The 110,436-nt window shown below is 50.3% G+C and overlaps 4 protein-coding genes and 1 non-coding gene across 26 annotated transcripts; 3 read left to right on the top strand and 2 right to left on the bottom strand.

Annotated features, from left to right (window-relative positions):
- The first annotated feature begins 6,916 nt into the window (after positions 1 to 6,916).
- On the top strand, positions 6,917 to 23,572 carry TPD52L2 (TPD52 like 2). 13 transcript variants are annotated; one of them, XM_049817152.1, is made up of 12 exons: positions 6,917 to 7,048; positions 7,533 to 7,678; positions 8,815 to 8,963; positions 9,794 to 9,853; positions 11,368 to 11,427; positions 15,618 to 15,719; positions 16,702 to 16,740; positions 19,733 to 19,759; positions 20,163 to 20,204; positions 21,493 to 21,541; positions 21,625 to 21,673; positions 21,757 to 23,572. In XM_049817152.1, the coding sequence occupies exons 1-11, from the start codon at positions 7,030 to 7,032 to the stop codon at positions 21,658 to 21,660; spliced, it is 729 nt and encodes a 242-aa protein (XP_049673109.1). In that variant the 5' UTR covers positions 6,917 to 7,029; the 3' UTR covers positions 21,661 to 21,673; positions 21,757 to 23,572. The 13 variants fall into 13 exon arrangements, with proteins under 13 accessions (XP_049673109.1, XP_049673105.1, XP_049673104.1 ...); XM_049817148.1 differs by lacking the exon at positions 21,625 to 21,673 and having other exon boundaries at positions 7,560 to 7,678; XM_049817147.1 differs by lacking the exon at positions 21,625 to 21,673.
- Positions 23,573 to 27,508: 3,936 nt separating this feature from the next.
- On the top strand, positions 27,509 to 27,580 carry TRNAE-CUC (transfer RNA glutamic acid (anticodon CUC)). The gene has a single exon. It is a non-coding gene; the product is annotated as a tRNA-Glu (tRNA).
- Positions 27,581 to 27,795: 215 nt separating this feature from the next.
- Positions 27,796 to 64,994, top strand: DNAJC5 (DnaJ heat shock protein family (Hsp40) member C5). 3 transcript variants are annotated; one of them, XM_049816512.1, is made up of 7 exons: positions 27,796 to 27,997; positions 39,738 to 39,812; positions 45,528 to 45,595; positions 51,346 to 51,482; positions 54,989 to 55,202; positions 56,883 to 57,054; positions 57,817 to 64,994. In XM_049816512.1, exons 4-7 carry the CDS (start codon positions 51,376 to 51,378, stop codon positions 57,918 to 57,920), a joined length of 597 nt encoding a protein of 198 aa, XP_049672469.1. In that variant the 5' UTR covers positions 27,796 to 27,997; positions 39,738 to 39,812; positions 45,528 to 45,595; positions 51,346 to 51,375; the 3' UTR covers positions 57,921 to 64,994. The 3 variants fall into 3 exon arrangements, with proteins under 3 accessions (XP_049672469.1, XP_049672468.1, XP_049672470.1); XM_049816511.1 differs by lacking the exon at positions 27,796 to 27,997 and adding an exon at positions 33,898 to 38,646; XM_049816513.1 differs by lacking the exons at positions 27,796 to 27,997; positions 45,528 to 45,595 and adding an exon at positions 33,943 to 38,646.
- Positions 64,995 to 69,321: 4,327 nt separating this feature from the next.
- LOC126045460 (corticoliberin-like) lies at positions 69,322 to 71,325 on the bottom strand. 2 transcript variants are annotated; one of them, XM_049816642.1, is made up of 3 exons: positions 71,199 to 71,325; positions 70,351 to 70,439; positions 69,322 to 69,813 (listed from the first exon to the last, which is right to left on the bottom strand). In XM_049816642.1, exons 1-3 carry the CDS (start codon positions 71,242 to 71,244, stop codon positions 69,397 to 69,399), a joined length of 552 nt encoding a protein of 183 aa, XP_049672599.1. In that variant the 5' UTR covers positions 71,245 to 71,325; the 3' UTR covers positions 69,322 to 69,396. The 2 variants fall into 2 exon arrangements, with proteins under 2 accessions (XP_049672599.1, XP_049672600.1); XM_049816643.1 differs by lacking the exon at positions 70,351 to 70,439 and having other exon boundaries at positions 71,199 to 71,232.
- Positions 71,326 to 83,924: 12,599 nt separating this feature from the next.
- On the bottom strand, positions 83,925 to 106,925 carry UCKL1 (uridine-cytidine kinase 1 like 1). Of its 7 annotated transcripts, none has more exons than XM_049816496.1 (16): positions 106,799 to 106,925; positions 98,212 to 98,405; positions 97,470 to 97,576; positions 97,084 to 97,254; positions 96,761 to 96,832; positions 95,357 to 95,546; positions 94,804 to 94,865; positions 94,588 to 94,677; positions 93,365 to 93,381; positions 87,263 to 87,361; positions 86,785 to 86,878; positions 86,396 to 86,458; positions 85,886 to 86,008; positions 85,416 to 85,523; positions 84,884 to 85,040; positions 83,925 to 84,297 (listed from the first exon to the last, which is right to left on the bottom strand). In XM_049816496.1, exons 1-16 carry the CDS (start codon positions 106,846 to 106,848, stop codon positions 84,221 to 84,223), a joined length of 1,674 nt encoding a protein of 557 aa, XP_049672453.1. In that variant the 5' UTR covers positions 106,849 to 106,925; the 3' UTR covers positions 83,925 to 84,220. The 7 variants fall into 7 exon arrangements, with proteins under 7 accessions (XP_049672453.1, XP_049672452.1, XP_049672454.1 ...); XM_049816495.1 differs by lacking the exon at positions 106,799 to 106,925 and adding an exon at positions 102,193 to 102,727; XM_049816497.1 differs by lacking the exon at positions 106,799 to 106,925 and adding an exon at positions 102,193 to 102,727 and having other exon boundaries at positions 94,588 to 94,617.
- Positions 106,926 to 110,436: the final 3,511 nt, after the last annotated feature.

The following is a 110,436-nucleotide window of genomic DNA, read 5'->3' as shown; positions in this document are numbered from 1 at the left end:
TGGGGGTCTCCTGCCCGAGCAGGGGGAAGGGGGAATCGTTTTGCTCTGGTTCAGCCCGAGCTGTCAGGGTCAAGCAGCCTTGGCCGAACTCCTGGGAGAAGGACGGGAGTTTGCGGGGTGTAACACAGGGCAGAAACCCCCGGGGCTGGCCAGGATGGGGAGGGGGCTGGCTGCGTCCCAGCATCGCCCCAGGCTGGGGGTTTCCAGTGCCGAGAGCGGGGCAGCCCCCGTGCCATGGGACACCCACAAAGCTCCAGGCTGGGCTTCACCTGCGCCTGCCCCCGGCCGGGCCTGATCCTGCCCACGGGGAAAACCCTGCTCTGTGCCCTGGGACTGCCCAGAGCACCCCTGGGGACTTGCCCCGGGAAGGGGGATAACCGGGGTTTGGGGACCATCCCCACCGCAGGGCTCACTGGGATCACCCAGAGCGGGCCTGATCCTGCAGCGGGGACGGTGCTGAGGGGCTTTGCCCGTGGCCAGATGGCTCCGAGGAGCCCTAAGCTCCCCGTAATGCCCCTAATTGTCCCACGGCACGGGAGCGGGTGGCCCGGTCCAGCTGGTGCCTGCATCCCCCTGCAGCAACGGCTTTGGGACCTCTGGCTATTTTTAATCCCAGGAAGCTATTTTTGAGGAGAGGCTATTTTCCCTGCCCGCGGCTAATCCTGTCTTGCTTTTCAACCTTACCCAGCTATTTGCCAGGGCTGGGCGACGGGCAGCTCCCTTCCCCGGGGCAATCTGTATCCAGAAGGATCCAGGGCAGGAGGAATTGGGTGGGAAATGCCGGACGGGATGGGGTGGTCCTGCACCCTCTGCCCCACTCCGCCACTCCCAGCGTGGGGCTGGAGCTACTGGGTGCCTAGCATGGCGCTGGGCAATGGCACCACGGTGCCGCGGAGGGGAACGCGCCCCATTTGGGCACACAAGCTGACGGTCCCCCCCCCCAGCCCTCCCCGCGAGAACCGGGAAGGCCATCAAAGGATGGGGATGCCAGAGGTGACGGGGCCGCGTGTCCCTCGGGCGTTGCGGGGACCGCGGGGTCCTGGGAGCGCCAGCGAACTGGGACTGAACTGGAAGCAGGTGTTGGGCACGTCCCGGAGGAAAGGAACCGGCGGGGAGGAAGGGTGGGGGGGTGCAGGGGGCCAAAGGGGGTTGCAGGCCATGGTGGGGGGGAAGCAGGGTGCACATCTGGCGGCGGAGGGGTGGCGGGAAGCGTCGCGCTGGCTCGGCCCCCCCTGCCCTGTGCTCGGCCGCCTCGGGGTCCCGGGGGGCTGTGCCGCTGCCAGATGTTGTGCAGCTGTCTCCAGCGTTTCCTCTCCCCCCCCCCCCGCCCCGTGCCCCACATCCTCCGGGAAGCTCTCCCCTGCGCTTCCTCGGCGGGGAGAGCAGGGGGGAGACACCCCCCTCCGGCCCCCCGCTCCTCTGGCCCCGGCTTCCTGAGCCGCAGAGTCTGTCTACTCCAGATTTCGGCTCTTTTGCCACCGGTTCATTCCCCCCATCTCCTCTCCCACCTCTCCCCAGCCTCTCGCTCCCTTTTTTTTCTCCTGCCAGCTGCCTCCCCCAGCTCCCAGCCCTGGGGGTTCTCTCCCCTCTGCTGCCTCCTGATCCTGGGCCTCATCCTGCTCTCCAGCCTTCTGCCCTGGCTGCAGAGCTCGCTCCGGTCCCTGGGGCAGAGAGGAGGGCAGGGAGGCGGAAGCATCGGGCATCATTTATTGATTTTCTTCCCTCTCGTCTCCAAGTATTTTGCATTTTCCCGCAGCGCAGGGGCTGGGCTGGCCGGATCTTGTCCAGCACCTAACCAACCCCGGCACCACGGGCAGGGAAAAGCCGGGAGAGCCGCGGCGAGCGTGGCCGTGGGCTGCCGGGGAGTGTGGGCTGCGGGAGCCGGAGGAGATGTTCATTGCTGGCGGCTCACGCCGACTGCGGGACACAGATAGGATTTGGGGATTAAAGCAGCTTAGGGAGCAGGGTTTTTCCAAGCGGCAGATGGTGCTGGATGGATCCCAGGGCGAGGTTAGCAGGGTGGGAAGCAGGTCCCCGAGCAGCCCTGGGCAGGGCAGGGAAAAATCAGGCAGAAGCGGGGAGGAGGAGGATTTTTGCCCAGCCTGTTTCCTGACAGGAGCACGAGGGAGGGCTGGAGGGCCGGATCCTTCCCCCAGCTCCCAGGCATGCTGGCTACCAGCGAGGACATCCCACGCTGATGCCCAGAGCCGCTCACAGCCACGGTGGCAGCTCTTTCACCCCATGTCCCCCCACCCCGGGAAGCATCCCTTGTGCCCCAGCCGGGCTGGGATGCTCAAGGTCCCAGGGATGGGACGTGGCTCTGTCACCCATTTGGTCCTTCAGCTCCATGTGTCCCCTGTCCCCATGACTGTATGTCAGTGTGTGCACGCTCCCAGGTCACTCTGCGAGTGCATGGGAAATCCCGGGACCAGAGGCTTCCCCACAGGAATCCCCACGTTCCCCTAGGGGGGAGATTTGGCCACGGGGATGGGGCTCGTGGGCAGGAGGGTGCTGGCGTGGGGCTGGAGCAGGGTGATCCCTCCTGCCCCAGGGCGCTGGTGGTCCCCAGGGCTCTGCAACGCCGGAGGTGAGCGACTTCAGCCCAAACGCTGCCAGGGGAATTCCCGGTGACGAGGGTGGAAACGAGAGGCGTAAGTTTGGTTCAAGAGAAGATGAGGTGGGGACCAGAGAGAAACCCCACGGCCGGGGAGGCAGTGCTGGCGGCTGGCACGGTGTGCTCAGGCAGCCCCAGGAGCTGCTTCGGAGCTGAGAGCACCCAAATGAGCCAGAGTAAAGGAAATTAAGGAACCCATTTCCAGGTGGAGGGGTGCAATGACAGTGCTACGAGTCTGGCCCCAAAGGAAGCGGGAGGAGGCCAGTCGGATGCGGACAGGAGTCCAACCTTCCCTGGCCGGGATCTGTCCCACAGCTCATGAGGGCATTTTGGGGGGAGCAGGGGAAGCCCAGCCGCCGGCCAAGAAGTCACTGGCACTTTCTGGGGAAGAGCGGGACCCAGGCAGGAACCCCTCTGGCAGCCGATGGGTACGCGGGGCTTTCTGCTCGGGGCAGGGAGGTGGGTTTGGGGACCCCCCCAGGGGATGGCAGGACCCCAACCCACCCCAGGCTGCTCCATGGGACGGAGCCACACGGTCCATGTCTCCGCGCCGAGCGATCCGCACCAGCGGGGAGATGGCAATGTGGGGGATGTTGGGTTGGTCCAGGCAATGAGCGGGGCATCCCGCAGAGGATGCTCCGGATCCGACCCACGGGCCCCACACCTGACGTCTGTCCTCCGGCCCCAGCCGCTGCGCCCACGTCCCCTCGGTTCCGCCCTGCTTGAGAGTCCCCATCCTTTCCCCAGCGGCTCAGAAAGAGGAAGCATCGCCCCCGGCATCCCCCCACCACAACCCGGGGGCTATTCTGGGTTTGGAGAAAAGCGGAAGGCAGCACCGGGCGGGCGGCTGCTGCGGCAGCGGGCGGGCGATACCCCACAGCACGCAGGGGACAGCAGTGGACGGGGAAAGAGGAACGCCGACACCGCCCCGTGCCCCCCGCTCCCGCCCTGGGGGTCGGGGAAAGAGGATCTGTCTCACCTGAAACGTAAAAGGGTTTTTTTGGGTGGCACGCAAGGGGGGCTCGGGCATCCCCCGGGGTGATGCCTGGGGAGTGATGCTTGTGGGGGACCCCCTGAGGTTCCCAGTTCCCAACTGCCACCTTTGTGCTGTGAGACCACAAGGAGCAAAGGAGTAGCCAGGGGGTGGGGGGGGAGACTGGTGCACACACCATTTTTTAATGCTGTTTTTTGCTCTTAAGTGTGTGTTTGGTCACCAATGCCCAGGTAAATGCCATCCCATGCAGCTGCCCGGTGTGGGTGACGGTGAGCGGGTGACAGCTCCCCAAGGAAGGGTTGGATCTGTAACCGCGAGTGGGGTCTGGCTCTGCTGGGGAGCCATGGATGGTCGGATGGATGGATGGATGGACAGACAGATGGACGGACGGACAAATGGATGGGCAGATGGACACAGGGATGGACAGACGGATGGACAGACACACGGATGCACGAACAGACGGATGGACAGACAGACGGATAGACAAAATGATGGATGGACAGACAGGCAGCACGGTCATGCTGCACCCACACTCCGCCGGAGGCCACCCAGCCGTGCCCCCCTCCCCGCTGCACCCCCCCGGGCGATGCTGTGCCCCCCGTGTCACCCCAGGCACGGACGCCCTGCTGGGGCCGAGGGGTGGGATACGCCAGGAGCTCGGGGGCACTGCCGTGGGGGGAGCAGGCAGCACCGAGGGCCGGCCGTAGGCCATCACCGCTGTGTCTGGGCGTCCGTCTGCAGAGCAGAGATAGCCCCACCAGCCGCCCCTCCTGCATGGAGGGGGCGGGATGCTCCATTAGAGCCTCGCACCTGGGAATCGCGCTCGGCCGGGCAAAACGCGATAGGGCTCTATCAGCCAGCACAGGCTGGCTCCCGACGGGGCTAATAGCCACTGGCTTAACGAGCAGGAGCCAGGACTGCTCTGCTGGGCCCTTTCCAGCCGCAGGGAGGGGCAACGGGGAGAGCAGAGCCCAGCCGGCTTTGCAGCGGGCAGGGAAATCTAGGTCAGGGCTTGCTTTAAAAGGGGGCACGGAGCCCAGATCGCGTTGGCTTCCAAGCGAAGCCACAGACTAGCGGCGCCTGCCCGAGCCCGGCGCGGACGCGGGAAACCGGCGGCCGGGAAACGTCGGTGCTCACCCGGAGCATCCCCGTCCTGGGAGCTGCGGTGGCCGAGGACACCCACGGGTGCCACTTCCCACCCGCGTAGCCGTTCACGCAATTCCTTGTTTTGCTGGAAAACAGCCGTGATTCGTAACTCAGTCTCTGCCAGGGCTGGAAAACAACATGCTGCCCGGGGACGTGCACTTTCCAGAGACACGGAACGATGCCCAGGCGCAGGGAGATGCCGCTCGCCTCCCAAACAAGACATCCCCCCCCTCGTCAAAGCGGGCCCTTTCCCTCCCCTCCGCCTCCGCACGGCTGGAAGGGGATCAGCGAAGGGAACCGGCCCCAGGCCTGACATTTCAGCGTTCGCCAGCAAATGGCAAAAAAAAAAGCCCCAACCGAGCGAAAAGCCCAGCGGCAGCAAAAGGGGAACTCGGGGGAGCATGGAGGGTGCGAAGCGGCGGCTGCCAGGGTGAGCGAATGCCTCTGCAGACAGTGCAGACATTTTGCTCCCAAATTACTGCCCAGCCCCGGCAGAGCCGCAGCGGTTTCGAATGAAAGCAATGATCCTCCACAAAGAGAATTTTTTATTATTTTTTTTCACCCGCCCCAAATGCAGGATTGCTTTCCGCTTCCCAACACCCTACAAGGGCTTGGGATGGGGAATAATTAAGTTGGCAGCATGATGCATTTAATTAAAAGCCAGCACTTTAAGGTAAGAGTGAAATTAGCTGTTGGAGCAGTGGATCTTTGGAGGGCGATCCTCACGTCCCCACGAGGCACAGCCTGATCCCCGGCCGTGCAGCAAGGCTGGATTTGGCAGCAGGCTTTCGTGCCTGGCAGAGCTGGCAGAGGCCACCGCAGCTCCCTGCGAGCCGCAGCCCTCCCGACTCCTCCTGCTGCAGCCACCTCTCAGGGCCAGATTTTCAGGAATCCGGGCTCTGGTAAGCCTGGAAAAATCCAGATTTTTCACATGGGCTCAGTGTTCAGCCACTCCCTGGGTTTCCACTGAGCTCAGCTTTGAAATGGGACCTGTGATGCAGCTGCAAACTTCACAATAACCACCCCCCCACCAAAAAAAAAAAACCCAAAATAAAAAGCTGAGCTGTTGAAATGCTCCCCGTCCTTTCCAGGCCAAGCAGACACACAGCGCGGATGGCGGTGATGGGCCATGACGCAGAAAGGGCATTTCCAGGAGCGCTGGCGAGTGTGAACTGCAAACCCTCTGCTCTGGGCGGCCGAGGCGCACCGTTGGAAAGCGCTCTGAAAAATTCATGCCCATTTCCCCATTTATATTCGCTTCCCTTTTCACACTTGTCCTGGGCAAGGCGAAGTGACCCGAGTGAAAAAGGCTCTGAAAACGAAAGTAGCTGGAAACGAGACTCCAACCCAGCGGGGTTTTCAACGGAGTGGGTTGTAAAATTGATGGAAGCGGAGCAGCCCAGGGCTTCCCTGCGCCCCGACGCGCTTTGCAAAACCAAGGCAGAGATGGAGCGGCACTGCTGGGGGAGTTTCAGCTCTCGCTTCGCTTCCAGCCCCTCCGAAACGAAGGGCAGGTTTGTCGCCAAGGGCCGAGCTCTGCCTGCCCGCAGCGGGGAAGAGCGAAACCTCCTTCTCCTGATATCGCTTCCCCCTTTTCGGCGCCACCGCCAGCTGCGGGCTGAAAATCTGATTTTTGAGGCACATCTGGAAGCGGGCGATGACCCCCGTCCCCTTGGCAGAGCAACCGGGGGTGGCCTGGGGGTGCTGGGGAAAGCCCCGGGCACCCGCAGCCGCCTTCCGACCGAGCCCCAAAACCAGCCGAGGCCGATGGATGAGGAGGGCGGAAAGGCCGCGCGGTTCACGATCACGGTGAATTATCGGCGTTAATTAACGAGCTCGGCGGGAGAAGGCCGCCAGCTCCCGCCCGGCCCAGGGGTTACCGGGGACCCCTCAGCCGGGGCCGACCGGTGGAACCGGGGATCTGAGGGGCCGGTGGAACCGGTCCGGGCCCGGGAGGCCCGTGCTGGTGCTGCCCCCTTCCCTCCGCTCGGGCGAACGGCACCGCCGACCCCCGGTAGGTGCGTGAGGGCTCCCGCCCCCATGACGTCACCCCCGCCTTGCCGCCCTTTCCGGGAAGCGGCAGCGGCGGCGGCGGCGGGAGGAGGAGGAGGAAGAAGAAACATGGCTCCGTCGCCATGGCGACGCGGCGGGTGACGCACTCTCCCCGCGACCCTCCCCGGAAGCGGGCTGGGCTGGGCGGCGCGGCGCTGATTGCGTCACGGGAGGGGGGCGGGGAGAAAGGGTAACGGCGGCTGGACGGGCCTGAGTTGCCGCCATGGAGAGCGCGAACCAGGGTAGGGGCGAGTCTTCGCTCCACACCCCGGGGATGGGTCGTCGGGCTCCGGTTGCCTTGTGGCCGGGGGACCCCGGGGACTTGGGGGGGGGGGGGGATGGCGGGAGGCGGCCCGGGGTGCTGCCGTGCGGGGTGGGCCTAGCTGGGGGCAGCGGTTCCAGGGCCCTGCGGTGGGAGTTGGAGGCCCGGTGTGTGTGTGTGTGTCCCTCACATATCCCCCCCAGCCCGGGGTTTGTGGCTCGCCTGGGCTCTTGTGGGTATCGATCGGGCGGTGCTGGGCCGAGGAGGGGTTTTGGAGGGGCAGAGCTCGGTGCTTCTGTGGCTTGTGATAGATGTTCATGGAGGAAACTCCGCTGGAGGTTTCTCTTCCTCTTTCCGTGAAGCCCCTCGCCTCACCTTTCCCGTCAGACTGCCCAGGTTTGCATAACGCGCTTCGCTTGCTGGCTGCTTATGCTGTCTGCCCTTTTGCTCCTTGTCTGTGACAGATATCAACCTTAACTCTCCCAACAAAGGTCTGCTGTCGGATGCCATGACAGATGTTCCCGTGGATAGCGCGGCTGCGGGCAGGACCTCTGCGCCCGAAGGGCTGACTCTTGCTGAAGAGGAGGAGTTGAGATCCGAGCTCGCCAAGGTAACGGGGCACCCCAGGTTTTGTCAGTGGGGGCCCTGTGTGGCCGTAGCTGCGTTCTGCTGGGAAGGGACAAACAGGAGCAGGACTCGGGGTTGTGGTTTGTTGTTTTTTTGTTTCTTTTTTTAATTTTGCAGTGGTGTTACCTTTGGACCTCTCAGCCAATTGTTAAAACGCACAAAGCTGGCAGGTACTTCAAACGCTGTGGTATGTTTCGTGCTCTTTCCCAGAACGACTTAATTTAGAGCTCTAAGGAAATAAGTGGCTTTTGATGCTGTGAGCTTAATTTAGGCTTTTAGCCCCGTTTGAAGCGGGAAAATGCTTTAGGCAAGTGGCGTGTGAAAGAAACTCATTTTTGCTTAGGAAGCTGAAATAATGAGCGCATAATGTGCTTTCTTTTTCTACTTTTTTCTCTCAAATATTTATGGCACTTTAGGCGACTATTTTTGGTGCCTATATGCTTTTGAAGAGCTGAGAGTTTGTAATGTAATATCCTAAACTTTGGGCACCTTTGGGGGTTTAAAGGTCAGTTTATCATTTCTATCTGAAACGTAGCTGAAGGTAATTGCAGCTGTTCTTCTGTAGTCCTTTCTTTCATTTGAGAGTCTCGTGGTGGTTCTTTGACTTGCAAGTTTTAGCAAGGGAGGACTTCGCTGCTCTGGGTGGTCACGAAGATCTTGGTGAGCTGCAGTTAAAGCAGAAATGAACCCTCTCTGCCTGGAAAGAACTCCTGAGTACTTTGAAAATGTTGTAAGAAAGATCTCTGAGGAAAAACTCTTTGCTTTAATGACATCAGAAGAAAAGAATCATAAACTAGAAACCTTAGTCAATAAGGGTTAGCAACTGATTTTTATCTGCTGTTGAAATTACAACGCTAGAAATGAGTTCTGTTAATCTTGGTGCCATTAAGTCACCAGTATGCTGACTTGTATGGATGTTTTCCCAATTGAAGTCTGAGCTGTAGGCCTCCCGTTCCAGCAACATTCGTGCTGAGTTGAATTGTTCTGCATGCACCTGAAGTTCCTGCCTATTCTTTACGTTAACGAAATCTTGCTAGTTTTTAGGAAGGTAGAAAGTTGGCTTAATTTTTGGAATTTTACTAAACTGTAATTTAAGGCAAACCTCTGCCTCTCTCTAAGGTTGAAGAAGAAATTGGTACTCTCAGGCAAGTTCTGGCTGCTAAAGAGAGGCACTGCGGAGAGCTGAAGAGGAAGCTAGGTTTGACTCCCTTGGATGGGTTAAAGCAAAACCTGTCTAAAAGCTGGCACGACGTCCAAGTCTCCAATGCGTAAGTGTTGCTTGTGATGCACGTTTACTTAAATATGAGTCTGTAGTAATTATTTCCTAGCAGCATATTCCAGGGCACTTCCAAGTGGCTGGAGGCTTTTGCTCTGATGGGTATAAAGAGTAAAAGGCGCTTGAAAAAATTAAAAAAAAAAAAATAAATTTTTTTAAAAATCATTGCTCTTATATGTTAGTGTACACAGAACTTTCCTATCTGTGATCTGAATAAATTGTTGCTGGATGCTTTTTCCCGTGATGTTAGAGATCTAGATCGCCACTTAACTGTTCAGTTTGCCCATTTCTGCCTGTTCTTTGAGATGTAAGCTCCTGCTACCTTGTTCTGAACTTGGGCTCAGAGAAGCACAAAAGGCTTAAAGAGAAGTGCCTGCACTTCCTAGGAAAATGTTCTGTAATATTAGCGTGCATTACGCATAGTCATCTCTGCCTAAAGAAGATCTGAAATTAGACTGACTGTTCCTGAATAGGCATTAAGGATATGGTCACTGCAGTGCTTAACAGTGCCAAAAGGAAAGTCAAAGAGGTAAGTCTGACCCTGCAGTTGTGCCTGGATGTAAAGGGCTCTCAGTGCCCATAGAGATACCATTCAGTCTCAAAAGTCTTGGGTAACTTAACTGGAATTTGAAATTACTGACAGTGCTACTGCAGAGCAGATTGTTGAGCTGTTCATCTCGCTGTTTATTCTTTCCCTTCTCCTCATCTTCCCTCCTGCATCGCTGCCCTATTTCTGTTATTCCTTTGTAACTGAAATCTGTGTCATTGTCTTCTAAAAGATGAATATTAAAGGTTATATTCATTAACACTTTCTGTTTCTAGTTATGTGAAAACATCTGAGAAACTTGGAGAGTGGAATGACAAAGTGACACAGTCTGACTTGTGAGTGCCTCGGGCTCCTCAGCAACACCTCCTTGCTCCTTGCTGCATTCCCTGATTTGTGCTGCTACTTGTTCTCACAGGCATTAGGGGTTGATTGGGAGCTGGAGGCATGGGGAAGCAGGGCTGTTATTAGCAGCATGCCTGGCTTCTTCCAGCTATAAGCATCCCTCAGTTGCAGAGGAGATGAGTAAACATTACTGCTTTCGTCTTTCTCATAGTCTTGTTATTGCAGAAGAAAAATTCCAATCAGTTACCAGACCACATTTTATTAAAAAAAAAAAAAGGGGGGGGGGCAAAAAATCAACCACAATTTCCCTTTAGCTGGTTGTTGGTAGGTTACTCTGTTGTTATTGAATGTCTTATTAGTGAACCTCTGTCTTTACTGTGAAACTATTTCTCTTCTCATCATCAGATGTAGTAGGAATCAGTTTGATTATTGTCTTTCTGTACCGGGAGAGAAGGTGCCTGAAGGCATTTACCTGTAGCTGGAAGTAGGGGTTGTGCAAATGCAAATACATACATCAGCTTTTGAAAGTCACCTGGCTCTTTTCTGTTGATGTATGTGAACTTTTTTGCTGATGTCAGCGCTAGAATGCCATGACTTTCAGTCTTTGCAGTATATATCAGCAGGTGACAAATGCAGACAAAGAACATCTGGCTGCTTTTGTCTCTAGAATATATTCTTTAATTATATTAGACCTCCATTCATATTAGACATGAGTCATTTTGATTTCCTGCTGCATAGCTGAATGTGAGGGAGCCCTTGAATGTGTTCTGCACTGAAGATTCTCTCCTTTCTGTCTTGTGTGGAAGGAGGTGATTATTCAGCTAAGAGGAAAATGTGGATTGGGAGCATCCCGTCATTAGGCACCATGGCACTGATCTAACTGGGGACAGTTACACTTCTGGGTGACGTGGACTGCCTGTGATCTGTCACCTCCTCTGAGCACTTCTGCGTGTTGTCTGAGCTGGTAGCAAACCCTTCCTGTAGTATTTGTTTTGTACTTCCAGTGTTAATTCTCACAACCCCTAAGGTACTGTTTTGTATGTAGAGAAACATGATTTCTAAAGATTAGAAAATGAAACTAAGTTTAACAGTTTGTTCACATCATGCTGTATTGGTAAAATACAGCTTTAGGCGTGGCAGTTAGATTTTTTTGGCCTCTCTCAGTTCACTGCTCTGTGCTTTTAATACATAGGTGCCACGCAGCGTGTAGGAAGGGAGCAGAAAGTCTTTCAATTCCTGACACCTTCTAAACTGCAGACTTTGTTTCTTCATGCTCAGTGTTTGAATGTGCTTAAATAAGAAAGAAACTGGGGCTTAGGTGTCTCCCCGCCTCTCAAACAACAGCTCTTTTCCTTCTGGCTGTGACAGAGAAGGGGGGAAGCTGTTGTCAGAAAAATAAAGCCTATGATACTCGTAAGTGTAAAGAGACACTAATAATGTGGAAAGTGTCAAAAGAAACATCTGTCATGAATCTTGGCACCGTATCTAACCTCCATTGTGTTTGTAGATATCTTTCAGCCAGCAGCACACTGGAGGACTGGAATGAAAAATTAACTCAATCAGAAGCGTGAGTGTCTTAACCTTCGGTATTAACAAATGCTTTCATGACAGTCTTCTGCCACTAATGTCCTGTGCCCCTGCTCACAGTCCTCTGCTTTGACTAGATCTATTTAAACATTTATCTTTTCTAGCTTTCACTCTTTTAACCCAATAAATGCCTCTTGTGGGAGAGGAAGCTTTTCCTCAGGTCAGTATTTGATTTTGTTGTGGTCCAAGTGATACTCTTCAAATGCCTGCCTGCTCTCAGAGGAGAACTGGCTGAAACCACTGGGTAGCTGAGACCTATGCACCACGCATTGTAGCTTCAGCTGACAAGTTGTGGAATAGCCAGACTGACCTCCTCTTGTTACCCTCAGTGTGCTCTGCAGGGAGCAGGAGCTTTTCTTTCTGCTGTGGTACCTGATGAGAACAAATAGAGCTATAGTGTCCAAGGCAGTTCTGTCATGTTGGGACCCCAAATGGACTTGAACAGCTTAAACCTCACAGTTGTACTCCAGTTGTTGGCTGTGAAGGTCTCTTAGCCATGTTTTTATTAAATGCCTGAAATTAAATTCTCATCTGGACTAAATTAAGGAAGCATATTGTGGAAGTTGGCCTTTGTCCTCTCACTGCATCTTTCCCACAGTATATAGGGGAATCCTTTACAGTGATGCAGCAGGAGCAGGTACGTAGTATCGTTGTTTTCTGAACTGATTTAAACCATGGTAAGGTAGGTCTTGGGTAAGCCAGCTTTTCCTGTTCTCTGGAGTGAAAATGAAATTCAGTCCTTTCAGCTGGCTTGTTATTGGCAGTGTGTGTGAATAGAAGGTTTTCTTTGTAAGGCAGGTGAAGGATGAGTAGAGATAAAAAGTAGGAGTATTGGAAAAAACTTCCAAGTATGCAGGTCTACTTTCAGTGTTCCATATACGTTTGCTAGATTAAGATATTGTAAATTGTCATTATTTCACTTGCTAAATAGAATGACTGTGGTGTTTATGCTTGCTGACAGTATGACTGACTCCAGCAGTGTTTAATCAGAGTTCCTCCCTGGGTGTGCCTGCTAGAATAGAAAACTTCTCATTATATCTGTTTCCTTGTACTTAATAAGTGCCAGAAATGTGGCGGAAGCATGCTTTTGTATAGCACTTGAGGCCTGAGTAGCTGTGGCATGCTAGTTTTCCTGCTTGCTTTGGCACCAGACAGTGACAATTCATGTTAGCAAGGTAGATGCTGATTAAAATGGAGGGGCGAGGGTGATTGAAAGGTAAGATTCCAGCAATGTTTCAGAAAACAAACAGAATTTCTGCTTCCTTTGTGTAACACTCAGTAAGTGCGAAGAGTCAAGTTGAAGAAATCCAAGGATGAGGTTTTATTCATATGTTTTGGGTTTTTTATGCAAATGCATCCTCTTTCCTGTTTCAGAGCTTCTCTGCATTATAACTAACAAGCATCCTGACTGAACTGGGAATGGGCCTAACTTGTGACCTTATGGTGCTTCTGTGCACTGCTGAATTTCCTGGTAATTGCCATTCCTGACAACAGACTTGCCCTCTGCAAGCAGTACATAGGACAGAAATCAGCCCAATCTGTTTCTAGCTCCGGTTTCATTGTAACCAGGATGCACGGTGACTTAGATGGTTTGTGTACTTGGCCAGACAGCACAGTGATTGCTGGATAAAGGCAAGTGAGACGAAGCTGGTATTAATGGATAAAGGAGAATTTGAGGGTGCAGGTCTGGCTCCTCCCTGTCAGGGTTTATAGGAGAGGGTGCAATGAAATGTTTGAATGCTACAGGATGAACACTACAGGACAGAGATAATTTCTGCAGCTTCTGCTGCAGCCAGTTGCCTGTTAGTAGAGCAAGGTATTAATCCGAGCTCATATTTATTATTCCCAGATTTCGATTATGCTGTTGTGCTTTGTACTGGTGCTAAGGGAAGAAGGTGAGTGAGCGTCAATTTATAGCTATGGTAAACCTGGCTGTGTCACTTGCAGGAGAGTAGTTGCGACTTCTAGGTCAGTGCTGGGCATAGTTAAGTTGCATTAAAGTCTTGTATAACCTGATCCGTGGTTGTCACAGATGCAGTTCCACATGTGTGTCTGATGGCAGTTCTGGGTTAAAGAGCTTCTCATCTCAGCTGTACTTTACTGGTTCTGCTTCCTTCGTTGCAGCGGTGGAGCTGTGTACGTGTGTGGGGGAGCTGTGGATGCAGGACTAGACTGGCGATCTGATCTGGCTGCTGCTGTCTTTTTTGTTCTTCCAAGCTTATATTTTAGCCAGATTGTTTCCTTGATCTAGATTACTGTGTCAGCACAAACAGTTGTTCTGGCATCATGGAGGAGCACACTCAGGCAGAAGGAGCAGCACTTGAGTGCTAGATCTTTGGTTATCTTAAGAATACTGCTGTCAAGTGTGGAAAATACAGTTGGAAAATCTCTGGCCTTTATCTGCTGAAGCTAGACGTAATACCTGGGAGTCTGCAGTGTGCATGGCGTGATGGCGTCCTTTGAGTCTGTAAACCATTCTTCTCGTTGCTGCTGTGGTGCTCAGTGCTGATCTCTGAGAGTTGAGTGCCAAGTAGACGTAGAGTCAGCACAACGTACTTCAGTAAGCATGGGATCTTCGATGTTTCTGTTAGGCAGCTGTAAATCAAATCCCATGACAGGACTCAGTCAGCCGAGGAGGAGCCTGACTGCTGAAGGCAGGGATTGAGATCCTTCTCTTCCAAATCAGCTTTGCCCCTGGGGTTCAAACACAGTTATTGCGATAGGAAGGCATGTGTGTGAGCAAGCAGCACTGATGCTGGCCAATTCACTCCTAAATTGTCCTGAGGTGACTTTTTCTTCTCCACAAAAGATTGTGCTGTGGAGAAACAGTATTGAGGCCTTGCTGTTGGGGCACACTCAGGTTCCTTTGGAGTCACTAAATTCTAGAGGAATTGGTCTGAAAAATGTGTAGGTTATAGGAATTTTCTTTGCGGGATGAGGGAAGGTAAAGCTGATGTGGTTTTGCCCTGTTCTGCATAAGTCTTGTGTACACTCTTGATTCAGAAATACTTGGCTGTGGTCTTAAATAAAAAAAAACCCAAACAACAACAAACCAACACGTAATTCAGATGCTGTGGTGCCGTCTCATGCACTTCTGTCTGTAGAGAGTGAGATGTAATTAAGTTGGCTGTCATGGTGCTTCTAGCCTTGGGATCTCAGGCACGAGAGAGAACATTAGGCTGTTTATAATGCTCCTCTCCTAAATATCCTAGTCAGGCAAAAAAATAATCTCAAGCTGAAATATTTGGAATAAGAAAACTTGGCTTAAATTGTTGAACTTGTTTTCCAGCCTGAGTATTTATTTATATTTTTTTTTGTAATTTGAAGAATGCCATAAATCTAGATGTTAACCACCAACCGTGGAATAGCTTAGAGAGGATGAGTTAATGAAAGTGGCTCAGAGAATCATTGTTCCTGAGACTAGTCTCATCTGAAGGAAACAAAGGTTCTCAAGTGTCTGTCTTCTCCAGCTCTGGTATAAACTCAAATGTAATCAGCTGACAAAATACAGGCTGTCAGACTTCTTATGTATTGTGGTAAATGGTAACTGATAGGAAACTTCTCTACCAATTTATTTCTAAACCGCAGTTGTAGAGATAATGCTGATTCCCGCATTTCTTTTCTATAGAGTGGTGTTAGTCTTGCCTCTTTCCTCCATAACCTAACGCTACAACAAATGCTATATCTTCTTCAAGGCTGCAAGCATGTTATGGAATAGGTTCCTAGGCTTACTTTCTCAAGAAGACCAAAAGATAGTTACAGAGCAAACAGGATATGATGCTATGGTATTAAGAGTTTCCACATGGAAAATTGGGTGGTTTGGAGTTTGTTTTGTGGGTTTTTTTTGTTTTGTTTTGTGGGGGTGTTTTTGTTTGTTTTTTAGCGGGGTTTTTTTGCAAATGTTTGTCAGGTTTAAGATCGCATGGTCAAAATGGTAAAGTGAGTGTATGGAAAGGTTAATCCTACACTTGCTGTTTTTTGAAAACTTCCAGTCTTTGAATATATGCAAGACTGGAAGGGGCTCTTTCAGTGAAGTCAGGGCAGCTCACTAACCTAGCTTCTTTCCTTTAATATGGGTTCCTTTTTCAAAATGGGGGGGGAGGGGGGGGGGAGGATGCTTCTTGCTTTCAGATCCGGCCTGTTCAATTTATGGTGGTTTTTTCTATTTAGTTATAAGAAGACCCAGGAAACCCTTTCCCAGGCAGGACAGAAGACTTCAGCAGCGCTTTCCAATGTAGGTTCTGTTATCAGCAGGAAACTTGGTGACATGAGGTAAGATTTCTGTTTTGCTCTCTGGTGCTTTGATCTTGGTTTCAAACAGTAATGAGACTTTAGACAATAACTAGGCTCTCTTCCATTTTTCTGCTTAGTTGGCAGCACATTGCTGTTGATAGCCTACCCTCTTCTGTGTGGCCCTGTACATTGTAGTTTAGGTCAGATTAAACACTTATTAGAGACTTGTTGATGGGATAAAACCTGTTCTAAGGCATTTAAGTTTGATTTGGCTTAGGGGAACTGGCAGAATGTTTTTAGCAGCCTTCCCCCTTTTACTGTCATGTGGTTTCGCTGCAGCTTTTACATCATAAGTAAGAAACTAGTATTAAAGTTTACCTTCTCCGTTCATTACTGGATTATAAAGGTGTGTCTTCTCAGTGTTAACTGCTAAGGATTAGAAAGGGGTCATCGCTCCTGTGCTCTATTATGATTTAAAATGGGGTAAAGTCTGGATGCTGCATTTCGTGAAGTTTCAAGCCCTGTGTGTTGACTTTTTGTAGAGAAGGGCAGCATGCCTTCCAGGCACAGTTATGTCGCATTGATTGGAAGATATGAATTGATTCAGAAGATCATGACAACATTAAAAATTCCTTCTTGTTAGTGGTGGTTATCTAGATTGCTGAAGCAGATGACTGCTGAAGTAATTGCAAATTTAAACCTCTCTGAATTGGAAAGTGAAGGGCTCGTTCCCTTGGTTGCTGGCTGAGGTTCTTGCTCTGTGAGTTTCTCAGCTGTACAAAATTAAAGGCTTGAATTGGTGATTTACTTGCTCTTCAGAAATTTAAGCTAAAGATTGCTTCCCCATTAATGGTGACATCCAAGTTTTTCATGCAGAATACCTTGACCATGTTTTTCTTGGAATTGAGAGCTAATTCTGAATATACAACCTGTCTAGGCTACTAGGGAAGTATTCTTAGAGCTTGTATTTAACATGATTTATCAGACCTTGGATTGAATGGGTAGCTGTCATTCTTTGTAGGGAATTTCCTATTCCACTGTGGCTGGGAGTATCCAAGTGGTAAGAACTTGTTGGCCTCTGATCACATAGTACTGATTTGTTCTAGTTCTATCCTCAGTGAGTTATTTACTGTGTTCCTGGAGGGTAATTTTTGGTGTTTTCAGTAGCTCACTTCTCTGAACTTGGCGGAGGACTAGCTGGCTTCCTACGCTTTCCAGTATTCAAGTTTTAACTTTTCTTTGCTGGAAACTACCTAGCCTGCTGGAAGAAGAGATTTACGTGTAATCACAGCAGATTACAGATACTGGCGCAACATGTGGTGGTAACACATTTTGCTAAACCAATAAGTAAATTTGGTGCCTGACTTCGGCAGTCTGGCCAGGCTGTTGTGGCAAAGGGATGGGAACTGTGGTTTTTGGACCAAACAGGGAACTCCTGAACCAATGTTGCCACCAGAAGAAGCTGTTTTGGCAGGCTTGGTCTTGCCTGTTGTCTTTTTGCTGGGAGAATCCAGTTCACCATGCAGCTGCAGAAATGTTTGTGCCATCCCAGGAACAAATGATGGAGGGAGGGGATGCATGGCCGAGTGAAGAGTGCGCCTGTTACTCCTGGTGACAGAGCTGGCCTGACATAGTCATAGTGAAAATGGGCTGTGTAGTCTGCTGGCCTGCAAACAAGTCAGACCTTTGCAGCAGTGGTGTTTCTCAGCATTAATCACCAGCTTAAACACCCGCATTCCTTTTTATAGCTAATACTTTGGGTGATATATTGTGAAATACAGGCAGCTTCTGTCTTGTCACCTGGGAATCCTGGCCAAAGTTATTTCAGCAGGATTTGCTTTGTATATGTGGCCCTGTGGGGGAACACAGTAATGATTTTTTTAAGACTTCCAGTTTTTCTATGTGTATATAAACAGACTTCTGTCTTCTGTGCTGCATTCGCGTCTTGATATTTCTGATTCTGAATAAGGTTTAACTCTGAGCACAAGTTTCTGCAGGAACTGTCCCACTTTCCACCCTTGCCAGGTGAAACTGTGAATGGTGATCTCTGATATGTGATCAGAGCTGATGAGGAGTGAAGTCTGTTGTAGTGTTGTGATCACTTCTCTGAATGAGTGGGGATGATCTCTGTTCCCAGAGAACCTCTGTTACAGGCCTCGTAGCCTACACTGCAACCTCCATTACCGTACTCTCTTTTTTCCTTTTACACTACAAATTCACTTGTAAAGCAGGTTTATTTTCCATCACTGGAAGTGTTGCGATAACAGAAGGGATTTCCGTGTTTAGTCAGCCTTCACCGGTTGATAAATGCAAGGAAGGCATGATGAATGGGACAAACGCCTCCGATAGACGGAGGGCGTAGTCGTAATTCCATTAAAAATACTTGGACCAAAATGCTATGAAATACAAGTAATGTGTCCCTGGGTTAAATCTTTAGGGTTGCTGTATTCTGGTCAAAATAATTTTAAATGTTATAGCTGTGGATTGTAAGGAGACATTGTGAAGTTAATGCCGTAACTGTGTGCTAACTGTATTAATGCTGTTGCTCTATTAGCTTGCCTTGAGGGGAGAAAATGTAGCTTAATTAGTGGGTGGGATTTTATCAAATCTTGGCCAATTCAGCTTTTTCTGTTATCTCCACTTACAGTTAAAAAGTAAATTGGCTTTTAGACGTTCTGTTCCTGCATTTTACTGACTCCAGTAAACTGCAAAATTGAGTGGGTTTTTTTTGTTGATAACAGCTTGCTTTGTGGTTTTGTGTCCCCCAATACACTTCATGTTGTCTGATGAAGGTTGCTGCTGTACATAATACTACAAGCAAATTCATTATGAAATGTTAGCCTGAGCCCCAAAGGTGCCTGCAAATTCCTGAATTTATGTAAACTTTAAATCCTTATGAGAGGAGGAAAAGAGTTACTGCTAGGTCCAGGCCAAGATACTGAACAAATGAACCAGTGCTTGTGGTATTGCATACAGAGCAGCATGGTGCATGGACATGTGTTATCTGCGTTCTTCTCCTTTAAGCAAGAGTAAGTAGAAAGTTAATTTATTTCACATGCAAAGACAGCATTTCAAGGAGTCTGCCCTGCCAAAGAGCTGACTTGGATGCATGGGGAAATGAAACCACAAAGCCTAACGTCTTCGCTCTGGCTGTAAGGAAAAGCCCTTGTACTCCTTGCCAAGTACTTCAGATCCTAGTTGCTGTGACTGTTTCCTGCTGCAAAGACAAAAATTATACTGAAGTGGAATAGAGCAGTGCTTCTGGTCAGAGAATTTCCTTTAGAGCATCCTGGTAATCCTACTAGTAGAAGTAGGAAACCTTGGTCTGTTATTTCAGACTACTGAGATGCTACTGCATTGCAAAATCACACATGGAAATCTGGTAACCTGGTGGGGGATAGTTTGCCTTGAAACCTAAAAATGGGCAGCCAGGTTATAGAGTAAACGTGATACCTTTTATCCAGATACTCTTATCTTTATTACGCTGAGATGTTTTGTTCTCTGAGCTGTAACTTGGAGATCTGCAGGCTTGGCAAGATAGTGTGCAGGTATCCATTGCATGTTCCTGTTACAGAAGTTTTTAGCCAGAAGTCCGAGCAATGCTGTCTTTGTATGAGAGCTCGTGGGGGGAAATGAGGGAAGGAAGTGTCTTTACCAAATTAGCTAGTGCTTGGTAAAACCCTCAGTTTAGGAAAACATACTCTAGAAAAACAAAATCACATGAAAGCAATGGATAGGGGTAGGTAAAGTGTTTTAGTTTGTTGTTGCATACCCACTCCTTTCCCTCCCCAGCACCCTGGTTCTAAGTTGCTGTAGGTGCTGTTGTTGTTCTCTGAAAAACGTCTTAGCTTGGCTTGAGTTAATGAAAAGCAATTGGGTTTTGCTTGCTTCTGTAATTTATTTTGAGAGGCTTCCTCCTGGGTAATTGACTTTGCTGTCCCATGATCCTATGACCATGTGCCTGCTTCGCTGCCCGGCATTTAGTGTTTAGATCTGCACAAGTATCTGACCATTGCTTCACTTTTCTCTCTGCTGTCCGTGGCTTTTTCCAGGGCTCACCCCTTCTCGCATTCCTTTAGGTAAGACACTCTTCAAGACTGCTAAAAGAGCATTTGTTTCTAGGCCAGCCCTTGCACATGTTAAAGGGGAAGCTGATTATTTAAGCCTTGCCTACCCTTTTGACACAGATTGAGAAACCTTCCACAAACCAATGCCCTGTAATTGACTTTTGTATCACAGTTGCATTTTGCAGTTAATAGCAGTTAAGTACTCGTGCTTACAGTCCTGTGTCTGGAAAACTAGTTTCGGGCTGCAGCTGTTAAATAAGGGAAGAGAGGGCTGGCTCTTACCGCTTTGGTTGTCCATAGCAGCCTGTGTGTGGACTGGAAGTGCTTAAGAACCAGGGGTATGCTGCTTTTGCATGGTATCAGTATAAAATTGTCATTTAACTTTTTCCTCCTTATTCTGAACGCTTCCGAGTAGCAGCTACTCCATTCGCCACTCGATAAGTATGCCAGCGATGAGGTAATGTAGCAAATAGCCGTGTCTCCTGAGTGGGGTCGGTGGGAGAGCACAGCTGACTCTGTCATTACTGGGTTTTTTGTTCCGATTTGTACAACTGGTTCCCTTCTTAAGCAGACCCTGCGCAGCGTATGGGGTAACCACGTCCTGCAGTTTGAGTAATTCAGGGTGGTTTTTTTTACCCAATCTCTTTTTATGGTTATTAGCACCTGTGTTGTTCTTGGACTAAGTGCAGTGTTGCAACTGTACCAAAGTCTAATTGAAATTCGCAGCTTTCAGAGGTCCCTGAAGGGCAGGGATTACAGTCCTCCTCTCGCAATGTACAGCATGGCCATTGCTAATACTGAGATTAATCCTAACTTGAACCCTCTGTCTCCAGTCTGGAAGCTCAGCGCCCTGCCCAGCGTGCCCTCATGGTGCATTAGGTGGTGATCCCCTTGCAGGAGAAACAACTGCCAGGGCTGGACGAGATTCACAGAAGCCCCCTCTCTGTTCATCCTTGTTCCAGATTGACGGAGGTTATTTTATGGGTGCAAATATAAAGCGATTCTTTGGAACAAAAATAACTGAGATGAGACTAGTCATCTCCCAGCTCCCAGTGCTCCCACAGCCTAGCCCGGGGAGAGCAGCTCTGTATGAGTAATTGCCTGGTCTGCATGCTCGGTACAGAGCACTCCCCTGGAATTGTTCGCCAGCAAAGCAGCTTGTCAGGTTATCAAACAATTGATGTGGTTTTCTTGCTAGAAATATGAAATCCTCTGATTAATTTATTGCACTGTGTTTATGAGCATTTCCTGATGCAGATGATCACTCCTGTAGCAGTAAAGCTACCCATAGGTACAGGCACGTGGCCCTTTTCCTTCCTGCCTGTGGGATGTGATATGGGAAACTGAAGCCTTTGTTTTAAACCCTTTTCAGCTTTTCCTTTCCATTATTTAAGACAGCGTGCTTTTAGTTGGAAGCCTTGTAAAACTAAGAGCTAGTTTCTTCTCTACTTATCACGCATTGATTCCCTGGTGAACTAGGACTTGTTTCCCTCAACGTTTTAGCTTGAGCAATTGAGTGGATTGTACATGGTATAAATGTTTTCCTTCAGAGTTTGTATGTAATGTTCTTGTCTGGTGTGCCTGAGAGATTTGTGCCAAAGACTGTGAGGAGCTGGAAGTGTTCTGGGTGCTGCTGTCACTGCATGGGAATAGCCAGAGAGCCCAGTCATGCTGTGCGATTTGCTTTAGTTAAGAACTAACTTGTCTTAATTTGTTCTTTGTTTTTTTCCTCTCCTTTCTTCAAGAAATTCTGCAACCTTCAAGTCATTTGAAGATAGAGTTGGGACCATAAAGGTAACGGTCTGCTTTGTCTTGTAAACATATATAGTGTGAAGCCTTATGCAGAAACTTTAATTTCTGCAATGTTTTTCTTGTAGACTAGTATTCGGGCAAATGGCCTCTCAGATATGTGAAGTCTTTGCTACAGTAGGTGACCTTGACAAGGGGGAATTGACTTGGTATTCTCAGTGCTGCTTTCTTGTTATCCTAACTCTCTTTTCTCTTTTCAGTCCAGAGTGGTGGGCAGCAGGGAAAATAGCACTGAAGGTCTCCACTCCCCCTCGGGAGCTGGAGACAAGCCTCCACAAGACAACACTCCTTTCTAGACCTGCGATGTGGCTTTGCACGGCTGTGCACAACTGTAAGAGCGAGCCCCCTCCCTCCCAAATCTTCACAACAGCAACAACATGCGAATCCAAGAAGGGGCTGAGAGCCAGTCTGGAGAGATCCATCATTCATTCATAGACACTGCTGCTGGATCCAAGTCAAATAAAGAGAATGCAAAGTTTTGTACACAAATAATATTTTACACTAAAGTTTGTAGATTAAATGTATCACTGCTGTCCTTTTGGGAGAGCATGTAAGATGGAGTTTCCTTAAAGCAGCTCAGAAATGCCACTGTTGCAGATGAGAACAGTTTTCCCTTGTCTGACATAACTTGGAACAGATACGTTGCCCTGAGCAGTGTGAGGAGGGCAGCTACTGGAGAAGCCAAGTGCATGGGCTTCTTAGCTTCAGCTTCTGCCTATGTTCTCTGTTCAGGGCATGCCATGCAGCTACTCGGTGAGCTCCCAGGCTTCTCCCGTTACTGTTTTCTCTGGCTCTCATTGGAGCAGTCTTGTAAATGGGGTAAACAGTTGGGTTTTTTTCTGGGCTCCCAAAAGGAAAACTTCACTTAGCAGCTGCCTCGTTGTTACACTAATGCTCTAGCTTTAACAAAACTAAAAATCTTTATTTTTAAATGCAATGAACTTTAAAGAAATAAAGCTTAAAAAAAAAAAAAAAAGGAAGCTTCGGCATCATATTAGGGAAATGCTCCCTTGGACTCTGAAACTGAATTGCAAGCCTTACATCACCTTATGCTTTACTTGTTTATGATTTTTCTATAGAGAAGACTGTAAGGGTTATAAAGCTGGATGTTGAGCACTGGAGTTTTGCATCATACAGTAGTAGCAGCATGCTTATAAGCCAGTTCTTGTGTTAAATTCAGTGGTGCACTCCATTTCCTGAGTGTATGAAACTTGCTTCTCCCTTCTCAGTTTATGCCTTTGTTCTTGGAGGAAGAATTTCTGAAGGCTGCTAGCAACAGGGCCAGGTTAAAAAGGCCAAAGCTGTCTCTAGCAATACGGACACTATGTTGGAGGGACTCTGCTCTGCTCTCTGTGGGCTCCTCCATCTGGTACATCTGACTGTGACTGGATGGATTTTTCAATTGAAAGCCCCAGCTCTAATCTTGGTTTACAAAACTGGCAGAGAATCACGGAGCTCAACCAGTTCCCCCAGGGGCTGGTTGTTTTACTCTTTTGATGTCCAACTTCATTGCTCAGGAGCTGAAAAATTCCAAGTTTTCTTCTAGACGCCTGATCTTATTCTAGGCAAGGTGCCTCCACATAGAAATACCTAGAGTGAGCAGTTCTGTGCCTTGGAGGCGAAGTGGCACTTACTCAGGTCTTTAGACTTGCTTATGTACATATCTGGGTAGTTTTAGTGGTTTATCACCCTGGAGGGACTGATCTGTCTCTGACCCTTCTTTAGAGAAGCAAGTTTTGACGCTTACCTGCTGATTAATCTCCATTTCCCCCACCCCTGCTCCCCTCCCTCTGCAGACCTGGGGACGCGGGATGAAATGTTAGAAGGCAGATGTACTAGGCAGTAGGTGGAGTGTAGAGTGTCATTTACTGGCACTCCTTGTTTGACTGAAACTGGCCTCCCTGTGAGGAACAGAGCCAGTGAAACGGGGACTGCTGGAGCTTGGGTATTGAACTGTTTCTCTATATGGATAAATAGTGAGGAAACCTGTCAATAAAGCGTTCCTTTGGGAGAAAATGGGGTGAATGTTCTTGTTTTGTTCTGTCTAACAGTACTGGAGCCTGCTCTTGGGTCGTGTGCTGAACTTGTCAGGCAAATACCAACTGCCTGCAGCAGCTTGAAGCGAGAAGCAACTCAAATATTCTGTTCTATCCTATCCCTCTGGCTTGTTTGTCCCTTGGCTCTCCGGATGCTTTCTTGTAAAGGGATGTACTAAATAATATTTACAGTCTGATGTTTCCTTTACAAGATGCCGAACACCAGCTGGTTCCCCAGACATACCTGTGCTCAACCAAGGGCTGGCGAGTCGCAAGCCCACGTTTATCCTCCAAGTACCATCACGTTGCTGCCTTCCCAACCAGTGCTGCAGGTGAACCAGATGCGCCTTGAGCTTCCTCACGCTGTTTTCCTGAGCTCGGAGCGTGGGACCGCAGTCACAGCAGTAACCTTGGCAGTGGGGGCTGAGGCTGGAGAAACTTGTAATGTGGAAAAGCAGCAGCTGTGGTGCTGGCTCGGATTTACGGTGCGATACCTCAGGGAATTGGTTTCTTGGAAGCTCTGGCCATCGCTACTGATTTAAACAACATGGTGCAGGGGGATCAGCGACTATGGCTGGAGCTAGGAGCTGCTCTCTTCAATTTAAAAGGGCAGCGGAGAGCAGGCAAATAGGTTGTGAGAGAGGCCAGCAGAGCTCTGTAGCTGCTTGGTGTGCTGTGCTTTCAGAGGAAGGATGTTGGCTAGGTTTGAAGCATCTGCTTGGTGGTGAGGGTTTGGCTTTGTGGGGTTTTGGGGTTGGTTTGTTTTGAACGTTGGGGGTTTTTTGCTACTGCACTTCTGTAGGTAAAACTACATCTCTGCAACTGGTCTGAGAGCAAAGGGGTTGGTATGATACCTGATCCTGGAGGAGAGATGCTGCAGGGAACCCCTCAGGCTGTGGAGCTGGGGCTGTGAGCTTCCCTGCAAGAGCCTCAGGGGCAGGGGGGGATGCTTTTCCATCTCCCTAGTCCCTTCCAGTGAGGGATCTCAGGTTTTTTGAAGGAAGGTTAATTAAGCCTTCCCTTCCTGGTTACAGGCTTGACAGTGGTTTTATTAGTTCCCAGTTTCTAAGTGTGCTCCTGGCAGCTCTCACAGGTGCAAACCCCCGGTTTCCTTCAGGGCTGGCTGTGGACTGCAGTGTCCCGTGCAAAGGATGGGGGAACACAGCTTCCTTCCCTGCAAAAACCCAGGACCAGGAGCATACGAAGCCCCGGCAGCCTCGTGAGCACCCGCCTGCTCTCTTGTAACCGGGGGAGACGGCTTTGACAGCAATATTCCTTTTCTGTTCATCCCCTGCCAACAGCCTTGGAGAGCCAGAGCTGCTCAGAGGGGCTCAGGGGCAGCCGGTGTCCCTGGGTGGCTCCTGCTGCCTTGGAGCCTGGAGTGGGTTTGTCCTGCAAGCTTTCCCAGAGTCACTTCTCTCTCCTCCCTCTTTCTCCTGTTGCTTCCCTTAAATGAAACATCCCGGTATTAAATCTATGCTAACTAGGCCAGCACACGAGACCCATCAGAGTTGGGATCTTTGCAGGCAGTGACAGAGGCAGCAACCAAAACAGTGTCTCTTTCCTGCTCCTCTGGTTTTACTGCATGATTTTCCTTTTCTTTCTTCATCACCGAGGATCTGCTGGGCCTCCTCTGACTGCTGCCATGTGTCGGCAGGGGATCTGTGCTGAGCAGACGTTATCAGCTGGGGACGAGGTAGCTGACGAGAGGCTTTTCCCACAGTGGTGCCTCCGGTGCTGCCGCCTCCCCGGGAGGATGCTCGTCTCTCCCCAAAGCTCCCGCTGCTACGGTTTGTCTCTCCCTGCTCCGTGGTGTAAAGCACGGGGCCAGGTGAAGCAGACAGCCTGTTTCCAAGCCGGGTGCTCCTGTAGCAGCATCTCTGCACGGCCAGATCCGGCTGCTGTGGCAGTGGGCAGGGCTGGATGGGTCGGGGGGGATAATTTAGGTCCATAATTGGGTGAGTACCCAGCAAACAGGAGGGAGCTAAGATTCACTAGGGAAGGGAGAGCAGCAGGCGCTCCCGAGGAAGCCCGAAGCCACATTTTGGGGTGTGGAGACACATGAAAGAGACTCAGCAGTCATCATCGTCCCCTGCCAGCAAGCACCCAGGGACAGGCTCACCCTCTTGGCTTGAAATGAAAACTTCCCAGGGGATTTGGGATGTTTGTCTCCTGTCCATGAGGGAGAGGATGGGAGCCCTTGTCCCAGCAAAGCACCAACCCCTTGCTCCTGCATCACTGGGAGTTTCCTAAACCCCGAAGTTTAAGGTGACATGTGGTGGCCAGGCAGCGTGGCGTCCTGTACCCTTGCTCTCAGTTTGCATGCCATAATCGCCTAGCTTGGAAAGGAGAGTTTGGGAAACTCCAACGCGGGGCACTGGAATACCTGAGCCATCAAAAGGAAAACTGCATCACTTTAAAGGAGAGGGTGAGCACCTACACCCGAAGATGGGATGGCTCAGGCAGAGGAGTGCAAGGTGCGGAGGCTTCATCGGGAGCATTGAAGGTGGTGGGAAGCCGGATCGCTCCATCCCACAAAGTGGGAACAAGCAGATAAAGAGCAGAATCAAAAAGCAACTGACTGCAAAAAGTTATAGGGAATGATTTTTCCATGCTGGCACCATCTCCCGACTCTCAGCCGAAACCATGGCAAACATTTTTTAAGGAATTTGACATTTATGCTTGTTAGAGGGGTTGCACAACTGCTCCAGCGGCCAGGAGCCTGCGCTCATCCCCGGCTGAGCGGGCAGTGTCCGGAGCCAAGCTCTGGCCCAGGGCTCCCAGCCTGGGACCACTCGCTGTATCCCTGTGGGTCCGAGCAGCTGGGACTGGCCCTGTGTGGGTGCTGGGGTGGCTTCAGCATCTTTTCTTGGGTGCAGACTCCGTGCAAGGCCGGTGCCGGGGACCCCCACATGTACCTGGTGTTTTGGAGGGGGAGAGGTACCCGCTGTCCTCTGGAGCATTGGTGCCGGAGCAGGGCAGGGGATGGGGACTCGGCAGCCACCGATGGAAGCCGGAGCTTGATTAACGCGCAGGTGCATGATTAACAGTGATGACTCTTGGCAAATGGGATTCATCTTCGGTCATTTCTTTGAACGTGAGTCAGAGGCGGCAGACGGGAAAGGCTGTTAGAGCAGCGCGGGGAGGTCACAAGCCAGCGGGGCCGTGCCGGGGCGGTGGGAGGCATGGCTGGGATCAGCTGCGGTGCCCGGGCAGCATTCCCACACCGGCACTGGGGTCACCCACTCCGGGATGCACTGGATGAGGGGGAAGTTGGCTTTTCACCCACCGCTGGGAAACAGCAGCGTTCCCCAGGGAGCACCCAGGAGCACCAGGAAACTTCAGCAACTGGGAAAAACACTCAGGCTCCTGAGCTTAAAAAAAACCTGTTTTCCTCTAATTGTAAGTGCTTGTTTGTTCATTAAAAGGAACTGGCACCCTGCTCCCGGGGCACGCAAGAGCCGGCAACCCGCCTGAGGTTGTGCAGGTGGCAGGCTGGGCGCAGCACCCCAAGAAAAAGCCCAGGTGATGAAGGTGCTGCAGGAATCCCATTTAAAACCAACGTGCGTGAGCGCTGGAGCCCGACCACCCCGCACATAGCCCGGAAAGTCAGCCAACCCCCAAGTCTGCAGCCCAAAGGTGATGTCCTGGTCCTGTCCACTGCCCTGCTCCAGCCTCCTCAGCCCTGCTCCAGCTTCTCCAGCCCCACTCCAGCCCCTTCAGCCCCGCTCCAGCTCCTTCAGCCCCACTTCAGCCCCCTCAGCCCCGCTCTAGCTTCTCCAGCCCCACTCCAGCCCCTTTAGCCCCACTTCAGCCCCCTCAGCCCCGCTCTAGCTTCTCCAGCCCCCTCAGCCCCACTCCAGTCCCCTCAGCCTCAGCGCGGGAACAGCAGCAGCCTGGAACTTCCCCTCATCACTCCCTGGTGGTCTAGTGGTTAGGATTCGGCGCTCTCACCGCCGCGGCCCGGGTTCGATTCCCGGTCAGGGAAGTTCTATTTTTTATTTTTTTTTTTTTTTAAATTATTTTTAATTTTCCGCCGCGCTCTGCCCACTTTTCGCCGCCCAAGCACCCCCGAGGGCCGCCCCCCCTTCCCCTCTCCCTCCGCCCACGTTGCGCGCTCCACGCACACCGCGCTGCGGCCGCATGCCCGCGCCCCGCGGGGGTGGGAGAGCTGCGCGCAGGCGCGGTGCGCTGGCCCCGCCCTCACCCGCCGTCGGCGTCGCCGGGTCCCGCTCGGTGTCTGGCGGCGGCGGCGGCAGCAGCAGCCAGCGGCTGAGGTAACGCCGCCGCGACCGGCGGCCTCTCGACGCCGGGAGGAGCCGCCCCGCATCCTGGGGCCGCCCCCGCCCCGGGGCTGACCGGCCACCCCCCCACCCCACACACACACCCCACCCGTGGGGCGCAGGTGAGTGAGGCGGCGGGGCCGGGCCTCGGCGGGCCCGGTCCGCGGGTGGAGGCCAAGATGGAGCTGGTGGTGCCGGCGGGGGCGGAGGGGAACGGGGGGCGGGAGGAGGAGGAGGCCGGGGGGGTCCCCCCCCACTACGGGAACCTCCAGCCCCGGGGCGGGGGGTGCGTGTGTGGAAATCCCGGCTCCCTTCCTTCCACCCACATGCGCATTCCTCCGTGGTGGTTGAGGGGCTGCGTCCTCTGCCTCCGAGCTGTAAAGATTGAGGGGGGGGGGGGGAAACCAACAAACCTACAAAAAAACCCCGAACCAAACCCCAAACAAAAGGCCTGGAAAGGTGAATTCTAAATGAAAGTCATTCGTCTTATGTGTGAGCCGTGATTCACGATGACTGGTTTTTTTTGGTTTGTTGTTTTTTGTTTTTTTTTTTTCTGGAGGGAGCTAGGATGATTTTAGCTTCCCCTTCCTTACGTTGTTCTGCTTAATTTTAAAAAAAGATGATTTGTAACTGCTCAGATTCTGATGTGCTTAATGAATGACGTATTAGCAACGGGAAGTAAATCCAGCCTTTACGATGAGAAACTTGCAAAGGCAGCATAATTCTATTTATTTGTGCAGTGTCTTCTGGTTCTTAAATTAAGGATTCCGGTCAGGTAATTCTGGTGGTACGTAATGCAACTGGACGAAACGGAGACAGCAAATTCACAGATAACGCCTCACTCTTGCTTCTATGCTTTATCAATATCTTGCTGTTATACACAGAGTGACACAAAGCCGTTGACTTTATTACCGGAGTATATTACACTGATGGAGCCATTTCTCCCTTGGAGAGCAAGGTGAAAGCCATCTGTGTGACATAGAGAGCTAAACGTTTTTATCTTTTTTAGGTTTGTTTTTATTGGGATGTTAATTTTCCTGTGCTGTGAGATGTTGCTGTAGAGCTATCTATGCTTAATATTCTCTCCTGCGGTAAAGCTTAAAAAAAAGGCATAGATTTGGTACATAATCTTATACCGGTATGAAATAATATAATTCTCCTAGCTGATGTCTGACTAATGTCCTCATGCTAGCTTATCTTAAGGACATGGAAATGTTATATGTGTGTTTAAATACTGTATTAGTTTGCTGCTATTGAAGCAAAAACTTGTAGGCCGCATTCACCCAGTGGCTGACCGGTGGTGTTTCACCCATTTCATTGGGTAAATCAAGCTATCAAAAGTATGCAAATCTGAAAGGATTTCCTTTTGAAATGCGTCAGGATTGTACCTATTTAAATTCTTGAATAGTAGCATCCACTTTTAAGTGGAATTTATTCTTTTGACCACAATTTCAGTAGAGGCATTTTCAAGTTCTAAGGCATCTGTTGGTTTCAGGCTGCTTAGGATCAGTGTTTGCATTTTTGTTTGCTTTTGATAGAAAATGAGAGAGTCCTAATCTGACTAAGAGATCCCGAGAAATAGATGCCAAATTAATTTGCATTAATGAACTAGGTCTAATAATTCAAGTATGCTCTGCATTGGGAGGGAGGAAAGAGGGGAAGCAAAGGCTGGAGTTGAAGAGAAATTCACTTTAATATATAGACTGTAGGATGAAAAGAAGTTTATTTTTATTGAGCAGCTTCCTGTGGTTTTCTTGCGGTCCTCTAAGGACTTTGAAGAAACTTGTCATGATGCTGGCCATGCAGAATCTGCTTTGCAGATAACCCCAAGTTTGGAGATGAGATTTTTCAGTCAAACAGCTTTTTATAAGCATAAATAAATGCTTCTTTCCCTCCCTCCTTTATTTCATCTTAGTGATTGTTCACGGCATTTAAATGAAAGGGGAGATGCTGCAATGTGTGATTTTCCTCCTAAATTTTTGATGTATTCTATTGATAAGGCTGTAGGTTCAAAGCGTTGGTGAAGCCAAAGTAGAGATTTCCCAACTTCGCTGTGTGCTATATTTAACTGTCTTTTATCAGTGAGTGTCTGCAGAAAGTAATGTCTTGGTAGTATGTTTTGTCTCGTAGTGTAGACTTTATATCCTTGTTGCTTATTCCCGAGAAGTATAAACACTCTTTCAGTCTTTCCTAAATGCCAAGCAACCCACCTCCTGGTCAGTTGGTGGTGTGCCTTGTTTTACAGCTGGGTTGCAGTAAGTTGATGTGGTTTGTGGCTGAGGTGGCACAGGCACCGACCTGACCAGTTATGAAGTTATCCAAGATGGTTGGAGCTGGCCAGAGACTTGTTTTGCAGCGGACGATCAGAGCAGGGGTCAAAATACAGCTGTGATGCGGACAAGCTTTTCTTACTGTGTCATATGAAGGCATCTGTCAAGTCAGCGGTGGTGTTTGGATCTTCATACTTTGGAAAAAATTGAGCAGTACCAGCATATGACTTAGGAACCTAATGGTAGGAATGCTGATTTTGAGACTTTTGGCCTGATTTGCAGGTTATGCTGTTAGGGAGGTGGTAGATGTCAGCAATGATGCTGTTAATCATCCTATTTCTTCTCTTTGTGAGCTTCAAGAAGGATTTTGTCTCTGGTTAAGCATTTTGATAGTGAATACTAATGGAAGCCTAACTGGATTACTTAAGAAGTAATGTTTTAGGTTAAATGTAAAAGTTGCTGATATGACTTTATTTTTCTTCTTTTTTTTGAATTAATGAATTCAGCTGCCAGAATATCCTCTCTGGGAAAGTGGGCACAATTCAAGACTGGGAGGTGGTTCTGCAAATCCTGTCTGTCCATTGAATGACTTGACTTGTAATAACAATGCTGTAAACTAACCTATGATAATTGCCTTATTTCCCTCTTTTGATTGGTTTGCCAGTGTTTTCTCCTTTTTAAGTACCATTAATGTTAATAACCAGGTCAAAAATATATTTTGGTGTGTTTGGGAAGGGAAGGGGTTAGCAGAACTTTTTCTGCAAAGCTTATACGTAGGACTGAGTGTTCCAGTATCCTCCCCAGAGCGTGCAAAATGGCATCTGCCAGCATTTTCACTGCTTTCCCATCAAACACACAAGCATGGGGATTAATTTAAGGTAATTTTAATACCCTAACTGATTTCCTTCACAGTTTGACCTCGAGCTGTGCAAGTCCTCTTTGTTTGGCTTTGCTGCTTGCAGTTCTAGCTCAGGGCTCTGCTGCAGCTCCACTCACAGCCTCTCTTCTTCTCCAGGTTTACCTGCCTAGGTAGAAAATGAAGCAGCGCTAGAGAGGGATTGCCTCTGCCTGGGAAGACGTGGCTCTTCGGTCGCTCTCCACTAGTCTGAGGAAAAGATGTTTTCAAAGAGCGGGTGTGTGCAGTTTGGCGAGTTGCTTGGTTTCTGTGAGGTGACCCCCAACTTGTAAGCAGATGGCACAGAGGGCTGCAGTGGGCCAGTCCGCGGTCTCAGGAAATAGTTGTGTGGCCACCTGTGCTGTCAGACAGATGGGTTGTGGCAAAATGCAGAGGGATGAGGAACATGGGTAATGCTGAGGATCAAAGTGAAGTGTAGCACTTTTTTTTTTTTTTAACCTGAAAAATCCTTGTGCTTAAGTAATGGAAGTAATTTGGATTAAGCAATATTGGTTTACAAGTGCCCATGTAATATTTTTTGCATATTTAACTCGCTAGCTGCCTGTCCTGGCCATCAAAGTTCTTCCACACATTCAGAACGTTTTGGTGACTGACTGGACATTTGCAAAAGGAAAGACCTGGATGATAAAAGGGAAGTTGAGGAGTGATCTTGGTGCACCTGGTCAGTGTATGCTGTCAGCAGGTTGCCAACACTTATAATCTCTCCAGCCCTTTGTGAATTCTCAGCATTATTTTAATGTATTTTTTATTCTTATAGTTTTGTTACTATGTCAGCTACTATGTGTTGATGCTGGTTGGTTACCCAGTGACTGCTTTTAATCCTGAAAGACAGGAGTTTGAATGGTGCTACATCTTGAGATTTACTTAGAAGTTCATTTAAAGTATTTTCTTAATCAATAAAAACGTACAAAGCACAATTGTTAGAAAGTACGTGTTTTAGCTTTGGAGGCACTTTGTTTTTCTATTTCAGGCAGTGTAAACTGATACAAAAGAACTGCATTCCAGAGCAAACATTCCTTGAAAAATTGTTTAAGTATTTTTAATGAAGTGATAATAGCTACCAGAAAAGTAACAATTTTTTGTGTGTGCATAGAATAGCTAGAAAATAGTAATGGTTGGTGTTAAATTGTGGGTTTTTTAGGGTATTGTTGATGTGTAGGTTTTTCTTGGGAAAACGTGAATAAGATTGCTTTAGCATATGTTGAAATTTCTTATGTCCTGGCAGCTTCTCCTAATTGCACTTACCTTGTATCTGCATTGCACTAAAATGTGCCTTTTTAAAGTCCTTTTCTGCCTTCTTCAGTAATGCTGAAATGCTTTCAGTGCCAGCACATTGTAGGGCCAACTGTGAAATTTCGGTACGTTTTTCTTCCGGGCGCAAGTTTTTCATCCTCTCGTGCACACATTGGTAGAAAACTGCAGGCATGTGGTGCGCAGTGGTATGGTAGCTCCCACGCAAACAGAACGAGTCTTCTAGGCCCAAGTTAACTTAAATTAGCAGCTGCTATCTCCTCTTTCATAATCTGCTCAAGGATTTTGTAATGAGAATAGAGTTTTTCGATGAAAGGTTGTTGTGTTGGGGTTGGGTTTTTTTTTTCACTATAGTTCAGTACCATGATCTAAACTTTGGGTGAATGGTTGAGCAAACAAAAACCTAGGGGCATTTAGTTACCTCTTATCAAAGCACTGCTAATGAACATTATTATTTTTTTTTTGTGACATGAGATAAGTGTGCTTTCATTAACAGGTATTTTTGCAATGGTCTGATGGCTTCTGACAGATGAATGATACAAGTAAATAGTTCTGTAGATTTGATTGCAATGACGGGCAGTATCTAATACCAGCGGGGAGAAGTTGATAGAAGAGCACAAATCAGAGATCGAGCCAGCACCTCCAGCTTCTCCCTGCCTTCCTTCTGAGTTTTCTCTTCCCTCCAAGAATATATATTTATCTGTCTGTCAAGAATCGTATTTTAACTGCATGCTCTAGGAACACTGGTGTACACCATCCTGCTTTTGCTTTTGTCACATGGGACTTCACAATCCTTACTTGGTTTCATCTGTGTCTTACTAAAGTTGTGTTAGGTGGCAGTGGTAGGGATTCTGGAATGTTTGCGGCTTTTACAGGACAATCTGTAGATAAAGGGAATGTATAGGACCTATACGTTGATAGTATTTTGCAGTGCAGATAGGAAGAGTCCAAAGTTTACTGATGTCATTACAGTAGCCAAATATGCAGTTACATAAAGCAGAAACTTGTACAAGTTTTCTGTTTGCTTCTCCCCTTTTATGTCTCTAAATATTTGGCTGTATTTCAAATGAAAATGTTCTTTTCCCTTCCATCTGTCACTACGTATTTTATGTCTTAACAGGATTTTCTGTTACTGTGATGGTAATATCTTAGCAATTTTATTTGTGCTCAGAAATAGTTTGTAATTTTGTCACAGTTCCAGTGCATGGTGTGTAATGCAGGCCTTTGCCTAGCCTGGGTCAGTCATTGAAGAATTTTCCTTACCAATCTGCTTCTCATGGCAGGAGGATTTAGGGACACTCACTGTAAAAACATAATTAGGTTTAAAGCTGTTTGTGGAGAGAAGGGGGACTTGGGAGCCTAACTCCAAACGTTTTCGTGGGCAGTTACTAGTGACAATGTCTGCAGTAAACTAGAACACGCCAGGTGCAGGAAATTTATTCTACCAAGACTAGATTGCACGAAGTGAGAGATTTATAATTTCAGGTTGCATCTAGTGTTACTTGATGGTATGCAATTAAGGGATATTTTTTTTTTTAAATAAAAAATATATTAAGAAACATCTTAATTTTTCTTTACTTCTCTGTAGTTACAAGGTCAGCATGAAAGTTGGCAGTCCTGCTTCTGATATTTGGAAGTACGAGAAGGGGGATCAGCGGACAAAATGGGACGTGTTAAGATCCTTGTTCGGATACTGGAACATGGCAGTGTGTCTTTGGGAGACATGTGACGTTGTGATAACAGCAGGTAGAAGGGGAATAAAATTAATGAGTGTTCATGTGCTTTTACAAAGGGCACACGGGATCCCTGTGAAATCACCTAGTATATGCACAGGGAATTGAAGTAGTGCTTTCTTTTTTAAGTTCTGCTCTAGTTCAGGTCCATCAGGGACTGGCGTTATTCTGATACAGTTCCAGGTCAGACTGATAACTGCTTTCATCTGAAACAGTTGGACTGATCTGATAATGCCTCAACTGACTTGATCTACATGACGTTTCGGGCAGGGGACTTTGCCACATAGTGCGAGCTCTGGAAGAGGGTGAGGTGGTTCAGTGTACTTGGTGGGACCTCGGTGGGAGCAGGTGCCTGTTTCTTTTCCTTCTTGCCTGCATGGTTTAGCTTTTGCCGCTCCTAGATCCTCTGCTCTTCCAAGCACTCCACTGGCATCTCCTCTCCTGCTGCTTCTTGAGGAGGAGGGAAGGGACCACAAATTGTTCGGTGCCTCCATTGGAATCTGAGGTGAGCTGTTTTCTCAGAAGCTATAACCAGACATATTTCCTGTTCTAAATTGAGTTAAAAAAAATGGATTCAGTTACTGTTCAGAGCGGTGAATTGATTTAAGTTCCGGGTTAGGAATATTTTCCATCTGCTAACTAACAAGCTCTGTCGCACAGGGATGCTGCTTCTCTGCATGTGTACGATTCTGATGTGTGTCTTGAGGAGTTATTCTGGTCTGAGTGGCGAAAGAAAAATAGGATATGAACCATGTCTTTTCCCTTACAAAATGTATTTTATCATCGTTGTGGTTTGGTTTGACAAAACACTAGTAAGTCTGTCATTCTTTTGAGGGCTCTAACATTAATGTTAGGAAATAACGTTCTTGCTTTGAGTAGACCATTTTTATCACAGAGTGAAGTAAATGCATATTGAACAGAAACATTTTGCCTGTATGGTAATTAGTGAAAATATTTATCTTCCTTAATAACTGTCTCTTTCTTTCTTTTCCTACAAAGTTCCCAATTTCCCCACTTGCTTACTTCATTCTTATTACACTTTTAAAAATTGCTTTGGCACACCATTTGCTATTCACAATTAACTTAGGAAAACCAGGGAAACAGAGTAAATCAAAAGGTGTTTGGAAGGTGCATAGTTATAATTTCCCAAGCATACCTCACTATTTCACTGAGTGGTTTGGATAACAGGGCCAACAATCAACATGACTTTATTTTTCACTACTGATCCTGAAAAGAAATATATATTGGGTAATGAAAACCCAGCATCTTCTGTAGTTGTCCTATAATGTGTGACTCCTTGCCCCGGTTTCCTGCATCTTATCTTAAAACTTCCTGTGTTTCTTCTTCCTGTGACTCATTCTCTTGACATCTTCCATATAAAGCCCAGTTAGTCCCTCTTGCATGTTAAAAGTTATCTTTCTATGATGACTTTTAATTTGTCTTTCCATGCTGTTTTGAGGCTGTTTAAATATGTAGATGTATAAATATTGTTTAAAAATAACCTTAAATGAGGAAAGGTGCTGTTTTGCAACTAATTCTGTTCCTCTTAAGGATCTTCAGGAAGGCATACTCTTGGTTTGGGGAGTATGTGTAAGAGTAACACTGGCTTAACATTGCATTGGCGGCATCATGTCATGTATACAGGCCAAGTATACAGGCAGACTGAAGAGATGTCTGTCATGCTCTGGTGTTAATTAAGATCAGAGGGAGGAATAAAAGCATCACAGTCACAAAAACTATACAGTTTTCTGGCTTTGTTCTCAGTTACTACTTTAGGTGGAAAAAAGACCAAATGTGGTAATTCTATACTTTACACTGAAACTAAAAGGCATGTGTGTTGGGAATGGCAGTGATTAAATTATGCATCAGTATAATAGTGGCCTTTTTGTTGTAAGTCCTCTGAAGTGTAATTGCAGTCTGAATACTTAGTTTTTAAAATCTATATGCATTTGATGTTCTATTTCTTATCCCAATTATAATGTTAGAAAACTCAGTTACAATTAAAGTCTAGAACATATTTTTTCCTTAAGTGCCAGGTTTGCAACCTAAGTCTACGGTCTGAAATTCAAGCTGTGTCTTTTCTTGTTAATCACTAGTGAGTTAGTGGGAAAATCAGTAGGACAAATACCATTCTAGGTTGCCTTATTATTTCTAAATTATGGGCTGGCTTTTTTTTTTTTAAGCAGGCACAAAATACTGTTGCCAGACTGAATGGCGGAACTGAGGACATACTTCATCACACAGATTGCAGAAAGTATGCAGAGTGAGAGAACAGTGGAAATAAACATCAGTATGGTTTCTGTAGGAGTAGTATAAAATAAATCTTTTTGTTGGTGAAACCACAGTGTATAGTTAGAAAATACCAAAGAGTTTATCTCCTGTAAGAAAATGCCGGTTTAAATTAAAACCACTTTTAATCCAACCCTGTGATTTGTTTGGATATTTCTAGCCAAATGAGCTGGGTGGAGACAATGTACAAAGTCTTAGTCTTGAGCACCTCGCAAACCAGACTGACTCACACGTATGGGTTGTATACTGGTTAATATATTCCGGGCGTATTATAAGAATATTGTTAAATTAGTGGTGCATTCATAGTGACTTTCTTCAGTGCTGTGAAAACTTTTGGATCGCTAGGGAATAAATGATGCCTTCTGCTGTGTTTTACTCTGTGTTTACCTCTGGACATGGACTCTGTTTTAATTGACCTAAGAATAAAACAAAAATACTTGCATTGAAGGCATGCCCCTCCAGCATTGCCCAGCCTTCAAAAGAAAAGGCATTTTATTGCATTTTCCTGTCAAAATGACAAGTTAAAGTTTGAGTGATACAAGCTGTGCTGGTCAGTTCAGATTTTATTGTGAAAATCCTAAGTCTTAACTGCTCTTATGCTTCTAAATGTCCATGTGCTGGGGATCGGAATGGGGCGGATATGGTACTCATCTCTTCATGCCTTTTAAACTGTTTTCTGTAACGTCTGACACTATCCAGTGAGGAGGAAAGTGTTGTATGAAGATGACTGAAGTGTCTTGCATGTCCAAAACATATACATTTTTGTTGTCGTTTGTATCAATTGGTTCAGCAAATCTGTATTTATAACTTGCCATTTCACCTGCAGTTTTGTCATGTCTATTCTACCGCTCTGTATTTGTGCAAGGGTAGTTCTGACTTGCAGAATGGTAGGGTACGCTTTGAGGTCTTGCAATTGCTGTGGGAGTGTCATCCTTACCTCAGATGAGGCTGGCTGTGGAAAAAGCAATTTGTGGTTTCTCTGACAGTTGACAAGTTTTGTTTGGGGCAGAGGTTTACCTGGGGGCCTGGAGATGGTCTGTCGGGGGGCCTTGGTGGTCTTGGGTTTGTGCTCACTCCCTCACAGTGATCAGAGGGTTTTTATCCTACAGCCTGTGCCCCGTTTGTCATCAGGGGACCGTTATTCCTGGTGATGTCTTGGTTTGGGTTTTTTCAAAGCTTAACTGGATGGTGCAGTTTGGTGGCAGGTAGTACTCATGTCAGTATTGCAGCTTGTTCCCGGCACTTCGGTTCATGCAAAGAGTCTGGTGATCCTAGGGTGGAAAAAAGCATGCAATTTAAGAAATGTTATTGGTGTGATTCTAATTTTAATCTGTAGTTTCTTGAAAGCAGTGGTTTTGGGGGTGGTTTTGAAAGTTGTCAAAAATGCTATTTGCAACCTTAAAACATCTTTTACAACACCGATTGCTCTGTTCTGGCATATTTTTCTCAGCTGCAGGACTGCAGGAGCGACTTCCTATTGTGTTTGTGATGTTTGACTAACAGGGAATGGTGACAATCGGTGCGTTTACACCAAGGACCTGTCACTGGAAGTTGCTGTAGCTCTGCTGACCTGGATTCCTGAGCTGTTGTCATAGCTTGGAGCGCCTTAACGTGAAGCTGTACCAGCAAATTGCTCGATTGCCAGATCTGTATCAGAAGGTTATGTCAGCCAGTACCTCTTCAGTAGAACGGGATGTTATTAAAACTCATATTTATTGGCGTATGGATGTCCTTACTAGGCATGACCACTTAGCACAGTGGTTGATCACCAATACAGCTCTTCTTATCTTTGACTGCTGTGCTGGCTTTTCTGGCTGAAGCTTGTGGTGTTGGATGCAGCTTTGTTATTAGGAAAGGAAAATGAGTGGTGGTTTGGTTTTGGTTTTGGTTTTGGGGTTTTTGTTTTGTTTTTAACATTTCTTATTAGTATTCAGTCTCATCTGAAAAGAGATGAATCTGTTGTGCTGGTTTTGCCTTTTTTTCTTTATGATCTAATAAAGAAGTCTTTGAATGTATGTTAGAAGCCCATGTTCTCTGTTTTTTATGGGAGGAAATTAAAATGTTCTTTTCTTTGGCAGTTTCTGTGAGGAAGTGAAATAGTGAAGTCTCCTCCCCATGCCCTACAAAACCTGGGGAAATACAGTTAAGCAATTAAGAGAAGAAAGGATTTTTAGATATGCTTAATTTTTAAACTTTGCAAAAGACAAAAGTCTTTGGAACTAAAGCCTTCACAGCTTAACTGAGTGGATGCAAGTGTTGCTTGAATAATTATGCCTCTTTTTTGGCTGGGAGGACCTGATCAGATACATGAGGTAAAAGTAAATTGGGGAAAAAAGTTTCTTTTCTGCCTGTATTATGAAATAAATAAGATTAATTTTTAGATTGTCGATTACTAAAATAATAATCTTATAATTTGGTAGATTACTAAAAACTAATTACGCTGTCAAGTAGAAAGAAAGGCTCTGATGTTAGAGACGATTACATTGGATTCCCAGTGGTCGTATAAAGGCATTTTAGCTTTTCTTTTCCTGAGCTAGGTGGCTTGGTGGGTGGTTGTTTCTGGAAACTTGGCTTTATAAATTCTGCTGTTGAGTTCTGCTTATTTTGCTTCTTTATTCATAACCTTTTAAAAGAAAGATTTGTATGCGTGGTGGGGGAAGAGATAACTATTAAAGAAACGAATGGCAGAGATTAATAACCTGAAAACAGGTAAAGTTTCTCAAAGGGAAACACCAGACCCGATCATTTTAGATCAGGTTGAAGATATGTGAATTACCTTCTGCTGTTGCTACAGCCTGGTCTTCATTTTTGCTTTTTTACCCATTAAAATAACTATTGATTTCAAAGTCATTAACAAAAACTGTTCATGATTGAAACTGCCAAGAGTGTTTATTTGACAACAGAGCAATTCCAATAATAAATTAGTTGCAAAATGTAGACCAAAATTATTTCACAATTTGTAAAACCATACTTTTACATTATTTAAATTTTGAGGAACGGGAAGATCCTTATTTACCTTTTCATCTGCCTCCACAATTGATAGCAAAAGAAGATAGGAACTTTTTTTCCCTCCATCTCCTGCTATTGCAAATGAGTACAGAGGGTAATCTTCCCCTGCCCTGCCCTTCCAGATTAATTTCTGATAAATCTCTTTTTCTTTCCCTTTGCTGACCAACTTGTAATTTGAATGATGTGTTCATGTCTGGGAAGGTCATTGCATCGTTTCTTTTGCCTCTTGGACTGCTTATATGGCTTTTCTAGATGCATTCTGTAACCTCACTTTGCCTGGTCAAAAAGAGGGAACAAAAACTGCCTGTGCTGTAAAAAGCTACTGCTTAGACCAGCATTGTCTCCTTAACCTGTTGCTAAAGTTGTTTTGCTTTTCTGTATGTTTATTGTACAGTTACTGCTTCATGCAACAGAAGACTCATCCTAACCTACCGAAAGTGGCGAAGCATTTGGAGCAGGCTGTTGAGAGGTTGGTGATCACATTTTGACAATTGATCTAGTTTGCTGAACCTTTGTCACATGAGACAATAGGCATTTTTTGTTTTATTGCTGTTTAAAAGCCTTTAGTTGTCTTACCTACAGGTGTGACATAATAGTATAAATCCCATTTTTATGTGAATAAACCCATTTGTTTGTTCCAAGACTTTTTCTATATTTTTAAAGGTTTAATGCTTTGACTATATTGGTGTCCTGGTTTTGGCTGGGATAGAGTTAATTTTCTTTCTAGTAGCTGGTACAGTGTTATGTTTTGGGCTCAATATGAGAATAATGTTGATAACACACTGATGTTTTCAGTTGTTGCTAAGTAGTGTTTAGTCTAAAGTCAAGGATTTTGCAGCTTCTCATGTCCAGCCAGCAAGAAGGCTGGAGGGGCACAAGAAGTTGGGAGGGGGCACAGCCAGGGCAGCTGACCCAAACTGGCCAACGAGGTATTCCATACCATGTGATGTCATGCCCACTATATAAACTGGTGGGAGTGGTGGCTGGAAGAAGCAGGGGAACTAACTGGGCATTGGTTGGCAAGTGGTGAGCAATTGCATTGTGCATCACTTGCTTTGTATATTCCAATCCTTTTATTATTATTGTTGTTGTTGTTTTTCTTCTTCCTTTCTGTCCTAATAAATTGTCTTTATCTCAACCCATGAGTTTTACTTTTTTCCTAGTTTTCTCCCCCATCCCACTGGGGGGGGGGGGGGGGGGGGAAGTGAGCAAGCGGCTGCGTGGTGCTTAGTTGCTGACTGGGGTTAAACCATGACAATTGGTGTAGTCATTAGCAATATGATTTTATTTTTATTGATACAGTTTATCAAGTATAGCCCACCCATTTGGGCTCCCATCCAAATAGAGCTGTATCTCTGCATTGATGCTTTACAAGAAGTTTAAAATATTTCTTCTCCAGAAGAAATGAGTGACATCAGTATCACTCTACCCACAGTAGTGAATGTTGTGGGTTTTCTGATTTGTTCTAGTGAGTTTGCATGCTATGAGTAGTTACAGCGATTCAAACACCACATAGATTTATGTAGAGAAAAAATTAAGAGTAATAGTGAGGCAAGCAAACAGAACTACTGTTTTTTCATAAATTTTTAAATAGCTGAGTAAGCAGATGTAGGGTTTTTTTTATAGCCATATGCAGTTTGTAACACATGCGCTCTGCCATACAAACTACTGTAATGCCATAAACAATAATTTAATTTTGCTGAAGAATTAAATAGGAGCAATGAAATCCTAAGTAGAGAATCCACTAAAAACCCCAGGGTTTTAGAGAGTAGTTCTTCTAGTTGAGGAGAGAGGATAGAAAATGTGACTCTAATACTTTACATTTCTCCCCCCCCCTCTGCCCCCAATATGGAAAACCTTTGCTAGGTTTGAATCTTACTCTTGTATAGGGTACAAGGTCACAAGTCTTTATAACAGGTTGGTGAATCAGACTTAAATGGCTAAATTTTAATCTGCTAAGCTTATTAGAGAAACAACACTTGTACCACTGTAGTTAAGTTTGTCACAAGTTTCAGTGTAACCTCTGTTTCAGTCTTAATGATGCATGTTAGATCAATTTAGACTTGAATTTAGCAGGAGTTGTGTGGTCCCAGATTTCATTTATGTAAAAGCTCTGTGTTTCTGTTTTTTTTAAAAAACTCAAGAGAATTTAATGAAGACTTTAGCAGTCTTCCACTGCTAGAGATCTATCTTCTGTTCCCAAGGCAAATGAATTTGGCCATAGTAAGGTTCTTTTTTTCTGGGAGAAAGATGTATACAGTCGAATTAATTCCCTGGATACTAGGTTATCTTTCCATCAGGGTTTATATGTTAAAACAGAATGGTTTTATGGATCCTTTATCAAAAAGCTAGAAACCGAATAGCAAAACTTAGCTAAAAGGCTTTTGTGCTATGATAGAAAAAATATAAGCAACACCAAAACGCTCACTCTTGGATGCTTTAATGAAATAGTAAATGTTAGTGCTTCAAATGCAGTGCTTCTGCACCTGTCAGAAGATGTTAGGGTAGACAGAAGAAACAGATGTGCTTTTTATCAAACAGAATAGATCTGAGAACATGTCTGATTTCTGTAAGGAAAAGGTAGTATATATCTCTTGGTTAGAGGAAGAAAAGGTGCTGAGCACTATTTATGGTCACAGTATATGGGGAAAATACAATATTAGATAAAGCGGATCCAAATTTGCAGGACAACTGAGGCTAAAAGAGCTAGTTTTGGTATGCACAAAATGGTTGGAAGAACAGGCAAACTTCCTAAGTGTATTTCTTCATTCATGTTACAAAACTTACCACAATTTTCATGTGTTGCTGAATTTATTTTGCAATCATGTAGCTTTGCTTGCTTTTGTTATCTTCATAATTCTTTAATCTTGTCTTCTGATTTTCATACTTACATATGGATTCTCTGCCTCTCAAACAATTGTTTATTCCCTTCCCCAGACTTTTTTTCCTTTGAGTTTTCGTGGGTTTTGAAACCAGGTAACATCCATTAATCTTGATTTTTAAATGCTTCCGTTTGTTTTCCGGCATCTGTCCTTTCATTTTCTCTCCCTTTTGTTTGTATTGTGAATATCATGTAATAAGGAGGGGAGATATTTACAAGTAATTACAAGCAGGGTATTATGTAGAGCTCTGGGTCAGTGGATCTGGCCTGTTGAATAATGAGATTGGATGGGTAGATCAAAACATTCCTGAGTCACTAAATTAGAATTGCCAGTTGCAACAGAAACCAAGCAAGCAAAACCCCAGAAAGGCGTGCTGTGGATTGCTACTGTGCTAGGAGGGAGCACACACGGGAGAATGCAGTGAGGAAGGGGTGATGCGGAATAGCTGCCGCGGGTTTCTCATGTACTTAGATTTTTATAAGTAGTAGTTTTCTTTGTAATTTATTTTGGTCTTGTTTGGTTATTTCCAGCTGTAAATCAGGCTTTCTGCTGTTAATGAAACTTTGTAGTGGCATAGCTGAGAGACTAAAGAAAATATTGCTGCTTGCATCCATATCAAGATAAAAATACTTTTCTATTTATTCTGAGTACTATATGTGGCTAGGTATTATATATGTATGGTATAAAAAATAAAGACTTTTCTGATGGAATGTTGACAAGGCCTGGGCTGGAATCTTGTATTTGAACTATTTGAAGCTTCTGTCTGCACATCCTTGTATTTTCATTTACTTCATTATATGCCAAATGCTGACTTTAGCAGGATAGCTCTTTTTGCCAAAGGCAAGCAAGTATAATCCAATCTCTGAAGTACATTTGGACTTGCTTTCTTCTCCCGTTTCACTCTCAAATTTCCAGCTGTGTACATCCATAAATTGAGCATACTGTGGCTGTTTCTCAGTTTGACTGTCAACGTTTCTGAAGCTTAGGTTGCTGTCTGAAACAGAATTAGTGGTAAATTTAAAGGTGGTCTTCATTTAGGTATGAAGGGAGAGCTGATTTAGGGAAAAAAAATTACTGTGCATCTGAGATTGAAAGAGAAGATTTACAGTGACCACAGGCAAAATTGGTGGACTTGTCCATCTGAATATGTCTGTTCTAGTCCCCAAAGTCCTAAAAGCCTGGGCCATAATTCTGGTTGCTAACCCCGTTAACCATCTGCAGCTTTCTAAAGACTGCTTTAAAAATGTTCCGTTGTTGATTACTTTGTAATGAAGGAAGTGGTGGGCAGGGAACCTGGAAGGTTTTATAGCTTCAGGAAATGGGACATTTTGCATCCGAGAGGTAGTCTAGCCTTTAATATTGCACATGCTCTGTCTGAGTGGGAAAGTTTAAATTCTGGCTGTAGCTTGTGCACTCCCTGCCTTTCATTTTTCAGGAAAAGTCTTTTGGTGGTATCTATTGAATGAACTAAATAGATCCATCAACAGTAGGCTGATTATTTTCTTGGTGGTTGATTCATTCTTACTCATTTATGGATATGCTGCTAAGATCAAGCAGCTTCTTACAGATTGCATAAAACAAATTCTGTGGTCAGTAATGCCAGCAGCTTACTGGGTGTATTCCCAACATCTCTCTTTGCCACACCAAAACCTTCCAAGTTTGTGAGAGGCATACTTTTTAATTGAATGGGGAGTTTATTTCTCAAGTGCTTTCAGAGTTTGTTCGTTGGAAACTGTTGAAAGGGTTTGGATGATGATTAAGCGATGACTTGCCGGGTAAAAGTTGCTCCAAGTTCCACTCATGAAGTTCATTGTTTGGTAATCTAACACATAAGTTACTTTGTGATTAAGGACATGGATTTCATGTATCCTATACCTGCTTAATTGGAAAGATATTTTAATCTGTTGCAGTGATTTTTCCCTAAATTTTTCGATAGCATCATCTAGCATTTCCTAGGCTCCTCTTGCCCATTCATTCTCCTATTTTGATGTGATCGGTGATCCACAGCAATCTGTCTAACTTTGCCTTGACCACTGAAAGAAGGGATTTGTGTTGCTGCGTCATCTAGGATTCTCTTCCTTCTTGTACGCTGAAGGGAGACTTGTTTCTTCTTTGGGTAATCTGCTTCAGGATGAGGGAATGTGCATAGGATAAAACAGTGGGTTTCTTGATGGAAATTTGTCCTGGAAAAATGAGCTGGTATTGCTCTATAGTTTAAGCACAGGAACCAATGTTGATGCCAGGTAGAGTGGCATTAGAAATGGCATAGAAATCAGCTACTCCATGTGCTTGCACGTCTTCATCTTACTGGCAGTGCTGTTAATAACTTGTGAAGAAAAGTGCTGTACAGACAATGCTGTTTTTCTATTGAAATTTTTAATAAATGTACATTTATTTGTCACAAAGGCGTCTGGCATCTGAATGCCACTAAACATCTCTGGGCTGTTGTGAAGTCTTGCTCTGTGCTGTGGTTCACCTTGCCCTGTGCCTGTGCTCGGCTGCAGCCTTGCAGGGTGGTAGAACAGGCTGCGCGCCTGCTGCTCGTGTGCTGGAGCTTGTGGTCCTCTGAATTAGCTAAGCTTCTTTAGCAGTTTCTCTCTAACAACATTACTGATTATCAAGACATGAAAAACACACTTCTCTTGTTTTAAGTACAGATATTTCACAAATGCCTAAGCTGAAAAAGTCCGAAGTCTTAAATAGATAATGGTTATTAGATTTTCTGTACTACTGGTATCTTTATTTTAGGTAAGTGTGTGCCTTTCAGATGGTAAAAGGTTTGGGAAAAGAGGCTGAAGCTACAGATAAAAGCACAGAGCCCTTGAATCTATACTTTAAAATATTTGTTAACTTACTTTGACAGCTAAGCAATTCTAAACATAAGTATTTACATTGTGGCAACTTTCTCTAGTATAAAATATTTTGGACAGTAAACCCACTTCTGTTTATTCTGGACTTTCACATCAAGGCAGTGTTTGAGTGAAAGCATAATGGAAATACTTAAATGCAGCCTTTAAAATGTATTCTCTGATGCCAGCTGACCATGTTGTAGGAAAGTGTGTGCCTATTAAACACACCCAGACTGTAGCATGCCTCCCCATTCCTGGTGGCTTCAATACTTACCTGCTTTAAGTGAAAATTCTCTGTAAGTGTAGAAAGTTACATTTCTGTTATTTCGCTTCCATCTTGCCTTTAGCATATTATGAAGGATTGTCATAATAAAATAATGGGATGACAACTTTGCAATGAGCCCTCAACGTACGAGTTAGTGAACAACTGATTTGCTTTTGTTTTGTCTTTAGGAGATTCAGTTTTAGAGGTGTGTGGAGGCTGTTACCACTTACCGTAGAATATTCAAACTAGATACTAGGTAAGTACTGTATTTTCTGATTTCTTGTAGTGAAAAAAAAAAAAAATCCACTCATTTAAGTGCAAAATAATGCTGAGGAAACAAAGTTCAAAGTTTCTTATAGAAATCTCTAATACCTCACGAAGCCAAGCTTAAAATTCCTCATATTTTTCCTGATAATACATTCTTGTTGTCCTGGTTTTAGCTGGGATAGAGTTGATTGTCTTCCTAGTAGCTGGTACAGTGCTATGTTTTGAGTTCAGTATAAGAAGAATGTTGATAACACTGATGTTTTCAGTTGTTGCTAAGTACTGTTTAGTCTAAAGTCAAGGATTTTGCAGCTTCTTGTGCCCAGCCAGCAAGAAGGCTGGAGGGGCACAAGAAGTTGGGAGGGGACACAGCCAGGGCAGCTGTCCCAAAGTAGCCAACGGGGTATTCCATACCATGGGACACCATGTCTAGTGTATAAACTGGGGGCAGTGGTGGTGGGGGGATCGCTGCTCAGGGACTAACTGGGTGTCGATCGGCGGGCAGTGAGCAATTGCACTGTGCATCATTTGTACATTCCAATCCTTTTATTATTACTGTTATCATTTTACTAGTGTTATCATATCGTTATTAGTTTCTTCTTTCTTGTTCTATAAAACTGTTCTTATCTCAACCATTGAGTTTTACTTCTTTTCCTGATTTTCTCCCCTGTCCCACTGGGGGCAGGGACAGTGAGTAAGCGGCCGTGTGGCGCTTAGTTGCTGGCTGGGGTTAAACCATGACACTTGTGTATATTTCGCTCCTCTCCCCTTTAGAAATGATTTTTGTCACCCTAGAAAAATACCAGATTGTGAGACAACTCTAAATGAATCTGGGACAGATGGACAGGATGCAGAGGCCAGTGGTGCTATTCTGTTTTTTGTGACAAATCAATATTTACTGAGGCGTTTTCTGGCTTGGTGTTTTTATTTAGACTTACTAATAAACACTGGTTGAGATAGAATAATCTAGTTTAAGATTAACACCTGTAGTTAACTGTCTGCACTGGAAATCTTTGAAAAGCTAGTAGTCTTAAATTTAACTGACATTATGTTTTACGGTGTAGTCAGTAACCAGAAATGCTTTGTGGAATACAAATCTTTCCTAAAATACTCTAGTGCTTCCTAAAATTGTACAATAAAGCATCAACTAGGCGTAATTTTTGTAAGAGCTGGCAAAACATCGTTTCCAAGCTTGGCTCTTTAATCATCTGCTAATATGCTCTTAAAACTGTCATTGCAGAGGGCTTGACAATGTTACAGATAGTTTGTATTGGATGCTTGCCGGGTTAGTACCTCAGGGGTGTTGGGCTGTGCTAGGAGAGCAGCCTACCTCTTTTCCTGTCCAGCACTTTCAGCATGGCTTTGAGCTTGTCTTTCTCATTCCTCTTGTTTCCTATTTGTCCCTTTTGGGGATTTCTCTATTCTGTGTTACTGGGAAGCTGTTTTGTTCTTCTGGTTTCAACCAAACTTGTTGCAATTTGGATAGAGAGTATCAATTAAGGTTAATGACCTTCCATTATCCTTTGTTTAGTGGGTGAGTATCATTTACCATGTCAGGAGGTGGTGGATTTTGCCCGTTACGGTGGGATTTCACTTTTTGGAACAACTGTTGACAGCCAGATTCCCTACATTGAAGATAGACACTTCACTAAAGTTGTTGTGAACAGCATGTATTTAAAGGTCTGTGCACTGGCAGATGCATTCAGGACATGATTTTTTTTTTTTTTAAACTTTTTTTTGTTTTTTTAGTAACTTAAACTTAGGACTATGCAGATATTAAGAAAATTGAAATTCTGGTGAAGATTGTACCCCAATGTCCTGCTGCAGTAGTGTTTTTAAAGTTAACGTTGTTTGGTTTCCTTTGCCCCTTCTGATTTTTATCAGTGGAGCTGAACAGTCACAACTCCTTTCAAAAGCAGTCTTTCCTACAGTGAGGAAATCCAAGTGAGCAGCTGTGCCTTTGTGACTTACATGGGAAAATGTACAGAATTAATTGGAAATGTGAAAAGTGATATTTTGGGCAACTTGGTACTTTACAGTATCCAGAGGTTTGTTCATGAATAAATACTTCATGCTTCAGCCTTGAAGTGAAATGAAAAGTACCGCTGTTAGCCTGCTTCCGGATGCTAATGACACTGAAATATTGTTGATATACTGTCCATCGAATTAGTTGTCTATCCCTTTACTGGTGCAAGGCGGTTCTTTCTAGTAGGGATCTGACTCCTGCGATGCCGTGTTGTTACAAGCATCTGCTCCTTGTGCAAGCAGTGTCAGTAACCTCCACCCTCCATCCTGCCCCACAGCTAAGCACGTTTTCTTCGAAAAGTTGATCCCCCCTCGCTGCCCCTTTCTTTCCAGTTAAATTCTTTGCAGCATCTTGTGGTGGGGTCAGATGAAGTTTTAGTCCTCCCTCACTGCTTCTGGCCACCTGATCTGTTGTCACCCTTTTTGGTGCTGGCATTCATTGGGATGTTCTGTGAGTATTTAATTCCCTAAACTGGCAGAGAACTATTCATTTTTTCTTGGCTGTAATAATAGTTTGCCATTTTAATGAGCTAAATACAACTTAGGAAAGGGTCAGCAGACCTGGCAGAAACTTAAGGTCCCACCAGTTCCATGAAACTTGATAGGATTCTTTTGGGAAGGTAAAAAGAAAATCAGTCTTTCTAAGGTTCAGTTTACTGTTGGTATATTTAAAATGTTAAGGCTGGCTTCCATATAACCTTTCAGATTTAATCTAAGTCTTTTGAGCAAGGTGGTACCAATTATACTTACCTGGTCATGCTGAAAACGGTTGCATTTTCTGGTAAAGCTGACTAACGCAGGATGTTCTGGTACACAGATGGTTAAAAACTGTGCTGTTTAATCCAGGGGATTACCTTTCTTCAGAGCCTTCTGACAGAAACCTCTTCAGGGCATCCTGCTTGGTTAGAATATGTAGCAGATGGCTTGTTGCTGCTGAATACAACACTTTTTAAAAATACAGAGCAGCTTTCACTATGGCGAATTAGAGCCACTTGTAAAAACAGTAGGATAGATAATATCCTGGTTTATGAAGTACTCTGAACTTAAATAACTTGCACCTTTATTGTCTGTTTCATATTTGAAAAGCCAAAGGTTGCGTTCCTAGTAATAATACTCTTCTGTTCCCTTAAATAACAAGCTTCCCAGATGAATTCCCATTACCACATTGTCCTCCACTCTTCTGCCAAGGCCAACGTGTCCATTTCATACCAGTTTTGAAAAGCAGACACCCCATTACACCAAACTCCAGATACCCTGAACTGTTCAGATTGAAGTGATTAAAGATTGTAGCAGTGTGGAATTTTATTCCTATGCCTGTCTTTATTCTTGACAGGCAGCCTGCAGACTGATAGACCTCGCCTGGATCAAATTAAATTCATTTTTATTAAACAAATTGGCCTTAATTTAACAGTGGAGATTTTATTAAGCAGAACATAGCATATACCTGTGATCTGCAGCATCTGTGCACCAAGGGCATGTTGGATTGATATTAAAGGAAGCTTGTTATGCCTAAATAGAGCTACAGACTTTAAACAACACAAATGTTCATAATGTCCTCGAAGCTCCAGTTTAAAGCAATGCCTTTGGAAGAGCTAAATTAACATGTACAATCTCAACCAGGATGTATTTTTTTTTTTTCCCCCGCCCCGACTTCAGATTAATCCCACAGGTCCCTGGCAAAGAGCAATAGCGATAGACACACTCCCCTTAGCTGGATGCTGCTAATGAGTGACTGACGTGATAGAGCTGCAGGAGGGTTTCCTGGGAGGGCTGCAGGGAAGCGGTGGTGGTTGTGGTCGGAGAGCAGGAGAAGCTGCACAGGGGAGCCAGGGCAGCGGTTGGAGCAGGCCTGTACGATTAGCTAGATTACCAGATAGACGTCAGGATCATCAGTCTTTGACCTCAGCGCTGGGACCGCTTGGGTGGAGGGGGCTGGGAGGCTGTGGCCATGTTGACCCATAGCTGCGGATGGGAAGAGGCTGTCCCAGAGGGTTGTGCCTGGTGTATTCCTGCATGTGGGATTTCTTGCCTGAAATGTTTTGGTTTTTTTTTTTTCCTGACACTGAATCAGATTGTGCCCAAATAAATGAGTTGTTTGTATTGTGTCTTGCAGCACTCAATAATTTTCCTCTCACACAGAAAACTTTTGGTAGCTGAACATCATAATTAAAAAAAAAATAAAATTCTCTCCCTACCCACATACTCACCTTCCAGATTTGGGGTGTATTTTGAATTCTTAGCCAAAGCATTAGAATTTAGACCTATTATTACTATTAATAATAATTTATAGCTTCCTTATTAGGTAGCTTAATTAAACTTACCAGAGCTGCTAAAGACTTCTTGAAGGAAATTAGATGAGAGTTTGCTAGTTTAGCCAGTGTATTCCAATCGAAGAACCTGGACATAGTGCCCAGTGTTAAACTAATCTAAAGTTGCAGAGGCCGAATGCGGAAGAGTAGTTAACAATAGGCTCCGGGATGAACAAGAAAGTTGTAATGCCTCTATCCACATCCTTGTCACTTAGTCACACTTGTACAGGCATGACGATACCCGTGTGTTGGTACAAACAGAACTGTGGTTTTTGTGAAGTGTATCAATGGTATGAGGTCATATCGAGAACCAGGCAGTGCGAGATGCGATGTCTGAGAGTATTTCTTTCAGGTTGCCTTTTAAAAGCTGAAGTTACTAACTTTGTTATATAAGGCAAAGGGTTAAATTAGAAAAGTCTGGTGCTTTAAATATCTTTTTCAAAGACTACATAATCTGGTGTAGGCTAACTGTAATGACATAATCCAAAAATAGCCAATAGTCTTCTCCTCAATGCTCATCCTTGCTGCAGTTCTGCAGCTAAAGAATGGCAAATGCTAATCTCCTCAGGATGTTAGAGGACATAACCGTATCTGTCCGTGACATGGCACAGGACAGACCTCTAGGGTCTTTCACATTTGAATTTGGAGCAGGAGGTTAATCCGCGTTCAAGTACCATGATTTTAACTAGAATACATGTTAGATGTTTGATCCATGACTTTAAATTACGAGAGGGGAGATGTCCTCCTCTCTAAGCGGGCAGGCATTCCCTCTTTTGTAGTAGGATGCACAGGCCTAGTCAAACTGGATTTTGTCTAAAGGATTCTGCTTGACCTGGTGTCAGTGATAAGATGGGAGGCTGAGGTTTTGGGAGGTATGTGGAGGTTTGGTTTGTTGGTGGTTTTTTTTGTTGTTGTTGGTTTTGTTTTTTAATGTAACAGAATGTCTGCAATTGAAAATGCAAATGAAATCACTTACCCCTATGCAAGTGTGGCGCAAAAAGGCATCCTCAATGTAACAGCAACCTCTCTGTTGTCAAGTTGTTTTTATAGGTATTATCACAAATAAGACTAAGAAATAAGATGAAGTAGCTTTAGGGATGTGTTATGTAGTACACAGCTATGCCTCAGCTGTTGATTTTGGTTTTTTAGAAATAAGAGTTGAGTATGTACAGTAGTAATTCTAGGGTGCCTGGTGTTGTGCTGAAAATGTAATACTTTTTTTTTCACTGATAATTCACTGAGTTTTGTAACTTTAACTTCCACATATGTTAAGAGCCTTTTCTTTTCAAAGCACATTTAATCATTATAAAAGATTAATTTCACACGCAAGCTCTGGTTTTAAGGACGATTTGATTAATGAGGTCTGTGTTCTTCTTTGCTTAAGTGTTTCTTAATCTCTTTTTGTCAGGGGCCAGTTTTCTCTTCAGGTTAGTTCAAGATGGCAGACCAGAGGCAACGTTCGCTCTCTACCTCTGGAGAATCGTTATACCACGTGCTGGGGTTGGACAAGAATGCCACTTCAGATGACATCAAAAAGTCATACAGGTAAAGGTTCACGTTTTATACCTGTTGCCCAATAGCACTAATAGCTTTAATTAAGTGTTCAACAGATCGCCTATTTACATATAGGCTCGAGTTGATTTATTTAAACCTTTTTCAAGAAAAACTTGTAAGAAAACTAGTGAAAACATGGTTGCTTCTTGCAAAAATTGGTGTGAAAACATGCCTAGGCTTCAATTCTCAGATGTGCAGTATCATTCTGAAAGGTCTTTATCTAAAGTTGATGTATTGGCTTTGTGTGGCAAGGTTTTGGTAGTGGGGGTGTTACAGGGGTGGCTTCTGTAAGAAGCTGCTGGAAGCTTTCCCTGTGTCCGACAGAGCCAATACCAGCCGGCTCTAAGATGGACCCACCGCTGGCCAAGGCTGAGCCCATCAGCAATAGTGGTAATGCCTCTGTGATAACATTAAGAAGGAAAAAAAAGTTGCAGGACAGACAGAAACAGCAGCCGGAGAGAGGAGTGAGAACATGTAAGAGAAACAACCCTGCAGGCACCAAAGTCAGTGAAGAAGGAGAGGGAGGAGGTGCTCCAGATGCTGGAGCAGAGATTCCCCTGCAGCCCGTGGTGAAGACCACGGTGAGGCAGGCTGTCCCCCTGCAGTCCTGGAGGTCCACGGTGGAGCAGATATCCACCTGCTGCAGGTGGGTGCCCAAAGGAGGCTGTGACCCCGTGGGAAGCCCGTGCTGGAGCAGGCTCCTGGCAGGACCTGCGGATCTGTGGAGAGACGAGCCCACAGAGCAGGTTTTGTGGCAGGACTTGTGACCCCGTGGGGGACCCATGCTGGAGCAGTGTGCTCCTGAAGGACTGCACACCATGGAAGGAACCCATGCTGGAGCAGCTCATGAAGAACTGCAGCCCGTGGGAAGGACCCACGTTGGAGAAGTTTGTCGAGGACTGTCTCCTGTGGGAGGGACCCCACGCTGGAGCAGGGGAAGAGCGTGATGAGTCCTGCCCCTGAGGAGGATGAAGCGGCAGAAATAACGTGTGACGAACTGACCGTAAACCCCATTCCCTGTCCCCCTGTGCTGCTGGGGGGCTAGGTAGAGAATCCAGGAGTGAAGTTGTGCCTGAGAAGAAGGGAGGGGTGGTGGGAAGGTGTTCTGAGATTTGGTTTTATTTCTCATTACCCTGCTCTGGTTGATTGGTAATAAATTGAGTTCATTTTCCCCAAGTTGAGTTTGTTTTGCCTGTGATGGTAATTGGTGAGTGATCTCTCCTGTCCTTATCTCAACCCACAAGCCCTTTGTTATATTTTCTCTCCCCTGTCCAGCTGAGGAGGGGGGAGTGATAGAACAGCTTTGGTGGGCACCTGGCGTCGAGCCAGGGTCAACCCGCCACAGTTGAACAGAATTTTAAGACAGTGTAATCAGAGTTAAATTCTTCATGTCACGTAGCCTTGTGTCTGGCTTACAGGGATCACAGATGTGCAGTACTGCCCTTTTGTCCATAGTTTCCAATTCTGGCACAGTGGGGTATAGATTAAAGATGCAAATAAGGATGAAGACTGAGTATCAACAATGACTTTTTTCTAAAAATCCATTCAAAATTTCTTATTCCTTGTGGAGTTACTATTTTAAAGAGGGTTTTTTCTTTATTTCTTTTGTTATAGAGTTAGATGCATGAAGTGACTTCATACTGACCAAATAAAAACAAAAAACAAAGTCCTGTAACATCTTCCCTTGCCACATTACCCCAAAATCTGCTTAAAAGCTATTGCTGCTTCACCTTAAGCATGAGCTGCAGTCTTGCAGACTATTTGACAAGTGGCAATGTATTTAACATTACACTAGGTGTCAGTAGTAATCTTTACATGAGGATATTCTTTTTCAAAGTTGTTTTCTTTTAGTCTTTAAAACTTTACCAGAACTTTTTCCCTTTCAAAGTTATGTCTTAATACTAATGGCAACTATATGGTGAAGTCGATGAATAAACTGGTTCCACAGATTCTCAAAAATAAGCTGTGCCTTCCTAAAATCTTTAAGTGGAACTTTGAATCTGTAATCTTCAAGCCTTAGCAACTGGAAAATAATTTTACTTTCTTGGGGGGAAAAATCTGTAACAGTTTTTCCTTTGGAGGAATGACCCAACTAGATCCTAGGGTGAAATGTCGCTGCTTCATACTTACCTGAACCTTTATCTAATCTTGTTTCCTCTGCTGCACCTTTACAAAAGGAGGACTGACCACCTCTTGTTTTCATTCCATTTGAACATTCTTTGCTGGCCTGTGGCCTATGGGGTTTGTGTACATGTAGGAAATGGGAAATTAAAAATATTTATTTATTGCAGCCTAATAGTAGCTAAGCCCTTCCCTCTAATTATAAAAACTGTAATTTTCAGTCCTTACTGAGGCTATGGCGTTAGTGGCAGCTGTGGACGTTATTTACTCAAGCAGCATCATTCACAGTTTGAGTGTTTCAAGTGCTCACTCAATTTATTGTTTGAATGTTGTGATATATTTACATGCGCATCCACGTGTGTGCTTGCATAAATCTTTATTTTATGTTTGTCTAAACATTTCCCCACTGCAAAGTTGACATGTGTAAACATCTGCAGGCTTCTAGTGTATTTCTCAAATATGGCACTTTGTGGTAATTTTCTGTAGGAGGTCAAGTACCTTTTTTGGTGTGGCATACAATTCTGTATTATTTTTCTACTTGGGAGCACATTTTTTCTGTTTATAAGGAGGTGTTGGCCAGTTATTTCTATTGGTTTCTATAAATAGCCTGGGCCATGTCAGAACTAGCAAATTTATCAATGTTTAATCTGATATTTTTTTTGTGCTATGCTCAAATACCTCTGGGGACTGTAAACTGCTGTCATTTAGCTGTAAGAGATGTAGCATGATTAGGGGAGGTACGTTGTGATTTCCTGGTATCTCGAAACTCTGAAGTGTTTTCTATTCTAGCAGGCCATGAACTGAAAAGTACTTTGTTCCTGCACAGGAATTGGTGAATTAACCACAAGTGATTGTCTGTTCTATTTTTGTGTTTAGATGCTGCGGATTAGCTGTGGTAGCTTGCTTTTATTTAGTGTTTGGTATGACATCTTAGACTTGTGCTGTGTCTTTTTTCTGTTAGCTTGGCCTTTGCTTTAGCAGGAGCAAAACTTACTGGTGGAAATTGCCGGAGCTGAGGGGTAAAAAAAGGCTACTACTTTCCTTCAATGTTTCTCTTTTTTTCCATTGGATTTCTGAGCGCCAAATCTAACAGTCTGAAGTCAGTCCTGTGAATTAAGTTAGATACTGCTGTAGCCTTTTGTTATCATCTAAGGGAGAATCATCAGTGAAGTTGTTAAGTTAGATACTGCTGTAGCCTTTTGTTATCATCTAAGGGAGAATCATCAGTGAAGTTGAATCACAGATGAAGGAAACCAATTGGAACTTGAAAGTCTCCCTTCAGTGACAGGCTATGGAATAAAAAAAAAATAATATCAAAAACCAGGAACCCAAATCGCAGTTTTTAATCTATAATAATCTCTTTTCTCTTTCTGCAGGAAACTGGCATTGAAATACCATCCTGATAAAAACCCTGATAACCCAGAGGCAGCAGAAAAATTTAAAGAGATCAATAATGCACATGCAATATTGACCGATGCCACAAAGCGAAACATTTACGATAAGTATGGTTCTCTGGGTCTGTATGTAGCAGAGCAGTTTGGTGAAGAAAATGTGAACACGTACTTCGTGCTGTCCAGCTGGTGGGCAAAGGTAAATAAAAGTGCAAAGAGAAGTTATCCTGGATTGGCATTTAAAACTCTTGAAGAGCTTCATTTGATAATTGTGTTTGTTTCTACTTTTGGAAATTGCTGAATTTCTGACACATGGTAATTAACCTCTTACTGTGTTGCCATCTCTAGTTCAGAAGTATTTTTCTGTTACCTTTCAGTGATTCAGGCCTAATAAGCAAGACTTATATTACTAAGAGAATCTTGGACCCTTCTAGTGGATTTAAAAGTGAGGAAGATCTGGGGGGGTATTCTTTCTAGTAGTATCTGCTAAATGATTTTGCAGAACAAGTCCTGACTGTGAACTTGAGCTAACACAGGAGATTGTCTTTAGAAGTATGCTTACAAAATTACTCAGAGGCTTCCCTGAACAAATGTCACTTCTTCAGCTCTTCTCTGATGTGAGAGACTGCAGGTTATTTGTTCACTTGCCTATCCTTGTTTCTCGTGCAGCAGAAAGAGCATCACCAGTATACCAAAATTACACTGCAAGCTCATGTTTCCTCACAAATGCAGGCAAAAAGCTGTTCAAAAGTATTGCATGCATGCAGTAGACGTAACAATTATTGTATAGATGCCTTCTAGGAGTCTTCTGTCAGTACCAAGGAATTGCTGTATTTTACTGAACTATTTTTAAGCAGAATATGCTTCTGTCTTTTTAAGTAACACATTTTAAAATCACCACATTTACTCAAAAGTGCAAAACCCCTATGTGTTGCACATTTACACATTTCTCATACCGAAATTGTCCAGGCTTTTGCATTTCGGAGTTCATGTTACTGCAGTCTGCTTGCACAGAAAGTAGTAAGTAAAAGACAGTGTGACTATGAAACTGAAGTATGAAATCATAACTGCACCAGCTTACTTGAGTGACATGATGTTGTTCACAGTGCTTTATGGGTGATTAAAACCTTTTCCTAGTCTTGGCATTTCATTTCATGGGTTCATTTTTCTACCCTTTGCCAGCATTATCTCCACCTCTTGATTCCCCTGCAGTAAGAGAATAGTTTTATCAGTGTGCTTGTTTGCTATTTTTCAAATTATTTTTTCAAACAATTGTGCAGTGACCTATATGAGGATTTTAATTTTGCCCATTGTCACTGTGATAAGCACCTGGCAGGCTTGACTAGCTTTGAGTTTCCTTGGTCACGTATTGGTAGCATCTAACCTCAGCACCCCAAACTTCGGTATGGTGAGCTTTGCAGCCACGCCTTCGACCTGGGTAGATCAAAGTCCCTGCTGTAGCTACATCGCGACCTGTGCATCAACTAGCTAGCATAAATCTTTTCCAGGGTTATTTATGCATGCTACAATCTGTCCTAAACTATTGTACCTCTGGATTTTAATACAGATACACTTCTTAGACCTGTATCTTCTTCCAGAGGTAGCAGAATAGTTCACTTTAAACCTAAATTGCAGGAATTCTTTGAGTAAACCAGGTTGGCAGTATTCACCTGAGTATAAAATGTTGGAAGCTGCAGCCATATTTTGTACATATTTTTAAATATATCTTGGTGATGAAGTATAAAACTAGCTAGTAAGTTCTGTGTCTACATTGCTGTATTTTTGGTCTCTGGTTCCTGTATCTGAGTCTCACAAACTCGGTGATCGTGGCGTGGTAGGCACAGGTTATGAATATTTCTTTGTCTTCTGTCCTCTGCAGGCCTTGTTTGTGTTCTGTGGGCTCATCACAGGCTGCTATTGCTGTTGCTGTCTGTGCTGCTGCTGTAATTGTTGCTGTGGGAAGTGTAAACCTAAACCTCCTGAGGGTGAAGAGCAGGAATACTACGTCTCTCCAGAGGACTTGGAGGCACAGTTGCAGTCAGATGAAAGGGGTAGGTAAAAACCCTGTGAGTTTTCTGGAATAACCATCAGTCTCTGACAGAGTGCTTGGTGTGCTGGTTGAGGAGCAGCGCTTGCTTTGTAGAGATCAGCACAGGTCTTGGATTGTAGATGGTAGTAAGGGAATACTTGTGACACAGGAGTTATGTGGGTGACGCCAACACCAGAGATACGGTTGCTGAAAAGTCCTGGAGGGTCTTTGTTGAACTTGGTGGGGTCGGCTTCAGAGCAGTAGGTGATGACCGTCATTTAGCTTCTTTCCCACGTCGCTGGAGTAACATACCAGCCAGACACGTGTGATTATAGAAAGGGGCTCTTTTACCCCAAAGGATAGGGGGTGTCAAGGCGGCTTTGTTAACTGCGTCAGATGTAAAGGAAATGGGACGGCTACCCTAGCAGCTGTATCTGATACTGTTAATGAAGATATAATGCTATTCCTGCAGAATTAAACCAATCATTTAAAAAATTGTAGAGCCATGTGTATGCTCTGATCATGTTTTTAACAGGCATTGCTGAATGGTGGGCAAGGATCAGCTGCTTTTACATGAAGAAGGAAATATAAAAATGTTCCACATGTAGATTTGAGTTGAATGGTATTGTGTGTGGACTGAAAAACAGTAAATTAACATTATGCTCTTAGTGGAGTGTAAAATTGTTATCAATGCGTTTTAGGGAGATGTAACTTATGCTTACCAAAACATACAATGCTGGGTTTTTTTCCTTAGTGTGCTAAGCCTTTTGTCTTCGCTTTTCAGAGGCCTCAGACGCACCTATTGTGATACAGCCAGCATCAGCCACAGAGACAACCCAGCTCACAGCTGACTCCCACCCCAGCTACCACACTGATGGATTTAATTAAGTTAAGGAAACACTGTAATTAGAATGGATTAAAAAAATACATGGCCAACTCAACACTAGATTCATGAACATTAGAAGTAGAGAATGGGGAGGGGGAATAATTCTGCCACAGTAAGAAGGCAGCTTTCCAACCTGCCGAAAATATTTTGTAATCCCTTCAGCCTTTTGTCACCTTTCAGTGTCGTATCTTGATGATACGTGAAGTGCTGTAGCATGCAGTATTTAAAGCAGTTTAGCTACGGTCTTATTTGTTTCCTTTTTTTTCCCCGTTGTTTTTTTTTTTTTATAGCATGTATGGAGTTATGTTAAATGTCTGTGATGTAATGTATTGAGTTGTCACAATATAAGTGTGATGGAGACATTCTGCATTTTAAGCAGTGGTACTGGCCTAAAAATGAGATTTAAGGTGTTTCACAGAAGCCACCATTCTTCCGTACAGCTGAGCTGTCAAATACCTTTAAAAGTCCATGATTTTCATTTGAGTGCAACAAACCAATTCTTTTATTCCTCATTCTATTCCTGCGTTGTTACCTAAGCAAGTTTACAAAGCCAAGAACCAAAAAATGCCAGTCCTGCAGAGCTGGAGTTCTCTCTAATGCTGGTTTTCAGCTTAAATAAATCTACCTTGAAAAATAAAAAGGGAGAGTTTCCAATTGATGAAACAGCTCTTTACGTGTAAGGCGATCTTCAGTGACAATATAACCACAAACTGTAGTTTGCCACAAAACCAACTGTGAATGGGCTTATTTGGTGGTGGCACTGGGATTTTAACTTCAAGCACAATTCTGTTTTGGTTTGAGTTCAGTCATTTTCCTGAAATGCTAAAGACCAAATCGTGCAGCTTTTTTTTTTTTTTTTTTTGAATGCATGAGAATCTTAAAGTGAAATTTGTTAATTGGTTTTCACTGAGCAAGTGAGTAAAATGCAGACAGTAGGCAACAGCATAAACATTTAAAAAAATTGGTTTTAAAAAATTTGTTCTAATAATTTGAGATTTTAATAGACAAATGGGGTATTACGTGTCTTTTTTTAAAGCTTTTATAATACACTAGCCCTTTACTTTTCTTATGAACATCTTTGAGGAGTACTTAAATGGATTTTTAAGAACAAAACATCTTTCTTTGTGTTTATATTGTATAATTTGCACATTGTCTTGCATTTAGACTTGTTTACACCAGTGTTTTTCTTTTCCTCAGAACAACTATGGGGAAACCATTGAAAGGTTTCCTGTACTATTGTGAAACCAAATCATGTTTGAATACTGCTCTGGTAACTGTGGTTTATTGAGGTTTAACTGTTAAAAAAAGCATTTTAGGCAGCTACTGAATTGCTGGTATATTTTGTTGTTAATAATCCTGCTTTAGATGATAGAAAGTCAGGATCTAGAACAGCTACCAGAGAACCTACACTTGGCACTTTTAGCAGTTAATTACAGCCTCTTTAATTTTGATCTTTATGGTTTTTGTATCACAATGCCTCTAACTGTATTTTGTATCCCCTGTCTCCCCTTTTCATTTTTCACCTGTTTCTGTTGAGAGGCTATTTACAGTTTTCCACCCTGTGTTTGCTGCTCTCTTACAAGATCCAGGTGTTACTTTTGAATGGGGTAAAGCACTGTCAGTCTGTAAGAAAACCACCAGAAAAGGAAGGCGACTCTCCTGCCAGAGAATCATTCAGAATATATTTTCACACTATCTTTGCATGAGCCAAAAATGATGGAGCACGTGAGATCTGACATGAAACCGCGTTAAACGTACTAGGTAGAAGAAAATGTTCTTAACCCGTTCTCAATGCTAAGTGAGGAATGTTTGCAAAATCAGACTTTCCTGTAGCTGTAGGTACAAGCACATGTTTGTTGCCTGCATGTGAGCTTGTTGCAAATAAGCATGCTTGTGATACCACATCAGGTCCCAAAAATTCAAGAAGAAATGTTACTTTTAATTAACTGGCTAGATTTCAGTAGCACACTTAAGTCATTTTTTCCTCGTTGATAGTCCTTTTAGACCTGGAACTTGGTGGTTTACTGGAAGATACTTTTAACTTTTTCTGTCTGGAAAACTCTCTTGGGTGGCCTTGAGGACAGTTGTGTATGATTTGGCTTGAGGTCCTTATTTAATTAAAGTCTTTGTTTGACCCCTTGGAATGAAAAGCAATTTTTTAAGCTTAAAAAAATAATGTCACATTGGCTGTCCTTGTAGATTTTGCCTGAAGCCTGTTCTTGATGTTGAATTGCACGCTGGAGTATGCTTGAATTCTGCAGGCTTTCTCCCCTAAAAACTCACTGGTTAAAATTGCCCTTATCTGTGCAAATTATGTTCTTGGTAAAAAAGAAATAGTGTTAGGGGGTTTTGGGGGGCTTTGTAAATAAGCAGAGTTGGTCAGAGTGACTTGGTAGAATGAGGGAGAGGCTGTTTCCATTGTTTGTCGTACTCTGTGCCCCCGTGTTCATCTAGATGGGTAACACAAAGCCAGTTGTTTCGATGATTGTTGCTCTGCTGTGGAGCAGCTGTGACCCCCGAGGCTGGGGGCTGGTTGTCGGTGTTAAGCTGGAATAACACTCTCTTATTATTTAACCCCTCTGGGCTACTTCCACTGAACTAGAAAGGCTGGCAGGAGGTTGTGGCTCCAGGGGGGGCTGTAGTGCACCTGGAGTCGCTCCGCAGGCTCCTGACATCAGAACCGAAATGTGGGCAGCAAATGAGGGTTAGAGGCGATACCGTTACCTGTTGTTTCGCACTGCTTGGGAAAAGGTTACATCCAGGATAAATTGGCTGGTTTAGTTCTTTGCTTAGCAAGGCATGAGTTTGAAAGAGACTGCTTTCCTTTCAGCTGCATCTGTGGGTGGTGTGTGAATAGTAAATTAGTCTGTATGCTGTTACTTGCCAGAATGATGTTAGATACTCCAAGGGAAACTACTCTAAGATCCCAGTTACAAGGAATGACAGGAAAACACATTTTTAGATGAATATTCATGGGTTTTGAAACTGTTTTAAGTTTGCCCATGTTACTCTGTAATCTCTGAATTTAAGATTATTGTGTATTAATGTAGTTCTTCTTGAAGTATATAAGAAAGCTATTTAAACATTGCTTCTTTCAAACAAAACTTGTGTAATTGGAAGATAAGTAGGTTAAAGCCCACTTTTTTTCTGCTCTTGTAGGTGAGGTAGAAGAGTAACCCAGGCTCTAACATAAGTTGCACTTCAAAATGGCCAAGCTGAATCCTAGTAAATGCAAAGTTGTATTGGAAATAATGGTTAAAAATCTGGCACAGAAAATCACTCAGCAGTTCTGAGCTTGGGCGGATGGAGCTGCAGTGTCCCCACCAGAACTGCAATAGCACAGCATTGCAGGCACTGCAGCCCCTTACCTGGCTTACATGCAGAATGTTTCCTTCCAAAATTAAACCTGAACACTGTTGATCTCTGTTCAGCGTGTTGCCAGAATTAAAACTTGAGCTTTGACTTTTTTGTTTGTTTGTTTTGTTTCTTAAAAGTTGTATCATTTTTTACAAGTTGCCTGAGACCTCTGTTTCCGTAGTTCAGCCACCTCCATCTAGCTCATCGAACCTCTTCAGCACCAATTTTCTTAGCACTTGTAGCTCCTCCTGACGAGGAGGAGTATCGGGGAGAATCTGATCTGGAGAGCTTCTGCTGGCTGGTGTTTAGGACCACTGACTTTATTCCCGATCTGTGTTGCGTGGAGAGCCATTCGTAGCTTAGGGTGAGTAGGGAAAGCTACTGCCTCGCTGCAGAGAGTGCTCAGGTACCATCCCTCCCGGCTGCGGCCAAGCTGCTGGAGAAGGAGGTGGTGCTGGACCTGCAGTGCCCCGTCCTCCCTGGGGATGGGGAAATCCCCAACGCACTGTAGTACAACCAATTGTACGCTTCACTTGAAGTGAATGAAGGGGCATTGCACCCGTTAAATGCCAGTTTCATTTTGTTAGTGATGTTTGTAGGAAATTCTTAAATATTTATCTGTATATAAATTTGTTTATGTAAACCTCAGTGGCGTCCGATAGGGTGTAGATTTCTGCTGATTCCATGCAGTGATGTTTTAGAGCCATGTTACCTTTTTAGTCTTATTTTTAGATTTGTAATATTTTTAAACTGCTTTAGATATTAGTGCTCATAGTGTTCTTAAAATGTGATGCTCTTTGAGATTTGGGTGAGCACAGCCTGCAGTCTGAACAGAAACGCCCGTTGAGGAGGAAGGCTTGAGCACGGTACTGAGAAAGACCGAGTCCTGCAGTGGATCTGTGGTCAGGGGAGTACAGTCTTCAAACCCTTCGTGTCAGCCTATAAACACTACAGGTGTAACCAGGGCAGGAGCCCGACTGGAAAGATATTCCTGTCCCATCTGTAAAGCGGTTGTGTTGTGTGGTGTAGAGGGACACCAGTGTGCTTTCAGGGGGGTTATATCAGAGCATTTGTATCGTATACACTCCTTGAGAGAGGTACCTGCTTTTCTCAACTAGTTTGTGCTCTTCGTCTGTCTGGTGCCCTTCGGTGTTCTTGACATTTCCAGATAATTTAGGAAATGTGTTTGTGCTGCAGGTTTTTCCTACCCAATGCAACTGGGTATTGGCGTCATTTTTAACAGGAGGTTCTTGCAAGGTGGTCAGGGAGGCTTTTGCAGCCCCCGCCTCATGTTAATAATTCTGGATGCTATTTAAATACGCATTAATCTTAGAGCGCTGAAACGTAACCCCCCCAGTACAAGTGTTTATAGTGTAAGGTTGGTATAAATTTAACATGCTTAATCATCTGATGCCGCTTCTCTGTATTATAGTGGAAATCATCTAGTTTGTAGTGTATCATTACACCAACAACTGCTTAAAGTATCTTGAAAGAAATGTAACTGATAGCTAACAAGGTGGCAGGAAATTTGTCAGTGTTCAAGTCCTGCAAGAACCATGGGCTGCTCCTCGTCCTGCGCTGGGAGGCTTATGTGCTGTCTGGGACTCGGCAAGACTGAAATTCCCATTTCCTTCCAAGAAGTTGCTTTCTTTACTGTGAGAAGAAACTGTGTGAGGGAAGCTGTCTGTCTTTGACGTTTGCACAAGCCAAATGCCGTCAATCTGGAAGACAAACCTTCGTTTGGAAATCAAATGCCAACGTTACATGCACAGTTAATTTTTTTGTTAAAAGGATAGACGCTGGGAATTTCTGGTGGTTATATATATATATATGTATATGTATAGAGGAAGCTCTTATATAAAATGGCCATTCATTCTCAAGTGCTGTTGTCTTCTCTGCTCCCTTTCCCCCACAGCCAGCCATGTGGGTGTACTCTTGCAGTCTGTGAGCGGTTGCTTGTCATACCCTTCCAAAAATTTTAACGATCTACTTGAATTCCGCGAGGTGCCCTTTGTGCCCGGCCCCTCTGGCTGGAGCTGGGCTTTGCCTGCTCCGGCTTTCCTTCGGAGGAAGGAAGGGAAACCCGACGGTAATGAGGAGGGCAAGGGGCCATCTCTGGAATGACTTGGACTTGTGCAGGCTGGTGCGTGGGGTGTTTTAAATGTGGTCGATGTGCTCATCGCTAGAGGTGTCATAGAACACATTGATTTGGGTTTTTTTCCTTATACTCGTTTTCACCACATTGTACTCTCCAAAGTGGGACTCGATGAGCTCACAGAGCAAGGTCCAAACCCGCGCTGTAGCTTTGGATTGCAACATCATGTGTGTGTATGTATGTATATATGCACATATGTATATATTTATACAACAGGTGTGCACCTAGTACTTGCTGCTGTTTTTTCTTTGGTGGTAAAAACATGAAATTTGGCTCAAAGTACTGCTATGAACTCTCAGCCAGACAAGCAGAATGTTTGAGTTTTGTGTGTCCAGAATTGTGCTTTTTCCTTACAGCTGCAGGAGAAAAACCCAAACAAGATCAGTCAGGTTAAATGACTGGTGAAGGAAACGGTGGAAGGATCCTGTTGTATAAATAAACGGGTAGTACAAGCGGGAGAGCTGTGCTGTTTGAAAAGGAAAAGCAATCTTCTGCTCCCAAGGTCTTCCCTCCTTGCTCGAGTGAGTTTACACTTGAACAATGTGGCGTGTTTGCACGGCCTGCTCCGGTTACTCCCTTAACAGTGCTTGCAGGTGGGATTCATAAGGACTTGGAGTTATTGCAAGTCATAAAACTGAAGTTAGGCAGCGATCTGTGTAAAGGCACAATGATTGTGGCCAACGTATGTGTGAGTACCACCAAATCACTTCCAGTCATAGCGGGTCAAGCCTGCAGCTGGCCCTCCTCGGGCCTTTCGTTCCAGGGGCTGTTGCCTGACATACAAAACACTGGGGGGGGGGGGGGGGGGGGGGCAGTTCTGCTTCATGGCAGAAATAGGGGAATATTTGGGGGGGGGATTCCTTTATCGCTTACACATTTGAAGTTCTGTTTGTGTCCGTCACGGTAGATGAACTCTGAGGTTTGCCAAGTTCCGAACACTTGATGTTTCCTCGCCTGGATGCGTGCCGCCTGAGCCCATCACTGTCATTCCTTCCTTCCGCTCGTCCCCGCCTTCGCCCGCTTTTCTGGGCTGGGCGTGGATGGTTTGGTTTGTGTTATCGCAGACATCCGAGGCGGTTTATATTCATTTTGCATGTGAGCAAGGCCCTGAACTAAGTAATTCATCATGGGGTTTGGTTGTATTGGCCTCTTTATGAAGCCTGAGGGAGCTGAGGACGCTGAGAGAGAATGCGTTCTGCATTTGCACTGTACTTCAACTCGGGCGGGGTGGGGTGGGGGGAGTCCATCTTTAAAAAAAGAAAAAAAAAAATTGTAGAGAAAAAAAAAACCAAAACCAAATCACAATCGAAGTATAAATGCATCTGAAAAGTAATTATAATATAGACATATATATATTTTGTTATGTTACTAAAGGACCATACTTTGAACTGTATGTAAGTAGATGTGGCTGTTTGAACTTTGTGGATTGTAACACTTGATACTACTGAGCTCCTGTACATACACGCAGTTACGGCAGAAGGAATTATTTTCTGTTTTAGCATGGTAATTTGTGTATTGTATGTCTGAATATAAACTAAAATAAACATTGCTAAGTTATCTGAAACCACTGTTGTAAAATAAATGTTTTCAATGCAGAAATGCACATCGGCTTTTTCTTTCCCTATCTTAACTCGCCACAAGAGGAAGGCTCTGCACGGCCCGAGGGGGACATGCGTGGAGTTGGGTGGGACGTGGGAGAGGTCTCCCGTCTCCTGCTGTCCCTTGGGTGGGCACGCCGTGGTGCCCGGCAGCTCCTCGGCTCTGGTTGTGCGGATGGATGCGGCGTCCCTGGGACAGGGACTGCAACTGCTCCCTCCTGGCACCTCTTGCACCCGCCGTGGGCTCCCCAGCATTTTTTGAGCATTAAAGGCCAAAGCCCATTAAGGTGATGCTGGACTGTGGCAGGTATTTGCGGTGTAAATACAAGTTATAGTTGCCAGGTGGTGCGATAAATGATTGCAGGGTGCTGGGGAAGGGGCCGGCTGCTCCGGCCTTGGTGGAGGTCTGTCTGTTTGCAGTGAAAATACGCTTTTCTGAAGAAGGTCGCATTGTCAGAGACTGGTTTTGCTTCCTGGTGTTGCTGGTGGAGAAAGAGAAGCAGAGAGGAGTGAAAGATGTGCCGAAGGCTGCTACAAGGCTTGTTTCCAAGCCAAGGTGGGGACTGAGGCAGCGTAAACCTGAGTCCTGCCCCAGCACCAGTGGCTTCCATTACCCGTACGGCTTCCCTGGGATCACTCATTTTGAAGAGGTTAATTCCGCTTTTGATGGAAATCCACCAGAAGGAGGTAAGCACAAAATTATCACGTTTCAACTCCGCGCGTGCTCCCCAGCAGGACTCGGTACGGCCTCGGCGTAGCCGGGGGGGGCTGTGCTGGGTCCTGCTCCGACCCCTTGCCTTGCAGGATGGTTCACAGCGGGGGAAGCTGCCTCCCACCACCCTCCCTTTGTGCCAAAGCCAAGCCATGTCCTGGAGCCGGGGCCACAGGGCACGTCGGTGGCTTTGGGCAGCTGTGCCGAGAACCGAGGAAGGGCTCCCATCACACCGTGCCCTGGTGAGGGTTACTCATGGCAGGAGTGCAGGCAGGGCACAGCGAGCAAAACGCTGAGGTTGGACACATCCATGCCCAGCAGGGACAGTTTTGGATGCCTTTTGCTGGGAAAAAGCATCCCCTCATCAGGCACCTTCTGGCCGCACTGTCCTTGGGGCACTGGGTGACTGAGCTGGGGCCTGGTTCTTTAGATAAAATGACATTTTCTATTGGAGACTTCTGGTTATTTTTTTCATTGTTCCCTCCCCATAACAAATTAAACCCCTTTACATGTCACTTTGAGGTTTGTATCACGGGCTACTTGGGTGTAAGAATTTCATCCTCGCCCCAACTTGGGATGAAACCCAGTACCCATATACAGCCCTTCGTCGTGGGCAGGCTCTGAGCTCCCACCCCGCAGCCGGGCTGTTCGCTGCCGTGGCTGAGGCCGGCTGCTGCCTGCGCACCTTTGATTTCCCATCGCTTTGAAATGCTAAATACAAACAGTGGCCGCTGTGCTGATGGCCAAAGGATGCTCTGCCTGTGTGCCGAGAGCTGAAGGATGCTCTGCCTCTCTGCCCGCCAGCAGCGTGTCCTTGGCTCATCCCAGCTGGCACAAGCTGGAAATTGTGCTCTTGGGGTCCCTGGGAGTGAAGTTCGGCACCATGTACGCCAGCCAGGAGGGGCCAAGGAAGCGCAGGATGCAGAGGGTCACCGATGAGCGGGAGGAGATCCAGAGCCTCTGGTCCCTCTCTGGGCTCTTAGGGACCACCCCGAGCCATCCTCCGAGCTGAGGCCACGGCACCGCAGAGGAAGGGGCTTCAGGGTGGTTGGGCAGGGGAGAGGATGTGGTGACACGGAGCAGGGGCTGGAGCGATCCCTCGCTGAAGCCCGGTGTTTGGCTCATCGACCGTGAACTGCTGTGGCCTCACTTGGCAAAGGTGCTGAGGGGCAGAGGAAAAAAGCTGCTGGGGCAGAGAAGACCTTAGGGAAAGCTGCCAGGCTGGGGGGTGCAGTCTCAGGGTCAGGCTCTCCCCTCTCCGATGTCCCTCGGGTGTCAGAGGTCCTGTCTGTCCCCATGCCCACCCCTGGTCGGTCACCCAGGGCTGGGATGGCTGAGCCGGCCGTGGGGAGGTGAGAGCGAGGACCCTGCGGTTTGCAGAGGGACCCCCAGGACACTTTTTCTCCTTCCCCCAGGAGATGCAGCAGAGCAAACCCTCCCACCACGATGGTCTGTGCTTGGGAGCCTTCCCCAAACCCAGTTCAGCTCTGTCTTGCCCCAGTGCTGCTTTGCAGCCCCATGCCGGCAGCACGGGCAAGGGCTGGCAGGCAGCGGTCCCCGCACAGCCCGTGGTGGCAACGGCCGCTCCGAGCACGGGGCTGTGTTTTTGGAAGGGGGATTGAGGTGATGGGGGGGGGGGGGGGGGGGGTCCATGCCTCACTGCAGGACACAGCATAAGGAGGGAGGGGGCCAGGACCCCCTGGGGGGGGGGGGCTGCGATGCTCTTGCTGCTGATGCACCGTCAGGAAAGTTGTTCCACGGATGCTCGCCTTCCTCTGAGAGCCACCAAGCTCAGGTTTCATTAAACCTTATCCCAAACCACCAGCTGTGACACTAAAAGGCGCAAACTTGCTGCGAGGCCAGGAAGCGGTGGCTTTCGGAACTATTCGCAGCGATACTGGAGGAGGAAAAGCCCCGGCTGGGTCTCGGGGCGCAGCTCCCAGCCTGGGGCTCGAAGCAAATCCCATTTGTAAAAGCCGTGTCTGCCCCGGGAGGGCTCTGTGGCCGGAGGACACGGGGCTGCTGCGGCTGGAGCTCGCTGGCACCCACGGATGGTGCCGCGTCCCTGACGAGGCAGGAGAAGGCACCAGTGCCTGCCAAGCCACCGTCCCCAGTGCAGCCCCCCGTGGATGGACCCACACACCCAGCTGTCCCCCACTCGTGTTCCAGGCCACCCCCTGAACACTTGACTTGCCTTAGGCTGCTGCCGGCTCCCGGCAAGCAGCAGAAATTCTCCTCCTCCTCCTGCCAGGTCTGGGGGCCTCAGCTCAGCTGGTCCCAGACCCCCCCTCCTGCCCCAGCGAGGCCCCAGCTTTCCGGAGAGGGTTAAAAGTGCTTCTGAGCTGTTCCGGCTGCCTCAGGCTGTGTGTAATTGTCTCTGGTTTAACAAACTGTTCCTCCCTTTCCTTGCAGTAATTACTGCTTTTATATATTCCTTGCCTTTTTTTCATAATGGGCGAAAATGTACCTTTACAACCAACAGCCCACAAAGCGATCACGGTGCATTAGCAGTGCGAGGAGAAGCTTTGTCCCATGTAACCACCAGCCTCAGAGAAGATCAAACTTGGTTTGAGAGACCCAGGGCTGCTCTCCAGGATATTTTTGGTTGCCGGCACCAGAGCTGCTGCTAGCACAGCCCTGGAAGGAGGATGAGAAGGATGAGGGACCTTCGAGTGCCTGTGGGATGCCGGTGTCTGGCTACATGGGTGATGGTGATGGGTTCGTGGGTGACGCTGATCACTCGTGGGTGATGATAATGGGCTCATGGTGATCACTCATGGGTGATGCTGATCCCTCACAGGCTGCTGATGGGCTGTGGTGGGACACGATCACCCATTCCACATCCCAACCAACTCAAGACCCTCTTGCAGGACTGACCGTGGACCCCTCTGCAGCACATGTTGCCCCATCCCGATACCGGGAGCTGTTTGTGCAACCTCACTTCTTGTTGGGCAGCTGATGGTGGTTTTTCACCTGCATGCACGTGTGTGTGTGTGTGTGTCCACGTGCTCCCACAACTTCTGAGTGGTGCAGCTCCCGCCTATCCCGCCCGAGGAACAAAGTTCCTCGGGCGGGATAGGCGGGAGCTGCACCACTCAGAGTGCTTTATGCCGGCGCCTTTCACCCAGGGATGAATCTAAGATTGCTCCAGTGTTTTTGGGGAGACCTGGTTTGGCTCTATGGATGGTGGTAGGGACTGAGCAGCTCCAGGAGGGGAGAGGATGCTCGCTACCCACAGTTGCTGCAACAGCGGTATGTCAAAGCATTCCCAAACCCTGTGTCTGCAAAGGGGATGGATCCGGAGGGCTCAAAATCAGGGATAACACACCCCCACACCCCCCCAGGGGGGGAAGCAGAGGAAAGAGTCAACTTTGCCAGCCCTGTGTAGGGTGGGGAGGAAGCACAAGAGGACGGCAGGAGGGCGAGTGCGAGGGCAACTTTAATGTACAACAGCGAGAGCAACACATGGGACGCAGCGACGGGGACCCCGCCGGGCAAGGGGGGGGCTCCCTGGGCACGGCTCCAGCCCCTGGCTGGGCAGCAGCACCCCCCCCCCCCCCCATCTTCCTCCCATTCTCCGCTCTGCCATGGCCGCTCGCTATAGGGTCGGTCTTCTTCATCCCCCCCCCCCCCCTTCCCCACCCCCCGACCCTCCTTCATTTTCCTATACTCTGCAGCAAGAGCTTATTGCTGAGCGCTTTCTGGGCCAGTCTCTCCTCCCGGGACATCTCCAGGAACTCACGCAGGAGGTGGAAGGTGAGATCCAGCGAGTTGGGTTTGCCGTCTCGCCTTTTGCCGGTTTGCAGCGCCCGTGGAGTGCGGGGGGCCAGGGTGGGCTCTGCCCCTTGGGGCTGACACAGTCTTTGTGGCAAGGGGCCGGTATCCGGGACTGGGGATCGCTGGGCTCTTGGCCAGGGCTCCCAGGTGGGTTGGGGGGCCAGGGTCAGCCTGCGGGATGGTCCCCGGGGCCACTGCAGGGGCGAGCAGGTCTCCGAGGGCAAGAAGAGCAGGACGAGGACGGAGGCAGCCGAAATCATCCTGACCCGCATCGCAGCCGCTCCGGGGCCAGACGCCTGCAAGACAGCCCCCCCCCACCCCGGACCCCCACATCCCCCCCGCTGCTGTCAGGGGGCACCCGAGGGGCTTCACACCATGGGGGTGAGGATGAGACCCCCCTGGGGATAGAGCCCCCCCGCGGGACGGGACCCCTGAGGATGGGACCCCCACCCCGGCAGATGGGACCACCCCTCCGCTGTCCCTGGGACAGAAACCTCCTGGGGACAAGCTGGAACCCCCCCCCCCCCCGGGGCTGGGACACCCTTGCTCCCGGGAAGGGACCCCCCCCCCCGGGGCTGGGTATCCCCCCAGGCACGGGACGCCCTTGGCCTCTAGGACGGGACACACACTCCCCCCCCGGATCTAGAACCCTCCTCCTCCTGCCACGGGACCCCCCCGGCGGGATGGGATACCCCCCACCCCGGCCATGGGACCCTCACACCCCCAGGACCGGACCCCCCCTCCCCCGGGGCTTGGAACCCCCTTCCCCGAACCGGGACCGGCTGGGGCTTGGGGGGGGGGGGGGGGGGCCTGTTCTCCCCGGCTGCGCTCACCGCTCGCCGCTCCGCCCGGCAGGACAGACAGGACAGGACAGGACAGACGGACAGACCGCACCGCACCGCGCCGGCCGCCCGCCACCGCGCTATATAGGGGCGGCGGCGGGACCCACGTGACCGCGCTATAGCCGGGCGCGGAGCGGGGGCCGGGGCGGCGGGAGCTGTCCGCGGTGCTGAACGGGCGGGGCGCGGGGGGGGGGGCGGGAATTTTGGGGGTACACGGGGGTACGTGGGGGGTGAGGGTTTTAGGGGATATAGGGGGGGGTCCTGGGAGGGTGTGGGGGGGGGCACAGAGGGGGTGAGGGGTGTTCTTGGGTCTGTAAAAGGGGTGGGGGGTCTTTGGGAGATTTGGGGAGGATGGGGGGTTGTGGGGGGGGTGTAGGTGCACATCACGGACCCTCCACGTGTGACAGAGGTTACTGGGGGTGCAACAGCACCAACCGGCCGAGCCTCCCATTCCCGTGTCGCACCGGGACACGAATCCAGGCTCAATCCCTTGGAAAACCCCACGGAGGGTGGTGGTCCCCGCGGGGCCGTGCGTGCCCGTGGCAGAGGGGCACGCCGGGGCGCACATGCGTGTGCGGGGTCAGCCCTGAGCTCTGCACCTTTTCATTTCCCAGGGAAAGTTTTCCCCGTCGGTGCTGGCGGCTCCTTTGGAAGTTGCCCAGCAAAGGCAGCCCCAGCACCCTCCCCAGCTCCTCTGAGTGACCCATCTCTTGGTATCCCATAGTTGAAAACTTGACTTCAGAAGCATAAATGAGCTTCTGGAACGCCATTTTCCCCCTTTGGTGGAGTACCAAAGGCACGTTCCTTCCCTGGCCCGGTCGCCCAGCACAGACACACACCTCTGGATGCCAGTCGGGGCCCAAGGGATTCCTGCGTGTGATTCATTTGCCTTTTCCTCCCTCCCTGCTGGAGCTTCCATCATTTGGCACTTGGAGCTCGGCAATCACTTCATCTTGCAAAAGTGCTGCTGCCTCTAAAATTAAAATTCCCTCATGAGGAATAAACATTTCAAGAGAAGGGGAAAAAAAAAACCACCAAACAACCCACATTAAATAGAACTTGAATGAATGGCAAGAACCAACCCCATCCTTCTCCAGGACAGGAGCCACCCAAAAAATGAGGATTCTGCTGCTTTCTGGAGGGTCACTGAAAAGGGCTAAAGGGATCTGGGGGGGCAGCAAGCTGGGGGCTCCCCTGCACCCCCTCAACTGCAAAATAACTCCTAGCAGAAGCAAAGCGGCTGTCGGGCAGGCGGGAGCGGGGGGAGCGTTTGCCTCCCACTTGCTTTGTGCGCGGTGCATTTTCTAAGTCCTTTTCTTTACTGAATCATCAAGAACCGCTGCAATTTCCAGTGCTCCACCTGAGCCTGCTTCTCCCGCTGTCCCCCGAAGCTTGACCCCGTGCCGTAGCTGTGCCGGGTGCTGAGCCTGTCCTCGTGCCACTGCTGAGCCTGTCCCCCCAGGCGCTGGCAGGAGCCCGTAGCCGGGGGCTGCTGCTGCCCTGCCTGCAGCTCCCAGGGCATCTTCCAGACCTGCTGGGTGCTGAGGGCAAATGTGACACCCCCCAAATCCCAGGAGGAGAAGGAAGCGGCTCCACCAGCCCTGGCTCTGGGGAACCCCAGCACGGGGGAATGGAGCTGCCTCCCCTGTGCTGCCCTGCTGCTTGGGGGGGTCCCGGCATGGCTTATGTCTCCTTAAAGTCAGGTTGGGACTCAGCAGGTGCTCGTGCTCCCCTGCCTACCCAGCCGCTCTCTGCCACTTGCTGCAAAGCATGTAAGTGAGTCTGGGGCTTATTTTTACATAAGCCAAGCACAGGGACAGGTGACCCCAAATGTCTCGGGGCCACGGGACCTGAGGCGGCAGAGCCAGGCACCGACAGCCAGGGAGCCCTCGCTGCAGGGGCAGCCCACGTTTTGGGGCTGCTCTACCCTCCAGCTGCAGTGGCTGTGCTTGGGGGTCCCAGCAGCAATGATTTTGGCTGCTCCTCTGCACGTGGGGCTGGGCTCTCTCTGCAAAACTCTTTTTGCCCATCTCCTGGGGCTGCTCTGCAGAAGTAGCGCTTGGGAAGGGCAGGGGCTGTAGGCAGGGGGAGAGCTGCAGCAAGAGGGGCTGACACCCAGAGCATCACTCATGGGGGTTTGGGGGCCACCCTGGCTCAGAAGGAGTGAGCCAGCTGATCTGGGCAGGGAGAGCTGCTCCAGCACTGACACCCTCATGGCCAGGAGCAGATGCAGGGAGATGCAGCTTGGTTCATCTGTTACCCCCATGGCCAGCTCTGGGGCTGGGAACGCTTTAGATGGTTTTTCTTTCAGTCTGTGTGCTTTAGGATTAGTCATTTAATTGTAGGAAAGACAGTGAATCCAACAAGTGCATCTTGTACTCGTGTTTTATTTAGGAAGCTCAACTTGGAAAATTAAAAATATTTTTTTTCTGCTCCCTTCATAAATTACTGACACATTCAGCACTGAGGGGCCCTGCGTGCTGTCTGGGGATTCATTATTGTCACTTTTAGGGATGTCACTGTCTCTTCCTCTAGTCAGGAGTGCGAGGAATGATGTGTTAATGATGCTTTCAGGGATGCCAAATTCACCCCTCAGCTGCGCTCATTGGCTCGCAGAGGCATGGATCTGGCGGCCTCGCAGCTGGTAGGAGTCAGAGAAGCTCCTAATTAGGCACTTTTAGCACTCCAGCAAGTTGCACGCGGCAGCCGCTGCTTCGCCAACCGTGACAGCTTCGGCGCTGAAGTGTGGCCAAGCTTCCAGCAGCTTCTCCTGAGGAACGGGTGGGATTTGCTGACCACTTTCCTCCCTTTTCTCCTTGGGGACTGGCACCCGCCCCGGTCCTTCCCCATCGTCACAAGCAGCCGTGCCAGGGTTTACACGTGTATCGGTGAAAGGCTGCAGACAAAGCTCCGGTGACCGTCGGCTCCCCACCATGCATCCCCTGCATGCTGGGTGGAGGGGGTGGCCGTGGTCCCGGTGGGGGCCAGCGCTGCCCATCCTGCTCTGGAGAAGGCATCTCACGGGCTGACGAACCTGAGATTGACCCTTATGTTTCACCATTCTCAGGTTAGACAGTCCTCGAGGTGCCCCTCGCTTGGGCAGCTGCCGAACCCCATGCCACCCCGTCCCCCACATCCCGTGCCCCACGCCATGTGCTCACCCAGACCCTCCAACCTTTGAGGAATTTGGAAGAGAAAGCAGAGAAGCAGCCCCTTGGCTCTGCCTTCCCACAGCGGCACTTCACCTCCTCTCCGTCCCGGCTCGACCCCTGCACTCTGCATGGAACAGCCTCTTCCCAAAGAGATGCTGGTGGGATGCTGTTTTCCCCTAGGGATGCCTTGATGCACGGAGCCAAGGCTGTTGGAGAGGGAATGAGATGTCTGGCAGGGCTGAACCCCTGCCTGAATGCCGCCTGTGCCAGGCTGGCAGCTTGCCCTCCATCCTTTCCCCGTCCTTTTTGTTCCCACCATTTCACTTTGCCGGGGTGGCTCATGGCAGCACCCGGGACTGTTTCTGGGCTCAGCATCCCAAAGTGGGTGCTGAGAGGGGCAGGAGGAGGGATGTGTCCCCGGGCTGGGGACGTGCAGCCATGGACCAGCTGAATGGCTGTGTCCGTGGGTTAAACAGCCAGTGGTGCATATTTTTGTCTATGTTACCAGATGGCACTGGGACTCTGGTTTTACGGTGGGGTTGCCTGCCCCATCCTCCTAACATCCCTAGCCACCCAGCCCTGCATGCTCCCATGTGGGCTTTGAGTCACTTGGTTGAAATTCCTGCTCAAGCCAAACTGCTGCAGAACATGGGCATCTCCTGATTGCAACCGGACCAGCCAAAGGGCTTTGCTCCTCTAAGGAACCGGTTGTGGCCCTGCAGGTTTTGCAACTGTGAAGTGCAGGCAGGAGGAAGGTTCATGCCACGCGTACAAGACTTGTCCCTCTCCAGCCACCGAGGTGAATGGCAGGAGGTGCCCAGGGCCTCTGAGAGCACGAGCTGCATCAGACAGGGACCAAGAGAGAGCGGTCGGCACAATCTCCAGTTGAGCCACATGCATGGACTTAGGAAGGAGAAGCAGGGATGGTCACGACCACCAGATGTGCCTGCCCCGTGCCATGCTTCTGAGCAGCCTGGGCTTCACGTGGTCCTGGGTTCGGTGGTGGGGAAAAACTTCTCCCTTTACCCTGATGGGAGCAGGTAGGAGGGTAACCACATGAGCGCAGGCTCTTTGAAATCCTGACCCTACTTCTCGGTGGATATTTTTTTGTTTTTAAAAGAAAGGAGGTGCTTGCCTGGGCATGGTACAGCCTCTTGGTAAGCACAGGATGGGGGCTGTCCAGAGCGGGAAGGCTGCGCGCCTGCTCAAAGAGGCTTCGGCTGCATTTCAACACATGTAATGAGTGGGGGACAGTCTCGGAGAGGGAGCACGAGGTGCAGCCCAGCTCCCCTGGTGCAGAGGTCTGCGTTTGGCTGTGTGGGGCAGAGCACCAGGCTCCACGAACCCAGAGGGGCTGAAATCACCCAGTGCCGCTGTTAAACAGGGACACCGGGGCTCAGGGCTGCAGTGCCCCAGGCCAGGAGCGTGCAGAACCACATATATGGGGCTGCAGGGGACCAAAAGGGCTGGGCTTGGCATGGGCTGCAGGGTTAACTCTGCCTTAACCATTTTTGAGAGCTGCCTGTTCCTGTAAACACCACTAATGGAGAGTCTGCCTGCACCCCAGGAAATCCTCTAGCACCTCATTATCTTCAAATTGTCTTCACATCTAATGCATTTCCCTTCCTGCGATTCCTTGGGCCATCAGCATCCGAGGCAGGGAAGAGCAGATCTCCTTCCCCTCCGCAGCAGCCGCTCCCATGGTTGCAGATGGCAGCACCTGTGTGAGCGGCAGGAGCGCCAGAGCATGGTTCTGCGGGGGCTGCCCTGGATTTTGAAATCTGGTAACAGAAAAATCTTCTGTCCGTCTCTGCAGGTAAGGGGTTTTTTTTCCAATTCAGCTTCCTAACGCTACAGGATGCTGAAAATCGCTTCTCTGGGGAAGGAGATCTCTGGCTGCCCTTTCTGGCAGTCTCATGGTAGAGAGATTTGCCGTAAAAGTGGAAAAATAAATGTTAAAAGCTCATCAATTAAAGTGAGTGAACGAACTACAAAATCAAAGGGAAGGAATTTTCAAGTTTGGCACTGACAAGCTCCATGCAAGAGCTGAGTGGGCCTAGAAAAACTGTCAGAAAAAGGCACAGAGGAATCTGTGATCCATTTTCAGCCCCTTTCTGGATTTCTTGCTTCGCTTGGGTCCTAACACGTTCCCACGTGTATGGTATGGACTTAGCCAGGTGCATCTCTAGGTACCCCACATGCAGCGAAGGCAATGTGCTTCAATGGACCAACTCTAGATTCGCCCGGGAGCAAAGGAAAGAAAAATCTTTCAGGCAGGAACTAAAGGGATTGCAGAGCCCCAGCACAGCTTTTTTCTTATTGAATACATCTATTGCAAATCTGTGATCGACTTTGGAGGGGTTTTAAGCTTTGCATTACGGGCTTACAAAGACCAAAAAAAAGAAAAAGCCAAATAGAATTAGTTTCTATGAGCACGGTTAAGTTTTAGTAAGTTTGGGACAGAGCAATGAAGTAGCGGCAGACTCCTCCCGACCTCCTCTGCTGTGAGAAGGAGCCGAGCAGAAACGCGGTAAGGACTTCCAAGAATAATTAGAAATCACTTCTGCAGAAGGGAGAAAAAGAAGGTGCAGGGCAGTGCCTGCCTTACCTGCGAACCCGCGTTGTCCCCGGGGAGGCGATGCAGAGGCCGGATCCCCTGCACTAGCTGCCCAGCCCTGGCCCCTCTCGCCTGCTCTCCTCTACCCTGCCACCCCCACGCCAGCTTTTATGGCCTTTCTTGTCACTCGACTGAGTTGAGCCAGGCTACAGCGAATTGCCACACTTTCTGCTGGCTTCCTGTTTGTTCATCGTGAGCGTCTGTGGTAAAATTTCCATTACACGCTGGACAGACAGGGCGGCAAAGAGAAGTGAAGAAAAAAAAAAAAACCCCAAACCACGCAAAGACCCGATTCTGTGTTTTAGTGGCTCTCTCGACTCATTTGAAAATGAGAAAGTGCCTGGCTGCTGTTAGAGAGAGGGAAGTGAGGAGGGATGCCCTGGCTGCGGGAGCTGCAGAGCATCCTCCAGTGCCTGGGTCCAGCCTGGGCACGAAGCTGCTCTGGGTTGCCCCCTCCCTGGCCCTGGGGGCATGGAAGGGTCCTATTCCTCGTTTCAACAAGCAGAAGACCCTCGTTTTCACTCCACCCACCAAAAAAGCATGTTTCCTAAATGCTGCCTTTCTGAATGGAGCCAGAGCACAAGGCAAAGCTCGGTCCTGCCCTGACCGAGGGCTGTGGCACTGCCTGCATCCCCCTCCACCCTAAAGCCACTCCAGCTCAGCCAGCAGGTCCTCCAGCAAGGCTAAACCCGGAGGGGAGAACAGCTCCTGTGTCTCACGGCTTTAAGAGAGCAGATCTGGAGGGGAATGATTTATTTTGATCATTCATTCATCCTTGGCAGAAGAGCCATTTTGGCTGTAGAACCGAGGAGAGCAAAGGAAAAGGTGGAAAACCGCCTGCCATGAAATTACAGATGCTGCCAAAGGACCCAGGCTCATCTGAAGCAGCGTCCCTTGGTCCGGAGGAGCACAACACGCTTCTGAGGGGCTGCAGCAGTGTGTATACGTGGCAGGACACACAGCTGGGGGGCAAGCTGTGGTCCTCACCGCCTCTGCAAAGAGTGATTTCCATCGGCTGTTGCAGAGTCTCTGACAGCTCCTGGGCTGCTCCAGCCGTTGTTTCTCCCTCAGCCCCACCAGAGCCCTGGGTTGCCCCTGTCTCGTCCTGCTCTGTGCTGGGGCCTGCTTTTGAGGGTGTAAAACACCCCGTGTGCTGCTTTTTGAGCTGAAATAGGGCTGTGCGGGTGAGCAGTGGTAATGGTGGAGGGAGTCTGGTGGCTCAAGGACCTGTGGTTGGTTTGCTGCCTTCTTCAGCACCCCTTTCCAGGAGACCCTGCACGACGGCAGAGGGGTTGTGCAGCTGCAGCCCAGCTTTCCCAAGCTCTGTGTGTAAAGGCTGTGTTACCCCTGGGCAAAGCTGTAATACCGGGAGTTTGTTGCAGCCTTGGTATTTGTATCTGCATCCTTGGTTGCAGCACACTGCATACACGTCCCTCTGCACCAGCAAAGGCAGCGAAGAGCGCGGGAAATGCCACAGCACCAGCACCACTGGTCGGTGCCAGCCATTTGAAGGGTATATTTAGCCAACCGAGTCACATCACTTCCCTCAAACACGGCTCAGAGCGCAAGTCGTGGTGTCGGCGCGGCTCCCCCGTGCAGCAGGCTCAGGGTCCTGCCGTGGCGAGTGGAGATCTGCATCTTGCCCCCAGCTCGGGCTCGCCTGCGGTCCCTGGGGGACGGACGCCCGCAGGGAGGCTCGTGACCCCATCTCCACTGCACATTCTGCCCTTGCAGTCCCACCTCTTGGGGCTGGTTTTTTCCTCCATGTTCATGTCAAATGAGGGAGTTACCCCAGCCTGGGCCGCTCAGGGACAAAATGGTACCTGTAACGAACTTGGAAGCATGGCTCAGCGAGCTGCTTGGAAAGGCTGCGCTGCTCAAACCCTCCTTTTCTCTTATCACAGCTATTGTTTGCATGAGAAAGGAAGGGAGGAGGGCACTTGCATGTTTTGTTTTTTCTTTCAGTTTATTAAAAGCAGAGAAGGAATACTGGGGATCCAAGATTTCTTCCTCTGCTCTGACTGCGTGTGTTTTAGCACCCGTGCTTTTCCCAGAGCACAGCTATCTCCCGCAGAGGTGCCCTGACTCAGCAGCGTTGGGACGCACAGCGGATCCTGGCACGGCAGCGACTTGTGCCCTTGGCGTGAGCCAACCTGCTACTACCCCACGGGGAACCCCACGTCTGCAGCCTTCACCCATGGGTGCTCCACACTAAACCTACCCTTCCCCAGCACAGCTTGCGGTGCTACAGAGAAAAAAATGACAATCAGTTAAATAATGTGACTCTCTCAATAACTATCTGTCTTCCCAGCTGTGGTGTGCAAGCATGCTGCTGCTTTTGTACCTAAGGCTCTGCAATTTATCAGTAATACAAAGATATTATTTCCCATTAATTAATATTAAAACAATTGCGGCAGCAGGGAAGATAGATTAAACAGCACAATTTTGCAATCGTATTTGCTGGGCACTGGGAAATGAAACAGCATCTGAAAAAGTCCTGAAGCCCTCGCTGTCGCTTTTCAGGGATGTTGTACTGAGTTTCAAGGCCCATTATAATTTTACTGGCTAACAAACCGTGTAAAACACTAGGGATAAGGCTTAGAAAAGAAAGCCAGATGACCTTAGACTGGCTGCTAAAAACTACCAAATGTGTGTGTGCAAAACTGTGACCGCCGGTAACCAAACTACTGCACCCCCCAGCCCGCTGCGACGGACCCCCCAGACATGCGACACGTGGAGAGAGCAGCCCCGCGCCGGCGGCCGGTACGGATCCGCCGTGCTGGCTTGGCCACGGCTGAAATTTGGCACAGCATTTCAGTGACGAGATACTGCTCTCCACCTGCACAAAGCCAGTGATAACAGCAAGGCAATTGCACAGCCGTGCTCTGAATATGGCTGAGGCATCTGTATCTGTGGAGCTCGTGAAGGACTCTCAAAACAAGGAGAAGTGTCCCAAAACAGGGAGAAGCTTCCCAAAGTGCTGCACCGTAAAATCCCAAATGCTGGAAGCTTGAGACACAGACAGAGCAGTGGACCCCAGGTTTTTTCTGTGCTTTGAATCTTTTTATTGAACTCTCTCCCAACCTTTTCCCTTCTTGTTGCGGTTATTGGGTCTACAGGTTAATGGCGTCAAATAAAGCTTCAGCATACATTTGTTGAGGTTGAATAAAGTCTTTCAAATGTCTTTGATTTTTATAAATGTCTCTGTGGTGAGTGAGCTTGACCAAGGTTGCTTTCAGCGAGAGACAGTGCGAATTTTGCTTAAAGTGTTGGTGAAAATGTTTCCAGTGGCACCAGGTAAACAAGTTAGTGCGTAACGTGTCAGATGTATTGTCTGATCACCGTCTCAAATACTCCTCATACAACAGCTTAAAAACACCCCATTTTCCATTACTGTTTTGATACCGACTTCTGAAAAACCGCCTCTGTTAACAGAGCAGTGTTTTTAATGCAAGCCCCGCCAGCGGTTATTTGCAACTTATTTCCTCATTTATAATACACAGAAATTAAGCTCTTTTTTTTACAGTTGGCCAAGATTGTACCCTGCAGAGCTGTGGGCTGGAGGGTCCAGAGACCCGCGGCACCTGCTCTGCCCAGACCCAGGCACTGGGAGGTAGCAGCATGCTTGTCAGCGCAGCCCACTCCTGCAATGAATTGCCAAGTCCTCAGATGAGTGGTGGGGCAAGGACGCAGGTTTCAGTCCACAAGTTCTGCCTCTTTCTGTACAAATAAGAAACAGGTGGGTAGCAAGCTCAAAAGGAAAATGAGTCGTTTATTCTGACCTGATTGCTCACTGGGTTGCTTTCCAGCTCCACCAAGCCTACGAACAGGGCAGCCACCAGCCCTGGAGATGCCTCAGACAGTTATCTCAGGCTGGCAGCAATGAGGTATTTCATCTGTTTCAAAGAAAACCAAGCCCATCTGCTGCAGAAAGAGAAAATACAACCCGAAAGTTCTCCTCTCAGGTGCTCCTGCCTCAAAATGAATGTGTTTTCTCTTTGATGGTCAAGCAGATATTATTCTTTTTTTTTTTTTTTTTAACCGCTCTGATCTATTTTTAGCAGTGAGGGGATGGTGTTCAAGCGTCTTCACTGCTGGTCAGATCAGCTGTGGTTTGGGTCGCTCCGGACTCTGGGAGGAAGTCAAGCAAAGCTGGTCCTGGTGCTGCGTTGGGTCTGCAGGTGCTGCTGAGAGCAGGGGTCCTGTGGTGATGGGCTGGTACCCCGACTACAGCAGGAGGTCCTGCAGGCACCTTGTGATAGCACTAAATCAAATGCCTTTGGGAGTTTTTTTTTGGCTACTTCAATAGGAGAGCTGGAAGTGTGGCGTTGCCAAGGTGTGTAACAAGAAAAAAGGGATTCCCCCACCCGCTTTCTCCAGTATCTCCATGTTTTGGGAAGAGGCTGTGAGGAGAGCAGCTGTGGCTGCCCCAGGGGTGGCTGTCCTGCAAAGTGTCCCTGTGTGCTCCACGGTCTTGGCCGGGCTGGTCAACAGAGGCAGCAAGCTGGAGCTGGAGCGGTGCGCAAGGGAGGGCGGCTGCCGCGTCAGGGTCTGGGGGAGCACTGCGCTCAGCTGTGGCAGCCGGGCACTGTGCCACGGCTCGACAAACCACCACACTTGCTTTGTTTTTTTTCCACTTAAAAAAAAAATATGGCATGACCCCCATGGGGCTTTTTGGGCTGGTGAGGAGAGCGACGCTGCCAAGGGCTGCAGCAGCCGTGTGGGCAGCACAGGCTGCCCAGCTGTGCTGCAGCCTCACGGCAGGACTGCCTTAGAAAGCCTTAGATCGATATCTTGGTGAAAAAAGAGTGGTGTTTTTTTTTTTTGTTCTCACTCACACTGCCCCAGCCTGCGAGCGGCCAGCATGGCCGGCGCTGGGGAGCGCGCGTGCCTCCTGGCCAGGAGAGGCACAAGTGGGGAGGGGAGCTGCCCGCCTCCCACACAGTGTTTCCGAAGTGGTGTGTTAGCCACCGGCAGTTTGTCACGAACAAAAGATAGTCAATCTCGTCGTGCTGGTAATGGCGGGGTGGGGGAAAGGGGCCTGGTAGTCCCTCCAGCCCACGGCCATGGGAGGCTAAGGGGATCCAAGATGGCGCCGGGGCCCAGGGACAAGGGCAGCGGTGGCGGGGACGGGGTCGCCCAGCATCGAGGCCGCCCGGCGCGGTCTTCGCTGCGAAATTTGCCATCGCCACCTCAAGCAGGGTGCTGAGAAGGAAGGGAGGGGAGGGGAAGGCGCCATGTTTTCAAGTGGCGGGAGCAGCCCGCCCTGGGGGAAGGGTTGGTGTGGGTGCACGGGTTTGCTGAGGTAAAATAAGTCTGCGTGGAGGCAAAACCAGGGTTTGCTGGGGTGAAATGTGGATGCGCTGAGTGAAAAGGTGGATCTGCTGAGGGAAAACATGAGGAAAAGCATAGATGTGAGAAAAAAAATGTGGACCTGCGAGGGAGAGTGTGGGTCATCTGGGGCAAAATAGGGTTCTACTGGGGAAAGATGCAGATCTGCTGAGGAAAAAATCTAGATCTGAGGAAAAACGAAGACCTGCTGAGGAAAAATGCTGGTGTTCTGAGGGAAATTATGGATGTACTGGGTTAAAAGGGAGAATTGTCCTGGATACAAAGATCTCGGAGGCCTTTGGGCTGTGTGGTCCCTGTTGCCGTGCTCGTGGGACAGGGTGTGGGTCACCTGGCCCTTGATGCGGTGGCAAAGGGAGCCATGCCACGCTCCGCCGTGCCGTCATGGGTGTGCCAGCCGCAGGCCATGGGTGCTAGGGACTGCCAGGGTGCGTGGGTGGCATTCAGCAGCCTGGAAGTGCTGCAAAACAAGACGTGGCGGTCTGAGGCTCTGGTCATGCCTTCTCCTCCCCACATCCTTCATACCCCGATTTTTGTCTTCCCCTCCCATGGCTGAGTATTCTACAACTGCTGTCTATGCCCGTCACAGGCACACTGGGGCCATGGGATGGACCATGGGTGCAGGACACCCTCTGATGCTCTACATGGTGGGTCACAGCCCCATTGCTTCTCCATCCACCTGCCTCCCCGGGCCACTGCCTACATGTTACCTACCGAGAGGTGTTATCAGGGGCACAGAGAGGCTGCATCCATGATGTTTCAAGGAGTTTGGGTATGGGGATTGGGATGAAGGACGTTGGGGGAGAAGAGGTGCTTTGCCCCGCCGCCCCCACAAAGAAGTGTTGTGGGATCTTCACCACCATGGCGGACTCTGGGGGCAAACCCTGCTCAAGACCCACACGCTGTCTTGTCTCCCTCAAGGAGGCCGACGGCACTGCTCAAACAAGGTCTGTTGGAGCTTTATGCATGAGGGATAATGGTGGCGTTCATTCATGGGGTTGAGCGCGGTGTAGGAAGAAGACACCAGGATCCTCCGGCACTGAGCTCCTGCACTGGTGGCTGCAGCCCAGAGGCAGGACTCTGGGCGCAGACGTGCTCCTCCATGGGCCTGGTGATGCTGCTGTCCCTTGTCCCACCGCTGCTCACCTGGTGCCCCAGCCAAAAAACCCTGCGTCTGCCTATCCTCCTTTGTTTGTGCTTATGAGCTCTCCTTCCACCTACGCAAGGAGCTATTTTTAGCAGACGCTAATCAAGTGTCAGTGCTGGCTCTGAGCGTGGCTTTCAAGCTGAGGGCTCATGCTTTCGCCCAGCGCTCGCAGGAACTCGAGCGTGTGTTTTCTTTTAAATTTAGTCGAGAATTTATACAACATGCTGGAAAGAGGTAGCAGTTATTTTGGGCTCATCACACCTGAGCCCACACTGAGTTATCACCAGGAGACTCTCCATTTTGGCAAGGGCCTGGCAGAACACCCCCCCCATCCGACCCCGCTCTCCCTGCTGCCAGCAGCACCCGCCTGCCTTGCCTAACCCCTCAGGAGCCGGCTCCGAGCCAGGGACACCCAGCCGAGGGGTAGGTTTGCTCCTCTTGGCCCATTTATCTCCAGCAGAAGGATGTTGCATTGGTACTTTGAATCACGCAGGAAAGGAAAATATTCTGTGTTCAGCCGCAGGGGTCACAGCCTCCTCTGATTAAATCCACCTCACAGGGCTGGCCGGCTCCCCTTCCGCTGAGGTTACTCTGGCTCGCTAACAGCTTCCTGGAGACCGTTACGAGATCTGCTCCTCACCGCGTCTTGAGCAGCTCTGATTCAGCAAGAGCGAGCTGGTATTTGGGTGAGCCGCGTTTCACTTCGGCTGCTGAACTGAAAACAAGGGCTTGGTGCTTCTTGAGCTAAAGTGTGATGTGATTCCCAGCTGAATTTCAGCTTTCTTGCAGACATTAAGAACTGCCTCTCCTCTGGTACCGACCCTTCACTTGGGTCTAGAGCATGGGATTTCTTCCCCGGTGCAAGGCGGCAAGAGGAGGGAGCTGGGGAATGGGAGCGGTGGGTTTTTCTCCTGCTCACAGCCCTGCTGCAGGCAGGACACCTTGGTCTGAGAGGGGCTACCCTACGCTTGCAGAGAGATGGCAGGGTGCTTCACCCGTCAGATGAAGGCTCCTTCCCTGCCTCGGTAGCATCAAGCAGCGAGTGCATCCCTTCGGGCAGGCTCTCCCTGGGGTGTAAGAGCTTCAGTGTTCACCGAAGAGAAATGACAACCAGGTGCCTGTAACCAGCACAAAGACAGAGCCGTAAGAACGGCTCCACAGCTGCAGGGTCAGGCTGCTCCTCAACAGCAGGGGCTTGACCTCCCACCATCGCTCCCAGCATCTCCCCTCCCAGGGCAGCAGTCCCGAAGGGTTGCAAATCCTTTTGGGGATCCATGGGAAGTGACAAAGAATGGCTCCATTCAAGAAAACCAGAGAAAAAATTTAATATTTTCCTTTATAAAATATCTCCAATAAGTTATATAGGCAAATCTTTAAATTAAAATAAATTAACTCCGCTCTATACTGGGACACGCGACCGTCCACAAAGTCAAACTAGGATTTGTGTTTCTTTGAAAAAATATGCCCTAGATCTCCAATGTAAGATTTGAAAAAAATATCTATGCTTGGTGAGGAGAAAGGAGAAATCTGCAATGGACAGAGGGGTTAAGGTGCGGTGCTGAAGCTGCCTGTCGCCAGTGGCATCTCCACATCCAGCTAAGTGCTAAGAGCATCTTCATCGTCACTCCAGTCAGGAGGAGCATCCGTCCCAAAGTACCGATCGCCAAAGTTCCCTGTGGGGAGAAAGAGAGAGAGGCAGTCACGGTGCAGCTCTGCAGGGAGCCCTGGGATCCATCCTTCAGCCTGCCCTCATCCCAGCAGGCAAGGAAAGAAAAGCAGGTTTATCCAACAGCTTGAACAGCTCTAAAACTCGTGTAGCAGCAAAACTGGAGCAGCCTAGAGTCTGTTTTAGCACCCGGTGGCAGAGGTGTTTCCTGGCACAGCAGAGGCGAGGACAGAAGAACACAGTGAGCTTGTTTTGGATCAGCTTGTTTAAGGTGGCAGCTGAGGGAATGAGGTGGGCACAGGTCTGCTCCAGCTGTCCCAGCCCAGCTTCTCCACCTGGGGCCGGAGGAGGCTCACGGCACGTGGCATGGCTCCTTCTGCCAACAAGGCTACGTCTGCCTGACAGCGCTCAGAGCGTGCCTGTCGATCCCAACGCCCACGTGGCAGCAGGACCCAGGAAAGGCGGTGGGTCCCTGGGTCAAATAAGGCCAGACCTAAGGTGCTGCTGACAACCAGGGCTTCACCTCCTCTGGCGAGTGGGTCAGGAGCACTGAAAATCCCCCTGCAACAGCTCATTCCTACCTAGATACTCACCGATGCCGGGGATTATCCGGAAAAGGTCATTCACCTTCTTGTCCACAGCTGTGGTGATGATCTTCACCCGGGGGAAAGCATAGGCGACTGAGTGGACACCCATCTCCGCCATAAGCAGGGAGAGGAGGAAGATCTTGTCTTCTGGGACATCATGATCCTACAGGAAAGGGACAGAGACAGCTCGGGGTAAGGGTGTCTAAGGCATGTTATGGCCCATGGCTTCACTCAGAGCACTTAAGGGCTTTCCTGAAGCCACTTTTTCTCCTCCCCTCTCTGTGGCCAGCTGGGGTTGCTGGGCACAAGACCAAGAAACCAACTCAATCCGGGCTGTTAACGACACAAGGAAGGGGTGACTTTGTCAGCGCCTCATTACAGAGTCACCCCAGCTTGTGCCGTCTCCCATGACACCCTCCTTCGCAAGGAGGAGCCAGTTTCAGCGCAAAGCCCCTCAGCATGGCTGCGGCTGGTGTTTTGCACGTTACTTGGGAGCGAACCACCCGCCTTCTGCAGCGTGCCCCGACGTCCTCCATACCAGCAGCACCCGCACTGCCATCATGGCTGCTGCACCCGTGGAGACCGTGCAGTCCATCAGGATGACGTGGTCTTCGCTGATGTCCTTCGGCAGCCGCAGGTAGTGGAGCTGGGCAGGGGGAAAGAGAGATCAGCTTAGAGGCTGCAGGCTGAAGGCGAATGGAGCAAACCGAGCCCTTCTCTTAGAGGGCTGAAAGATCTTTCATGCATCTCTATCTCTGGGACCCCAGCTGTCAGCTTGGAGCCAGGCGCTGGTGCAAACACTCGGACAGCAAACCAGCCCCTGCGTGTACAAACATGCCGGCAAAGCCCACTTCAGAAGCTTTCAAAGCACTTGCTTTCTGATCACTCATCCCCTGCCGAGATCAACTCTCGGATCGCTGAAGAGCTCTCAGGAAATACCCGAGTCACCCCCTGCCTGCAGGCTAACGCCAGGAGATGCCCTCGGCAGCCCAGGGCCCCGGGCTTTACCTCCGGCTCGCCCGTGTTGCAGTTGGTCTGGATGAGGATGGTCCCGATGCGGACGTCCTTGCACACCGCTCTCAGCGCCGGCTCCATGGTCTCGCCCGCTCGCAGGATAGACACCCCGGTGATCTGCAGCACACCGCGAGGGTGAACGGGAAGGCAGCGGGTAGGAGGTGCACACGCACCACCCCGGTATGGCACTGGGTCTTGACAGTGGGGGACTCTAATGGGCAACCCCAAAGCACATCCCTTCCAAGAGGGTTGTGCCGCTCCCAGTCCAGGCTGGCTCCCTCAGTGGGAGGGCAACACTGGCACAGTGACATTGCTGATGGCACCCCTGGCCACCGACCTGCCGCCTGTCCCAATGTCACAGGGTATGGTACTCATGACGGCAGGCACCAAACCCGGGCCTGAGGGAAGCCCCGAGAAGCCAGGGTTGTCCTTCCCCTGCATCCACGGGGCTTTCAACGTAACCCCAGGGGGCAGGTCTGAATAGTATTTTTTGCTTCCACTTACTTGCTTCCCGCTGTATGTCCTCCCTTCGTAGTCCTGTCCCTGAGGGGTCTGCACTGTGCAACTCTACAAAAACCACGTGAGAAGCATTACCAGGGGCTCTGACATGGCTCTCAGAAGAGCCCTGGTACGGGGGAGCCAGCCAGCTGCGGGCTGGTCTGGACCCTTGGAAACCGAGGCTGGACAAAGAGTCATCACCCAGGGCCACGCCACGGCTCCACAGCCTAGGAGAGCCCTGTCCCTTTTTAATCTAGGAGAAAAGGGCTGATACACAGGGAAGGCTGGAGGAGCAGCACCAGGACTGTCCCGGCTCCCTGGTAGTTACGGGTTAGGAATCAGAGAGGAAACACAGCGCCTGCTGCCCGCCCTCCCAGCTACACCCCTAAACTCACCTGGAACGGGAGCAAGGAGAGCGCGTGCTCAATCAGCAACCGCATCAGCCTCTTGGAGTAGAAAATGAACTCATCTCTGCTGGTCTCCTTGTTTCTAGAGCGGAGGGAAAGCCAGCGTAAGCTTTGGACCAAAACGTGGCCCGGGAGATGCTGACAGAGGTCAGAGTGCTGTGTGGAGGTGGGCAGCCCCTGCCCCTGCCTGGCTCTCAGCATCTTGTTTGCAGGGAGCTCACCAGCTGAGCCTGGAATTGCGGTGGCAGTTTTAAGGTAAAAAGGAGAAAAATTGTTGGCAAGACCATGGAGCGCTCACAGCACAGCTCCTCTACACAGGGCTCACCACTGTCTGCCCCGTCCTGTGTCCCCAAGCCACGAGGACAGGGCGCAAGTGGGATTTGGGAGTCCAAAGCAAGCCGAGACCACCCCAGCTGGCAGCGAAGCCCCATCCCACCCCAGGAGGCCGCGGTGGTGGGGGCTTTACCTGATGATGGTGTGCATGCCCCTCACCTGAGGGGTGCTCTTCAGCACACTGAGGGTCTGAGGAAGGGGGTGGCACTGGTGGGCTGAGGCCAGGGCGGCCCTGAAAAGCAAAGACACGGTCAGAACATCTCAGGGCAAGGCTGTCCGAAGGCTGGTGCACAGCACATGGCCGGAGCCATCCTCCCAGATGTCATCTCACACTGCAAATGCACACCAAGGCCATCCAGCTGAGCCAAACGAGAGGCCAGCCCTGCCCGCTCCCCCACGATGGCAAAAAGGGACCCGCTCCCACGAACGGGGCAGACAGCGGGTGGTCGGTGGAGTCAGGAGGACCTCGCAGCCCAAGGACCTGCTGGGCAGCTGACCCGTGGTTGGCCCATCTTGGTTTCCACTGGTTGTGAAGGTGGAAAAAAACCCCCAAAACCTTCTCCTGGTCGGGAGTCTTATCTGGTGGTGGGTTCTGAACTCACGGGGTGAGGAGGAGCTGTTGTGGTTGCCTCTGTCCTGCAAGTGCCAGATGTCACCAGGAAGGGGACAGGCAGCCAGGCTGCAACGAGACCATTTCAGAGAGCTCCTGGCCCATTCAGGGATAGTCAGATCGACACCGAATTGGGAACAGCTTGAAGACTTTACGGCCGGACAGGACTGGCTGTGTGTGACTCATCTCCACATAACTAATAGGGTTGGGAGCTATTCTTGGATCAAGGGAACACCATTCATGGAGCAGCGCACAATGGAGGCCCATTAGTCACCTCTCTCTTTGAGAGCGGCAGTAATGAGATGAAGGTCACATCTATTTGGCTTCCACAAGGCTGGGCAGGATGGACAAGCGACTTTGTCTGGGAGGAGGGCTGGGGTCCGAAAGCCACACGTCAGATCACACACGTGCCAGCAGCTGCATCCCGGTCAGAGAGATGTCGGGGAGGAGGAGGAGAGAGCAAACAAACGAAAGCACCAGGTGATTAAGACTTCAAATCAAGCAGAAACCTGGATTAACTGCACACACACAGAGGCACACAAGCGGAGAAGACAGAGAAGATGACTGGGTAGGAATGGAGGAGGGCAGAGCTAGATGACTTGAGGCCTCCATCCACATAGCCATCTCCTGGTCTTGGCTGACCAACAACAAACGAGACATTCCCAAGGCCTATGGGTACTTAAGGGCTCCTTCTTGCTTTCGCCAGCTCCAGTCCCGCGTAGCAGCAAAGAGCCCCTACGCAGGGAACGCTCCCGAGAGCCGAGACAGCTCGTGGCCATGCGGAGCGCATGGAAACCGGTTGCGCTCCCATCGCAGGCTTGCCTGCTGCCGGCAGAGCCCGGCCGGGTTGGGGCCAAACCCAGCACGCTCCCGCTGCCCGCAGACCCCACCGCCTCTTTGGGACAAGCAGCCCTCAAGGCCCTGGACCTGCCGTTAGTGAAGCGAGCTCACTCTGTTAGTCACCGCAATTTGGGTTAGCTGCCTTCGGAGATGCTCCCACGTCAGGGCTGAGCTGCAGGCAGCACCCAGCAGCTCTGTCCCCGCAGCACCCCCCTCCCTTCCTCCTGCCAGACCAGGCTCGGGGACAGATCCTGGGGGCACAGCCCTGCCTAAATCCCTCCGGACCCCAGGGATGCAGACCCACGTGGCGGGTGAGGACCTGAGCCCTGCCTTTGCAGATGCAGGTGCCTGCACAGGGGCTGCCTGCTTCTGGGGGGGGGGACCACAGAGATCCGCCCCCCAACAGAGAGCCGCACACCCACTCATGGCCCCAGCTGGGTTTGCCAAGGTGACAAACCGCTATCGCCCAAACCAGAGGAGCTGTAGGGGTCGTAGCCCACAGGGCTGTCTCCCACCCACCACAGCCCACCCAAAGGCACACGCCTGAGCTTGCCACGGGCACCTCTGCCCTCCATCACTGGCAGGTCCGTGTCACGGCATCTCGCCGTGCCAGCGGGATGGGCAGCCCCTCTCCTGCCGTGGTCTCTGCGGTGCTGCAGGTGAGACGCTCCCGGCTCCTGCTCCCTGCCGCAGATGCCAGCGAGTGCTCCTATCCCCGAGAGCAGCCCCGCGTTCCTGGGAACACCTCCCCTGCACCCCGAGCTGTCAACAAGTCCCCGGGAAATGCTGTCAGCGATTTGTCAGTGAGCTTTCCGCACCTTCCTCTGACACCTGCGCAGGGGCTGGTGCTCAGTGCGGGGACAGGGAGGTCTGGATGCAACCCTGCTCGGACTCCTGTCTCTGACAGCCCAGGGAAGCTGCTCGGTGCTGTGTGGGTCCTGATTGTGCTTTCTGGGGGAACAGTGGCAGGTGCCATTTTTGGGATGGGGATAAAGATGCTCTCTCAAGTCCCCCCACCCCGGTTTGGTCCACACAGCCCCAGCAAAGCAGGACCCTGTGAGCTGTGTGCCTGAAGACCCCCGGCCCGGGTTAGTAACGTGGCTCACGCTGCACAGCCCTCGCCCCCATTCCCTGGCGTTAGTGTCACAACCAAAAATACTGCCGTTAGCGTTTGTCTCCTCACATATCCCAGCGCAGCTTCCTCTGGTCGCCAGGTGGGAGGGATGTTCAGGGGAGACAAGACAGGAAACATGAGAGTTTAAGGGGAGAGGGACAAACATGACATGAAACAAAGGAAAAAGGACTGTCGTTAGTTAAAGGGGGAAAAAAAAAGCCCTAATTGATCTATGGCTCTTGGACCTGCCTGGTGCCTGGGCCATCGCCGTACAGACCCCAGAACTCCTCCCTTGATGACCAAGTCACGTCACGGCTGCTCTCCACGGCACCGGCTCCACTCCTGGCTCCACGGGGTGAAAGCTCCATCTGCTCTCAGCGCCGCAGAGTCACGGCAAGGACACTGACCCATCTCTGTCCCAGGTGGTACCACACTGCAACACCAGCTGCAGCTCTCAGAGCCCGGAGGGAAATGCCCAGCCCTCGCCCAGGGCTCTGCTGCAATCCCAGAGCAAGTGAAGGTGCTCAAGGCCAAACTTGCAAAACCTTCATCCCACCTGCCCCGCACCCGTGCAAACTGCTTGTTGGGTGCACAGGGGTGCCCACCTCCTGGCATGCTAGAGAGATGATCTGCTGAAGCCTCGGAGAGCCTGGAAAGCCAAGAGCACTGGGAACATAGGGAGAAACCCAGCTCTGAACAGAACATCACCGCCACTGGAAAGACCTTCCTTCTCCCGAGTTCACCTGGACCTGCCCTGGGATCGCCGTCCCTTGGAGAGGGGCTGCAGGTCGAGGCAGAGAGAAGAGCTCAGCCTCTCCAGCAGCCTCCCCGCTACAGCCATGTCGCTTGCGGTGAAATCCCTTGGCCAGCCCTGCCGGGAGGGATGGAGGGAGCGGGTCTCTGCCACCATGACCTGCAGGCAGCCTGCCTGCGGGAGCAATGTTCCCTGTTCCTCCCCCTGCCAGGCAGGACCGCGATGGAAAATTCAGATGGGCAGCCATGAGCACGTCAAGAAAACGTCTCACTTTGGAAACTTATTTTTTCCCCCCAGAACAAAAGCCTTAAAGGGACAAAAAAAGAAAAAAAGAAGAAAGAAAGAAAGAAAGGGAGAGAGAAAGGGGTGACCATCTCTCAGGAAGGCTTCAGGGAACATCCTCAGCTCTTTGTTGAGCATGCTATCAAGCAGGAAGCAGACAAGAGACATCCAGCTACAAAGGAGCTAATGCAGTCAAGGCATTTCAAACACGTACAGCGGCTGGCTTTCACGGCTGACATTTCAAACAAGGGCTATTAAACTGCGCCACGGGCTGATATTTAAAGACACAATTGGCAAAGGGCATGCCAAGCTGATCGAGACCTTGGGGGTGGGGAATATTGATTGGCAAGGGGAATTCAGCTGAAAAGAGCACTGGCTCCTAGAGCTGGGCTGGTTGCTGAAATAGCGTGGCAGAAGGGCTGGAAAACGGGCTCGGCTGAGAGCACAGTGCATCGGCAGGCATGGGCTCGCTGGTCCGGCTCCTGCTGCCGGACTCGAGCAGAAATACTCACCTGGGAGTGCCTGTACGTAATTGCATCTCCAGCACATGCACGGTTAAACATGTGGTAAGCTGGACAAGAAATATCCCAACTGCAAGGATGCTAAGGTCTGACCTGCGCTCTGAGACAATACAGAGGAAGGCAATGATGCTCCTCAGCAGCCAGCGGTTACAGGAGGAAAACAAGGCTTGAGGCTCCAGGGAACGGCACCACTTTCTTTCAACTCCTCAGAATTCACCCATTTGCTCAGCTGAGAGCTGGGGAGAGGCACTCCCTGCCCGTCCCAGGCACCCTCTGGGACAGGAGAGGCAGCCCAGGGCCAGCCTGGAGCGCTGGGACCAGAGAAGTACCTCGGACTGGGGCCAGATCTAAGCATCCAGGTTTTATTCTACCAGCTACAAAGGCCTCGCTGCATCCCTACGGCCGCCAAAAGGTGGTGACATCAAAACAACAACCGTGACATTTAGATGAAGCCATTCAAGACAAGAGGATAGGGAATTGTTTTAGATGAAAAGCCCCCTGTTTGCCAAGCACATCTCATTTGACACACGTCTCCCCATCTACCTCGCTCCTCTTGCGAGTGCAGAGCTGCAGAGGAACTGATGGGAAACCGCAGCAGCAGTAAAAGCACTGGGACTCCAGGAGCATAAACAGATTTTTCTGCAGGAAATTTTTTCCAGACTTTCTGGCAAAGTCATAAATGGAAACCACGAGCCTTAAACAGAACATAAAAATGTCTGTGGCTGTGGTGATCACAGAGTTATTTCTGGAGGTCAGATTTACCTTTCCAAACTCGCTATCATAAAACTACTAATACTTTCTCGACATATTATTAAATACCTGATTTTTAAGGTGCACAAAAAGATCACCTGTACTGAGTGCCACTTTGACTAAAGAGGAGAATCACTGGAGAGAAAGGAAATTTTTTTTTGGGGGGTATATATATACACACACACACATACACATGGGCATACACACATATATATACACACACACACATACACACATTAATCTACTCTCTAATGCTATTCCTGCAATTTTTTAAAGAAATACCCTTCTCTCCACGCCAAAGAGTACCTTCCCACCTGGACCTCCAGACATACAGGGAAGCTTATGCCATCTGTATGGAAATGTCAGGCCCCATGGTGTTCAACAAGCAAACAAAAATAAAATAAAACATCCAGTTGCCTAGTCTAGGAAATGAATGGCTTAAGTAAAGCAGAGTCTTTTTCCTGTTCATCTTAGGTATTTTAAAAGCTTGTTGTATGCCAAATGTAAATTTTAGGGTTACTTGAGTTAAGTGTCTCCATACAATGACGGAGATCTAAATGGAAACCCATCTGCAGTACTGCATCCCCTCTGCTTCCCTTTTTAGGGGTGTGTATATATATGTACAAAGCTGGCTGCTTAATGGAAGCAGGAGGCTAAGGTCCCATCTGGATCCACATGCTGAAGAGGTTAAGTAAATCAACGTATACTTTATAGCATCCACCTGCAGATACTGAGAAATTAGAAATCCTGCTGGATTAGGGCATAAGTATTTTCTCAGTCCCTACGCAGTTGCTGTGTAGTCTTTAGACACTGCAGGAAAGCGGGTATCTCTCGCCACGCCGAAGCTGCTACGCTCCTTCTGGGTGCCATCAGGCTTGCAGCCGAGAGCCTCTGCGCACGGCGAGGGATCCAGGGCTCCCACCGCCCTCAAACCGCTTTGCTTAATCTAATAATTGATGTTTAATGATGTTTAATGATGTTTAATCATCAGGGATGGAGAGTGGCTCTGAACAACTGTTCGTCTTAAGAGGATGAAGGAAAATAAAAGAGAATCCCAGGATGCGAAGCCTCTCCTCCTGCAGAGACGGGGGTCCCCAGCTAAGAAACCTGGCCCTGCCCCAGTTTCAGGGGTCTGCGCTCAAGCTGGTGGTACCCTTGCAGGACGAATACACCCCTGGGGAGCAGCCCTGTCCCTGCTGGTCCCAAACCCAAGGACAAGGCGGCCTTTCGTCAGCTTCGAGCGGGACGAGACCGTGCGTTAGGCGAGCTGTCGGTCTCGACTGCAGGTCAGGGTTAGGCCAAGCAGTGCCTGGCATTGGAAATGCCTCGGGCTGCACAGACAGGACAGAGTTAGGGGCTCTTACCTGACACTGAGTTCACGCTGCGGCAGCAACACAAAGACACAATGCAACCGGTATTAAGCATTGTCAACACCAGGGTCGTTTCAAGATAAAAGAAAAGGAAAAATAGGAATATTTTCCTGCATTCACATGTAGCCTTTTCCCCTTCTTCCCCTCCCCAGGTAAATGAAAGCCCCCCCCAAGCCAACCCCTCGCCTGGCTCGCAGCAGCGCCCTGGGCAGGAGCTGCCGTGTTTGCTGGCTGCAGCGTCCAGCCGCGAGCTTTCCTGGCTGGATCCCAGGGGCTGGGAGAAACAGCCATATCCCTCCTCCTGGCCCGTGCCCCACGGCAGCGTGCCCTCCTCAGCCCGGTGCTAGCGACGACACCGGGGCTCTGATCCTTGCTCCTGTGACCTAGGGTTTAGAAACCAACGTCCCGACCTGCCAGAGCTTAGTAAATCCGGGCAGTCAGAAAGCCCCGAGTGCCGCCTGCAGCCCTGCAGAGAGCGGGGTGCTCTGGGAGGGGGAACCTGCCAAGACGCCTTTGCATCAGAGCGGTCCCTCTGAGCAGGCGCGGGAGGCACGATGCTGTCATGTTCCAGCTCACATCCAGGGCCTGAACGGCTCCTGCTGTCTGGGAGCTCAGAAAGACCTGCAGGAATCGAGCCCTTTACTTTCCAAGCACATCCGTCTCCAGGTCACGCTCCTTCCACCTCCCAGGGCATCGCTCTGAGCGCCTCCGCAACTTAAAACATCAAAGCTACAAACGTGGGGCGGGAGGAGGCTGTGCTGCTCGGGGAACAGCAACACGCAACGGGGTCATTTGATCGAAGGGTCCCAGGCTCAAACTACTGGTGAGGACTGGCCCAGGACACACAGAAGATGACTTGTAAAAGCCAGTGATGGGGAAGTGGGAAGTGACGGAGCATGTGCCTGGATCGGGGCTCAGGCTGGGGGTAAAACATGACAAGACTTTGGGTTTTGAAACCCATGGGCTGCACCCAACACAGAAGCGGAAAAGCGGGCTCTTGACTGGAAAGACTGTGCAGCAGTGCCCGCAAGGGGGTGAAGAGGAGAAGCCAGAGCCAGAGAGCTGAAGTATTGCAGGGTTTGGGGCGATGCCAGCCCCAGGAGGGCTGCAGGCAGGGAGGGCACATCACTCAGATCACTGGAGGATGGTTGGTTTGTCCCCAGAGGACTCGCTCTCGCAGGGAGGGAAGGAAGCTTGCAGAGGAGCCTTGCACTAACCAGAGCACAGGGACGAGGCAGTCTCCTTCGCTGAAAAGGAGGGAGCACGGCTGGGAGGGCTTCGTGAGGACAGCCCCGTGGCTCACACGCCTGGAGCACGGAGGGAAGCCGGGCCATTCCCACCTTGGCACCCAGAGCACTGCTCCCCGCAATGCCACCGCTGCAGAGGCAAGGTCGACCCCACCATTGACAGCCGGGGGACCAGGCAGCTCTTACCTCTTCCAGCTGGCTGTGGACATGCTGAACGATCAGGTCAATAGCCACTGTGTTCCCGCTCCCTGGAGCGAACCAAAAGCAAAAGAGAGACAGCCTGGTCAGGGCCAGAGCGCTAGCAGTGCCTGGCGTGTGTTTCTTCCCCAAACTCCCCACTATGTTAAAAAACAGACCGTACCCCAAACATCCCTTCTGTAGCAAACCATCATCCAGCAGGAGACATTCCTGCTATTATCAAATTCTTATTTAGTAATCTATTATTGAATACCTGGAAGTCACCTCTAGCTTTTAAATTGCTAAGCTGCAGGAGCTGGTAGGGCAGGAGACTGGTTGAGGGAAAAGTGCAGACTTTCCCCTAGGAACCTGCTTTCGGCCAGTGTTTGGAGACACTCAACTGGAGGGACCTTTTCTTTGGCATGGGACAGCCACTCTTCTGTCCTCGCCAGCCGGAGGGCGGTGGGACTGGCCAGCAGAGCTGAGGGCAGAGGGACGGGGTCTCTCAGGTCCCACTCAGGACTGAGCCACGTGGCAGCTCGGGGCTGCCCTGGGCAGGTACCTCGAGGGACGACGATGTCGGCCAGCCGCATGGTGGGCTGGATGTACTGGTCGAAGGCGGGCTTGACAAACTTGTTGTACTGCTTGATGACCCCCTCGATGTCACGGCCGCGCTCGCTGATGTCCCTGCGCAGGCGACGCACCAAGCGGATGTCCGAGTCCGTGTCCACAAATATCTTCAGATCCAGGAGCTGAAATGAGAGGGGAGGGAACAAACCCCACCAGGTTAGGTGCGTAACTCGAACCGACCTTCTCCACCAGCCACAACCAGAAGGCTGAGCCCTGCCCACAGCACACCAGTTTAACAGAGCTCGGCTCAGCTCTGCTCTGGCCTGGAGGAAGCTTTGCCTCTGCAGTCCCTGAACTTGAACCTGGCTGGCACTGCAGATGCTGCAGCAAATCCCTTGCTGCCACCTGCCCTTTACTCTCGTGCCCCCTGAGACCTGTCCTGCTCCAAACCCCGTCTCCACTTCTAAGCAGTTCCAACACTTTGGCTGGATGTTATTTAAGAGCGAGGAGGAGACAAGAGAAGTTAATGCTCATGACACAGACCAAGAGGCTTAACCCAGGAGCGCTGGCTTGTTAATGCTGGAAGGGAGCCAAGCACAGCAGGTCAGCTCATGACACTGCCCTTAATTGCGGGAGACAAGAGCAGGGAGGCTCAGAGGAAGCTCCTGGGGGATTTACCCAGCTGTCCACTGGAGGTCATCGTTGCTCCAGGAAAGTACAACCCAAACGCTCGCTTGGCAGGAAAGGAAACCTTCTAGACTGAGCTTGGCTAAGTTTGTGCATGGCTCACTCCCTCCTATAGCATTTTTCATGTATCCAAATAATTCCCAAGAAAGCCTGAAGTGCTGGATGAGTCCAGCGTAGGAACACCAGGCTTTGCGCAGTAGAAGTACATCAGACTGCTTCTGGCTGTGCAAGCTGAGGCATGCAGCGCAGAGGTGGGCTATTTCCAGTCATATTTATGCAGCACCACTGCCAAGGACCAGATCACCACTCAGCTCCTAGTTCCTGGAAACAAATGGCTGAGATCAAGGTCTCTGCTTAAACGCTTGACCTCTGCCGGGGGCTCTTCCCCTGCCGCTGCAAGAGTCAAGGACTATTTCTCCTGCACAGTGAAGTGCTGCAGCAGCCGGTGTAACCTGGCAGAGAAGGTCACCTCCCTGCTGCTGAACCTCAGCAGAAAGCATGCTCCCACCATCTCCCCCCAGCTGGCTACGGGGTGGAGGGCTGGTTTGTAGGGGTGATGTTAAAGCACTGTGGGAGGAGAGGGTCCCATCCAGCGGCGTACATGAGCCCCAGGGCACCTGGGACTCTCTTTGTGCTGTGACATAAGGCTGCAGAAGAGGGGGCTGCAGCGCTTGCGCCTGTCAGGCTTCTCTTCTAAACCCTTCCTCACCTTCAGGAGCTCCTTGTCCGCGAATGCCATGATGCCTTCAAAGATAATCACATTGGCGCCATACAGGGTTTTCTGTGGAGTCAAAATGGATGTGGTTAGACACAGAACATGTGTTCAGAGATGCCCCATCCTGGGGAATCTCTCCGGGTTGTTAGCGACTGCGACAGCTCGCCCACAAAATGCGCCCTGAGCCAGCCACAGAGCAAAGGGCGACTGCACGAGTCTGACGGCGAAAGGCAGAGGCTGGAGGGGTCCAGTCAGCACTCCCCTCTCCTGTCTTGGCGGTCCCCTCACCTTCTCCCACTCCCCTCAGTGTCCCGTACCCATTCCTTCTTCCGGCTGTGGGTGGTGAAGTCGTAGATGGGGATCTTCACGCTCTTGCCTTGCTTCAGCTTCTTCAGAGTGGCGATGATGAGGTCAAAGTCGAAGGCATCGGGATGGTCAAAGTTGAAGTCATTGCTGGCTGCCTGCTCCTGCTGCTGCTTGGTCAACACCTGCCCGTAGAGAAGAGGTTAGTGCACGTGGCTGTCCCCACCGGCAGCCTTCCCTCCCCACCGCCGTGCCCAGCAACCTCTCCCCCTGCCCCAAGAACCATCTGAAGGGAAAAACACGAGGCTGTCACTAAATCCACATGGCGTTTCTCCATCAGGGTGTTATGCCAAGGGCCATGGCAGCCCACGAACTCGGCCAGGACAACGCGCAGCCTCACCTTGTAGAAGGAGTCCATGGAGAGCAGAACCACCCAAGGGACATCGAGAGCCTCAATGATCATGGTGGCCACCGTGGTCTTCCCGGAGGCGCTGCCTCCTCCCAGGCCTGCCAGGGAAAAGGGGATGGAGTCACCAACCCCACAACCTGCCTTTCCCATCACAGACTACAGCCCAGAATCCTGCTCCGTTGCACCAAGTTGGAGGAACCTCCAAAGAGGGAGATTGATAGGTACTACAAGAGATTATCCTTCAAAATGTCAAATGGCACATACTATAACTGCCAGCAATGTGCACAGCAAAAGCTGGGAAACCCTTCGCTAGATGGTTGTGTAACAAGGGGAGAGCTGGCATGAGAACCAGCCTAGACTAAATCCCTGGGAACTCGTGACAACCCAGGCAACAAGAGTTGAGGGAACAACAAGCAGAGATTGTGGTCTGCCCAGTGCCTGCTATAATCCACCAACCCCATCTGCAAGCTCTCAGCTTCTGCCCAATCCTACAGCTCACCCAGTCAACGCCGGACTAACCACGGGGACTCCTCCTGCTGCTGCCTGGGCTAAGCAACTCACAGCCTGGAATCCAGAGCCAACCTCCAGTTTCCAAGGAGGCTGTAGGGCAGGAATCCCCCCAAGATCTTCTGGAAAGCCACCGGGCAGGCAGCGCCGATGTTGGCCATGCTAGCCTGCACCAACTGAAGCGTAGAGGTGGGACAGAGCCTGGACATGCGCTGCCTCTGCCTACCTATCACGAAGGCCTCTTTGGACTGCGTCCCATGCTCATTGTACCACGGTGGTCGGCCAGCCGTGTAGATGGTCCTCTTGCTGGTCCGCAGCAGGGGTGGCTCAGACTTGCACTGGCTAGTGGTCCGCTTTCGCGGTGGCTTGGTGGAGCCCACTGCAGGGTACAGCCGGTCCAAGGATTCGGCGCTGCTGTTGCTGGGGATGGGGAGGGGAAGGAGCTCGGTTACTGCTGGTGGGGAAGGGCTTCCCAGTGCGTGGGAGCAGGGTCTCCAGGGGATCCCACGCTGTATGGGTGAGGGATGCGATGGAAGAGGGGGAGAAGCAACCACAGCCCTGCTGCAGCACCACCAGCACCCACACCTCCGCAACCCCACGCCACAGCCAACAGCAAGAAATTCTCGCACAGGATCACATTTTATCCCGGGAAAGGTGCGGCACGAGCATCACTTCCTACAGCCCTACTGCCTGGGGAATGTCTGCATTCTATAAACACTCCAGTGAGCTCTCAAAAGCACTGAGGGGTGTTATTACAGAGGGCAACAACCTGTCCTGACATGCCGAGGGACCCTTCTGGGGGATGAAAGCTTAACACATGGGCTTACAGCTCAACCGTTCTCGTCCTCCCTATGCACAATCCCTTTCCTCTCCCCACTTTGAGTGCTCCACTCCCACCCAAACCTCTAGTTATCCTTACCCTTTAGGCCTGAAACCCCTGGGAAAAAGCCTGCGAGCTAGCCAGAGCCGGGCAGCGGGGCTGCCAAGCCGTTCGCATCTGCTCTGCCACGTGAGCTGAGCGAGCACCGAGCACAACCGAAGCCCTGGAGCTGCTAAATGCCTCTTTCTTATCTCCCCTGCCACCACAGCCCCGGGGAGGGAGAGGAACAAACCACTCTCCGGAGCCCTTTCGAGCTTGGCAGCAGGAAAGCAGCGGCTGGGAGACGATAAGTGGCCTCTGGCCAGGAGATAAGCTGCAGCCACGCTCCGCGGCCAGCACGGGGATGGGGAGGATTATTTATACCAGCTCCTGCTCCTCCCCGCTTGCTGTTTTTGCCGCCTCGGGAGGGATGTCTCCTCCCTGTGAGAAGGTGCAAAGGGCTCTCCCTGCTCAACGCTTGCTCTTCTCCCAGCTGTGACTGGGCTGGAAACGAAACCTCTGCAAGGTCAGAGAGCTCCGGGCACCGAATGCTCCAAACCCAGCACTGTTTGGTACAGCCCAGCCGAGCTGGTGGGGCTTTGCTGCCTCTCTGTTATTTTTTGCTCTTGAAAGGGCTTAAACTACAGGGCTTTACAGATTTTGGTTTGATTTTAAGCTGTTTTGGTATGAAGATTAATTCCCTTCCCTCCCCCAGCCCTTTTTAGAACAATATTAGATAAAGATCAAAATTTGAGACCGGCCATCTGTACGTAAAGCGAACCGGCAAACCCCCTGAGCATGGCGGGATCCCCCCAGCACGCCGTTCCTACCTCCCGCACCGGCACATCCCTGCGGAGCGGGCAAGGAGACAGCGATTTGCCTGGCTTTGCTGAACCCCTGCTAGCAAAAGGCAGGCTGCAGCTCCTGCCCCTGAGCCAGGACACCTCACACCGATGCCGACCCTACAAGTGTGCACCTACAGAGCCCCCCCGCAAGAGCCTCAAGCCACCAACATCCCGTCCCTTGCACGAGCCCATCGGCAGGCACGGCCAGCATCGAGCACCGCCGGCCTCCGGCTCACCCAGGAGCCGAAAACACCCCAACTGTCGCTTTTAAAAAGCAACGTCAGGAGGTCAGACCCACCGGGAAAGCCTTCTGGGGTTTCTTTCTGTGCAAAGATGGCTCCTTCCACCACAGAGGCAGGAGAAGAAAACCCAGAGGGGGTATTTCGGTCTCCTCTCCCACCAGTGACGCTGCAGGAGCAATTAGCCACCGCGCGCTATTCCCAGAGCGGGGCTGACATCAGCCGACGATGCCGGTGCATAAACAAAGTCATTTTGGCTTGATAAAAGCAAGAGATGACAAAAACACAGTTGTTTACCAGAAAATAAAACAGTTCCTTTCATCTGTGTCCCAGCCCCTCTCCTGGGACTGCGGTTACTCAAGAGCCGTGCCGCCGGCGCTGCCGCCGAGGGCTGCTGAGCCGGTTTTCCTCCAGGGATACACACCGGTCTCCATGCGACAGGCGAGCACTTTGGGATGCTCTGCTCTTTGGCATAAGGCAGCGCCAAGCTCTCCTGTGCCAACCTCAGCCCGCAGATGCCATGTCCGAGACCACGATCCACACGTTGCGATGCTGACCGAGGTCACGATTCCCAAAACGACTCCAAGTTGGGCAAAACTCTGGTTTTTGGAGCCGGAGCAGAGCCCAAGCGAGAGGCTGACTTCTGCAAAGACTGCTACCGGCATCTTTGATTAGTACCAACATAACTCAGCTCCTGGCGGGGACAGGAAGGTTTGCACCCCGACGGCTCCGGCTGTGCCCAGAATTACAGGCTGTAGTCACAGCAGCTCCGTGCCGGGGCATCGCTGCGAGATGTAGGGACACACGGAGGGACAGGACAGCGTGGGGACAGCCCTCGGAGAGAAGTGGAGCCATCGTCCCTTGGCACGCCTGGGGCTGCTCTTGGATGCAGCACTTTAATCCTGTTCCAAGAGCTGGCCTGCTCTGCCTCTTCTCGTCCAAACGCTTCTGGACTTTCACCTAAATTCTGATTCTATAGGTATGTATCTATACCATCTGTATCTGTACAAGGTAGATATTCTACACCTCTTAAATCAACGTTTCCCGTGATCTATCTCCGATAAGCACGGCCGTGGGGAGGGCTGTGGGACTGTCCTGGAGTTCTGCAAAGGTCATGCATTTTCTCCTAATGTTACACTTCAAGTTTTGTAGATGTTTTCTGCGGCTGCCTTTGCCAGGAAGGGACTCTCCTCCCCTCCAAAGGAAGGGCTGATCCCAGCCATCTCGCTTGGCCATTTCTTCCTATCACTTTTTAAAAATTCCCTGCAGCAGCGACAAAGCCCGTGCAAGGCCCCTACGCGCAAGGTAAAGCCCCCAGAGGAAGGGGACGCTCTCTTTATAGCTGAATTTAGTGCCATTGCTCTAACCAAAGGACAGTCCTTGTCCCACGCAGACCCTTCCCAGCCTTCCCGAGCAGAGCGTACCCCCTGGGTTTCAGCAGCACGATGCCATAGCAAGACAAATATGAAAGGAAACGTGTCCCTGGGCTTGGTAACCCCCGTCTTGCAAAGCCTTCCTGGAGGACTCAGCTGCCACCAGCTCTCCGCACTGTCCTCAGCTTCTGGGGACTCTTTGCCTTCCCTGTAGCTGATGCAGCCTTGCTGGAGCCTGCCCGCATCCCTTTGTCAGGAGGATGCCCGGTGGTGGGGTCTGCTCCCCAAAAAGGTTCTCCAGCCCTGCAGATGCACTGGCACAAACGAAGGAAGAGTTTTGCTCCCGCTTACCCCAAGCACAGATTTATTGGGGTAAGAGGGACACCCCTCTCCCTTGCCCACCGCCTCTCCCATCCCCACCCCTGTGCCCTCCATGCTAAGGCTTTCTGCATCCCGCCGCCCTCCGAGACCCCCGACCGTCCCGGATCCATGCTGGGCTGGGAGGAGAAAGGCAGCAGGTCCAAAAAACCAACAAGGAAAACTAGCAAAGCCCCAAACCTGAACTTGCAAGCCAACAGGAGCGCTCATCCTCAGCACCCCGTAAACAACACAACCGACCGAGCGCTCAGCCCTCCAAATCCCCCTGCCAAGTCCCCCGCAGCCTGCCGAATGGCGCCGGGCTGGCTTCATCCCGTGTCCCGTGGGAAGCTGATCTTTCCCCCAGCTGCTGCCTGCGTTTTCGCAGCCCTCAGCCGGCTGGGAGCCGGGGACCGGGACTGGGACACTGGGACCGGGGCCACCGAGGGTTCACTCCAGCAAGCAGGGACTGAAAGCAAACAGATGAAAAAACAGTAAAAACCCACCCAAAACCAAAGCAAAGGAGGAACTCACCCACCGTCCGGCCCGAGGGCCCAGCAGCCCGATATGCGGACACTGGAGAAGGCCGGGGGGCTGCTCATCTCCACCCCACCGCAGAGCAGGAGGCGATACCGGGCAAAGGGTGTCACCCCCCGGTCCCTGCCCGCGTTTCGGCTCCTGTCCCCCAACCTCCTGGTGCTACAGCGGCGAGAGGACGGCCATGCCAGTGGGGGTCCCTGGGCAAACCTCGGTGCGAGGAGCCATGCACGGGAACGTCCCCGCCGGCACGGGGACCACGGGGTCCCGAGGGGCCGGGGCGAAGCGGACACCCCCGCTCCCAGCAGATCTGGGGGGCTCGGGACTGGAAGATGTAGAAAGAGAAAAGAGCGCGGCCGGGGGAGTGTCTTTTGCTGGGAGCTGTGGAGCGGTCAGCACGCATAAGAGGATAGCTTAACCTAGAGATTACGTTCATTACCTGATATTAATAGCACTGGCTTGATTAAAGAAAAAGCAGGGAGGGGGTCGGGGGGAGCGAAGTGACACCTCCCCTCACCGCCCCCTGCACAGGCAATAAACACTGGCCCCCCCCCGGCACCTCTGCTCCCTGGGACCGGGGCTCGCTCAGCTGCCTCGGACTTTGGGGGCTCGCCGGGGCGGCGGGGAAGGCAGATCTGTCACCCACCCGGTAAGTACGCGACCGCAAACGCCGGTTGAGCTCCCGGTACGGCTCCCGGCACCGGCGGGGAGGAGGCTGCTGGGGGGCAGGAGGGGACAGCCCTGGGGCAGGGATGGAGGGGGTACCCAACCAGCACCCCGCTTCCAGTCAATGGAGCCGGCTGGGACTCGGGGCAGGGGTGCTGCTGGCCAGGCTGGGGTTTTTGGTGCGGGACTCATCCCCCTCCCTTAGCTCCCAGTGGCAGGAGGTCCGGCTGCGAGCCCCCCCCCCGGTGCTCAGCTCCCCGGGGAAAAGCTGCCCCTCGCCGTCCCCTCGGCCCCGGAGTAAACAAGTGGGTGAAACTCAACACTCCGGGACTGCGGGTGGCTAAGAATAACGTCCCGCTGGCTGCTCGGGCCCTGCAATCTGCTCTCTCAGCCTTCCCCCTGCCAGCTGCCCGTTGCCCCCCCCCCGGCCATTTCGGCTCCTTTCCCAGCACCAGCCTCGCCAGGGAGGGCAGGGAGCCCAGGCATCCAGTGCCCAGCAGCTTTTGGGGGAAGCCGGGCAGCAGCTGAAGGGCAGGATGCCCAGCAAGGGGTGGGAGACGGCCGGGTACCGTGGCAAGAGGGGTCCCAGCCGGCCCTGGAGCACAGGGACCGGGTCAGAGCAGCACCCACCGCACAGCATTTGGCTGCTGAGGAAGGGAGGAGGTGGCGGAGGACACACCAAAAAGGCCAGGCAGGGAGCAGCGGGCAGGCTCTGCCAGGGACGAGGCTCATCACGACGAGGTCCTGCGGTCACCGAATGAGCCCCCAGCCCTCCCCGGCACGGCGAGACGAGAGCTCGGCTTCAGCGCACCCACCTCCGAGGGGGTACGGGCAGGATGCTCCCCCCGAACTTAGCACCAAGCAGGGCTGAACATCTGGAGATGGGGCCAGAGATGGGGAGAAGACCCCTTCCTCCTCCTCCTCCTCCCCGAAGCACTGGGGCTATTCCACAGGCGGGGATACACGCTGCATCCTGGTGTCCTCAGCAAACCCCTGCCACACCGGCCCCCTCCTGCTCCTGTCCAGCAACGGGACCCGCAGAGGAGAGCATCACCCCGAAACACGTCTCGAATGACTACAGCGCTGCTGGAAACCAGGGACAAGGGGCTGGTCCCCGGACAGGGGCTGCAGGAGGAGAGGGACGGGGATGGGGTAACCTGTCCCCAGCTCGAGCCGCGGCTGCTGCCCCAACGACGCCAGTGAAGTCAGCGATGATCAAAGCAACCTTTTCCATCCTGTGATTTCAGCACAGACTCCCCTTTCTCTGTAAAAGCTCTTTCAGAAGTTTAAAAATAAATTTCTCTTCCGCAGCGATTTCTATTCTTTCTCATTAAAGAGGCAAAAAAGAAAAGGGACAAGGAACTTGGCGGTGAGGAGCCCTCACCCTCGCCAAGGCGACATTGTTCCTTATCGCACGCTCCCCGGTGCCTTTTTTCCTGCCTTTGTTTAAAAAGCCCAAGCGACGGGAGCAACTGTCCCAGCAGCTCACCCAACATCCCAGCCGGGCTCCCAGGTAGGATGGGAATTGCCCGCACCGGCTCTGAACCCTGGCAGCGACTGAGCCTTCCTCCCAGCACACGCTCCTCTGCTTCCCAATTCCCTTCCTGGTTTCTGAGCTCTCGCACAGGCTGACACTCCTGGGGTTTGGACTTTTTTTTTCTTCTAGATGATTTTTAAGCACGAATCCCTCCTTTATAATCACAGCCTCCAGGAACTGGACTTAAAATTGGGAGAAATAGCAGACCCCGTGAAGGCTGGGTCCCCTTTTCCTTCCAGGGATGGAAAGCTGCTCAGCGGGTTTTCCTTGGGATTTAAGGACAGAAGCTGAATTGCACATGGCTTTTCCTGGTTTGGTCGCTGTAACCCGAATATCATCAATAGATCCGTGTAAAAGCTCAGGACACACCAAACCCAGAGCGGAGAGGGGTGCCTGGCCCTGCGGGAGAGGGTCCCTCTCCCTGCTCCCACCCCTCTGAGCAGCACCCATGGGTGCGCGGAGGCCAAACCTGCTTCCCTCCATCTTGGAGCGTGGTTTTTGTTGGGCCTGACCTGCGTGGGCCAGCCCTGAGCAGGGCCTTTCGTGTCCTACGGCATCTTTAAGCCGAAAGCGGTTGCGCTGCAACAGCCTGGTGCAAAAACCCTGGAGCCCTACGCCAGGAACCCCCTTATCCAGGGACCAGGGTGAAACGGGGCCGGATCCCACCACCCGGCGAGCGAGCCAGGCTGGAGGATGAGTTTCGTTCAGGGAGCGCACAAGGAAAGGCTTCAGGGAAGTCCTAAGCGTTGGGATGGAGGAACCAGCCCATGGGATGGAGGGACCCACTCATGGGATGGAGGGACCTAACCAAGGGATGGACAGACCCACCCATGGGATGAAGAAACCCACCTACCCACGGGATGGAGGGACCTGCCTGTGGGATGGAGGAACCTACCCAAGGGATGGAAGAACCTGCCTACAGGATGGTGGGATCCACCCACGGGATGGAGGAACCTACCCAAGGGATGGCAGGACCCATCCAACGGATGGAGGGACCCACCTGCCACCCCATTGCCCGTGGCTCCAAGGGTGCTGAGACACTACCCAGCGACCCCGCCGTGCCCGTGCCCGTGCCCGTGCCGTGCCCCTCCTGCAAACCCATCGAACATCACACCCCCTTCTCCCCAGCCTCACACCAAGCTCTGCCGCTGCCGTGCCCTGACGAAAGCCACCCCGGAGCGGGACGGAGCATCCCCGGGCAGCTCAACACACACATGCTCCCTTCCAGCTCTATTAAGGCCTCCGATTCCCAACGACAAAAGGACAAACATTTCCCTCTTCAAACCCAATTATCTCGCTGCTATTTATATAGAGCGAGGGCCGCGGGAATGGCGTGGTCAGCCTAACCGCCGGCTCGCTCCATGATGGAAGGGGCTTGGTTATACAACCCGGTTACTCATTCCCCACCCGGCCGGCATTACTCGGGGCAGCTCCTTCCTCCCCTGCTCATCCTCAGCCTCCTCGCTACCCGCCGCTGACTCACAGGAAGGGCAAAGGCAACTCCGTCACAGGCAGCTGCCGGCTCCATATTTAGTTGCCGAAACGCGAGGGCTGGTTTGGCACCGACTCAGGCGGAGCCGGGGTCGGTCGGTGCCGGTACCCTACAACTGGGGATGCTCCCATCCCTATAAACCAGGTTTGTCTCCGCTCCGGTGATGCTCCGGAGCCAATTCCCGGGTATTTGGTGTTAGGGAGTGGTCACGCTTCTGCGTGCCTGAGGATTGCAGTGAAAAAGGGAGCGGGAACCCGCGAGAAAACGCGAGTGGAGGGAAAAATAAAGCCACGAATCCCGCGTGGGGGTTGGTGTTTTGTTTTTTTGGTAGCAAACTTGCGGGTTTTTTTCCCTGCTCTGCCAGCGCCTCGCGCTCGCTGGAGCCGAGGCACGTGCCAGCTCGTTTGTAAACGAAATTCCGCTGCGAAATTAAGGCCAGAAAGAAAAAGCGAGGGGGTGGGACACACACACACACATGCCAAAAAGGGGTGGGGGACAAAAAGAGGGGGGGTGAAGCAAAAAGAGGGGGGAAGAAAGATGGGGGAAGAGAGGGAAAAATCCCCCAAACCAAACAAGAAATAAGCGCAGTTTGGAAAAAAACCCAAATAATAATATCGGCTACGGGGTTCCCTGCGCTGGGAAGCGTCCGCGGCGTTGCTTGTCGGGATGGGAAGAGGCAAAGGGGTTTTTGTGGGTTTTTTTCGGGGGGGGGGGAAGGAAGGAAGGAGCGATGGGATCGGGGAGGCCCCACTCGCGGAAGTGGCATCGTGGGACGGGACCGGGATTCGCAACGCCCCGGAGCCGCCGGTTCCCGGCGGCTCCGGGGCGTTGCGAATCCCGGTCCCGTCCCGGGAGGGGTTGGAACGGGGAAGGATGGAGCCCGGGTTGGGGTGAGGGGGGGTCCTTACCTGTCGTGCGCCTCCACCGGAGCCCCCTCGGCCACCGGGGCCGCGGCCATGGTGCTACCGGGGAGAGGCAGGAGCGGGCGGGGGAAGCGGCGGGGGCGGTTCTGCCGCTTGGCTCCCCGGGACTTGTAGTGCGGGGATGGGGAGGGAGGGGGAGGGTTTTTTTTTTTGGGGGGGGGGGGGAGGAAGGGTTTTGGGGGGCGTAAGGGGGTGCTGGGGGGGGAGGTGAGTGGTTTGGGTGGGGGGGTGGCTGGGGTGTGGGTGGGGGCTGTGGGGATGCTGTCAGGATGGGGGGGGTGCGTTGGGGTGCAGGTGGGGGCTGTGGGGTGCGGGTGGGTGGTGTGGGGCATGGGGGGGTGCTGTCAGCATGGGGGGGTGCTGTGGGGTGCAGGTGGGTGGTGGGGGCACGGGTGGGTGCTAAGGAGTGCGGGTGGGGGCTGTGGGCATGGGGGGAGGGGCTGTGGGGTGCAGGTGGGGGCTGTGGGCATGGGGGGGTGCTGTCAGGATGGGGGGGTGCTGTGGGGTGCAGGTGGGTGGTGGGGGCACGGGTGGGTGCTTAGGGCATAGATGGGTGCTAGGGAGTGCAAGCGGGTGGTGGGGGCACTGGTGGGTGCTTAGGGCACGGGTGGGTGCTAGGGAGTGCGGGTGGGGGCTGTGGGCATGGGGGGGTGCTGTCAGCATGGGGGGGTGCATTGGGGTGCAGGTGGGTGCTTTGGGCGTGGGTGGGTGTTGTGGGGTGCAGGTGGGTGCTGTGGGGATGGGGGGTGCTGTCAGCATGGGGGAGTGCTGTGGGGTGCAGGTGGGGGCTGTGGGCATGGGGGGGGTGCTGTGGGGTGCAGGTGGGTGGTGTGGGCACGGGTGGGTGCTTAGGGCATAGATGGGTGCTAGGGAGTGCAAGCGGGTGGTGTGGGCACGGGTGGGGGCTGTGGGGTGCAGGTGGGGGCTGTGGGCATGGGGGGGTGCTGTGGGGTGCAGGTGGGTGGTGTGGGCACGGGTGGGTGCTTAGGGCATAGGTGGGTGCTGTGGGGTGCAGGTGGGGGCTGTAGGGCTCCGAGTGGTGCTGTGGGCACGGGTGGGTGCTGTGGGGCAGCTGAGAAGGAACACCCATGCCCAAGCAGCTGAGGGGCGCAACACACAGCACCCCCACCGCCACCCCGCAGCTGCCAGCGGAGCCGGGAGCAGCGAGGATTTGGGTGGCCCCACACTCTGAAACGGTCCCTGGGTGCTGGGAGGACCCCAGCCCCACGGGGCACTGCGGGGGGACCTGGTTTTACTCGGCATCGTGCTCCCTTCTTGCACCCGGGGTCCCCCGGCGCTGAGGTTTGTGGTGCTGCGAGTTTGGGGGGGTGCCGGGGCAAGTGCTGCTCCCCACGGTCCCCGTCACACCCTCGGGGAGCCGAGACCATCCGTCGGGAAAGGCAGGGTTAACGGTCAGCAACGAGGAGATCGGCCTAAATCTGGCGCTTATTTGGGTTCGGTGCCAAAAAAGACATTAGGAAGCGGAAAAGGATTTATTCCCACGCTGGGATGGCCGGCGGGGGTGCCCCGGGTCCCGCAGAGCTCCCCGGGGATGAGAGGTCCTATGCTGGATGCGGCCCTTGGGGCTGGGAGACGCTGGGTGCTGCTTAATGGGAGGACGGGCAGACTGGGGGGAGCTTTGGGAGGGGGATTTTTGCTGTAGGAGTGGGGGCAGCCGGGCATTGGGCTGTGGGCAGCGGGGATCCTCCTGGCACTGGGGATTGCTGGCCGTGCCCAGCACCGGTGTGGGAAGCATCGCCGGTCCTCGCCCCGGCCACCCTGCCCCGGTTTTGGGGGCACCGCTGGGATGAAGACGACGGGCTCCATCCCCAGCACGAAGCCGGGTTGTCCCGGGAGTTTTCCTCGGCCACCAGCAGCCGCCCACAGAGGAAGGACAAACCCGGCCGATCCTGAGTCAAACCCTCCCACCGAACTGCAAAATAACAATGATAATAGTAATAATAAAAAATCAATAAACATTTATTCGATACAGCTGTTTTTAATACATACAGTACATCGAGTTACCCCTCCGCGGTGCTCGGCGGTGCGGCTGTTAAGAGCTGCTGTTACAGTACTCTCCAACTGAGGATTTGTCAATGATTAACAAAAGAACAGATCGTCACAAATCGGGAGTTTATTATAAGATAGTTTACTGTTAAAACAATTTTATTTTTTGCAAATAAACACTTTTTAATATATATATTTATATATTTATATATATGGTTACAAGTGATAAATTGAAAATTCTTTTTTTTTTTTTTTTCCATTTTCTTTTTTTCCCCAAAATACACTTATGCACTAATAACTGGCATCAACGAGAAACATTCGGATATGCCGTGGGATGGGTGTCACGAGGAGAGAAAGAAAAGAACAAAACGCTCCCAACGTTCACGGGTGCGAGCGATGCTCCGGGCCGGGGCAGCTCCACCGTGGCCGGACTCGGACCCTCGCTCCTTGCCCCGGGGCAGGCAGCCGTGCCGGCGTGGCACAGCTGAACTCGCCGGTGCGCCACGTCGGTGCCGAGGGTTCCCTGCCCGCGGCAGCCCCCCGTGATCGAAGCTTTTTGAGGACGGCTCTGTGGGGTTTTCCCGGGGGGGGTTGCAGCCCACCCGTCCCCGACCCCGCGGAGTTTTAGCCCTTTCCTCGGGGATGTGGGTGACGGGATAGTGGGTCTCTGCAGCGGTGGAGGCGAGGGAGCTGTGGGGCCACGGTGTCAGGGTCCCCAGGGTGCTGCAGAGGCCGGTGCCACTCGGGGACGCAGCCGGAGGAGCCGCCACGCAGCCCCCACCGCGCCTCGAGCCCCCACGCTCCCAATTTACTTACCGTGAACGACCCCCCGAGCACCCCGGGGAAGCGGGTCAGGACCGCAGGGGTACCACCGTGCCGCCGCTCCCCAGCACCCCTCTCCCCTTCGCGGGGCTTTACATTAACTGTAGGTTATTCCCCGCTGCCGGACCCGAGGGTCTCCAAACCCCCGCGGGTGAGGGGACGGAAGGGGAGAGGACGCGCTCGTCCCCCCGTCTCACCCCGCAGCTGCCACCCACCCCTCCGGATTAAGGTGAGTTTCTCCCTTCGGCTGCTGCCTGGCTGGGAGCACCCCAACGGGCACGACCTGCCGGGCACGACCCGCCGGGCTCCTTCGGAGCCACCGCGGCTCGTCCCTGCCAGCTCTCGTGCCGCGGAGCAGGCAGCTGCCGGTATTCCCTGTATTGCTCCGGAGCCTTCCCTGGACAAGCAGGAGACTAAAGGATGTCTCATGGAGAAGGCGGCGGTGGGAGAACATATTCCTCTTGAGTCATGACTACTGGGGGAAAAATACCTTTTAAGGGGGAAAAAGAAAAAACCCTGAAGATTTCACTCGCTCATAAAAATTTCCATTTGACCAAGGCGCTGCTTTCGCAGGGGGCTGTGAGGAGCGTCTCGCAGCTCTCAGGGTGACAGGGGACAGCCCCAGCCGTCCCCACTGCCCTGAGCCCATCGCCTGCCCCGAGACCCCCCAGACTGTCCCTGGGGTCCCCTCCGGGAGGGTGTCACCCCTGCGAGGCCACCGCAGCTGTCCCCGCTCCTCCCAGGACGCTCGTTTGCAGACACTCGTTACTGAAGCAGCGGGATGGGTTTCGAGC

The sequence above is a fragment of the Accipiter gentilis genome, chromosome 14 (assembly GCF_929443795.1).
Source record: "Accipiter gentilis chromosome 14, bAccGen1.1, whole genome shotgun sequence".
Taxonomy (NCBI): Eukaryota; Metazoa; Chordata; class Aves; order Accipitriformes; family Accipitridae; genus Astur; species Astur gentilis.
This window is presented reverse-complemented; position numbering and strand designations above follow the sequence as displayed.

What these genes read in the sequence shown, in the direction of transcription:
- TPD52L2 (XM_049817147.1), top strand. An exon ending in TGGCTGGGAGTATCCAAGTG is followed by an intron (nt 16,741 to 19,732) that starts GTAAGAACTTGT and finishes GGCTTTTTCCAG; the next exon opens with GGCTCACCCCTTCTCGCATT. An exon ending in ATAGAGTTGGGACCATAAAG is followed by an intron (nt 21,542 to 21,756) that starts GTAACGGTCTGC and finishes TTCTCTTTTCAG; the next exon opens with TCCAGAGTGGTGGGCAGCAG.
- DNAJC5 (XM_049816512.1), top strand. Translation starts at nt 51,376, where the DNA reads ATGGCAGACCAGAGGCAACGTTCGCTCTCTACCTCTGGAGAATCGTTA. An exon ending in GACATCAAAAAGTCATACAG is followed by an intron (nt 51,483 to 54,988) that starts GTAAAGGTTCAC and finishes CTCTTTCTGCAG; the next exon opens with GAAACTGGCATTGAAATACC. An exon ending in GTTGCAGTCAGATGAAAGGG is followed by an intron (nt 57,055 to 57,816) that starts GTAGGTAAAAAC and finishes TTCGCTTTTCAG; the next exon opens with AGGCCTCAGACGCACCTATT.
- LOC126045460 (XM_049816642.1), bottom strand. Translation starts at nt 71,244, where the DNA reads ATGAATCACACGCAGGAATCCCTTGGGCCCCGACTGGCATCCAGAG. An exon ending in GCCCCGACTGGCATCCAGAG is followed by an intron (nt 70,440 to 71,198) that starts GTGTGTGTCTGT and finishes GCCCCTATATAG; the next exon opens with CGCGGTGGCGGGCGGCCGGC. An exon ending in GCCGGGCGGAGCGGCGAGCG is followed by an intron (nt 69,814 to 70,350) that starts GTGAGCGCAGCC and finishes GCTGTCTTGCAG; the next exon opens with GCGTCTGGCCCCGGAGCGGC.
- UCKL1 (XM_049816495.1), bottom strand. Translation starts at nt 102,260, where the DNA reads ATGAGCAGCCCCCCGGCCTTCTCCAGTGTCCGCATATCGGGCTGCTGG. An exon ending in CAAAGAGGCCTTCGTGATAG is followed by an intron (nt 97,577 to 98,211) that starts GTAGGCAGAGGC and finishes TTTCCCTGGCAG; the next exon opens with GCCTGGGAGGAGGCAGCGCC. An exon ending in CGACATCGTCGTCCCTCGAG is followed by an intron (nt 94,866 to 95,356) that starts GTACCTGCCCAG and finishes GGTTCGCTCCAG; the next exon opens with GGAGCGGGAACACAGTGGCT.